Source organism: Onychomys torridus, chromosome 3 (genome assembly GCF_903995425.1).
Source record: "Onychomys torridus chromosome 3, mOncTor1.1, whole genome shotgun sequence".
NCBI classification, from domain to species: Eukaryota; Metazoa; Chordata; class Mammalia; order Rodentia; family Cricetidae; genus Onychomys; species Onychomys torridus.
Genome location: NC_050445.1, coordinates 39,865,293 through 40,009,471, shown reverse-complemented (window position 1 = coordinate 40,009,471; position 144,179 = coordinate 39,865,293). Strand labels below are relative to the sequence as shown.

Sequence of the window (144,179 nt, the reverse complement as noted above, 5' to 3'; positions counted from 1 at the left end):
GACATCACCAGCCCCCCACCACAGTGATGGATGTGCTTTTCTGCTCTAATGGGGAGGAGAGTGCAGAGGTCTGTCTGGGAGGAGACTGGCCATGAAAGTAAGTATCCATCTGGCTCCACAGACCTTTGGTTTGAGGGGTCTTACTGATGGACCAGCTAGCTAATTATCCTCAGAGGTACCTAGAGAAAAGGCCTGAGTCCAGCTCCCGGTCCCCAGCCCAGAGGGACCCATGCTCACTTCAGAGCAAGGGTTGTCTTTCTCTCCCTAACATGCTATAGAGAAGAGAATTATACCAAGTGTTATGATCCTTTATTCTGGACGAACACACACACACACTCACATGCACTTACATCAGTGTTTCTCAACCTTCCAAACACTGCAGCCCTTTAACACAGTTCCTCATGGTGTGGTGACCCCCAACCATAAAATAATTATTTCGTTAATTCTTCATAACTATAATTTTGCTACTGTTATGAATTGTAATGTAAATATCTGATATCTGACTCCCAGAGGGGTCATGACCCCTAGGTTGAGAACCACTTACCTACATGGATATACATAAACACTTGTCTACTGTTTGCAAGAATCTTCTCAGAAAGTTCATCACTACGCACAACCTAAATCTTTCCTGCTATCCAAGAGGCTCATTTTTCTCAGACTCCATCTGGAACCAACAGGGAACAGCTGGCCATTATTGGCCATATGCTAACCCTCCAAGCACACATGTCAAACGGCGGGTGTCATGGTCTCCCAACTGCGCCACCCTTTGTGGGAACATCATTTTTACTAAGCAGCATCCAGCCCCAGCTTCTGCGGGTAGGAAGATGAAGAGGATGGCCCATGGGCAGGGGAATAGTGTCGTCTAGTCTACCTTGTAAGAAGAGTCATGCCTCCTACTTCAAAGCAGCTTCCCTCTGGCCTCTCTCCAGAGGTAGCCCCCCTTGGCTTGTCTCTGACTACTCCAGTGAATTAAATGTGACTCCACCAGGGTGACATCCACATCTACGGAGGCCATGGGACAGAGTGGGTAAGGCTTGGGTTTTGCTGAGATGGCTTTGATGAGATACAATTTACATTCAATAAACTGAATGAAACACAGATGATCAAGAAGAACATGGATTAGTCAGTAAAGCAGTTCATATCTCCAGTGCCCACATAAAAATCAGGGTTCAGCCAGGCGTCATAGTTCATGCCCTTTTTTTAAAGATTGATTGATTGATTGATTGATTGATTACATATACAGTGTTCTGTTTGTATGTATGTCTGCACACCAGAAGAGAGCACCAGATCTCATTACAGATGGTTGTGAGCCACCATGTGGTTGCTGGGAATTGAACTCAGGACCTCTGGAAGAGCAAACAGCGCTCTTATCCTCTGAGCCATCTCTCCAGCCCCATAGTTCATGCTTTTAATCCCAGCACTCAGGAGGCAGATGCAGGCAGATCTCTATGAATTCAGGAGAAAAACAAAACAAAACAACAACAAAAAACCCCAACAGATGATCTGGGTATGATAGCTCATGACTTTAATCCCATCATTCTTAAGGCAGAGGCAAGTGACCCTCCAGGCAACCCTAGTCTACAGAGCAAGTCTAGGCCAGTCGAGGTAGTGTAGTGAGATTATCTTTTTAAAAAGCAGGCTGGAGGGCTGGCTTGTGGCAGGAGACTGCTGAGACACTGTACCTGGTAAAGCTTTGCAAGCCTGGCCACCTGAGATCAGTCCCTGAGGCCCATGGAGGTGGAGGAGAGAACTGTCCTAGAACTTATTATGTAGCTCAGGCTGGCCCCAGACTTGTAGCAATCCTCTTGCCTCAGTCTCCCAAGTGCTGTGATTATAGGTGTGAGCTGTGCTTGGCTTCTTCCTGGGCACTTTTTCCTTTTTCTCAGCCCTCTGCAGGCAGGAAACCTGGGTGTAACATGAATCTTAAAAGGTCTTATTAATGAAAAAAACCCAAAGCCAGATATTGTGGTGAAAGCTGAAAGATCAGAGAAACAGAACAAACCAGCTACATTCTTACGTCTACATAATCCACAGCCTCAAGAGAGAGAGAGAGACTTCCTGTTTACACGCCTTATAGACCTTTCTGTGCCCTGACACCTTCCTTCCTTCCAGTGCTGAGATTAAAGGCGTGTGCCACCATGCCTGGCTCTGTTCCCAGTGTGGCCTGGAACTCACAGAGATCTGGATGGATCTCTGCCTCCCAAATGCTAGGATTAAAGGCGTGTGCTACCATTGCCTGACTTCTATGTTTAATATAGTGGCTGGCTTTGTCCTCTGATGCCCAAGCAAGCTTTATTAGGGGTACACAGTATACCACCACAACTGGGTGCTCAGACCTTACCTCACTTTTCAAGCTCTCTCAGAGGACACCAAGGAGAAAGAACTCAGCCCTGGGCTTCCTTGATCCCAGTTCTGAAAATGTCCCTTTTCTGTTGATAAAGGATTTCCCCAAGGCCGGTTCATCTGCTTCACAGATGAGGAATTGAGGTTCAGGGAGACTGAGAGATTTGTTCAAGTCACACAGCTTCTGAGTGACCGATCCAGAGTTCAGTTTGTTCTCTCTCTCTCTCTCTCTCTCTCTCTCTCTCTCTCTCTCTCTCTCTCGTTCCTTGTCCCTGAGGAGACTCAGCAGAGCTCCAGCTCTTCTGTCGGGGTTGAGGGGCTCCACTACTCTGCTGGGTCCCACCAGGGGTGTGTTAGTTCTGTAGTTCACTGTGACCAAACACTTGTCAGGAGCCGCTTGAGGAGGGTAAGGCCTATTTTGGCTCATGGTTCACAGGGATACAGTCCACAATGGCAGGAATGGCAGAGCAGCCTCAGGGCAGTGGGAGCTTGTGAATGGCCTCACAATTTGGGGAGCAGAAAGTAGAAAGCTCAAATTAGAACCCGGGACAGGTATGACCTTCCAGGCCCATATCACGTGACCCATTGCTACCAGCTGGTGTTTGCCTCTCAAAGGCCCCACAACTAATCAGAATGTCATCCCAAGAAGACAAGCATGTGAGCCTGCAGGGGAGGCATTCCAGATTCAAACCAGAAGAAGGGACATTTGACCTAAGTAAGGTTCTTACTGAGCTCCTTAGAACCGTTCTACTCATATGATGGCCCTGAGCTTGCCTATGACCCTTCAGATAGCCCTCAGCCTTGAGGCTGGAAAAACAAGCTATCCCACTGAAAGACTTTCTCACATGCCCTGCACCTTCTATTTCCACAATAAAAATTCAGACTTGAGGTTGTTACTGCCTCAAGGCCAAAGGCTTGCCCTGTCTGACATAGAATGGACACTTCAGTCTTGGTTTTGCAGTGCTGAGTACCAAGCCAGGGGAAGGCAAGTATTCCACCACCAAGCTAGATCCCGTACAGCTTTTTCTTTTTTTCTTTCTTGGTTGTTTTGTTTTGTTTTGTTTTTGTTTTGTTTTTTGAGACAGGCTTTTTCTGTGTGTAGCTCAAGCTGGCCTTAAACTTGTTATGTATAGCCCAAGATAGGCTTGAATTTTAAATCCTCCTGCCTCTGCCTCTTGAGTGCTGAAATTATAGGCATGCACCACCAGACCCAGATATTCATGTTAAATGTTTGCTGAATGAGTGAATGATGGCATTTGCTAACAGACACTCTGGGTGAGAGATAAATCATATCCAGAGAACTGAAAATCCCTAGAAAGGCTGGGCAGTAGTGGCTCACGCCTTTAATCCCAGTATTTCATGGGTCTAGAGAGATGGCTCAGTGGTTAAGAGCACTGGTTGACCTTCCAGGGGACCCGGCTTCAATTCCCAGCACCTACATGGCAGCTCACACCTGTTGTAACTCAGTTCTAGGGATCTGACACCCTCACACCAAGGCACATAAAACTAAATAAAAAAAAATTTTTTTTTTAAATCCTAGCACTTGGGAGGCAGAGGTAGGTGGATATCTGTGAGTTCAAGGACAGCCTGGTCTACAGAGCAAGTTCCAAGACAGCCAGAGCTATACAGAGAAAACAAACAAACAAACAAAGCCATTCACAAAAAAGGAACACCACCTACCCCGGACCTCCCTCTGCCCCAGGAAAAGTACAAAACCACTCTAAACTTCAGCTAATGAGGGGGTGACGGCTAAACATTTTCTGAGCTGAGCCCAGGGGTCCCAGGGATACTAGCTTCCCCAGTCACTCTCCAAGGATCAGTTCACATTTTTCCTCTACCCAAATGCACGTGGCATGTGAGGGCACTGGACATGTCAGCCACAGGCAGGATCGGAGTTGATGTCCAGTGAAGACCCTCTTGCATTCACAGACACAGGCTCCCAAGAGCTGCCCAGTGTTAGTGGGATTTGGGTGGTTTGGCACCTGAGTGTCATGGGCCCTACTTGGCCCTGTCCATGACACTGCGGCCCTATAGTCAGCCCATTACAGCCATTTTCCACAGAGACAGCCTAGGAACCATTGCTCAGGAGCTGATTACCTTGTGTTCTTTCCTTCACAGCTCATTCTGTCTGTCTGTGGGTGGGTGGCGGGAGGCTGGTGAGAGGCCACCCCAGGCCTTCTCACTGAAACTATCTGTTCACAGGATAGAGTTACTGGTATCAAGTGGCCAAGCCTTTTAATCCACTTTGTAATCAAACAGGGCATCACTGGGCCCCTGTGCGCCTGAGATGAGAGGCTGGCTCCACCCACATCCCAGACAGGGAAACTGAGGCCAGGAGAAGGTTGGAAGTAATCCATTTAGCCCAGCAAACAGGAGAGCACTGGGCTCTGGGGCCAGCTTGTCCCTCTACACAGAGTTGGATGGCACATGGGTATGACTTACCTTGCCAGCCCAGGGCAGGGCTGTCATAGGCATTGTCGTCGTTATCACTGATGAGTTTATAGGGTCTCCTAAGACTGTGGAGTTCTTTTCTTGGCAAACTCAGCACACATCTCTGTCATCATCTGAGCATGCCCATGAACTTGAGTTTGTACAGAACCTGGGACCCACCCCAGACTGGTTAAGGAAGAAGTCACTGGTTGCTTTAGGCTGTCGTGTGTGTGTGTGTATGTGTGTGTGTGTGTGTGTGTGTGTGTGTGTGTGTGTGTATGTGTGTGTATGTGTGTGTGTGTGTGTATGTGTGTGTGTATGTGTGTGTGTGTATGTGTGTGTGTATGTGTGTGTGTATGTGTGTGTGTATGTGTGTGTGTATGTGTGTGTGTATGTGTGTGTGTATGTGTGTGTATGTGTGTGTATGTGTGTATGTGTGTGTGTATGTGTGTGTATGTGTGTATGTGTGTGTATGTGTGTGTGTATGTGTGTGTATGTGTGTGTATGTGTGTGTGTATGTGTGTGTGTTATGTGTGTGTATGTGTGTGTATGTGTGTATGTGTGTGTGTGTATGTGTGTGTGTATGTGTGTATGTGTGGTGTATGTGTGTGTATGTGTGTGTGTATGTGTGTGTGTATGTGTGTGTTGTATGTGTGTGTGTGTATGTGTGTGTATGTGTGTATGTGTGTGTGTATGTGTGTGTGTATGTGTGTGTGTATGTGTGTGTATGTGTGTATGTGTGGGTATGTGTGTGTGTATGTGTGTGTGTATGTGTGTGTGTATGTGTGTGTGTATGTGTGTGTATGTGTGTATGTGTGGGTATGTGTGTGTGTATGTGTGTGTGTATGTGTGTGTGTATGTGTGTGTGTATGTGTGTGTATGTGTGTGTGTATGTGTGTGTGTATGTGTGTGTATGTGTGTGTGTATGTGTGTGTGTATGTGTGTGTGTATGTGTGTATGTGTGTGTATGTGTGTGTATGTGTGTGGTGTGTGTGTGTATGTGTGTGTGTGTATGTGTGTGTATGTGTGTGTGTATGTGTGTGTGTGTGTGTGTGTGTGTGTGTGTGTGTGTGTGTGTGTGTGTGTGTGTGTGTGTGTGTGTGTGTGTGTGTTGGATGTATTGTGTTTCTCTATCATTCTCCACCTTATTCCCTTAAGACAAGGTCTCCCACTGGGCAGTGGTGGTGGCACATGCCTTTAATCCCAGCACTCGGGAGGCAGAGGCAGGTGGATCTCTGTGAGTTCGAGGCCAGCCTGGGCTACCAAGTGAGTTCCAGGACAGTCAGAACTACACAGAGAAACCCTGTCTCGGAAAAAAAAAAAAAAAAAAAAAAAAAACAAGGTCTCCCACTAAACCTGATCTAAGCTGGGCAGCCAGGAAGCTCCAATGACCCTTCTGTCTCCTCCCCACACAGGTGTGAGGACCCAAGTCCTACTTTTTACATGAGTTCTAAGGATTTGAACTTAGGCCCTCATGTTTCCACAAGTGTTTTTTGGTTGGTTGGTTGATTTGGCTTTGGCTTTCCGAGACAGGGTTTCTCTGTGTAACAGCTCTGGTTGATCTAGATCTCATTCTATAGCCCAGGCTGGCCTCGAACTCACAGAGATCCACCTGCCTCTGCCTCCCGAGTGCTGGGATTAAAGGCGTGCGCCACCACCACCCTCCACCCCACTTTGAGTGACTTTTTTTTTTTTTTTTTTTTTTTTTTTTGGTTTTTTGAGACAGGGTTTCTCTGTGTAGCTTTGCGCCTTTCCTGGAACTCACTTTGGAGACCAGGCTGGCCTCGAACTCACAGAGATTCGCCTGGCCCTGCCTCCCGAGTGCTGGAATTAAAGGCATGTGCCACCACCGCCCTCTACCACTGAGCTAAATCCCCAACCCCGAGTGACATTCTTATGTGCCACTCTGTTTCTGCATCTGGGAAGTCAGGGACAGTAGGGGTGTGCCATTTATTTCATTTTTTGTGTCGTCACGAAACAAAAGGAGATGTGGAATGTTGTCAAACCAAAACCGCACCACATGTCCTGACCAGAGACCGGAGGAACGAGGTAGCATTTGGCGCCATGACACATGGCATGGCCCCGGGGTAGAGGGGCCTGGGGACTGGAGCCACGACTTCCCCTGTGTCCCTCAGGACACACTCACTTACTAAGATTTGAGCATTGGGTGTGGGGGTGTGGTTCGAAGGCAGAGCAAGGCCCTGGATTCCATTCTCAGCATACCCAAGTAAAGCAACAAAGAGTCAGAATCCCTCCAGCCCTGGCAGTCTACACTGTCCCCAGGGTCGCTTGGCAGGTATTTCCCTGGCTGCACCCGATGCTGCGTCCCTGGACACCCTTATGCAAAGCCGTGCGGTCACCGGTTGCCATCAGCTTACTCCTGGACTCGGCTCCGTCTCTTAGCCTCCCGGAACCCCTCAGCACACCTTTGCTACAAAGGTAAGGAGGGCGGGTTGGTTTCTGAAGCTGAGCTGGCCTCAGGAAGGGATCAGGTCATCCGTCCCTTGCACCGGAACCAGACCGGCCTCACTGTGTGTGAGATGAGGTCTGAATTTGTACCAGGACCAGAGAGGCCACTTCTTGCTGCTTGGAGATAACAACAGAAACCAAACTGGACAATCTGGAGCCTTTCGGTCACACTTGGGGCTAAGAAAAGCTCAGGCCCGGCTGGGGATTTAGCTCAGTGGTAGAGCGCTGGCCTAGCAAGCGCAAGGCCCTGGGTTCGATCCTCAGCTCAAACAAACAAACAAACAAACAAAAAGAAAAGCTCAGGCCTTATGGGCCAAGCACAACACCAGACACTCAAAACTGGAATTTCAATGGATCCCAAATATTGTACAAGATAAGTTAAAAAGCATTCATGATTCATCCGAATTAAATTTTGACTGAAAGTCTTGTATTTTTGTTTATTAGATATATATTTATTTATTTTCAGTTTTTTAAAAGACAGGTTCTTGCCCAGAGGTGATGGCATATGCCTTTGATCCCAGCACACAGGAGGTAGAGACAGGTGGATCTCAGTGAGTTCAAGTCCAGCCTGATCTACAGAACAAGTTCCAGGACAGCCAAGGCTACACAAGAAACCCTGTCTCAAAAAATGACAGACAAAGAGAGAGAGACAGAGAATCTCAACTCAGTACCCTTCTGCCTCAACCTCCTGGGTGCTGGGTTGCAGCCACCTTTCCTGGCTTTTGAACCCTTATTTCTAAATCTGGCAACACTGCCTGGGCTCCTGTCTTGTCAGACTCACCCTCAGGATTTACGGCTTGACGTTAGGCCTTACTCCCTTCCAAGAAAGGGCAAGCCCAGGGCTCTGAGTCCTTCTCACCTCAGCCACTCAGAAGACTCTGCTTCCCCTGGGAGAGAGCAGGGTTCATGCCCTCAGGGGTGACTGCTGTGCCTTGAACCACCATCCTCCTGCAGAGGGATGGCTGGAGGCCGGAAGAGGAGGCCTAACCAGACTTTTCCCCTCAGCCCTGGGTCCCCATTTCCTTCACAGCCCAGGGAACAGATAAAGTCCTGAGTGGACCAAAGAACAGGTCAGGAAACTGTCTCTGCTAGCCTCCTGGCTAGTCTCACATTAAGCACGTTGTCCATGTCCATGCCCCTCAGCTTCCTCACCTGCAGGATGGGGCTAGTGCCTCCCCTTCATGGGAACATTAGGCTTACATTCAATCATCTGTGGAAAGTTTTTTAGCACCTTACCTTGAAACAAGGGACCTTGAGGCATCTGTCTGCAGGTGGGAGCCATGGGTAATATCTTATACGTGACAATTCACAAAGGACTGTCCAGTCTTAGAGGGCTGGCATACCCACCCTCACTGCTGGGGAGCCAAGAGGGTTTGTTCGGAATCAGGCCTGAGTTTCTGGGGACCTAAGAGGGCTTCTCTTTCTTAGCCTGGGCCTAGGAAAGGAAGCTCACTCCCGTGCAGTGAACAAGATTCCTGGCACATGATCGAGACATGGTGAGGAGGGCCATGTTTCTCATCCTTGTAGGCCATGGTGTACAAACCAGGATCCATTTGGGTGTCCTGAATTTTTCTTTTTAAGATTTATTTATTATTTATTTATTATGTATACAGCATATATGTCTGCAGACCAAAAGAGGCCCCAGATCTCATTACAAATGGTTGTGAGCCACCATGTGGTTGTTGGGAATTGAACTCAGGACCTCTGGAAAAGCAATCAGTGCTCTTAACCTCTGAGCCATCTCTTGTTCAATTTTCCTTCAAGACTGATGCTTGGGGCTCCCTTAACCCCAATATGCAGTACCTCCTTCCTACTGTAGATAAGTCCGTATGGACCCCAGAAATCCACTGACCACAATCAGCTCTATACCTTTCCAGTCTTTTGTTCTATAGTCCCTTTGTTGGGAATCAATTGTTTGTTTGTTTTTCTAGACGGAGTTTCTCTGTGTAGCCCCAACACTGTAGACCAGGCAAGCCTTGAACTCAGAGATCTGCCTGCTTCTGCTCCCCGAGTGCTGGGACTAAAGGCGTGTGCCACCATGCCTGGCTTGTCTTTTGTTTTTTAAGATGGTTTCTCTGCGTAGCCTTGGCTGTCCTAGAAGTCACAGACACCCACCTGCCGCTGACTCTCATATGCTAAGATTTTAAAGGTCTGTACCACCACACCCAACGGCAATGTTGTTTTATTTTATTTTTGTTATTATTGAGTTTGTTTGAAATTATATATTATTTAGCAGGGTGGTGGTGGTGATAGCGGGGGGGGGGGGGGGGGGTGGGTGGGGGCACACACCTTTAATCCCAGAACTCAGGAGGCAGAGGCAGGTGGATCTCTGAGTTCAAGTCCTGCCTGGTGTACAGAGTGAGTTCTAGGACAGCAAAGGCTATGCAAAGAAACCCTTTATTCATTTATTTATTTACAGTTGGGGCACACAAATGTGCCACAGCACTCATGGGGAGGTCAGAGGACCACTTGCAGGGGCCAGTTCTCTCCCTCCACCTCATGGGCCTGGTCATCAGTCTTGGCTGCAAGACAGTGCTCACTCTAGCCTGGACTGGCCCTTCATGGGGGCATTCTCGTTTAAATCACCACGCTGAGGTTGGCCTTGAACTCCTGATCCAACTAGCTCCCTGTCCCAAGTGCTGGGATTACAGGTGTGTGTCACCAGGCCCTGCTTGGGAACTTGCCTTCTAATTTCGTTGGCAGTAGGCCTTGATGTGAAGGGTGACAGACTGGAGTGAAGGGAGCAGAGGGCGGGAGGCAGCTGGGAATCCTGGGAATCGACAACCCTCACCTGAGGGTGGTGGCTATGGGATGCGGAGAGAGGGCACATACAGACTGCTTGGGAGGATGGCTTCCAGAACAGACTCTAATGCCTCCTGCAAGGTTGGGGCTGAGTGGTGTCAGAGGTCTTCTGCCATCTCAGGGCAGGCAGCGAGGTACCGCTGGGAGCCAGGCAAAGGGACTCCTCACCTCGTGACAGGTACTGCTGACCAGCGAGTGGGTCTTAGCAATAGCTTCGGGGCTGAGAGTGTAGCTCTGTGCAGAGTGCTTTACTTAGCATACCTCAGGTCCTGGCTTCAGTACCCAGCCCCAGAATGGAAGGAAGGGGACGGAGGGAGGGAGGGACTGAGTACCTGCCTCCCAGGGTCCATGAAGGGAGCGATTGAGGTGGTAGGTGGAGGGTGGGGCCATCTGTGGGCCTGTCACCATCTTACCCAGTAAATGAAGAAAGAATGCCTGCCCTCAGGGCTGCTGATGGGAAATGAGGCCATGTGTGCGACGTTCAGGACATCCGTGATCAGTGTGCAAGAACCTACAGACTGATAATCTTATTGCTGGCAGCCAGTGGGGCCTTTAATCTCTGGGTTGCTAGGCGGCACCCCTTCTGGGCCTCTGTCAGGACAGAGTCCTTTCTCCTCATGGGAATGAGGGAGCAGCCTCCTGAGCACAGGCCTCAGAAGCTGCAGCTGCCCAGTCAGCTGGGAGAGCCACCTCTAGCCTCCAATTCTCAGTCCTCAAGAAGTAAATGCAGTGGGTATGAAGGTTGGGGAGCCAGGCCTGGAGGCCCCAGGAGGCACAAGATAATCATAACAATTGCAATGCATAGCACTTCCTGTGGCAGAACAATGTGGGAGGGGCTGAGAGGGTAGCAGGAAGGATCCACACTGAGTCTGCACCGTGGGGCAGGTGAGCCAGGTCTCCACCTCAGGATCTATCAGTCCACACTGCCCTGAGCTGGGGAACAGCCCACAGGTCTTTCCCACAGAGAAGCCTTCATCTGTAGTGAGTGAGGGGGTATGGGTGTGGGGCAGCTGGGGCAGCCTGGAACCCACTGCGGTGTGCCCAGGTTATCTTTGTTTACCATGGAGAGAACATGAAGGTACGCACAGACATTAACTGTGCCCACCTGCTCCCAACGTTAATTTACTCATCCACTGTTCCAGCCAAAGGCGCCAACATTAAAGGAAATTGCTCTTGAAGTTGACAGAGTCTGGAAATGGAGCTCTAAGACAGGCTTGTCTCCTCCAGGTGCAGCTGGGTCCCTCCCTACCCACCTGTCCCCCAAAGCAGAGGGCGTGTGGCTGTCATCAGGAGCTGGGAGGGGCCCCCAACCCTCATATTCACTGTTTGCCAGTGGCCCTCAGCCCAACACAGGCCTGTGTGCTGTGGCTCATATCTGGACAACCAGAAGAAATGCACTAGGCAGGGTGTGGGTCTTACATCATAGCACTTTGGAGGGCACTCTCAGGTAATTATGCTGAGGACCACAGGCTTCTCCACCACGGTGCAGGGCACTATTCCCACCTCATGCAGAGGCTCTCTGGAAGGAAGTGTGTCCCTGCTCTGGCCAGGCTGTCTGGTGTCCCCTTCTCCACTATCACTGTCCAGCTTGGGCCACGTCTTGGGGCTGACTGGCCCCATCTCCTGCTCCTCCCTCAGGGTCCTAGGCCAGCTCATCTGGAGCACAGGCACAGCTTCCCCTACCCTCGCTGAGCACTGAGGGGTGAAGATGTTGACATGGGGTGCTGCCTGAAGCTCTCAGGGGCTTGCAGTCTGGAGCTCCCCCCATCCCCGAGAGCAAGGGGGTGCCAGAATTTATATATCTGTCCTCTCTCATCTGACCATCTCCCGACATCTGGAGCTGCCTCTGCTAGGCCTTCAGTGGCTCAGCACTGGTGCCACCAACTTACAGACAGGTGGGTGCTTGGCCCCGTACACCGCTTTAAAAAGCGAGTGGCTAAATACTACCAAACCACATGAAAAGCTTGTGAGCAAGACCTGAGGGCCTTCCTTCTAGGATGCAGAACAGGTGTCGATGCTGAGAGATTGTGCCTGGAGAAAAGGAGGATTCTCCAATCCCCTTCCCTGGCATCTGCCCTGCACACACACACACACACACACACACACACACACACACACACACACACGCCGGCTGTTCATCTCTTTCTTTGACAGTAAACCAGTCACAAATTCAGGTTCACTGGTGCTGGGAGCCATCCAAGCAAATGATCAAATCCTTGGCGCTGGCATGGGCCTTAACTTAGAGGAGATTGGTCAGAAGTACAGGTAGCAACATGGGACTTGTGATGTGTGTCTGAAATACAGATGGTCTGGTGGGGACTGAGGTCTTAGCCTGTGGATCTGTCGCTATGTCTAGGCAGATGGTGCCAGCATCGAGTCAAAGTATACCACTTCATGTGTGACAAGAGCCACATCTGGCATTAGGAGTGTGTGAGAGAGAGTGTACACAAGGGTGTATCTCAGCGGGTGCTTCAGCGGTGCCTTCGTGGGTTGCCCTTCCCTGTGCACGGTCAGGTGATCTAGCTGAAGTTTCACCCGACCCTAATCTTGTTCGTCTTTAGGGATAGGGGGCCTGAAAGCCTGAGATACCTCTAGGTGAGCTGGCTGAAATTGGCTGGATCTAAGATGGCTGCCAGAGTGACTGCTAGGCAACTTGCTGTAACCCTACCGCCATGTTACAAGAAGCCGATCCCCACCACTGTGCCAGCTGATGACTGCAGAGACATACAGAGCCGAAAGAACCGTGAAAGGAGAGGAAACAGTGGCCTCCAAATTTGCAGAAAATCTCCCCCATCCCCAGAAAGTAAGTGAACATTCTACCCTCCATTAACCTATCCTCATTTTCTTTTGAAACAGGGTCTGATGTAGCCCAGGCTAGTGGACAATGACTTACACTCCTGGTCCTCCTGCCTCTACTTCCCTAGGGCTGGGAATATGGACATGAACTACCATGCCCAGTCTTACGTGGTCCTCAGATTGAGCCCAGGGCCTCATGCTGGCCAGGCAAGCTCTCTCCTAACTGAGCTACACTCCTGGCCCTCTCTCACTCTGTAATTTCCTGGTCCCCAGCAGGTCTAGACACTGATTTGTGTCCCCGATATCACACCTCAGCCAAGAGTAAAAATCTCCACTCTTAACTCTTCACTCTGCGTTCATTTTGTGATTGGTCCCAGAACTGAGGTCAAACATTGCACTGGTCCCTGAGAACCTCAAAACTATTCATGAGAAGACCTCGAACCCATTTTTCAAACTAGTGTAGGAGTGCGCACCTTTAATCCCAGCACTCGGGAGGCAGAGCCAGGCAGATCTCTGTGAGTTCGAGGCCAGCCTGGTCTATAGAGTGAGTTCCGGGACAGCCAGGGCTACATAGAGGGTCCCTGTCTAAAAAAAACACAAAACAAACCCAAAGCCAAAAGGCCTGCTTTTCCACCCACAGCCCTTCGCGGGGGCGCAGCTCACAGTAACTCGGAGTCTGTGGCATTCTTGCCCTATAGCTGGACCACCTGGACAGTCCTCTACCCTTCTATTTCCCCAGAATTGTACTCTCGAATGGTGACCTGGGACCTCAGCACAGCTGGGCTTTCCTTTAAACTCCAGTTTCAGACCCGCAGGATGGAGGATGGGGCAAATAAAAACATGCATGCACTTCTCACACAAGTTGCTGTTTCCATCTTCAGCAAAGAATTCTTCCAGGGGAGAGTGTCTGGTGGTAAGATGTGGCCCCTCCCTGGATTGCCCCTTGGGAGACTGTCTTGGTCTGTTTTGTGCCACTATAACTGAGCCTGGGTAATTAATTTCTTTAAATAATTTATTTTTATTTTATGTGCATTGGTGTTTCTGCTGCATGTCTATCTGTGTGACCAGATCTTGGAGATCCAGTCAGGTGTGAGCTGCCATGTGGGTGCTGGGGATTGAACCCAGGTCCTCTGAAGAGCAGCCACTAAGCCACCTCTCCAGTCCCCTAGACTGGGTCATTTATAAACTACAGATTTACTACTGAAGGTTCTGGAGGCTGCAAATCCAAGGTTGAGGAGGACCTTCCAGTTACATCACCCCATGGTGGAAGGCAGAAGAGCAAATGTCCAGGTCATGTGACTTGAAGCCCTTTCCTCTCAGACATTTGTCTTGCATGGTATAATCACCACTCACTGGTCCCACCTGGTTCCGAGGCTTTTTGGTGCGGTAGTGGCCACCCTGTTCCAACTGAGGGGAGAACATTTAGCATGGTATGTGTGTAGGAGTCTGAGGACAATCTGTTGGGGTCAGATCTCTCCTCCTATGAAGTGGGTATTGGGAATTGAACTCAGGTCATCTGGCTTCTCAACAAGCTCTGCTGAGCCATCTCGCTGGCCCTGACATTGCATATTTAAAACTTATAGGCTTGTTATTGTACAGGTTGGCCCTGGGTTTGAGTTTGTCTGCCATATCTTGTTAATTATTAGATGTTCGTTATTAGATCCCTCAGACTGGCATCTTCCAAGTACCGTCACCAAAACATGCTGGGTTTTCATGGCATACTCTCAGAATATGTGTAACCTCTTGCCACGTGATGGATGACTAAGTCACCTCGGTCTGCTGGGCTTCTTGAGGGTGAAGTGACTCTTGTCCTCTTCGGTAATAACATCTTGAGACTACAAAAATGTCCTGCTTTCCATGAACCTTCAGTTTGTGCTTCCGTTCATTTTAGGGGCCTCAGGCACACTAAGCAAGCGCTCTATCACCCAGTGACACTCCCAGCCCTAATTTGTTTTTTTTATAGCAGTATAGACTCAGGGGCTGGGTTTCCTCAGTGGGCTCTCATACCCTCATTTGCTAATTTCCTTATCTGTTCAGATGCTAACCCCTCTTTGGTAGAGCCTATCAGCTGCGGCTCTCAGCACGTCCTTATTTTCCCACGGGTCGCCCCATCCTTATTTGCACACTTTTGTCCTGGGTCTGGGATCAACCCTTGCTCCAAGAAGTCCTGGGTCCTTTTAGTGACAAGGAGTATTTAGAAACCAACCTGAGAGGCTGGAGAGACGGCTCAGTGGTTAAGAGCACTGGCTGCTCTTCCAGAGGACCCGGGTTCAATTCCCAGCATCCACAGGGTCACTTTCACAAGGATCTGCAAGTTCAGTTCCAGTGGACCCACCGCCCTCTTCTGGCCTCCATGGACAGTGCATGCATATGGTGCATTTAACACACATGTAGGCAAAACACACATGTACATAAAGTAAAAATCTCAAAAAAAAAAATTTAAAAACTAGAAAACAGAAATCAACAAGGGCTTGTGGGAGTTCCCTGCTATTGTTGTGTCTCAGCCTCCTCAGCTCCTTGGGGGATTGTGAGACCTCCTTCTGAAGGGGTGTGTGAGTGTGTGTGTGTGTGTGTGTGTGTGTGTGTGTGTGTGTGTGTTGTCATCGGGGATTGGATCCAAGGCCTGGTGCATGCTGGGCAAGCGTTCTTACCTCTGAGCTACAGCCCAGCTTCTCATTCTGAAGACATTAGAAAGCAGCACTCCAGGTGGGCGGTGGTGGCGCACACCTTGAATCCCAGCACTTGGGAGGCAGGTGGATCTCTCTCTGAATTCAAGGCCAGCCTGGGCTACAGAGCGAGTTCCAGGACAGGCAGGATTGTTACGCAGAGAGACCCTGTCTCAACTCTCCCCCCGCATCACAAAAAGAAAGGAAGGAAGGAAGGAAGGAAGGAAGGAAGGAAGGAAAGAAGGCAGGAAGGGAGGAAGGAAGGAAGGAAAGAAGGAAGGGAGGAAGGAAGGAAGGAAGGGAGGAAGGAAGGAAAGAAGGAAGGGAGGGAGGGAGGGAGGAAGGAAGGCAGGAAGGGAGGGAGGAAGGAAGGAAAGAAGGAAGGGAGGGAGGAAGGAAGGAAGGAAGGCAGGAAGGGAGGGAGGAAGGAAGGAAAGAAGGAAGGGAGGGAGGAAGGAAGGAAGGCAGGGAGGGAGGGAGGAAGGAAGGAAGGAAGGAGCAATGCAATTCAAGTATTTCAGATAATTTGTGCCCATGGCCCTACTCTGCAAGTGCTACATGGTGTTTCACAACACGCCCCCAATGCCACACACACACACACACACACACACACACACACACACACACACACACACCACGCACGCACGCACTCACAAGCGCACGCGTGGCCTGTCTTCGATCAACTACACCCAGAGTGAAGGCAGGGAGGAGCCAATCTTCAGCCCCAGACTGGACCTCGGCGGCCAAGAGCCTTGGAAGGCTGTGGAGCCAAACTGTCTACCTCGCGGTGTCCACACTGGAAGGTGATCAAGGACCCAATTAGAGCCTGTCCTAGGATTCGAGAGGTCCCTGGATGTCAGAGGAGGGTCTCTACAAACTGCCTTGGTTGTTTCTGGAGTGACCGAGCTCTGTTCAGAAAGAAGACTGACACTTAGCCATGAGTGGCAATGCACACCTATCCCCTCAGTACTCAGAGGCCGAGGAAGGAAGCACAGGACGGGCCAGCCTGGGCTACAGAGCAATCTTCTGTCTCAAAAAAATTAAAAAGGTGAGGAGACAACTTCCTGTTCTTAGGTATCACTTAAACTTTTTTTCAAGACAGGGTTTCTCTGTGTAGCTTTGAGCCTTTCCTGGAGCTCACTCTGTAGCCCAGGCTGGCCTTGAACTCACAGAGATCTGTCTGCCTCTGCCTCCCGAGTCCTGCGATTTAAAGGCGTGTGCCACCGCCGCTGCTGCTGCCGCCGCCGCCGCCGCCACCACCACCACCACCACCGCCTGGCTTAATTTTTAAAAATTACATTTATTGACGGGCAGCAGTGGGTGAGGGGCAGGCAGGTGCACGGCACTCTTGTGGAGGAGAGAGAACAACTTGCAGGACTCGGTTCTCTTTCTACCTGCAGGTCCCGAGGAGGACACCCCCCCCCCCCCCCCCCCCCCCCCCCACACCCAGGTAGTCAGGCTTGGTAGCAAGTGCCCTCATCTAATAAGCCATCTCACCAGCCCCCAAATTATTTTATTGTAGGCACTCTTGCAGTACGAGTGTGTGTGTGTGTGTGTGTGTGTGTACCTCACATTTGTCGAACAAATGATTTTGAGACTGGGACTGTCATCGAGACGGCACGGGCATCCTGAAGGGGAGGAGGCCTCTCTGAGGGACAGGGTTCTTGTCTGACTGTTCCTTCCCACAGAGGAAGCCCTGGCTAAAGCTCTTCAGCCTGTATCCCCAGCTCCCAGGAATGTGGGCCTCAACAGTCAGAAGGCAGGGGACGCGGAGAGTTGAAGTTCCAGAAAGCCGAGAAGAAGGATGTGGTGGATGACTGCCCTGCCAGCTGGTCGCAAATTATTCATGGGGCAGCACATGAGCCTGCTGGAAAGAACCAGGCCTGTGACCTTGGGGGAGACCTGTTTGGCCTTGCTTCGCTCTGGGAGCATATGTGAGGGACAAGTGATAGGGGGTGGGGTGGTAGTGGCCGTGGTGTCCTCAATGCCTTCTGGGTCACTGTGTATGAACTTTGTCCTGTTTGCAGCAAGGCTGGGTATAGGCAGACAGACTAACAAACTCAAAGACATCAGCGAGCCTTGTGAGGTAACTAAGGCCCAGCCCAGGAACAGTCTAGCTCTAAGGACAGAGAACCTCCACCTCATCTTGAGGGAGCAGAGAGGCCGGACACTGTGAGATGCTATCCATATCCAGGATAGAGGCAGGGGCCAGAACACTGGTCATTTCCCTTGCAAAGGTGACATTCAAATGTGAGGTAGTATCAGAGCCCAGGGAGGCATCTGGGCACAGATGTGCCCTGGGAGGCCCAGGAGCCAGAGTTCATAACTCAGGAAAGCACTGGGTGGGGGTTCTTTTGGGCTCTGCCTCTTCCCTGCTCTGAGTTCCCAATCCCTGAGCTGCTTGTTTTCCAGGCTGTTGCTGTGGCCAGAGGTGACTGTGGACTTTGGGCCAACTCCAGGCTCCTCGTGTCTCCAGGACCTTTTTGGAGGCCCAGTTAGGGAGGCTGAGATGGTCACTTGGCTACCGTGGGCACATGAATTAGTAATGGCCACCGATCCTGCTGGCCCTGTGCCCTGTTTCCAGAGTAGGGTGGTAATCTGAACCCAGATACTCATGCCCCCAGACTCCACACTAGGCAGGGCCACTGAATGTCTCCCCTCACCCTCAAAATGAACAGAAATGCAAATGGGAGCTTCATCCCAACTCTGAGCATTGGCTGTTCACATGGTCACCTATTACGGAGGTTCCCGGACCAGAAATGTGAAGAGATGAACCAGGAGGTCTCTCGACACACCTCACTGACATACAAGGTCCTTCTGGGCTGGGCCTCCGTCTCCTAATTGGGAGAGATCAGTTCATTGTTAAGCCCTTTCTGAGGTGAGGCTCTAGGAGCATACTAATCAAGCAGGCCTGGGAGAAGAGAGGATTCTGGGAAAGATGGCAGGGCTTCACTCTGGTACCGGAGATGATAAGCATCTGGCCTTGGACTGCAGGTAGCTCTCCTCCCTATCTCTCCCTCTAGACACACCTCATAATTCCTACTCTTGTGGCATCTTTCGGATGTCCCCCGGAGCTCCAGGCTGTCTCTGTGCCTGCAGGCTCCCTTAGGTACCAAAACATGGTTTTCCTAGGAGCCCTGTCATTCTCTCCAGGCAGAGAAGCCATCCTTACATGACCACATAGCACACTGGAGAAAACTACCCTCAGGAATTAGGCCAAGGGTGAGGGAATGGAGAGGCCTGGGGGGGAGGGAAGCTCTGGGGTGGGGGGGGGGCACCTGCTAGGTGGCAAGTGAGATATGGGGGGCAGCCTGAAGCACTGAGAAAGTGGGGTTTCACGAAAGAGGCAACAGGGATGAGCCAGCTGCTCAGAGGTAGTGGGGTCAGGTTAGCTGTCGCTGAGCTGGTGACTCAGAAAGACGGGACTCTCAGAGAGATGTGTGGCTCCTGTTTGACCAACTGAGGTCTCGAGGAACCCCAAGTTTGTTCTGGCAGTCACTGCCCAGTGTTGCCGGCTGTAGTGGTCTGCTGTAGTTGGAGTGCAGCTTACTGCTCTGAAGTGCACGCTATAATAACTATTCTCGCAGTCGTAGGAACAATCCAAGGCCTCATGCCTGGCAGGCAAGTGCGTGCAGCCCCACAGACTAAATCTGATTGCCCTAGGGGTTGACATTAGAAGGGGAGGGCTTTAAAAGGCAGTTGGGTTGGTTAGAGGGATTAGTTATCTTCAGGCCTGGAAAGCAGGTTGTTGGGAGGTGAGGCCGGGCCTGCTTGGCTGCTCCACAAGCCGGCCTCCCTCAGCATTTCTGAGTGAGGCCTTCATCAGGTTCAAACCTCCAGAACTGACCTCTAAGGTTTGGCAAGATGTCCTGAGTTCAGTCCCTGGAACTCACCCTGTGGAAGGAGAAAACCAACTTCTATAAGTTGTACACACACACACACACACACACAATTTATAAATACACCTCTATTATTTATAAAAATTATCCAGGGCTGGGCGGCGGTGGCTCACAACTTTAATCCCAGCACTTGGGAGGCAGAGGCAGATGGATCTCAGTGAGTTCGAGGCCAGCCTGGTCTACAAAGGGAGTTCCAGGACAACCAGGACTTTTACACAGAGAAACCCTGTCTTGAGAAAACAAAAGTTAACCAGGTTCAGGTATTCTGTTACAGCTACAAAAAGAAGACTATGTCAGGGTCTCGGGGGTGGGGTGAACAGGGCAATCTTCCCTGGTTGACGTTTTTTTCCTGAGGGCCTAGAGTTTCAACCTCCTTCCTGTCACCGCGTCCCCAGGAGTGAGGACAGAGCCTGCTGCAGCTGGCCGGCCCTGCTCCACCTTGCTGCCTGGTCCTCGGGGCTGCCCAGCAACACGGGCCGGAGACCTGAGACTGATAGCCGCAGTGTGTATCGGAGTGACAGGCAGATGGATGACGGGAGCTGACCCGGCTCTGCATCAGGAGAACACAATCCCTCATCAGTAGCCCAGCCAGGGAGCTAGGCCTAGTCAAGCCTCTGAGAACCAAGCAGGAAGGGAGCATGTGGGAGAGAAGGGCTTCTTTCAGCCAGTCCAGAGGCCAGTGGCCAGTGAGGGGTGAAGGGTCAGGGCCCTGTCCCTGTGTGTTGACAGCCAGCAAGAGGTCATTTCTAAGACCTCCCCTACCCCCACAGCAGAGTCCCTTAGAGCTGAGCTTCTGACCCCTGAGGGTGACCAGCTGCCCACCTGGGCTGCTAATTAGACCCCCTAAGGCATCTTCAATCCAGAGTGTCTCAGGCTCCTCCCTCACCAGGCCAAAGCTGCCTTGACCTATGCACTCTGATGTGGAGTCACCTTTCTCTTGTCCCGTGTGACCCGGATCTCTCCAGTTCAGCCACAAGCCCTTTGACTCTCCTCCACATCTCTTTCTTCCTGGTCTTTACCTGGTCCAAGCCGAGGCCATTTTCTCCTGCACCCCATAGCAGCTCTGCAGGGCTCTCTGCCTGCAGACAAACCCGCAGTCACTTCCCCTGCACAAAGTGGCCTGGGACCCAGCCTGGCCGTCTCTGCCCTCATGTCAGGCCCATTCATGTTTCAGATCTTGGGGTCAAGTATTCACGGCCTGCCCTGGCCTTGAAGCTCACTGGGATTAAAGGCATTCACCACCAGGCCCAGTTGCCCGTCCCCCGTCCCCCCCCCCCCCCCCCCCCCCCCCGGGGACTTTAAGTACAAATAATATAAAATTGGTCATTTTATCTTTCTTTTCTTTATTTTTTTTTCTTCCTAGACAGGGTGACATTCTGAATATCATTATGTAGCCAATCCAGGCTAGCTTTGAACTTGGAATCCTGCCTCAGCCTTCTGAGTCCTCAGATGGTGACGATATGCCAGGGCTCACCGTCTGTAAGCAAGTCAACGACATTCAGTGTACTCAGAGTGCTGCACGACCGTCCCCTCTGTCATTTCCAGAAGCAAATCATCTCAAACCCTGGACTTGCCACTCCCCATCCGGCAAGCCCGCACCTGGAGGGCACCATTCTAATCACCGTCTCAACGTTCACTGCTTCTGAGGACCCCATGGCAACGAGATTGTGCAGTATCATGCTCTGGTGTCCGGCTTCTTCCTCTGATGTGCTCTCAGGATTCAATCACACTGCGGATGGGAGAGGATTTCGTTCTTTTTTAAGGCTAAATCATTGTGCGCGCACACATAACACTGTGGATAGCGTCTTCTCTGTCCGTCCCTCGTTGGCCCATGCCTGAACTGTGCCATCTTGGCTGTGGTGAAGAAGGCTGCTGTGGTGAACGCCACTGCAGAGGCACCCATGTGAATCCTTGTTTTCGGTTCTTTGGCATGTCTGCTGAAAAATGGAATTACTACCTTATCTTTTTACACTCTCTTGTAAAACTTCTTAAAATTTAATGTTCGGAGCTGGCGGTGGTGGCACACGCCTTTAATCCCAGCACTCAGGAGGCAGAGGCAGGTGGATCTCTGGGAGTTCGAGGCCAGCCTGGTCTACAGAGTGAGCTCCAGGAAAGGCACAAAGCTACACAGGGACACCCTGTCTCGAAAAACAAAACAAAACAATAACAAACAAAAAACAACAAAAAATCCCCACAAAGTTAACATTTATTTCTTATTTAGTTATTTGTGTCTGTGTGTATGGTGTGTGGGCACATGTGTACATACCATGATGTATGGAGGTCAGAGGGCAACTCGCCTTGGTCAGTTCTCTCTCTTCCTGCCATGTAGGTCCCAGGGATCAAACTCAGGTCACCATACTTGGTGGCAAGCTTCTACCTGCTGAACCACCTCACCTGTCCTTTATTATTATATTTGAAATAGGGCCTCCCTATGTAGCCCAGGCTAGTCTCAAACTCATGGTCCTCCTGCCTCAGCCACCTGAGTGCTGAGACTATAGGCAGGCACTACCACACCCAGAAAACTGAGTAACTGTTGATTAAAAATATTAAGCAGAGGCAGATGAATTTCTGTGAGTTCAAGCCCACCGGGCTGACATAGTCAGTTCCAGGCCAGCCAGAGGTACACAATGAGAACCTGCCTCAAACAAAATAAGAAGTCTTGAAGGGGCTTGAGAGATGGCTCAGCAGTTAAGAGGACTGGCTTATAAAAGGACCCAGGTTCGATGCCCAGCACACACATGACAACACACACCACCTGTAACTTCAGTTCCAGGAGATCTGATACCCTCTTCTGGCCTCCATGGGCACCAGACATGGTCATGATACATGGACATTCAGGCTGGCAAAACATCCATATACATTAAAAAAATTTTTTTAAATCTTGAGAAACTGCTAAATTTTTCCCATTCCCATCCACAGATATTCCTCCGTTCACCCCCCCCCCCCCCACCCCCCACCTCACCCCTACCCATTTGAGACAGAGTCTCACTATGCAGCCCTGGCTGGCCAGGAACTCACCTTCTGCCTCTGTCTCCTGAGTGCTGGGGTGAAAGGTGTGTATTGTTGCCACACTTGGCTTTTCCTAAGTTTTGATGACGGCACCTCAGGGGGTGTGTATTGAGTATTCTTTGTGGTTTTGACCAACTTTTGCCTAATGAGAGGCAACACAGATGTGTTTGCCTGTGTGTACCGCCACAGTGCGTCTGTGGAGGAGTGGGGCTCACTCATCGGAGCCCAGCTCCGTGCAGGCCACAGTGGGACGGAAGGCTAGCAGGGACTGCAGGGCTGTGGATGCAGCAGGAGAGGAGGCCCTGACCCTGCTCAGCTGTGCTCTCTGTCCGGTCCAGCTGTTCTGTTAGCCACCGCCCCCCCCCCAGCCCCCATTTTGGCCTTGTTTTGCATTAATTTTATTTTATTGCCTTACTCTATTTTCCCCTTTACTAATTTGGAAATTATTCTATTGATGAAGTAGCAGTTCCCTTAGACTCATAAGACATAATATATAGTAACCCTCGAACAACATGAGTTTGAACTCCATAGCATGAAGGGTTAAGTTTTTGAGATTAGTAATGATTTTTAAGAAATGTAATGTATAGTCCAGAAATATTTTTATCGTTTCCAATTTGAATGTCTTTTTTTGAGCTGAGGATCGAACCCAGGGCCTTGCTAGGTGAGCACTCTACCACTGAACTAAACCCCCAACCCTTGAATGTCTTTATGTAGTGCTAAATGCCTAACCTCTGAAACAAAACCTCTGGTAAAATGTTAAACAGGAGTGGTAAGGCATGCTTCTTTCACTGGGACGGTGTGAGCTGTGAGTTCTCCAATGACGGCCTTTCCCGAGCTGAGAAATCTCCTTTCCACTCCTAGTTGGTTGAATATTTTGTTGTGTGTGTGTGTGTGTTCTAAGATTTTATCTTTATTTATTATCCTTATTATCATTGTGTACGTATGTGAGCGGGCCATGTGTGCAGGTCCCTGTGGAGGCAGATGGTGATATTGGACCCCCTGGAGCTGCAGTTACAAGCAGTCTGAGCTGCCATGCGGGTGCTGGGAACTGAACTCAGGACCTCTGGAAGAGCAGCCAGTGCTCTTAACATCTGTGCCCTCTCTCCAGCCCTTGTGAGTGCTTTATCATAAGACATTTGCCAGTGTCTTCTCTGCACCTATTAAACTGATGGTGTGGGGCTTTTTTTTAATTCTGTTTTGAACTATTTATTCCATGCAATATATATATATATTCTCTTTAAGAAGTATAGCCAGGCAGTGGTGGCACACACCTGTAATCCCAGCACTCAGGAAGCAGAGGCAGGTGGATCTCTGTGAGTTCGAGGCCAGCCTGGGCTACAGAGCGAGTTCCAGGACAGCCTCCAAAGCTGCAGAGAAACCCTGTCCCGAAAAAAACCAAAAAAAAACAACAACAACAAAAAAAGTATCAAATGTATTTCAACATTGAGTATTGAGTTTCATTTTGAAATTAAGACCTTTGGACAATTACTGCAACATAAAACTCATTATCAGAGAAACCTTTGTTAAGTCACTAAACACTACAGCGACTAAAGCTACCAGCTATATATTTAGAAAAATCACGTTTGACTGTCAAAATTTTGTTCTACCACTTACCCAGGAGACCCTTTAGCTCTGCATACTTTTTTCTAGCACATTCTCATTTTGACATTGTATCTAGTGATTATAGAGGCCAGAAATTAACGTTGGGTATCGTGATTTGAAGGAGAATGCCTGCCCCAAATGCAGGCTAATATATTTGGGTCCTTGGTTCCCAGCTGGTTGAACTATTTGGGAAGGATCAGGAGGTGTGGCCTTTCCAGAGGTTTGCCACTGGGATGAGCTTTGAGGTTTCAAAAGCCTCACAGCTGGGCATGGTGGCAAATGCCTTTAGTCTCAGCACTCAGGAGGCGGAGGCAGGTGGATCTCTGAGTTTGAGGCCAGCCTGGTCTACAGGGCAAATTCTAGAACAGCCAGGGCTACACAGAGAAACCCCATCTCAAAAACAAAACAGACGAGCGATCTGCTCAGGCCCTTTGCTGAGTGCTTACTCAGCTCTCTCTCGTTCCCTCCGCCTCGTGGTGGTAGACGAAGATGTGAGCTCTCAGCTGTTCGAACACTCTGCCAGCACGGACCAACCCTCGGAACTGTAAGTCAAAGTTAAAAAAAAAAAAAGCTCTCTTTTATAAACTGCCTTGGTTGTTGGGCCATGGTAGCGCACGCCTTTAATCTCAGCACTTAGGAGGCAGAAGCTGGTGGATCTGAGTTCGAAGCCAGCCTGGTCTACAGAGCGAGAACAGCCAGGGCTACACATTGCAAAGAAACCCTGTCTCTCAAAAAAACAAAACGAATTGCCTTGGTCATGGTGTTTTATCATAGCAAAAACCCCGAAACACAACCAAACAAACGAAAACAAATTAAGACAGTGAGTGCCCTCCACTGTCACTCCCACCTTATTGTGTGAGACAGGGTCTCTCACTGAGCCTGGAGCGAGCTTACTGCATGGGCTACGGGGCGGGCCATCGAGTCCTCAGGGGTTATCCTGTCTCTGCCTCCCCGGTGGGGATTGCAGATCTGTACCCTTATTGTTGTGCTGGTTTTTCATTTGGCTACTGTAGATAGATCGAAGCCATCTCCCTGGTCCCCAGTTTATTTGTGGACACTAAGCCAACCCTACACTTTTCCGATGAATCCTACTTGGCTGTGCTTGGAACATGCTGGTTGCTTTGGCTGCCCAGTGTCTCGTTGAGACTTTTGCACCTATATTCATGAGACATTTGCAGTCCCTTCTTTTCTTTCATTCTATCTCTCTCTCACTTTCTTTCTTTCTTTCTTTCTTTCTTTCTTTATTTATTTATTTAGAGACAGGGTTTCTCTGTGTAGCTTTGGAGCCTGTCCTGGAACTCACTTTGTAGACCAGGCTAACCACGAACTCACAGAGATCCGCCTGCCTTTGCCTCCCGAGTGCTGGGATTAAAGGCGTGCGCCACCACTGCCCAGCTCACTCTTATTTTCTTGTGATGTCTTTTCAAGATGTTAGCATAAAATGCGCTGGGAAGTGCTCCTTTATTATATTTTCTAAGAGTGTAAAAAAAAAAAATCAGTGTTAATTGAGTTTTAAGTGTTGGGTTGAGTGTGCCAGAAGCTGGTTGAGCCTGGGGTCTTCGTGAGGAGCTTGAGACAGTGACCTGAAGGGGCTGGAGGGCTGGCTTCACAGCTCAGAGCACTGCTGCTCTTGCAGACGATCAGGGTTCAGTTCCCAGCACCCACATGGTGACTCAGAACTGTCCATCGATCTAACTTGAGGAGAGCCGATGCCCTCTTCTGAATTCTGTGAGCAGGCACGCACATGATATACATGCATGCATACATACATACATACATGCATACATACATACATACATACATGTAGGCAAATACATAAACAAAGCTGAAAAGAGGACAAGAAAACCGTTAGTTTGCTGTGCTGTAAATCCAGGCAGGCAGTGAGTCCTCTAGTCAGCGGGGTCTCCTTCAACTTGCTCACACCATTCAAGTGTCCAGTTTGCAGGCTTCATTACTGCCTTGCCTTTAACGGCTCAGTTTTAGAAGGTCAGAAGTGACGTCCCTTCTTTCATTCCCGACCTCAGTAATTTGAGTTCGTCCTTTTAAAGTCACTTTATTTTTAATTTACGTGTGTGAGTGGGCAGTTGGGGCGCAGAGTGCCCGGCGTCACCATCCCGGTCTCCCCAGAGAGCGCCCTTGAGGGTTTTCCTGCTCCGGCCTTGCTCCTGCTCTCGTGCCTTGGTCCTCTGGTTCTGCGGGGCTGGCAGCTTGCAGGCCGAGGCCCTGCGTGCAGAGGGCACGTGTGGAGGTCACACCACGGGGACAGTCGCTTTCTGCCACCAGCCAGGCTCTCCCTCGCGGGGCGCGGAGCAGGGAGCTGCACGAGCCCCGCGCGCCCCCTGGCGGCCAAGACGAGGAGGGACTCGGCGCCGAGCAGGTGGCGCCTCGGCAGCATGCGCCCCGCGGGAGCCGGCTGCTGGCTGCAGAGGCTCTCCAGCCGGGCAGGGCCTTCAGACCCTGGAAGTCACCTCCCTCCCCGCCCAGGGGACAGCCAGGTGGGGCCCCAGAGCCCCCCACCCACCCGACGAGCTTCTCGTTCCTCTGCCTGCTGCTTCCATATCCCCAAGAGAAGCTCCTCTTGGGCTCTGGGGTTTGCTTTCTATACAGAGAAACCCCTGCAGCGGGAAGAGGCTTCCAGGACTGCACCTCCCTCCAACAGCCGGTGGGTGGGAAACACGCGGGTCCTGAGCCTAAGCCCTCACCACACACACATCCTTCGTGCTCTCTTTCTGGGAGAACACTGCATTGTTTTCATGGCACATAACTTGAATGAATTAGATCTTAAAACGCTTTTCTGCAAAACAACTCTGTTCTGGTAAAACACTTAAAACTCCTGAGCAGAGGCAGGTGGATCTCTGTGAGTTCAAAGCCAGCCTGGTCTACAGAGCGAGCTTCAGGACAACCAAGGCTACACAGAGAAACCCTGTCTTGAAAAAGGAAAGGCAACAATATAACTTAGTTAGGCACTTAATTAATTATTTAATCATTAATTAATTAATTAATTAATGATTCATTAATTAATTGGTTTTTCGAGACAGGGTTTCTCTGTGTAGCTTTGCGCCTTTTCTGGAACTCACTTGGTAGAGCAGGCTGGCCTCGAACTCACAGAGATCCGCCTGCCTCTGCCTCCCAAGTTCTGGGATTAAAGGCGTGCGCCACCACCGCCCGGCAGGCACTTTATTTTATACATGAGTGCTTTACCTGCGTGTATATATATGCAGCATTTGCATGCCTGGTACAGTCGGAGGTCAGGAGAAGGCAGCAGACCCTAGGAACTGCAGAGACAAATGGCTGTGAGTCACCATTCAGCTGCTGAAACAGAACCCAGGTCCCCTGGAAGAGCAGCCAGTACTCTTAATCACTGAGCCATCTCTCCAGGCCCCTAAAAAACTATATGAAAACTATATGCTATATGAAATACACTCTGAATTTAAACATTAATTACCAACATTAAAATGCAAAATAACTTTTAAGCATTAATTGTATAGCAAAAATGGGTACTATTGAGTTAAATAAAACCCTAATTTAATCTTTAAAAGAAAACAATGTAACCCTAAGCCAGAGATGGTAGTGCACGCCTTTAATGCCAGCACTCAGGAGAAAGAGGCAGGTGAATCTCTAAGAGTTGGAGGCCAGCCTGGTCTACAGAGCAAATTCCAAGACAGCCAAAGCCATACAGAGAAACCCTATCTCAAACAACCAAAACCAAAACCAAAACCAACAAAACGTAACCCTTTGAGGAGTGGGGGCTGCACTCCTCGGGGTTGGGTTTTTGTTTGTTTTTTGAGACAGGGTTTCACTGTGTAGCCCTGACTGTCCTGGAACTTGCTCTGTAGACCACGCTGGCCTCAAACTCAAGAGATTTGTTTACCTCTGCCTCCAAAGTGCTGGGATTGTGTGCTACCACCACCTGCAATAGAAAGTTGTGGTTTTCTTGTTATTTGTTTTTTTCTAGACAGGGTTTCTTTCTCTGTGTAGCTTTGCTCCTTTCCTGGAACTCGCTTTGGAGACCAGGCTGGCCTCGAACTCAGAGAGATCCACCTGCCCCTGCCTCCCGAGTGCTGGGATTAAAAGGCGTGTGCCACCACCGCCCGGCTAGAAAGTTTTAATATACTTATGGAGATGGCATTCTATATTTCTGCTCTAGAGAGTGGATTCCCAGTCAATTTTTATTTATTGGTACTAAAGCTTGAACCCAGGGCCTCACCTATATAGGCAGGTAGGTATTCTACCACTGAGCTGCATCTCCTGCCCCTACAGTTGATTTTTCATTTTCTGTCTCTACTAAAGACCTCAGAAACACTAGAGACATTGCCATTGGGGGAAATGGGATGTGTTGGGGTTGAAGTCCTGACTCTCAGATCTGGACCAAGCCTATGGAGCAGATACCTGGGCAGGTCAGCCATGGTTGGGTCCTGGATGGCAGAAGGTTCCAGTGGGTACTGGGCCAGACTCTACACTTGAAACAGCATGAGCTCAGCAGGCTCACAAAAGCCTGAAGCCCTAGCATCCAGCATGGCACCACTGGCTCTCAGTTATGCCGGCAAGATGGAGGCCTGGTCTACTCATTGGCGTACTGTGGATATTGCTCTGTATAAATAAAGTTCTGATTGGCCAGTGGCCAGGCAGGAAGTATAGGCGGGACAAGAGAGTAGAGAATTCTGGGAAGTAGAAGGCTGGGGAGAGACACCGCCAGCTGCCGCCATGAGAAGCAACATGTAAAGACACTGGTAAGCCACAAGCCATGTGGCAAAGTATAGATAAGCAGAAATGGGTTAATTTAAGATAGAAAAAGTAGATAACAAGAAGCCTGCCACAGCCATACAGTTTGTAAACAATGTAAGTTTCTATGTGCTTTCTTGGTTGGGTCTGAGCGACTGTGGGACTGGTGGGTAAGAGAGATTTGTCCTGACTGGGCCAGGCAGGAAAACTCTAACTACAAATGGCGCCCAACGTGGGGCAAGAGTTTCCACCTAAAACCTAAAAAAAAAAGATTCTAAAACAGAGCTAAAAACAGCTTCCTAATTGTTTCTCTCAAGTTAGCGGCAGCCTGCCGGTTTGAGCTACTATGGCGGGTTCCTGGCGTGTGTGTCTGACCTGCAGTGTGGCGGGAATGAGGAGTCTACAAGCGGCACTTTACTCTGCTGCATGGTGGATTTAGCCTTTGCTAGTTTAAAAAAAGAAAAAAAGTTTCTGGGCTATGCACTACTTTGATAGAACTGCTTCTGATAGTTGATGGTACGCATGGCTCCAGACCCAGAGCTGGCGGTAAACTGTAACTGCCGCCATGTTGGGAAGCAGAGGTGGGTGGAGCCAGCAGCCACAGCAGCGTTTCAGTCTTACAAAGATGGATATTACACAGAGAATCTGGTTTATGTTGTCTTTGGGATTTTTAACTACAGAAAAAGATTTGATCATAAAAGCTGTTGAGTTAAACAAATATGTAAATTTTAAAGATAGCTTGACTTCAAAATTTGGATATAAGGATATGTTGCTTTGGAAAAGAGTCTCTGCTTTTGTTTCCACAGAAAGCCAGAGGCTGTGGATTTGTTCCAGATTAAGATACATCAGGTTTGATCAGCCAAGACCACCTGAAAGGTCTCCAATGACACCATGGCCCAGATGATCCAACATCCAGAATGGTTTCAAGGCAACTGGCTCAGAGGTTCACCCTAATGGACTACTCCATAATCCTAAAATTTTCTTTGTGTCCCCATAAGATGCAGCGCCCCCCTCCAGCAGAAAGTAGTAAGAGAAACTACACCCACATTCCCAAAATTATCAAGCTGGCTTTAGAGATGGAATTGGCTTACTCCTTCTCAAAACCCAGACATATTGCTAAAAGAAAAGGTTAAGAGATTCTTATGTCCCAAATCAGAAGAGCCCTCTGGTGTGGGACAGAGAAAAACCAATATTTTTCTTTAAAGCAGGTTGATTAAAAATGTGATCTCTTTCTAAAGAAGAAAAGGGGATATGATATAGATATAATAGGATGAAAGGGTAGATTAATGAACTTAATTCTAAAGAGCAACAACTTGTTTTAAATGTTTTACATTGGTATAGATTTTAGTCTATTGATACAAACTTAATTTTGTTATACTGTGTATATATTTCTACTCATGTTTAAGGTATTATGTTTGTATAGCTCATTTTAAATTGTAATGGATAATTAAAAATAGATTAATAATTAATCATCTGTGATAATCATACTCATAGCCATGTTAGTTAAGTCTTCTGGGTATACATAGACATATTTTAGATAGATAGGTAATCTTCAAATACTTCAAAGACCTTCAGAATATGGCATTTAAAATATTTTTAAAATTTAGACTTTCTGGACAGTGAGACATGTCTGCTCCTGGCAACACCGATTTACTTCAGAGACAACGATGGGCATTGAAGACACTTCATATCTTATCTTCACCTTGGCAAAAATAGCCATTTAGGCAAGAAACTGTTCTTGCCTGGACTGCTTGATTAACTGGACATGCAGGACCCATAGAAAGGTGACTACTAAACTTTGCTTGAAAAAATGGTCCTTCAGGTTCCTGCTTCGCAGAGGAAACTGTCAGACATTCTACAGGACACTAAAAAAAGTGACCAAGACTCTAGCCCTGTGGGCTGAAGACAAATGCCCCAACTTTATAAAGGAACATTAGGTGACTGTCCAGGCTGCCAGCTGTCTCTGTCTACTCTTGCAAGACTCCCGAAAAATGCTTACATCCTTCTCCCGGTTCTCAGGTAATATTATATCCTCCTGAGGTCTTTGATGTGGTTGAAGACTAGATAGTTATAATTTCCTCAGTTATGATAAAAGATTAGTTAGATATAAAACCTTAGACTCACAAATATAAGATAGATAGGATATCTTCTTTAATATTGTAACTGTAATTCTTGCTTGATAATTGTTTTGTTATATGTAATTGTACTATGTAAAAGTTAAAACCTTCCTTAAAAAAAAAGAAAAGGGGAAGTACTGTGGATATTGCTCTGTATAAATAAAGTTCTGATTGGCCAGTGGCCAGGCAGGAAGTATAGGCGGGACAAGAGAGTAGAGAATTCTGGGAAGTAGAAGGCTGGGGAGAGACACCGCCAGCTGCCGCCATGAGAAGCAACATGTAAAGACACTGGTAAGCCACAAGCCATGTGGCAAAGTATAGATAAGCAGAAATGGGTTAATTTAAGATAGAAAAAGTAGATAACAAGAAGCCTGCCACAGCCATACAGTTTGTAAACAATGTAAGTTTCTATGTGCTTTCTTGGTTGGGTCTGAGCGACTGTGGGACTGGTGGGTAAGAGAGATTTGTCCTGACTGGGCCAGGCAGGAAAACTCTAACTACATTGGCGTGCTCACAATGGAATCTCAGCGGGTAGAGCTTTCTGTATCCGGGGCTCAATCTTCCTAATGATGTAGTCCTTTAATATGTCATGGTGACCCTCAATCATAAATTATTTCATCGCTACTTAACCACTGAAATTTTGCTACTATTAGGAATCATAATGTAGGGTTGGGGATTTAGCTCAGTGGTAGAATCATAATGTAAGTACCCATGTTATCCGATGCTCTTAGGTAACCCCTAAAGGGGTCAACAATCCACAGGGTGAGGAGAGAAGACATTATGGCAAGGCATGTTTTTCTTTTTTATTTTTATTTTATTTGAGCTGAGGATCGAACCCAGGGCCTTGCACTTGCTAGGCAAGCGCTCTACCACTGAGCTAAATCCCCAACCCAAGGCATGTTTTTCTGATGCTATCAGCACAGAACTCTTTTGCAATCTGAAGAAGGGTTTCTTGGTTTATTTTTGCTTTGCTTTGTTGAGACAGGGTCTCACTATACCTCCTAGCTGGCCCTGGAACGCTTCATATACAGCAGGATGGCTTTGGGCTGAGCTCCACCTGCTTCTTCCTACTGAATGAACTGGATCATTGAAGGTATGTACCACCATGCCCGGCCCAGAGGGGCATCTTTAAAAAGGATCTTTCTGCTTTAATCCCAGCACTCAGGAGACAGAGGCAGAGAGACAAGAGCTCTGTGAGTTCGAGGCCAACCTGGTCTACAGAGCTAGTTCCAGGGTAGACAAAACTGTTAAACAGAGAAACCCTATCTCAAAAACAAAAACAACAAAATCCCCATCATTCCACCCTTTCAAACACATGCCTGTGGTGGTCTTCATCCACAAAAAACAGAGGCCAGGTTGCCTGCAGGAGCTGGGGCTGTCTGCCTTATGCTGGTTAGCCAAGGTGACAAGGTCCTACAAAGGCCACCTAGCATTCTCTCCTGATTAAGGACAATAGGGCTCTCCAAGTGCAGACCGGTCCCTGCCACTTTTCATGGCCTCACACAAGGTTTTGGGAGCCACATCCTGAGCCCCAGTGAGTACTTAGGAACCAGGAAGTGCCATTGTTTAAAACTATTCATCACCACAAACAGCCTGAACTAGGGAAACACTCCTTTGAGGTAAATCCAAAGGGTTATAGCTCTGGGGATCAGGCCTCAGCCATAATGGACTGTCTTCATCAAGGCGGCTGTTTGTTGGCTCTGGGAATTGTCCGGGTCCTAAGCCTTTTCTTCCTTCTCTGGTGGGAAGGTCACCCCAAGATCCATTGTCTGCTGGCCCTCAGTTGGTGAGAGAAATTGTCAAGTGCAACTTCTGGGCCCACAGCTTTCTAGACGCCATGCTTCAGAACCCTCCCACCCCATCTCCTGGAAAAGGGGCAGTGCCTTAGGCAAGCAGCGCCAAGCTATTGCCCCCCCAGGGTGTGAGATGCTGACAGATCATTAGGTGGAGAGGACAGTGGACTTCTCCTGGGGCTGTGACCCATATTCCCCTGTTCAAAAAGGGGCGCTGTGAACTCTAAAAGCCTTTTGGGTCTAAATAAACCTGTATTCAAGTCTTGGTTTTCCAAGCGGAGGATCCCACAGCAGCCTTCCTGAATATTGGTGGTAATTGCTTCAGTTTGCATGGAGCTCTGTCAGTGTCAAGGCACTAGAGACTCTCGTTAATGAAGGGCCTGTGGTGTGCAGGAGCTAATTGAGTAGCCCAGCTCCTTAAAGGACTAGAACTCAACAGCTCCAGTCCTTTGGGTAAGGGGTCAGTGAGGACCACTTGCTCAACTATTGTGTTTCAGAGCACTGGAGGAAGCCGTGCCTGGAGGGTGCCTTTCCCTATTCAAGGAGGGCTGTTCTAGGTATCTGCTGCCACCCCCGCCCCCTGACAGGCAGATATGAAGGTGGCCTCCTGGAGCGGGTTATCCCTATGCCCAGGAAACAAAACCCTTGTCCCGGATCTTCTCAGTGAGGTCAGAAACTGGACAGCACCGCCACCTGGTGTCTGGTTAGGGTAGTGTTAGGTTCCCCAGACGGGGAAGAGGTAGCACTGGGCTCACAAAGGCAGGCTCCTGTCCAGACACTCATCATTAAGTTCAGACTAACTGCACATCCTCATCAGGCGAGTCTACAGGATACAGGCGGCTAGGCACACAGGATAATGAGGGCCTCCAGGACACAGGGCTTGCCCGAGATGGCTTTGTAGGGAGGAGGGCTCTGATGAACACACCTCCGCCAGCTGTCTGAGGTCGGGTTCTTTCCGTTATTCCTGCCTGAGGGTGACACACTCCCTTACTGATTCCTGTCCTCTGTCTTGTTGGATGTGTGTGGGCAGCTATTGATCAAGTTCAGCCATTTGCCAAGGTATATACACATTTTATTTAAAAAAGTTTACAGTTTTCATTATACACAACTATTAAGAGGTTATAGGAGGCATTTGTCCAGGTGACAGACATGCCCACTAGATCATCACAATGCAAGGAAGGTGGAAGGAAGGAGACGGGGCAGGGAGGGAAGCGGTCAAAAGCTTAGATTTCAATTAAGGGCTGCTGAGTCCCTTTATCTCTTCAAGTATCACACAATGTGTACCAAGTACAATCAGTAATTAAAGGCCATTTCTTCCCACGCCCACAGCCAAGTAACTGCTAACCAAGAGCCATGGCCATTCCTCAGGTGAGTGGGAAGCTGTACACCCATGACCCTAAAGGGCCTTCACTCCATCCAATCCCTAAAGAGCTGGCCAAGGTGTTCAGTGGCCAAAGGAAGATGAACATGGATTCACAAGTCCAAAGAAATGCAGTTCTTTGTGCCCAATCAGAAACAAGTTGGTTTTTCACTCAGCAAGGCTATGACCCAATCAAAAGTGAAGAAAACAAAGTAAAACCCTTTGCTAACTTGTAAATTGCTTCACTTTTCTGAGTCACGAAAACAGGGGCCACGTATCATTTAAAATCCAATACCAGTTCTCAGCAACCTGACCTAGAGACTAGACTGGAGACTAGACTGGCAGAGGCTCTGTCATGATTCTCAGCCACCCTAAAAGTGGCCTAGGAAACGTAAGTATCAGGTCAAGGCCAACTAGAACTTCGGGGAGCCCTTTCCAGGACACAGTTCCTCTGAGAAGACGCACTCCTCAGGAGCCTAGATCAGCCGTTGGCAATTGACAAAAACTTTAGTGCTGGAGAGTTGTGGCAACTTCTGAGAACTCTCCCGTTAACAGGAAATGCTGGTTGAAGCTGCACAGTCCTCTTGAGGAAGCCACGTGGAGACTGCTGACAAGAAATGTCAGGTGCCAGGGTCTCTGCTGGCAACCACAGAACACAGCCCACTGGCCCCAGTGCTGGGCTTCTGGGGGCAGAGGGACACGGCAGGTCTGGGCTGCCAGGCAGCAGCCACTTTGCTTGTCGGGGTTTGGCAAGAGATCCAGTCATCTGAATGGGTCCAAGAAAGGCTTGCACTGGTAAACTACACAGTAGGCCCTCCAAAATGTAAGTACAAAGGGTGGGCAAATGCCAGCGACAGCCTGGACTTACTGCTCCCCCTCCAAAGGAGCTCAGGAGCCCCTTGGGAGTTAGGAGGGACACCCACAGCCAACTAAAGAGGGTTTCGGTGCCCAAACAGCAGACTCATCTACTTACTGTGGAGACCTGGAGCCCTCAGAGTCACAGCCAGGCTTTATTTCTGGTCCTTTGCCCCTATGGGTATGGTATGGTCTAGTCCTACCTCACCAAGGAGTAAGGAAGGGCCAGAAAGATTGCGAAGTCAACTTCCTAGCAGTCAATGCCTAGAGAGCAGCAACGTGCACAGAGCCAGACCTGGCACCAGGAAGTTGAGGGTAGAGTGATTTGGGGACAGCATGACCCGCCAGTACTGCAGTGATTCACCATTCACCCGGATGGACCTTCTGCCCTGCGGCCTTGAGCCCTGGGCTCCACGTGGGCATTCTGCATGGTCAGCTGTGTATTCCTGTTGCTCTGCATGGGAGGGAGTGATGTGTCTTCAATATAGAAAAGGGGATTCTGGGGAGGGTCGGAGCAGCAGCTGCTCACACCCATTCCCTAAACTTGACTCTGTTATGCTTTGTTGGATTTTTGTTTTGTTTTGTATTTCTTTCAACAAGATCAAAAACAATTATCAGGATCTTTTTTTTTTTTTTTTTTGGAAAGGTAATTAGAATACTATTCTTATACAGTATTGAAAAAATACAATTTTTTATTGTTTGAACTCAATCACCACCCAGCACGTCAAGCCTACCCTAAGTAGCACCTACAGTAAAGGTCAGGGCATGAGCAAACTGCCAGTCCTCAGGGGAAGCAGGGCGGAGGCGCCAGCAGAGACCCTCCTTCCCCAACAGAAGACAGCATGTCAGGTAAGCACGGCGTACACACGACACAGCGTTTGACAACTGCTGAAGCCACCTTCCAACAGGCAGGACCTGAGGGGACAGCCAGAGAACCGACCACAGCCCACAGAACTGCGGTTTCCCCAAAGAAAACCTTTTGCTTCATGCCCGTAATTAACATAAGTAAATTATTTGTCTTTTTATTTAGGAAAATAATCATGCTAAAAGTTGTACTTTATATAGATTTTCAAAGAAAAACTGATTGTGCTTTCTGAATTAAAAAAGAGAGGTGTCTCCCAACCTCACTGACTTAAACCCTGTGGAATACAGCACTTCTACACTAGAAACACATCGAAAGAAAAGTTAGTCCAGTGGGACATTCAAATGTCTTCAGAAGGTCTTAGGATTGGCTACTCCTACTGCTCAGGTTTGGACAAAAAGAATACAGAGCTGCTGCTGTCTAAACTGTCTTCAAATCCCTTCCAGAGTCAGATGGAAGCTGCTGGACACTCTGGGCGGCAGGCTTCCAGCTGTCTGACTTGCTGTTCCGGCAGAGGGAGAAAGTGTCCTCTCTCCCAGCACCTGCCTCCCTCCGTCTGGTTCACACCTTCTCCCTAGCCGGTCATAGAAGAAAGTGGTGCTTCCCCACCTCAACAACTTGTTTCAATTATTACCCATGTTAAACTGAGGATGGTGTGGGTCTCATATGCCCACATCCCTCTCCCATAAGCGGTCGGCAACTGGGCGCTGCCACAAGCAGCTGCCAGAGAGAAAAAAAGACAAAAAACTAAGACTGGAGTTCCAAGGATCGCCGGCACAGGGCCTCCAGGCCAGTCTTCCTCCACCTGACGGTCCACCTGAGTGCCTCGTCCAGGGAGGAGACTGTCTCCTGGTAGGTAAAATTCAATCTGTAACCTGTCTAAGTTCAATTCACACAAATAAAAAATAAAAAGGAACAAAAGAAAAGAAGAACACCAAACAAAAACTGCTTCCAGTTTTTGCCGCTCAGCCCAGGGCGTGGTCTCCAATGGGCCCAGCACTGGGAACAGATCTAACTCCATCTCCCACTTCTCTCCTCCAGTCCTGTTCTCTCAAAAAACGTTCTGGATGACGAGCTGCACCCCAAGAAAAAGATTTATGTTCAGAAACACTTTCAATAGTTCTTCAGAGCAAAACCAATGTGGTTGCAGGTCTGGGAGCACAGAGGACAGGGATCTACCTAGAAAAATGCTCTTATATCTGAGTAAAAAAAAAAGTCTCTAAGTCTCACTTCTCATCCACCTCCCTGTCTCCCACTGCTCCTCAGAAAGGGCCACGGAGGACGTGGAGCAGCTGGTGTGTACATGGCTAGCTTCGCACGCTCCCAAGCTTGTCTCTTCCTCTCAACCTTCCCTTCCACTCTCGAAATGCACTGTTCTCTCTTCATCCAAGAGCTGGTAGATTTGGTTTTTTTCTTTGGAACCATCAATAAAAAGAAGCAACCTTTTCCTGTTCGTTTTACTCCTGTTGACCTATCAGAGCGGCAATTTCTTGATAGTTCAGTGGCACACAGGCTGACTTGGCCAAATGGACTTATGAATGCATGCATTCAGACCGCATATTGCTACCAAAATGGAATGTGGGAATATGCTATGCACCTCAGGTTGAGAAATGACCAAGAAATCAAGATCTAAAGGGTGATATATAATATATATATATCAATGCTATTATTCATAAAAACCTTGTTTAGTAATAAAAAAAATTGCTTTGTTTAAATATGAATATTATAGTCTGCTTCTCATGGTTAGGAAATAATAGTCTTTCTGAAAAGCAGGTGCTTCTCTACTACAACTCCATGTCCTGGGCCTCATCTTCCGAAAAGTCAGACATAGAACTCTCCGAAGAGCTGTCTCCAGTGCCCTCTTCCTGCTCCTTCAGGGCCTCCTCCGTTGCATACTTCTGGATATACTCTGCATAGGGAAGGGGAGGGAAAAAAACAGAGTGAGTTCAGCGACCCCCAAGGTACAAACTCCCTGCTCTACCAGGGTAAGGGTTGTTATGATAACTAAAAGCCAAGGGGATTCCAAAGGGAGGTGACTAGTGTGGGGTGAACTGGACAAGCCCCACTTTTGACTCTCCATGTTATAAAGTGATGACTTTCCCAGGTACAACAGGACTAGTGATGACTCCACAGAGGTTCTCAGGACACCCGTCCTCCTGACCCGCAGCTCTGTAATTACAGCTAGCCCAGGTCTGCTGCTGCAGACTCTCGAGATGCTGACCGCTGGGGTTTGGAAGCAGACAGTAATAATGGTCTCAGTGCGCTCATCAGGAACACACTGCTATGTGGAGGCTGAGGGGTAGCCAAGTGGTTCTGCCATGCATTATTCTCGTCAAGATCTATGCTTCAAGAGCCTAGGCCAATGTGCTGGCTGAAAACAAATTCAAGATGTTCTGAACAGAGAAAAACGTTGTTCCTAAAAGCACACTCTGTTGCTAGGAGGTGGTGGTGCACGCCTTTAGTCACAACACTCAGGAGGCAGAGGCAGGTAGATCTCTGTGAGTTCCAAGTAAGCCTGGTCTACAGAGTGAGTTCCAGGACAGCCAGGACTACACAAAGAAACCCTGTCTTAAAAAAACAAAAACAAAATACACCGAGTAAACTCCCTATGCATATAAGGAAGGGCGGCTTGTGGGAAACCTATTAGGACACAAAATGTCCCTCATGTCCCCAGGCTGTCTTTTTCTATGGAACTGTAGGAGCTGCTATCAGGAGGTAGACCAAAGCCCACATGGGCTTGCCAGAGCGGGGAAACACCAGCACGGAGCCCAGGCGGAAAACTCCCCGTGCATGTGTGTTCCCTCCCCTTCAGTCTGCACTGTGACAGAGCATAGCCCAGGGCAGCATGGAACCTGCTATGCATGCCCCACACTGGCTTAAAACTGTCTGAGTGCCGGGTGGTGGTGGCACACACCTTTAGTCCCAACATTTGGAGACAAAGGCAGGCAGATCTCTGTGAGTTTGAGGCCAGCCTGGTCTACAGAGGGAGTTCCGGCACAGCCAAGGCTACACAGAGAAACCTTGTCTTGAAAAACCAAACCAAAAGGTACATGTTAGAATAAGAAAAATGTTGAATTTTATATATATATATGGGAGCATGCAGGTGTTCAAAGCGGCCAGGTGTAGCTAATGTTAGAGTTACAGGTGGTTGTGAGGTACTGATGTGGTACTGGGAACTGAACTGGGGTTCTCTGAAAGAGCACCCAGTGCTACTAACCATGGAGCCACTTCCAGCCCAGAGGTTTTATCCTGATTCATAGCTGGCATTCTCTTTCCCTTCATAGAAGCTGCTACGTCTGTCACACCATCTTTAAGATACTCAAAGAAACAAATGTCTATGAAGCATTTACTAAGACAGGCTTTTCAGAAGGTAAAGAAATTAAGAACATCGTCACTGATGGGAGGACACAGACACAGAGGGTGGGGCTGCACCATGACGGGAAGTGGATGAAGGCTCAGGGAAGCAGTTACAGCCACGTAAGCCCCCACAATGTCAACTCTGTACAGGACAGTCCATTTAAATCTTAGTGTCACCAAAATTGTGTGGCTGGGCTATGAAAACAACATTAACTTTTCTTTTCTTTTTCTTTTTGAGAAAGGGTTTCTCTGTAGCCCTGGCTGTCCTGGAACTCACTCTGTAGACCAGGCTGGCCTTGAACTCAGAGATCCATTTGTGTCTGCCTCCCAAGTGCTGGGTTTAAAGGTGTGCGCCACCACTGCCCAGCGTGAGTGTGAGTGTGAATGTGAGTGTGTGTGTGTGTGTGTGTGTGTGTGTTTTAAATCAGAGTTCCATGTAGTCCAGGCTGACTTCAAAATCTCTACATATCTAAGGACAACCCTGAATTTATGACCTCCCTGACTCAAACTCCCCAGGTATGGGCCACCATACTTAGTTTATGCAGTGCTGGGTTTTATGTATGCTAAGCAATTACTCTATCAACTATGCCCCAAGCTGGCCTTAAAAAAAAAAAAAAAAAAAGCAACAAGACCAAAACTGAAGAAAATGAGGCAGAATGTTAGAGTCCCTGTTTTTTGTTTTTTGTTTTCCTGGAGTTGAGGACCGAACCCAGGGCCTTGTGCTTGCTAGGCAAACACTCTACCACTGAGCTAAATCCCCAACCCGAGAGGCTTTGGTGAGTACACATAGATCAAGAAATTCTGTTTTTCTGACAGTGGTTCTCAACCTGTGGGTCACTACTCTCACAGGGGTTGAATATTAGATATCCTGCATAGCAGACATTTACATTACAATTCACAACAGTAGCAAAATTACAGTTATAAGTAGCAATGAAAATAATTTTACGGTCAGGGGTCACCACACCATAAGGAACTGTACTGAAGGACTACAGCTTTAGGAAGTGTGAGAACTACTGTTCTATAAGTTAGTTTCTCAGGACTAACAGAGGGCGTGAATACACTCCAGTACCTGGAACTCCTCCAACTAGACAGTCACAGAATGAAGAATCAATCAGAAGAGGAAGAAAAAGAGGTGGATTACCCAGCACTGAAGAGTCCTGGCAGGATGGTGTGTGCAAACCTGCATCTGCATGGAGGCCAGAGGCTGATGTCAGGCCTCCTTTTTAATTGTTCTTCACTTTTTTTGAGGCATGGTCTCTCACTGACCTTGGCTAGGCCAGTTGGTGAGCTCCACAGAGCCTCCTGTGACTTTGTTTATGCTATCAAGGCAAGCACCTGAATGACTGAGCTATCTCCCAGGCACTAGCAAAGGTGTTTTTTTGAGATGGGGTCTCTCTATGCAGCCCTGGCTGTCCTCCAACTCAAGAGATCTACTTGCCTTTGAAAGCCTCCTGAGTGGGAGTGGGCCACCAGGCCGGGTTTACTAGCCAAGGTTTTGAGCAGGGAAGCTACCTATCTTTAGACAATGCCAAGGATACAAGGGTACCTACCCATTTCCACAGGCTGCTTAGTTTCCAACCTTGTTTTCAAACCTGCCGTTTTTTTTTTTTTTAGAGATTTACTTTTATTTTTAATCATGTGGATATGGGTATGTCTGTGTGTCTGCCATACATGTGGGGGTACCCGAGGAGGCTGGAGACGTTGGATATTTTGGAGCTAAAGTTCCAGGCACTTGTGATCTGTTGGACATTGGTACTGGGAACTGAAATCAGACCCTCTGTAGTGGGTTGAATTACAATGTTCCCCATAGGCTCATTTATGTGATTTTTGGTCCTGAGGTAATGAAACTGGGCAGGACTAGGAGGTGTGGCCTTGTTACAGGAAGTGTGTCACTCGGAGTAGATTTTGAGGTTTCAAAAGCCCACGCCAGGGCCAGTTTGGCTCTCCCTCTGCCTCCAAGTTGGAGTTCAAATGTGAGCTCTCGGCTGCTGTCTGTCACTCTCCCTACCACCACGATGATAATGGACTAATCCCCCCACCGTTAACAAGCCCCGTTAAATGCTTCTCCTATAAGATGGTGTCTCCTCACGGCAATACAGGAGTGACCATGACATTCTGGAAGAGTGAGTCATGCTCTGAGCGACTGAGCCATCCTCTCTCCAGGCCCTAAACCTGTATTTTTTCTGTCTTTTTTTTTTTTTTCCATTTTTTTTTTTCAGACAGGGTTTCTCTGTGGTGTTTTGGTGCCTGTCCTGGATCTGGCTCTGTAGACCAGGCTGGCCTTGAACTCACAGAGATCCTCCTGGCTCTGCCTCCCGAGTGCTGGGATGAAAGGTGTGTACCACCACTGCCAGACCCTATACCTGCATTCTGCATTCTTAAACAGCATCAGCTAGATCTAAACACTAACACCTAGGGGAGAAAAGTTATGGACTTCTCTGTAATTCAAGTACACCATGCTGTGACTGCCACTGTAGTGTCCCAAGACACCCTGGGAGAAGGGTCAGGCCTAGACATACCCACTTTGAGTCCATCTACCTGGAGAGTTACCTGAAGTCATGAATAAGCAGCTCAGGGGAGACAGAGAGCTTGGGGGTCTAAGCAAAAGTTGGTCATAAGAGAATGGCCACATTCAGGGAATGGAATGAGAGATGGTTCAGAAAGGAAGCGTCAAAGCTGTAGCGAGGCCCAGGAGAAGACGGACCTGAGAAGGGCCAACAGACTCAGAAGTCCGGCCACAGCTTTGGTAGAGAAGGGGAGCAAGGATGAGCCAGAAATGACACATGGAGGCTCATTCCTAAGAGGGTCCATGGGAGCAGTCAATGGCTTTGGAAATGGGTGATTCCAGGAGCGACCCTGTGTTTTACAGACACTGCAAAGTAAAGGCTATGCCAAAATTTTAGCATAGTTTCCTAACAAAATTCTATCTGGTTGAAACTGCATTTTTCTTGGAATACATGGTTGTTTGGCTGTAAGTTACTGTGCTCTATATTAAATTAGGTATTAAATTTTCAAAGTACTTGAGACCTAAGAAAATAAATCGCAGGCCATTTCTACTTTATTTAAACAAAAATACTCAACAATATTCCATAGAGACTTGGGGAGGATGAGAAAACAGATTATTTAACACACACCTTGCACAGCTAAAGGCCTGTGAACTGAGCTCCCTAACATACTGCCACTGTTGGCAAATGGACTAGACACATTGAGGACTCTGATGCTCTGCATCCTGTGCAGATGAGCACATCACTACCTAAAATGAGGGAACTCCAATTCCTCTTAATCCAACTCCAGCATCAGTATGCAAGTGGTCCTAAGTGTGGGAAAGCAAGATTCTAACCCTAAAAGAGGACCAATGGGGCCATGCCAGTCACATGGCACCTGTGTAGTGCACAGCAATCCCTTTTTAGACTAGAGAAAAACTATGAGGAACTGAGTAATTTCCTCCCCCCCCCCAAGACAGGGTTTCTCTGTGTAGCTCTGGCTGGCCTTGAACTCACAGAGATTCGTTGGCCTCTGCCTCCTGAATGCTGGGATTAAAGGCGTGCGCCACCACCGCCCAGCAGGAACTAATTTAAGGCAGCTTTAAATGGCCAACTAAAAGTATATGCCATCTTACCTTTAATTTTTTGCTTGTATTCTTCTGGTCGGTGGAGGTACATGGCTGCAGCATCACCATTGAGAGGATCTATGGGGTTAGGATAGGCCAACAACTGGGGCAGGAAGGACTCAAATATATTGGTAAGATCTGGAAAAACAAACACAAACACTTCATTCACGGTAACATGCAATTTCACCTAATTAGCTCCAGTTCAGTATACTCACTTAAAAATTTATTTAAAAAAAGTTTAAAAATTTATTTTTAGGGTTGGGATTTAGCTCAGTGGTAGAGCGATTGCCTAGCAAGCACAAGGCCTGGGTTCGATCCTCAGCTTTGAAATACAAAAAAAGTCCTTTGGCTGGGCGGTGGCATCGCACACCTTTAATCCCAGCACTCGGGAGGCAGAGGCAGGAGGATTTCTGTGAGTTTGAGGCCAGCCTGGTCTACAAAGTGTGTTCCAGGAAAGGCACAAAAGCTACACAGAGAAACCCTGTCTTGAAAAACCAAAACCAAAACAAAACAAAAAAATTATTTTTATTTGTGTGCCTCCTGTTCACGCAGTGCCCATGAAGGTCAGGTGCCACAGCTGGGTTCGCTACAAGAGCAGTAAGTAATGCATTTTAAATTTATTCTTCGTGTCTTTCACATCATACTCTCTGATCCCACCACCCAGCTCCCACTCTCTTAAATTAGCCCCTGCAATTTCCCCCCAAAAGTAAAATAAAATTTAAGATTTAAGAAAGAAGGGGGGGACCTCATTATGGAAGCTGCAGTATGACAGAGTCACACAGTGACCCCTTTATCCATACACCTTTACACGCAGATGTTCACTGCAAAGAATCACTGGTTTGGTGCAAGGACCCTGGTCTCTGCTACACTGTCATAGAATAGACACTGGGCCCTCACTGGGACTCTATTTGGACATCCCGTTGCTGCCCTGTGTAGCCCCGGGTCTGTAGGACCATCCCCCAAACCTGTGCTCCAGAAGATCACAAATAGGGTGGATCAACACAGAACCCTGGTTCTAGACCTGAGTAGTTGCAGGTTGGTCAGCCCACCAGCTCTCTCATGTCTTCACCACCAGGGGGGCTCCCCAGCACTGCCCTGGCCAGTTCTCCACAGGGTGGTCTCCCAGCCTCCACTTCAGGGCCAGCCAGCTCTACTGTGTCGCCCACTGGAGGTGCAGGGCCCCTCTCCTGAGAAGCACTCTTGACTACAGAGCTACCTCTTCACTCTAACACCGTCCACCTCCCGTCTTGCTCACCTGCTTAAACCACCTACCATGGGGATGATTTTTCACAAAGGTGTGTTCCACAACAACAATCTTAACATCAATCACATTTTTAAAATTTAAACTTAAGGAACCATATTGGGATATAAAGAATATTATTCTCTTTGAAGGGCAATTTTCCCGGCCTTTCCCATCCCATTTCCCCAATGATAGGAGTTTGAATCCCGGGCCTTGTGTTAGATGAGTGTGACCACAGTGTTTTCTCAATTCCAAGTTACTCTATTTCCCAAACTGAGACCCTAGACACAAACACACATCATTTACTGAAAAACATATCACAATAATCTACCCCAACCCAAGCTACTGCTGTTTTTTTCTTTTGAAAAGACCGTATTACTGGGTGCACATGTGACTACTTTGAGGGCGCATGCACCATGGTGCGAACACTGAAGTCAGACGACTCTGTGGGGCTGCCTTTCTCCTCTACCTTTACACGGCTTCTGAGCACTAACTCAAGGACGCATGGCAAGCAGCTCACTCACTCTATACCATCTCACCAGCCCAAAGTGAGTTAATTACTTTTAAAAAATTCACTTTTGTTTTATGGATGTGGGTGTTCTGCCTGAATGTACTTCAGTGCACCACAAGTGTGCAGTGTCCACAGCTGACAGAGGAGGCTATCAGATTCCCTGGAACTGGAGTTTCAGTTATTAGTCACTGATTGGGGGTGCTGGGAATTGAACCTGGGTCCCCTAGAAAAGCAGCCAGTGTTCTTAACCATTGGGCTGTTTCTCCAGCCCCATGAGTAATTCCTTAAAATAGCCATGTTTCACCATTTTCAAAACCTTCTACTGTATCTTTATTGTTGCTGTTTGTGATGCCTAGGCTGGCCACAAACTTGACATGTACCCTTATATTTTGCTTCACCTTACAGGTCCCAAGATCACAGGCAATGTCAACATTCCTTCACGAGAATAGGGCAGGAGAACTGCCACGAGGCTGAAGCCTTACCCTAGGCTACCCAGTGAATTCCAGGCCAATCTGGGCTATTTACTGAAATCTTACTTTGGAAGGGAAAAAAAAGAATGGAAAATTCTTTTTATAGGACTTGACATTTAATAGTCTGTTCCCCAAGTCCCTTGACAAGATCTCACTAAGTAGCTCAGCTGGCCTTGAATTCATAATCCTACTGAGTGCTGGGATTGTAAGAATGGGTAGTAACTTCTACTGGATATAAGTTCTTCAATTATTCAAAATAAGGATAGAAACCTAACCTGGCACGGTGGCACACGCTTTTAGTCCCAGCACTTGGGAGGCAGGAGGCAGAGGCAGGCAGATCTCTGAGTTTGAGGTCGGCCTGCCTAGTCTACAGAGCGAGTTCCAGGATAGCCAGGGCTGCTACACAGAGAAACCCTGTCTCAGAAAAAAGAAAATAAGTAAAAGAAACCCATACAAACCTCTTATAATCATAAATAACCACAAGACAGATAAGTAACCTATTGCTAATATTAACTCTTGTCTTACTGGTATACCCACATGATCGCAGTTACCCTGTGCTCTATAAAGGAAGAAGCCTTGAAATCCTGGGTACAGCACAGCCCACACTTCCCCTGCCTATCAACAGCGAGCTTCAGACCCCGTGCCTCCACTCCTCTTCCTGGCTCCAACCACCCTGCATATAAACACTCCTGTCTCTGGAGGAACACTGAGTAACACAACTCTATTCCTTGTTCTCACTGGATCTGGTCTATTTTCACAATGACTGCCTACGCTCTGTTACTAGTGGATGCTTTCCAAGCCTCCCTACCTGAGATCTGTGCTCCCCATGGAATCTAGGAGGATATGGAAATATTTCTGCTTGTCAAAACAGGGTGGGGTGCTATAGAAATCTCCTGGGTAAGGGCCGAGGATGCTATCCAAGTGTTACAATGCACAGGACACACTCACAACGAAGGACCGTCTGGGTGAAAAGGACAGTTATGGCTGAGAGAAAGAGATAAACACCACATACAAATGGGCATGACTATGCTCCAGGAAAGCTCTGTGTACAAGCAGCCCAACCCCACTCTAGAAAAGCCTCCACAAAGCAAGGGATGCAGTGCAGTGGTAGAGGACTGACTTAGCGTGCCCAAGGCTCTAGGTTCATTCCAACACCACAAAAAGAAAGAGGGGAGGGGAGAAGAAAATCTTTCAGACTGCAGGTTCTTCCTGTTCACTTCCTGGAATACTGTAGTTGTGCTTCTCAACAGAACATTCTGCAGAGATAAAAATATCTTATCTCTGTATGGTCCAAAACATCTGCCACAAATCACATGTGTCTGCTAAAGAAACGGTGAATATAAATCAGGAAATAAGCTTTTCGTTTTATTCAAACTTAATCCCCCCCCCCCCCTCCAAGACAGGGTTTCTCTGTGTAGCTTTGCACCTTTTCCTGGAGCTCACTTGGTAGCCCAGGCTGGCCTCGAACTCAGAGATCTGCCTGGCTCTGCCTCCCAAGTGCTGGGATTAAAGGCGTGTGCCACCACTGCCTGGCCTTATTCAAGCTGCCCACATATGAGTGTTAAAAATTATTCAAGCTTAATTTTATTTCATTTTATTTTATTTTTTGAGACAGGGTTTCTCTGTGTAGCTTTGCGCCTTTCCTGGGACTCACTTGGTCACTCACTTGCCACTACCACCCGGCTCAAGCTTAATTTTAAACACTCATATGTGGGCAGTAGATCCTGTGCCATGTTTCTGGACAGCTTGCTTGGTCTGCTCTCACACCGAGTAGCTCTATCTAGAAGATGAAGATATGCTTCAGAGGTTTCCACCTGGGCCTTTAAAAGGCTTTCTTCACAACAGTGCCATGGAACCAAATTACAGTAAAGTGCGGCACACCAGAACCTACGTGCTAAATTTTAACCAAGAAGGAAAGACAAAACACATTCCCCCTAAGATTTCATAGTTTTAAAAATCTAGGCTGGGTATGGTGATGCACACCTTTAATCCTAGCACTAGGGAAGCAGAGGCAGGGGGATCTCTGAGTTTGAGGCCAGCCTGGTCTATAGAGTGAGTGCCAGGAAACCCTGTCTCTAAAAATAAAAATAAATAAATAAATAGTTGTACAAACCATAATGCCAGAGCAGGGGAGTTAGCAATAGTCACTGTTAACATTAGTGGTAGATGAACACATGACCCTGGCCTCAAACTCTTGATCCTCCTTCCTCGAGTCCCCCAGTTGCTGGGATTATAGGTGTGACCCACCACACTTGGTTTGGCCAGACACACTTTGAGCTTAGGTGAATACTTCATTCAGTACAACCAATGAGATGGTTACCACTTAACTACCAAGTCCATTTCACAAATAAAGAAACTGAGGCACACAGGTTATATAACTTGCCCAAGAGGCTGGATTCCTACCTTGCTGCCTCTGTCAATGGATGAAATATACTGTCATGCTTTCATGATAAGGCAACTAACTTCTCCATGTCTGCAGCAAAACTGCACGGTGCTCAGGGGAGCCATGCATGCCTAGAGACAGGCTTGCCTCTCTCCAAAGCTTCCCTTTCTCACAAGTGCAAGGCCAGCAGAATGGGCTTTAACACAGACTGTCCAGGTGCCTCTGCAGTACTTCAGAGTGGCAATGTGCTTATTTCCAAGTCCCTCGGCATAGGAAATAGCCCATGCTGCTCACTGCCACGTTTTATGACAGGAGCTGCTGAAAGGATTACTGTTGAATGTTCCCACCAAACAACAAAACCTTTTAAAACTAAAACCTAGGTTTTGTTCTCTGTGATGTTCACAAGGATTCTGGGGCTAGAGAAATACTGCAGACCGCCTATTACAGACCCAGGGCTTGCCTGTGTCCTGGGGAGAGATTTCATAAACTTTCCCACTACTTTCAAGCTTCTTCAAGCTACCAAAAGTAGCTTTGCCAATGTGTTTTCCCCAATCAAACCCTTAATTATTGGTTCTCCCTTCCTGTCTATACCCTCTTCCTGTGTTAACACACTTCTGATCCATGTTACAGATGTGCTGAGTCACACCTGTCAAACAGAAAAACAACAAAGGAAAATCCACACTTTTGGGCACCACGAACTTCTGGCTCTGGCCACCAGGAAGCAGTGGGAGCTTCCTCAAATGGCCAGCATGACACTGGGTGAAGAAGCGTGCTCTGCACACGAAGATGTACAGACGCTTCATTCAAGACAAGACATGAGGCTTGGGATTCTTAGAACTCAGTAACAGAGCACTTGGAAGGCTTTAGGCACCAAAACAAACAACTCCCCCCCCCAAAAAACCAAAGGTGCTGACAGAGAAAACCCAAACTACAAAGAGAAATTCACAATGAACTCTGTTTTGTTGTTGTTTTTTTAGGACAGGATCTCACTCTGTAGCCCAGTCTGGCTCTAAATTCTTGGTGATCCTCCTGCCTCAGCCTCCTGATTGTTGGATTATGAGAACATCCTTTCTCACAATGAATTTCTTTCCTAGAATATTTTTGAAGTATTAGGTTAAGAAAATCTTAGAGGCTTCTGCATCCATGTGCTGTAAGCCTGTGTTCACACACAGTCAGGGAATATCAGTCTAAGCACTGCTTGTACCCAAAGTCCAAGCAGGGCTGTGTGTGGTTTTTGGCTCAACCCCAAACATCCGGGTGTGACTATCAAGAGGCTCCAGTTGAAGAGCCTCCCTTAGCCTTTTTCCTAAGTCAGGCTCTCCCTACGGGGCCCTAGCTGGCCCGGAACTCACAGAAAACTGCTGTCTGCCTCCAGAGTACTAGAGATTAAAGGTGTGCGCCACCATGCCAGGCTCCTGAACCCTTTCTCACCACTTTTCCCTGAGAACCATGTGGCCACAACCTTCTCCAGGTGGAGGTATGTCAGACACAAGCAAGACCATAGATCTATTTTAGAGGCATTAAGGGGCTGCCGCCTCAGGAGGGTGGGCAGAAGCAACTATCACCAAATGCACTGTGGGCATTTGGCTTTGCAAACCCCATCAGGCTGCACTCAGTAGTGAACACTGGATGAGAGCCTCAAGTCTAATCTCAGGCCCCCACTAACTTGCTTATTGATCTTCTAAGTCACTCCTCTGCGCACCTCAATTTCTTCACCTGTAAAGAGAAGTATAATACTGCTGTTCTTTATCAGGATGTTTTTACACAGCACTAAAATAACTATGAAACACATTTCAAACTAAGCAAAGGACTAGCCTAAAATATTAATACAAATGTGACATCTCATCGGAGTAGAAATGCCAGCTACCTGTATCTCTGCAGGAGTGTTATGTTAAAATGAATCATACAATTCACCAATTCTTTTTTTTTTTTTTAAAGATTTATTACATATACAGTGTTCTGCCTACATGTATCCCTTCAGGCCAGAAGAGGGAGCCAGATCTCATTACAGATGGTTGTGAGCCACCATGTGGTTGCTGGGAATTGAACTCAGGATCTCTGGAAGAACAGCCAGTGCTCTAACCACTGAACCATCTCTCCAACCTGCAGTTCACCAGTTCTTAAAGCACAGTGACAGTAAGGTGGCTCATAACTTAAAAAGAGGACCCAGCCAGGTGGTGGTGGCACACGCCTGTAATCCCAGCACTCGGGAGGCAGAGCCAGGAAGATCTCTGTGAGTTCGAGGCCAGCCTGGGCTACCAAGTGAGTTCCAGGAAAGGCTCCAAAGCTACACAAGGAAACTCTGTCTCGAAAAACCAAAATCTAAAAAAGAGGACCCACAGTAGAGGAATTCTATGGCTAATGTTTTTTTCTTGGTTGCTTATGAGCCAGTGTCCATTTTTATTTCTTTCTTTCTTCCTTCCTTCCTCTATTTCAACACTAAAACAAAAAAGTATAGTGAATTTCTTGGGTTAAAATCCTGTGGACAGGACAAGTGGTGGTGGTGCATGCCTTTGACCTCAGCACTTTTGAGGCAGAGGCAGGTAGAGCTCTGTGAGTTTAAGGTCAGCCTGGTAGTCTACAGGACAGCCAGAACTGTTACAGAGAGAAACCCTGTCTTGAAAAACACAAAATAAATCCTGTGGATATCTAGGAATGACACTTTGTCTCACTTAAACCACAATTAGCAGTCATGTCAGGGACTTTTCCTTGCACATTCTTTGCTTTTTCAGATATACCACCATCGTATACTGCAGTGAGCACCAGGTGTTAACTGTTAAGGTGGGGCTGGGGGTGGCTCAGTCGGTAGAGTGCTTGCCTCCAGGCACCAAGACCCGAGTCTGAATTCTCAGAAGCATGGGCATACGCTTGTAATTCAGCAGAGGAGATGAGCCACAGAGGCAAGCAGATCCCTGGAGCGTGTCAGCCAACTAGCTTCGGTATTTGGTGATATTACACACTATTAAGAGGAGAAACTCAGTTGGGGATTTAGCTCAGTGGTAGAGTGCTTGCCTAGCAAGTGCAAGGCCCTGGGTTCGGTCCTCAGCTCTGAAAAAAGGAAAAAAAGAGAAACTCGCCAGGCAGTGATGGTGCACGCCTTTAATCCCAGCACTCAGGAGGCAGAACCAGGTGGATCTCTGTGAGTTCAAGGCCAGCCTGGTCTACAGAGGGAGATCCAGGAAAGGCACCAAAACTACACAGAGAAACCCTGTCTCAAAAAAAAAAAAAAAGTAGAGAAGCTCTGTCTCAAACGGTATAAGGTCTCTAAGACACTCCCCCAAAAGTGGTTCTCTGAGCTCCAGATGCACGTGCACACCTCATCTAGCCATACTTCCATTCTCAAGAGCCACTGAGCTCACCCCGCTTTGTCCTTGCACAGGCTACCATAGGTCAGGCTTCCCTTTCAGCCACCCACCTCCTCTAAAGAATCAGCTTTGTAGACTCACTGGGGAGCCCACTGTCCTTGTCTTATAATATTAAAGCAATAGAGCTGATGAAATAGCTGAAATAGCTTAGAGGTTTAAGAGCACTGGCTGCTCTTCCAGAGGTCCTAAGTTCAATTCCCAGCACCCACACGGTGGCTCACAACCATCTATAGTGAGATCTGATGCCCTCTTCTGGAATAAAGGTATACATGAAGACAGAGCACGCATATACATAAATCTTTAAAAAATATTAAGCCAGGCAGCAGTGGCACATGCCTTTAATCCCAGGACTTGGGAGGCAGAGCCAGGCAGATCTCTGAGTTCGAGGCCAGCCTGGGCTACAGAACGAGTTACAGGACAGGCACCAAAACTACACAGAGAAACCCTGTCATGATTCATCCCTAACAGGCTTAGGGCCAGCCAGCCCAAACCAGTAAAAAACATACTTTCTGAGAGCCAACCTGGGTCTGCCTAAGGGCCTTAGCAACTGCAGCTGAGACATGATCTGGACCAATGAGAGGCAGCCATGTCACACCAGCAGATACATATTCATCAGACCTTCCCCCAGGGTGGGGTGGAGGGCATATATGGCTTGCTCATTCCCAAATAAACTGAGCTTGCTGTTTCAACATTCTCCCAGAGTCTGTGTCATTGACTCTGTGCTTACTTGGCCCCATTCCCCCAAAGGGAACAGTAGCGCAGGACCCTGCCCCACAGAATGACCTCTAGAGGCATGTATATTTGAAGTCTGGTTCCCAGTTGGTGGAATGTTTAGGAAGGATCAGAAGGTGTGGCCTTGGAGGAGGTGAGTCACTGTCCTGCCCAGTCCCCCTCTCTGGCTCCCTCCCACCTGCAGACAAGAAAGGGATGAGTTAGGTGGCTCGAGTGTGCTCGCAGCTATTGTTTCAGGCCATGCCTACTGCATGATGGTAACAGACTCACCCTGTGCTTTGGCTATAAGCAATAGAAAAGTAAGATAGACCCCAAATCTATCTTTCTATAACTGCCCTGACAAAACGTCTCTGCTATGTCTCAGTCAAGCTGGACCTTAGATGGATGGAATTCAAGACTCACCTTGACAGGCAGAAAAGGCTCCCTTAGAACAATCACCTCATTTCTCTTCAAGAGCGAGCTCTATTACTATATACATGTGCCCAGCGTGCCCAAGGCCCTGGACTTCATGCCTAGCACAAACAGGACCAAACAGAGCAGCACATACTTCTGACTGACTACCCTGGGCAGTCACAGCCACAGTCACTACTGCCTTTTTTCTGTAATTCAGTAAGGAGCAGGCTGAAAGAAGAGGGGAGAAAATCATTCACAATTAGACAGGGAAAAGGATCAATTCCTGTGGTCTAGAACTCATGATTCCTCTTGTGGCTTACACAGATCTCTTTTCCTGGGATTCTGGCACTGTAATTCAAACTTATGGTTAAGTAAGTTGTGGTCATCTCAGATCTCAATCATGTTAGTCATATCCTTGACTACTATGGAAAAAAAAAAAACAGCCACTGACCTTTCAAAATCCCACCATCAACTTGCAAACAAGACAGGAATTTTTTTTTGTCATGCTCAGAAAAAAAGTCAACTATGAAATTTCTCTTCATTTACTCAGCCAGGTATGGGACTATCTATGATATACAGTGGCCACTTTGGGGGTAGGGTGGATAATGACTGAACTAGAGCTGGGCATGGTGGTACAATCTTTAACCCCAGCCCTTGAGAGCCAGTCAAGGCTACATAAACACCTTGTCCCAAAATAGACAAGAAAACAGCTGGGCAGGAGGTGGTGGCACACGCCTTTAATCCCAGCACTCAGGAGGCAGAGCCAGGTGGATCTCTGTGAGTTTGAGGACAGCCTGGTTTACAGAGCAAGTTCCAGGACAGGCAGGGCTACACAAAAAAAAATTGTCAAAAAAAAAAAAAAAAAAAAAGAAAAAGACTGTCTCAGGTTAGGTTGCTATTGCAGTGCAGTGCAGAGACACCATGGCCATGGCAACTCTTTCAAAGAGAACATTTAATTGGGGTGGCTTGATTACAGTTAGAGGTTCACTCTGTTATCATCACGATGGGGAGTGAGGTGGTGTGCAGGCAGACATGGTGCTGCCTACATCTTGACTTGCAGGGAACAGAAGTCGACTGACTCACTGGGCAGCATCCTGAGCATAGGAATTCTCAAAAGCTGGCTCCCACAGTGACACACTTCTTCCAACAAAGCCACACCCCTTAATAATGCCACTCCCTATCAGATTATGGGGGCCAATTACGTTCAAACTACCACAGAGATTGAAAGAGAGTAAATGAAGACTTCCAGATTTCCTTGGTTGTTTTATAATTTTAGGCTAATTAATAAATTAAAAGCCATCTTTTACCAGCTCCTAGGCAATTTCAGACTGAAGACTTATTTAAACATTTTACAGTTTTTTTCTCCTGCTTACAGTATGTAAACAGTTAAAACTATGAGATTCTACAAAAAAGAGAAATTGCTCATGACCATGGCAACTCTTTCTTTTTGTTTCGTTTTTTTTTGAGACAGAGTTTCTCTGTAGCTTTGGAGTCTGTCCTGGAACTCACTTTGTAGACTAGGCTGGCCTCAAACTCACAGAGATCCGCCTGGCTCTGCCTCCCGAGTGCTGGGATTAAAGGCGTGCGCCACCACCCAGCAAGCACTCTTTTGTTGTTGTTGTTGTTGTTGTTGTTGTTATGTTTTGAGACAGGGTTTCTCTGTGTAGCTTTGGTGCCTGTCCTGGATCTCACTCTATAGACCAGGCTGGCCTCGAACTCAGAGATCTCTCTGCCTCCCAAGTGCTGGGATTAAAGGCATGCACCACCACTGCCTGGCTCCATGGCAACTCTTATAAAGAAGAAACATTTAATTGGGGTGGCTTATGTTTTCAGAGGGTTAGTCCATTATCATCATGGTGGCGCAAGACATGGTGCTGGATAAGTAGCTGAGGGTCCTACATCTTGTAGGCAAAAGTGAACTATCTCACTGGGTATAGCTTAGGTATGAGAGCTCAAAGCCTGCCCCCACAAGTGACACACTTTCTCCCAACAAGGCCACACCCACTCTAACAAGGCTGCTACCACCGCAGCTGCTGCTACCACCGCAGCTGCTGCTGCCGCTGCTGCCGCCGCCACCGCCGCCACCACCATTGGTGAAGACAGGGTCTCACTTGTCTTGGCTGTCCTGGAATTCATGATCATGATCATCATCATTATCATCATTGGTGAAGATAGGGTCTCACTTGTTTTGGCTGTCCTGGAATTCACTACATGGACCGGGCTTGGACTCAGAATCAGAAATCCACCTGTCTCTGCTTCCCTAGTGCTTGGATTAAAGGCGTGCACACCACACCTGGCCCATTAGTTACGTTGTTAGGAAAGAGTTTATTTGTATGATAGGTGTACTTGAGTACATGCACTGTTATATGAACGCTGGGATTAGGTCTTCATGTTTGTACAAGAAGTCTTAACCACTGAGCCACCTCTCTAGTCCTGCATTAGTTATGTCTTCTATTAAGTTTATTACTTCAAATACCAACCTAAAGGAGAAATATTTATTGGCACATCCAATGGCTGCTTGGCCCCATGGACTTTTGGATAAAACACAGAGGAAGTTCTTGTTGGTCAGAGCAGACAGCAAGTAAGAGACCAGGTACTGAGTATAAGCGTCAAACACATGCCTTCAGTGACCCCCTTCCTCCAGCTAGATCCACCTCCTAAAGTTTCTACCACCTCCAAAATAGCACTACCAGGGGGGGCATCTGTTCAACACACGGGCCTGCTGGGGACATTTCACACTTAAACCACAACACCTATGCACCTAAACCAACAGACAACCCTACACTGCATATAACTTGCAGTTACAGGTGAGGAAAACTTGATAAGGGGGCTAAGAAGGTAGCAGATACCTTTGGAATAAAATTTAGTAAAGTTAACCAGAAATATTCTTAGGTAGGCTGACTTTAAAAAAATGAGATTAAAAAAGTAACATTCTTTAAAATAAATGTTGTGTTGCTGGAGCAAGGAAGACTCTGAATCTCTGCTGGCCTAGAGCAGTCAAGAGGTAACTAGAGCAGCCTACCACAGACCTCCTAGAGCGCGTGTGTAGTACACACTAGTATACTGCAAATGTAAATGCATCATATCTGGACCAGTTCATGTTTCACAACTTAAGTGCTAAATGATGAATTCAAGAATGTATTATAATTAGCTGGGTTTGGTGACCCAAGCCTGTACACTAAGGAGGAAGAGGCAGGAGGACTTCAAGTTCAAGGCCAGCCTGTGTTACACAGTGAAATCCAGTCTCAAAATAAAGAGCAAAAACCCCCAGAGACACAGCTATGGGTAGGGTAGAAGGGGGAGGAAGAAGGGAGGGAGAGAGAGACAGACAGACAGACTTAAGTCTATGTGTAGATGAAATGGACGATCTGCTCTCATTCATGTTTGTTGTGAAATCTTTTAACAGAATGTCTATGCAGATAAAACCTAAATAGAAGTTAGCAGGAATTAAGTCACATACTCGAACTTTTAACATACATGATGTGTTTAGTGAATTTCACTTAGTATTTTGGCTTTCCAGTATCTTAAGTTTAAACCAGGTAGTTCTGTTTTCTGTGGGGAAGAGCAACAACAAAGGTCCAGCACCCTAAAACCCAGAGAACACTAACATGTTCTACTAAGTAAAATCTGAACCAAAGAACCATATGAATGTATGCATATTATTTACTTACATATTTATTGTGATATTGGAGATCGAACCCAGGGCTTTGTATATGACAAAGTGCTTCTCACTGAAAAATATCTCCAGTATATGGACCACGGTAAAAGCATTCTAAGCTGGAAATGACAATGGATTCCTTTATCTCAGTACTTGAGGGGCAGAGCAAGGTGGATGTCTGAGTCTGAGTCCACAATGGTTTATGAAGTGAGCTCTAGGCCAGCCAAGGTTACATAATGAGTGAGCCTCTGTCTCAAAATAAAATAGGGGCTAGAGGGATGGCTCAGTGGTTTAAGAGCACCAGTTGCTCTTCTCAAGGACCTGGGTTTGATTCCCAGCACCTACGTGGTGGCTCACAACTGTCTGTACCTCCAGTTCCTGGGGAACTGATGTCCTCTTCTGGCCTCAGAGGGCCCTAGGCAAGCATGTGGTGCAAAGAAATACATGTAGGCAAAATATTCATCCAAATAAAATAATAAATCTTAAAACACTGCTCACCACCTAGTCAATCTCAAAACACTTCTTACCTTACTTGGGTGGTTTTAGGTCACTGTAGTTCAAACCTGACATAACCTTGCTTATCTTATACTAGAATTTGTTATTAACCACCCTTAAATGAAGGCAGTTCATCTGAAATCAATCTGGCTAGTGGAGGTTACCTAGTTTCTGAGCTTGTTATTAAAACTTTTAGAGCATTTGGCTGGTTAAGCATTCAAGTTTTGGAACAGCACAGTTCAGCTGAGATTCCTGTGGATGAGGACTCAGAAGCATCCAGTCTGAGGAAACAAGACCAGCTGAGGAACTGGCGAGGTGAGGTAGCTGTGGCTTGTCTGCTTCTCTGATCTTCCAGCGTTCACTCCAATAACTGGCCTCAGGTTTAATTTTATTAATAAGACTCTTTAAGATTCCTGCTACAGGTTTATGTTTTAGACAGCTGGAGTGATGGTTCAGCAGTTAAAAGCTCTTAACAGAGGGCCTGGGTTCAGTACCCAGCACTCACATGTAGCTAACAACTGTTTCTAATTCTAGTTTTAGGGGATCTGATGCACTCTTCTGGCTTCTTCAGGTACTGCACACACACATGGTATACAGACATACATGTAGGCAAACATTTATAAAATAAATACATCTTTAAGAGCTTAAAAAAAAAAAAAACCACAAAACACTTTTAACTACCAGGCAATAATTCAGTTGTTGTTAATCTAAGAAAATTATAAAAAGCCAGGCCTGAAAGTCCCAGCACTTGGAAGGTGGACGCAGGTGGATCTGAGTTTGAGACCAGCCCATTCTACAGAGCAAGTTCCAGGACAGCCAAAGCTACTGATTAAAACAAAAAAACAAAACAAGCTAGGTGGTAGGGGTGGTGGTGCTGCTGGCACATGCCTTTAATCCCAGCACTCAAGAGGCAAAGGCAGGCAGAGCTCTGTGAGTTCAAGGCCAGCCTGGTCTACAAGAGTTCCAGGGCAGCCTGAGCTGTTATACAGAAAAACCCCGTCCTGAAAAACAAACAAAACACCACCAAAGCCCAAAGCTCAAAACCCAACCCCCCCCCCCCCACTGCTCCCCCACTCCCTGCAAAGAAAAAAACCAAAACAGTGTATGGTAACTTCAAGCAATTACAAGCTAAGAATCCATGTGTAAGAAATCTACCTATAAGATTTTTACCTATGTATCATAAACACACACACAAAAAAATCAAATCAGGTGTTGTAGAATATTATTTCAAGGTGTGTTACTTTTGTTTATGTTGCATTTGTTTAACTCTGTGAAGTTACTTGTGTTACTTTGCCTGTCTAAAACATCTGATGGTCTAATAAAGAGCTGAACGGCCAATAGCAAGGCAGGAGAAAGGATAGGTGGGGCTGGCAGGCAGAAAGAATATATAGAAGGAGAAATCTGGGAGGAAAGAGAGAAGAATAGCCAGAGAACGAGGAAGACTCCAGGGGCTAGTCACCCAGCTACACAGCAAACCATTTACAAAAGTAAGGGAACAGAGGCAAAAGGTAGACGGGATAAGTTAAAGTTAAGAAAAGCTGGCTAGAAACAAGCTAAGCTAAGACCGAACATTTATAAGTAAGAATAAGCCTCCGCGTGTGATTTATCTGGGGGCTGGGTGGCAGACACCCCCCCCAAAAAAAGAACAAAAACAATCAGGGTTTCTTGTCTACAAATTTAAGAACTAAAGTGGACCCTATAACTATAGCCCCAAGATCATCTTTGTGAGTCCTTTCTTGGCTGGCTCATGATCCACAATCCAAAGCCTAGTTATTGCATGGTCTAGAACTTGCCACAAAGTGAATGGGGCGTCTCTAATCCACTAAATTCTTCAATCCAAGAACAACTCTTCGCATTTTCCTAAATAACTACTTCCTGAGCCACTTACAAATATGACTTCTGAAGAGTTCCAAGTCCATAAAGAAGGCTGGTCATGGAGCTAGCTAAATCCCGTCAAAGTCAACAAATCTAAACCTCGGTTGGCACTGTCTTCCTTGTGTGTAACACATGCCATTCCTCTCATGTCTGACAAGAAGCTGCTCTACATGGCCTCTGTCTAGAAGACTCAGAATGACATCCAGCTTTGAAGTTATGAGTCTACATATACAGATGCAACACTGAGTTTCTGTGCCCCAGTTACTCATAAAGATACACATAAGAAGGCATGGTGGCTGGGCAGTGGTGGTGCATACCTTTAATCCCAGCACTCGGGAGGCAAAGGCAGGCAGATCTTTGTGAGTTCGAGGCCAGCCTGGGCTACCAAGTGAGTTCCAGGAAAGGCGCAAAGCTACACAGAGAAACCCTGTCTCAGAAAGCTCCCCCCCCAAAAAAAAGGGCATAGTGGCGTATACCTTCCCTGTAAACTTGAGGGCAGCCTGGTCTACAAAGTGAGCTCCAGGACAGCCAGGGCTGTTACACAGAGAACCCTGCCCCGGAAAAAAAAACCAAAAATGAGCAAGCAAACAAACAAATAAATAAAGCCCCACCCAAACCTGTCAGTGTAGCTACACTAAAACATCTACAAACAGCTGGGCATGGTGGCACATATATGCCACCAAGCACTTGGGAGGCAGGAGGATTGCTGTACCAGAGGCCAGCCTGAGCTTCATAACCACCTAAAACAAAAACAGAATCTAGAAAGAACACACTGGAGTGACAAAGCATCATTTTTTTTCAGGCAATGTTTTGCTATGCAGATCAGACTCGTCCGGAACTCAAAATCTCTCTGCCCTGGCTACCCAACTGTTAGGATTACAAATCTGGTCTATCAGCACAGCCCATAGAAGAGTCTTCATGGTTTTGCCTTTTTCAGAGCAGGGCATTGAATCCAGGGCCTTATGCATAGCTGGCAGAGGGCTCTACCACTGAGCTACATACCTCAGCAAACCATAATAAACAGAATTACCTCTAGCCAAAATATGAATTTGGGAAGTGTTTGAAAAGGAGATAACTAGGGGTGAGGATTTAGCTCAGTGGTAGAGTGCTTGTCTAGCAAGCGCAAGGCCCTGGGTTTGGTCCTCAGCTCCGAAGGAAAAAAAAAGAAAAAAAGAAAAGGAGATAACTATTTAGAAATGTGTTCTATCCATCCCGTACTCCCTTGACTGATCAAACTGTTTCTCTTGCTTAGCCCTCAAGTTCCTGACGTTCCTTCAGCCGCAGCTGAATGTCGATTTCTAATGTCCAGATGACTCTAGGGAAGTAATAGCCAATATGTTGACTTTTAGCTTCATTAAAAGCTTGTCTACCGGTTAATAATCCTAAGGGTAAGAACTGTAAATTGTCCAATTCTATAAGAAAGTAGTGTTTCACATCACTTGTCCACAATTTGATCAATAATATAACTTACCAGCTAGATCAGTACAATGAAGGATGCAGGGGTCAAACTTACCTAAGTCAAAAGCTGTACTACAGTTAAGGAGTCTCAGCCCCAGGAGTGTGGACTGATAGGCAAATACAAAAAAACAGTATTCTGAAGAAAACTTACAAACAAAAAATAGAAGGTGTGGTGGGTTGAAGGAAAATGGACCCTAAAGGGAGTGCCACTATTAGGAGGAGTAGCCTTGTTGGAATAGACGTGGCCTTGTTTAGAGGAAGTATGTCATCGTGAAGGCAAGCTTTGAGGTCTCATATATGTTCAAGCCACAGCCAGTGAGACAGACCACTTCATTGTTGCCGGCAAATCAATATGTAGGGACACTTGGCTACTTCTTCAGCACCATGTCTGCCTGCACATCTCTAGGATGATAATGGACTGAACCTCTGAAACTGTAAGCCACCCAATTAACTGTTTTCCTTTACAAGAGGTGCCGTGGTCATGGCATCTCTTCACAGCAACAGAGACCCTAAGACAGAAGCAGAGCTTTAAGAGAACACATGACTACAGGGAACTCAGCGAGGTCAATGGCTAAGGGCACTCCCTGTTTGTGCAGTGACCAGAGTTCAATTCACAGCTTCTTGTAGCTCCAGCTGTAGGGCCCTCTCTTCTGGTCTCTTTGGATACATGTATGTACATGTGGTGTTTGTATATATGAAGACACAAGAATACCCATAATAATAAATAAATATACCCACGAGAATAAATCTTTAAAAATTTTTTAAAAACTATCCATGGCTTAATGAACTTTCCCCATCATTTTTTTGGTAAAGATTTGCTTATTATTCTATTTATATATGTGTGTATGTTTCTGTGAATGGTATAGGTGCCCTCAGAGGCCAGAAAGAGTCAGATCCTGCCTTAGTTGGGATTTCCATGTCTAGAATAAAACATCATGACCAAAAAGCAATTTGGGATGGAAAAGACTGTATTTCAGTTTACATATCTCAATCACAGTCTGTCATGAAGGAAAGCCAGGGCCAGAATTCCACGATGAAGCAGATACCATGAGGAACACTTCTTGGCTACTAGTGGCTTGCTTAGTGTGCTTTGTTTTTTTTTTTAGATATATTTATTTATTATGTATATATGTCTGCCTGCATAACAGAAGAGGGCACCAGACCTCATTACTGATGGTTGTGAGCCACCATGTGGTTGCTGGGAGTTGAACTCAGGACCTCCAGAAGAACAAGCAGTCTGTGTTCTTAACCTCTGAGCCATCTCTCCAGCCCCAGTGTGCTTTCTTATAGTATCCAGAGCCACCAATCCAGATGTGGCACCATCCTCAGTGGGCTGGGCCCTCCTACATCAGTCATTTTTTATTTTTATTTCCCTAAGACAGGGTTTTTCTCTGTGCAGCCCTGGCTGTCCTGGAACTCACTATATATACCAGGCTGTCCTCAAATTCACAGAGAGATCTGCCTGCCTCTGCCTCCCAAGTGCTGGGATTAAAGGTGTGTTCCACTATGCCTAGCTCTACATCAATCATTAACCTGCAAGGGGTGGGGGTGGCCTTAATCCCAGCACTCTGGAGGCAGAGACAGGCAGATCTTTGAGTTTGAGGTCAGCCTGCTCTACAAAAAGAGTTCAAGGATAACTAGGGCTACACAGAAACACTGACTCAAAAAAAGAAGAAAAAAAGAAAAAGAAAAAAGAAAAGAAAAAAAAAATACCTACAAGCTAATCTCATAGAAGCATTTTCTTGATTAAGGTTCTCAGATGACTCTAGCTAGTGTCAAGTTGATCCCTGGCCCCTTCCCAACAGATTCTTGGAGGTGGGTTTATAAGGTAGGTTGTGAGGCACCTGATATAGATACTGGAAACAAACTCTGGAAGAACTGGAAAAACATCAAGTGAGCTTAACTAGTGAACCATCCCTCTCCACACCCTCCATCAACCCACCCACCCACCCACCCATCCATCCAATGTGCATTTGTGTTTTGCCATGGGTGCTGGGTCCCTTGGAACTGAAATTACAGACAGTTGTGAGTTACCATGTAGGTGCTGGGAATGGAACACAGATCCTCTGGAAGAGCAGTCCCTGATCTTAATCTCTGAGCCATCTCTTCAGACCCACTCCACCAATTCTTAAATGTCATTTGTCTTTGACCCTGAAATCCAGAAGCCCTTAGTTGCAGTTTAAGTTTCCCAGTGCTTTTAGCATGGCTGTCTTGCAAGAACAGGAAGGAATGTAAGATGCTATTGTGCTATAAGCCAGAGCAAATCAATTTTGCCATTTGCTGTTTTCTCTTAATGTCATTAGGAGCACATCAGGTAAGGACTAGATAAATGCTAGATAGAGAACTCATATTGATGACATCATCTTTACAGAAGTAACCACATTACCCACTATAATGAATTCTCTGGCAATACTAAGTAATATAAAATTACTTGGTGATTAAATTATGATCATTCCAATTTGGAACTTCTGAACCAACAAGCTTCACGTGCGCTCAGCAAAGAGACAATATGATGAGAACAGAAGCCATGTGCCAGTCATATAGGCCACCAGCAATCGGCTTTATTTGGCAACAGGGATGAAGGACTAAATTTACTGCTAGCATGAACAGTTTATGCTACGGCAAGTACAGATCTGAAACTTCAGCTGGAATGGCTATTCTAAACACACTTGTGCCTACTGTATAGCACGTGCCCCAGCACACTGAACAGCAGGAAACCCTACTGCCAGCCTCTCCCTGCCCCCGCTCTCCAGGTACTCAGAAGTAGGTGGTATAGTGTTGTAACAAGTTTTGGGGGCCAGGCTAAGCCTTTTGCTTTTCAAAAGCTGCACACTTACGTTAACAGGCCATCTTTCTCTAATTATTTAGTCTTATATTAGAAAAATTTTGGAGCCATTGTACTAAGATTTTCTTTTTCTTTTTTTGAGACAGGGTTCTCTGTGTAGCATTGGCTGACCTGGAACTCATTCTATAGACCAGGCTAGCCCAAACTCAGAGAGATCTGCTTGCATGCCCCCTCTCCGCTTCTCAAGTGCTGGGATCAAAGGTATGCGCCATGACTGCCCAGCCAAACCCTACCAAACTAAGGCCCTCTTAAGAATTACTGCAGGAAATGGAGTGTCTCAGGACTCACCAATTATGTACTAACCTTCAATGTGAGAGGCTTCAGCAGTTTGCAACAGAAGTTCAGTTCTCAAAACCAGATAAAAAACTCCCACAAAACCTCCATGGGCATTTGAACCAACTCTACCAATACCTAATACATGTTCAATTTTCTAGAGAAATACTCTATGTTTAGAGCAAAATGTCAAAGCAATCTTCACACACTCATTTTACCTTTAACTACAATCTGCAAGTATTTGTTTTCCTGCACTTACCTGTAATATCAGAATGGCCACACTCATGTCGTGGAACACCTAGAAAAACTCAACTGTGTACTGTGGAAATGTACTTTCAACTCTCTTTGACCAATGTGGTTTAGCACCTGTTGCTTATCAAATGCTTTACAAGAGAATACAAGAACATAAACTAACATTCTGTAGGTGTGACTGTCAGTCACACTTGCTCCTACTCTTACACCTTTTCTCACAGTCTCACAGTTTCTGACAGGAGTTTTAAGATGGTGTGGCAATTCTGCAAAGAGAAATGAAAGCACACAACCACATCAAAATTTGTACATCAAGGCTGGAAAGATGGCTCAGTGGGCAGAGTACTGACTGCTCTTCCTGACAACCTAGGTTCTGTTCCCAGCACCCATAGGGTGCCTTACAAGTGTTTGTTATCTCCAATTCCAGGAGGTCTAACACCTTCTTCTGACCTCTGCAGACATTGTACACACACACAGTGCAAACACATCCATGTAGGCCAAACACCCATACACATAATATAAATCAATCTCAACTTAAAAAAAAAATGCATACCAATAATTAACAAAACACTACTCAAATGCCCATCATCTGATAAACACATCAATAAAATGTGTTAACAACAGAATAATATTCCGTTATGAAAAGAAGATTCTGATACATGCTATTAACTGGAATGAGCCTTCCAAGACTATGCAAACTGAAAATAGCCATCACCAAAGGGCACATAGTTGATAAAGAATGTTCAGAGCAAATAAATCTAGGAATATAAAAAGTTGACTGGTGGTTCTCTAGGGTGTGTGTGTGTGTGTGTGTGTGTGTGTTGTGTGTTAATACCTAACAAACATCTTTCTTTTTTTTTTTTTTTTGGAGCTGAGGATCGAACCCAGGACCTTAGCAAGCACTCTACCACTGAGCTAAATCCCCAACCCCACAAACATCTTTCTTTTTTTCTTTTCTTTTCTTTTTCTTTTTTTTAGAGATTTATTTATTATGTATACAGAAGAGGGCACCAGATCTCATTACAGATGGTTGTGAGCCACCTTGTGGTTGCTGGGAATTGAACTCAGGACCTCTAGAAGAACAGCCAGTGCTCTTAACCTCTGAGCCATCTCTCCAGGCCCACAAACATCTTTCTTTTGGGGCTGGTGGACAGTGGTGATAGCTTGCACATAGCTGATAAACAAAAAACATTAAGTGTGTGACTCATATTAATTACAACGAATAAATCTGTTAAAAACTTTTGGAGATATGAGGTCCTTGAGAATCGGCAAACTTTTTCTAGAAAGTTTTTCTGGACTGTTCTATAAGAGTTAGTGAAATTCGATCTAACTTACTTGAGTGTAACTGGAACAAAGCTGTAGTATTTTGCTAGGTACATTCTAAAATGTGAATGCAGTTTAAGAAAAAACATTACGCCGGGCAGTGGAGGCACACGCCTGTAATCCCAGCACTCAGGAGGCAGAGGCAGGTGGATCTCTGTGAGTTCGAGGCCAGCCTGGTCTACAGGGCTAGTCCAGGAAAGGCTCCAAAGCTACAGAGAAACCCTGTCTCGAAAAACCAAAAAAAGAAAAAAAGAAAAAACACTACGTCAAATAGTTCAGGCAGCTTAACAGAAATGTACTGTCTATCTAAACACACATAGGTTTACATACATACATACACATACATGTACACACACACACAGTCAGTCACCCTTGCAGTGTGTGTGCTCTGGTTGTCTTGTCTTTTTAATTCAACAAATAGTTGAAACTTACTGTACAGCAGACACTATTCTAGGAGCACATGTGTAAAAATACCAAGACAAGGCCTTCCTCTATTATTTAGCTTCTTACATCTGTGGACACTGACCCCACATGGAGAGAGAATGAAAAAAAGTTTATCTTTCTCTACTACTGTATACCTTTTCTTTCTTCTTACTGTGAGTCTGCCTGTGTAGCTGTACAGCTAGGGGGCTGGCCCCTGAAGTCTTCCTCCTTCCTCTCCTGCTCCTTATCTTTCTTCCTTCTTTTTTCCTCCCAGACATCTCCTATTTATTCTTTCTGCCTGCCAACCCTGCTTATCCTTTCTCCTGCCTCACAATTGGCCACCCAGCTCTTTATTAGACCATCAGGTGTTTTAGTCAAAGAATCATGGCTGCAGAATTAAACAAACGAAATATAAAGGAATGCAACACATCTTTGCATCATTAAACAAATGTTCCACAGCATCAACAAATGTAACACATCTTAAAATAATATTCTACAATGGGTGGCCTTCAGTATTGACATCCAAGATGCTTTATACTTGGTAGTATCAAATATTCAGTCAATATTTAATTCTTTAAAAATACACAAATTCGGGCTGGAGATATGGCTCAGAGGTTAAGAGCATTGGCTGCTCTTCCAGAGGTCCTGAGTTCAATTCCCAGCAACCACATGGTGGCTCACAACTATCTGTAATGAGATCTGGGGCCCTCTTCCGGCCATGCAGACATACATGCAGACAGAACATTGTATACATAATAATAAATAAATCTTTAAAAAAAAAAAAAACCCACAAATTCATCACCCTCTATTAGCATGCAAGTTTGCTTTCATTTTTAACAAACAGTAAAATCATATGCATGCCAAAGAATTTTGTTTTTTGTTTTGTTTTGTTTTTCCCAAGACAGGGTTTCTTTGTACAGCTTAGGAGCCTGTCCTGGAACTTACTCTGTAGACCAGGCTGGCCTCTAACTCACAAGATCCGCCTGCCTCCGCCTGCCTTTGCCTCCCGAGCGCTGGAATTAAAGTGCACCACCACTGCCCAGCTCAAAGAATTGTTTAAAAATATGGTTTGTTACCAGTAGATGTTTAATTTGTGTATTTGTTGTATGTATTTATATGTCCATGGTCATAAAAAAATGTCTTGGGCTAGGGGCTGGAGAGATAGCTAGTGGTTAAGACAGTGGCTGCTCTTGCAGGGCCCTGGGCTTGGTTCAGCACCAACGTGGCTGCTTAAAGTTACCTGACCCTTCTGGCCTCCATAGGCTCTGAGCATGCAAGTGGTACACATGCACACACAGGCAGAACTCCCTTAAACATAAAAAAGAAATTTTTAGAAGTTTCTCTTTTAATCCTAACACTCAGGAGACAGAGGCAGGCAGATTTCTGTGAGTTCGAGGCCAGCCTGGTCTACAGAGCAAGTTCCAGCACAGCCAGGGCTGCTACATAGAGAAACCCTGTCTTGGAAAACAAACAACAAAACCAAAATAACAACAACAACAATGAACAAACCAAAGTTTTTCTTGAGCTAAAAGGGGTTGCAAATGCACAAAATGTATGAAGTCCTGCTCTCCCGGAGCTTACGATCCGGTAGATCAATAAATAGCTTTAAACACAAAACAAGGTGTTATATGATAGGCTGGCTAGGAAAGGAGGCATTACTTTAATGCTTGATGTTGAGAAAAGGAACAGCCACATAAAGGAGACAGAATTCCAGAGGGAAATACTTGTGAAATGAGGTGAACTATGTGCTGCTGGCGACCAACCATCCTCATGACCTCATCAACTAACCAGTCTGAGAAAGTCGGCTTTCAGGCTGCGGCAGACCAACAGTGGAAGAAAAAGCTCTCATGAGCACTGTCTTTAAAATTTCTTTTCTATTTTGAGATTACAATAGAATTACATCATTTCTCCTTTCCTGTTCCTCTCTCCAACTTCTCCTATACACCCCTCCTTGTCTTCACACAAGTCTTTTCCGTTTGTTTAACTTTTTGGAATAAGGTCTCTTGACTGGGCTGGCTTCAACCGTAAGAGACCCTTCTACCTCTGCCTCTCAAGCTCTGGTGTGACCACCACTCCAGGCTCTCCTCACAGTCTTTAGAAGACCATCTCTGGACAACATAGCTTCCCTCCTTTTCTTGTGTCTTCAACAACTCTTATTAGGCCTTCTTGCAACCCTTTTTTAGTGAGCGGCATTGTGTTAAATGTCTTAGGACTTAAAGACAAATCAGACACACACTTAACAGTCTCTAAGTAGACATCAATCTAGTACAGCAAAAAATAGGCGTGCGTGTGCACACACACGCGTGCACACACACCATCATGGATGAAAGAACTGTAAGATGAATTCAGAGATCACTAACCGCAGAAACAGTGCAGGAAAAGCTCATGTGGTAGGAACATCAGAAAAGGGAATATCTAATTGTGACTGTGGATCTGGACTTGTAGGTAAAAATATTTTGCTTTAGTATCACTGATAGACTTTAAATAGACTTTTAATTATTGTCAGCTCCCCAGGCAGGTCTCAAGTCCAAGGACCAAAAGCTTGCTATTCCTCATGCCTCTGCAATATTCAACACGCACGGTATTCTCAAGAGCTGACTTAGTCATTTGTTGATTTGTTACAATGGATGAGTCTCGGCTTTCAGAACTGAAGGATACCTAAGAGATCCCTGGAATGCCCATCACAGCATGTTTCAGAACCCATAAAAAAACCATTTGTATATGTACTTGTGTTTATATACATAATATTGCTGCACCTTTAATTCAGAATCTTACAAACTGTATTAGTTTTTTAAAAATTTTCTAGCCAGTCTCCCTGTGCAGCCAGCAAGCTAGCAATGCCCTCAAATTTCTTCCTGCGGGTTGGAATTACAGGTATGGTCACTACACCTGGCCCACAGAAATTTTGTTTTAAAGAATAAAAAATGTGTTTAAAATTATGTCTATTTGTTGGGAGTCGGTAGGTATATTCACATGAATGCAGGTACCTGAGGCCAGAGTCATCAGATCTCCCAGAACTGAAAAGTTACAGGCAACTGCAGCCTGATATGGGTACAGGAAACTGAACTCAGGTCCTGTGCAAGGGAAGCTTGTTAACCATTCTTTTCTTCCCCCTTTTTCTTTTTGGTTTTTCAAGATTGGGTTTCACTATGTAAACCTGGCTGTCCTGGAACTCTCGCTTTGTAGACCAGGCTGGTCTCGAACTTTACAGAGATCTGCCCGCCTCTGCTTCCCAAGTGCTGGGATTAAAGGCGTGCACCACCACCGCCTGGCTTTGTTAACCATTCTTGAGCCATTTCTTCAGCCCTTCATTAACTTGTTTTAACTGTGCATTACTAAACTGAAGTTTGCACTTCAGACTGTTTCTTTTTCCATTTCCATTTTCATAGTTTGCACGTGTTCTTTCTACTTTAGTCACTGACGCAGGGTCTCTCACCCAAACCAGAGGCCTCTGATCTGGCTAGTCTCCTGGCTAGTCTCACTAGCCAGACTAGCTAGACTGCACTGAATTTCCGAAGTCTCTGACTTGAGAGGCTGTAATCACAGACAGGCCCCATGCCTACCTGGCACTTTCACAGTCCTGGGGGAATCAGATTCCAGCCTCATGTTTGTGCAGCAAGCACTTTTAACCACAAGCCATCTCCCTAACCATCCCCATTTTTTTCTATTGAGCAAACCTTCCCACTCAGTCCCTCAAAATTCCTTCCCATTCCCAACACAACATATTAATCACTGAAGAAAAGCCAAACAACATTCTTTTGAGGCAATGTCTCAGTATCTCCAAAAAAATATTCCATGGCCAAACTCACCATAGAGAGCTGTCCAAGTTTGATTAATTACATCTAGACACACAGTTCCTGACCTGAAACAGATGGAAAAAATGGCACTTTTAAAAATTTAGAAATCTAGTTGCATGTTTCCGGCAGCTAATTTTATCAAAAACACTTTGTAACATCCTTTAAGATGCAGCTGGAGTAAAGAAGATGAGAAGCAGAGGCATTTACAAGCTCTTTCGTGCCTTGTTTACATCCAACAGGAATAAGACCAACCATATGAAGAAGAAAACACCTGAAGCAAGCAAGTGTTGAGAATTAACCCAGGGAACAAGGGCAGGTCCACCTTGTGATTCCCTGAGGACAGAATTTGACTATAAAGGCAAGGGTGTGCATATTCTGAGTCTTGTAAAGGTAGCAGAGAGCCTGACATTACCACACTACAGATTAGATAAAAGTATTACATCATACTAAATTCCTAAATCTACTTTCCTGGAGTTACCTCAGAGAACATCCTGTCATTAGGATGGTGGATACATAGGGCATTAAAGATTAGGGGCACAATGTAGACATGTAACCTACCCATACAAGGTTCACAAAAATTTCTATGCAGTTGTTGAAACAGCAAAAATAGAAGCTGGACAAAGAAAAGTATAGTCCAAATAACCAGCACTGGAAGAACAAGATGGGCTATGATGGAATCATTTAAAAACAGTCATTAAGAAGTATATAATTAAGATAAACTATCATCATTCACATTTGTCAAATCTTTTAAGGGCTGAAAACAGTAAATCCATATGCTGACAATGGGTCTTCAAGTTGGGTCTACACTTAAGAATGGAGATGTGGGTTATTCCAGCTGGATCCCAGTCATGAAAATGAAAAAAAAAATGTAACAGTACAATTAATAACTGCGCTGGAACCTCATGTAACAGTACAATTAATAACTGCGCTGGAACCTCAATGACTTAAACGATCCCATCCCTAAGACTCTACAGTCTAAGTGACTATTCATACAGTGCTACCTTCCCATAACACCCAAATGATAACTGAGGGTTCTTTTACCACAGGACAAGAGAGATGACCTCTAATTAATCAAGAACAGCTGCTGCGAAAATTCAAATTTAAACATTTTTAAATAGTTACTTACGCTTCATCAATGTTGGGGTGGAAAATTTTATTCATGAATCCTGCAAAAAGAGATGTTCATTAGCAGCACAAAGGATGCAGAGAACAATGAACTTTAACTTGTCAGTACCGGAGACCATATAGAATTGGAAAAGGTAGCAATACTCAAACTGTTACTTTCAACCTTAGGTCTTTGGCTACTCACCCCAACTAACTAAAACGCAAGAGTCCTATAACAAGCAAACAAACTTTGGGACCATGCAGCTTTTTGTATAAGAAAATCTTAAAAGCAACTGTCTTTTGAATTATGAAGAACTTGCCAAAAGAGATTATTATGTAATACTAAGTAATTTATAACTCGTGCCACAGTGAAAGCTAAGAAACGTTCACAGCAGCTGAACTGTTCGAGCTTTACTGAAGATTCTGCTCTTGAATTCCAGAAGCACATCTACAGGTAGCATTTGGCCACACAGTGGAGCAGGAACGAAGGTGCTCAAGTTAGGAGAACACTGCTTCCAAACCACAAAAGTTCCTCTGAATCTATCCATTCAAAGTCAGTTCTGAGTAAAATTGAGGCAACCAAGAAATAAGACAAGGACTTAAAAAAATTCATTCTCTAAGGTAGCCTGAATCTGTCAGAGATCTAACTTTTAAAATTTATTCCTAGAGAAAAGTATAAACTTTAAAATTTGCTGTTTAAATTATAAGGAGGGATTTATTCATTTTAAACTTAGAACTAATGATTTAATCATTATATACAAATGCAAACTACAGTATCCTAGGAGAAACTCCAAGCTCCTCGTTGTGCCCTAGTAGTACCGTGTCCCTATCCCACACTTTTAACGGGTTCCTTTAGGGTGACTCTCACCACCACTGTCCCCACACTCCTCTCATCCTGTTCCCACAGGTTCTATCATTACTTCCAAATATGCTTGTCAGCACCTATTGGGCAGTCATTACTCTGGGTACAAAAATGAGACAGCACACTACTCTCCCAGAGGTCACTGCAGCAGCAGGTCCAGAGACAAGAAGAACTAACTGCTATGTGAACAAAGTATGGACACAGTCAGAGAAGGAGGAGGGTATTTACAGCAAGAAAGTCCTGAAACACTTAACTAACTTTGGGGAAAAGGCTGCATCGATATTAATTTTTCATCAATGATAATTAGGGATGCTTAAAGAGATATCCCAAGCTAATAGAAGTGCTCATGTCTTAAAAGGAAAAAAACTCCTTGTAATGGCTAGGAAAATGCTAATAACTTACATGTCCAGGTTAAGCTTTAAGAATACTGGAAGTTAACACTGTAGGCATGGCTGGTGCACACCTTTAATTCCAGCACTAGGGAGGTAGAGGCCGGAGGATCTCCATGAGTTTGAGGTCAAACCTTGGTCTACATAGTGAGGTTCCAGGAAAGCTAGGGCTACACAGTGAGGCATCTAAAATAAAATAAGTCAAGAACTAAAAATCTAGCCAGGCGGTGGTGGCGCCCACCTTTAATCCCAGCACTCAGGAGGCAGAGCCAGGCGGATCTCTGTGAGTTTGAGGCCAGCCTGGTCTACAGAGCAAGTTCCAGGACAGGCACCAAAGCTACACAGAGAAACCCTGTCTTGAAAAACCAAGGGAACAAAACAAAACAAAACAACAACAAAAACAATAACAACTAAAAATTTAGCCCAGAAGTAATGGTGCATGCCTTTAATCCCAGCACTTGGGAAGCAGAGACAGGCTGATCTCTGTGAGTTCAAGGCCAGCCTGGTCTACAGAGCAAGATCCAGGACAGACAAGGGTACACAGAAAAACTCTATCTTGGAAAAAGAAGAAAAAGAAAAAGAAAAAGAAAAGAGAGCTAAAATCCTGCCCTACATTTGGGACTAAAGCAATTGAAGAATACTCATGGGCTTGGAATCCTACACAGCCAAGCATAGTGTGAACTAGATGAAGGTATCAGTTTGGACAGATCTAATGTTAAGTTTCGAGATGACTTCTAAATATTTGTTTATACCAAGAGATTAGTAATGCTCCTCACCCTTCTCAAGGCAACTTTTTTCAGTGGACAGTAGTTAATGCAAATGCTAAGTGACTGCTTGAACACTTAGCTCTAAACGGGACATCGCATCAAACTCTAGAGACCCACCCCAAGGTGGAGGAAGAGGAGGCAGAAAGAATGTTAAGAGGCAGAGGGTGGCAAGGAGTGCTGAGGTGATGTGTTGTCTTCTAGACTTGAACTCACAGTAGCGATGGTTACCCACAAAATATCCATGCAGTGGACCAGCCAACATTTCAGTGGGCAGAACTAGACTCTGGGTATTCATTTAGAGAGAGAGAAGAAAGAGGTCACAAGGGTGGGAGGGCATATTAGGACTTTCTGGGTAAGAGTGGAGGAAGGAGTGTGGGGGTGGCTATGATCAAGATACAAGGAATACATGTATACACTTGCCAAAGAATAAATCAAAATTACCCTTTAAACAAGGCAAAACCACATAACAGACTGAGGTACTGATAATATACTCCTATTTAAATGATAAAGTAATCCTTACACCGTGCTTTAGGGGAAACCACTCTATCAAAGCTGCGATAACTAGGCTACAGAGCCATGGCTGCAGTAGACATGGAAACAGACCATGGAAAGAATGGTTCTTGAGTACTTGATCTGCTCAAGGGAGTGCTACAGCACTGTCATCAGGAGGGAAAGCAGGGTTTCAAGTCGGAGACCAGCCCAGGTGATACAGTCAGACCCCATCTCTAAAAGCAAGAGATTTTATACAACACTAAATACTCCTTTGAAAGAGACAAAGGCGGCTGGAAAGGTAGCTCCACAGTTAAGGGTAGATGCTGCAATTGCTAAAGACCTGCATTTAGTTCCCAGCAGCCACATGGCTGCTCACAATTACCTGTTACTCCAGCTCCAGGAGACCTGACATTCTCTGGCCTCACATGGCACAAACATAGATATATACACGTAAAATAAGGAAAAAATTAAAAATAATAAATAAAGAGACAAAGTGAAAGTTGGAGAGATGGCTCAGTGATTAAAAACACTGGCTGCTCTTCCAGAGGACCCAGGTTCAATTCCCAGTACCCATATGACAGCTCACAACTGTCTGTAACTCCAGGGAATTAGACCTCTTCTCCTAGCTTCTTCTGACAGTGTATGCACACACACAATGCACAAACATACATGCAGGTAAAAACTCCTACATATTAAATAAAAGTAAATCTTTAAAAAGGAGACAAAATGCTTGGTTATTTGTGTGTGTGTGTGTTTGAGTATCAAGTGTGCACATAGGTAAGAAGCTGGAAGCAAACACATTCAAAGGTTAACTGCAGAATTCTCAGTTGAAACACTTTTGCAGCAGTATTTTCAAAATCTTATCCCTCCCCACCTCTACCCCCACTCCCTCCCAACCCATCCTCAGATCCAGAACTGGGGCTGAGTGCCAAGCGTCTGAGCAGTAGCTCCAGTATTTCTATGTTTCCTTTCTGGTGCTCCTGAATTTCTACCATGTTTAACATTAATAGTTAACCTTTCGAACAAAATCAAGTGGGTTTTTCTGGGGAGAGGGAGTTGGAAGGGGGGCTGTTGTTTTGTTTTGTTTTTCTCAAGACAGGGTTTCTCTGTGTAGCTTTGGAGCCTGTCCTGGATCTCACTCTGTAGACCAGGCTGTGTGGGCTACCACCACCCAGCCACTATCAGCACTATCAGGTTTTGTGTGTGTGTGTGTGTGTGTGTGTGTGTGTGTGTGTGTGTGTGTGTGTGTGTGTGTGTGTTTTGGTGGAGCTGAGGATCAAACCCCGGGCCCAAGCACTCTACCACTGACCTAAATCCCCAGCCTCCACTATCAGGTTTTTAAAGTAAATTTAATTATATGTGTGTTAACTAGTACTGAATCTTCTAAAGGAAAATGATCAATAAGGCCAAAACCAACTATTCTGAGATCTCACATCTTAATTTCCTTTTGTTTAAATAAAACAAAATCCATTACAAAACAAAACAAAACAAAAACCTCCCTCAGTTGTGAGGTATATGGTCCTCAAGATCTGTTGCACTGAATAATATACTATTATCTTGGGGGCTGGAGAGATGGCTCAGAGGTTAAGAGCACTGGCTGCTTTTCCAGAGGTCCTGAGTTCAATTCTCAGCCATGAATGACATGATGGCTCACAACCATCTATAATGATGAGATCTGGTGCCCTCTTCTGGCCTGCAACACTGTATATGTAACAAGCAAATCTTAAAAAAAAGAAATATACTACTATCTCAATCATAAAGGATTTTAGAGCTTGGCCTCACACTTGCAATGTTCCTCCCCTGCCTCCCGAGTGCTGGGATTAAAGCAAGGGTCTCACACATGAGAGGTTGAGTATTCTACAACTGATCTACCCCACAGCCTACAAAACTTTCCAATGAACAGGAACCAAGTCTGAATCACTTTTTTTTTTAAACGCATATATAAATATGTTTATTGGTCTTTTGAGAGACAGTCTCACTATGTAGCTCTGGCTATCCTGGAACTCGCTCTGTAGATCAGGCTGGCCCCGAACTCACAGAGATCCACCTGCCTCTCCAATGCTGGGATTAAAGGCGTGCGCCACCATGCTCAGCAGGTTTTCTTGTACTGTGTGCATCCTAAGGATAGAACCCAGGTTGTCAGGCTTGATGGTAAGCACTTTTAACTACTGAGTCATCTCCCTGCCCCTCCCCCTTTCTTACATTGATTAATGAATTTATTTTTGAGACAGTCTCACATACACTAGGCTGGCTTTAAAGTTGCTATGTAGCCAAGGATGACCTTGATCTTCTAATTCACTGACTCCACCTCTTGATTACAGGCATACATCACCATGCTGATTTATAAGACGCTGGGGTTGGAACCCAGGGCTTTGCACATGCTGGGCTAGCACTCTACCATCTGAGCTCCATTCCCAGACCTGAAGGGATTTTTACAGAATTACAAAACATCATTCAGTTTTCCAATAGAAAAAAATTTAAAAAAAAAAAAAAAAAACAGAAAGAAAAGAAAATTTATAGAAACAAAAACAAAAACATGCAATAACACATTAGTTGATCCAGGACCATATCCTAAGCATGCATTTCTTCTTTTTTTTACTATATTTTTATTTTTTTTATGTGCATTGGTATTTTTGTCTACATTCATGTCTGTGTGAGGGTGTCAGGTCCCCTGGAACTGGAGTTACAGACAGTTGTGAGCTGCCTTGTGGGTGCTGGGAATTGAACCTAGGTAATCGGGAAGAGCAGCCAGTGCTCTTAACCACTGAGCCATCTCTCCAGTCCCATATGTGAATCACTATCTTTTGAACTAAGAATGGTTCTCCTATATGAACTACAGCAGTTGGTAGCTACTATTAATAATCCAAAGATGCTCTTGGTACTTTTAACACCCTGCTTCTGCTAGATGCTAGAACCTGCAATGAACACTGGTGAAGCAGAAGCCCCCACACTGACTATAGATAGGACTTGTCTGGAGAGCTCTGCACAACAGGCACATGCTGGATTGGAAGGTGGATAACGTTATCAAGGGGAAAAATAGGAAGGTAAGGGGCAGTGGTTGCAATTCTCAGTTGAGGCCAGGGAAGATACGTGTGTGTGTGTGTGTGTGTGTGTGTGTGTGTGTGTGTGTGTGTGTGCGCGCGCGCGCGCACGTGCGCGCGCGCGCATTTGGTACGCTAATGAAACAGCCAGGTAGAAAGTACACCAGAAGTTGGCTTCATTTATACTTTGGAAGATCGGCAAAGATACTAGCTGAAATGAAGGGATAAGGGACAAAAACAAGGTATGGCGGCAGAGAGCTTTCAATGAGAGGAAGATGAGAAGCCAGTGAAACCAGCATCTCAACATATTCTTGTTTTTAAACAAATGGTGTCAAAAAGCAAACAGAACAGACTTGTTGAAGGACAGCTCAATAGGTCCCCAGCACCTCCAGTTTTTGATAGGTGATACAATGGTATATCTCAAACAAAATGGAATGAATGGTAATCCTATATGCCTTAGCAGCCTGATGCTACAGGGCTCCTTGAAGGATTAGGAACAATGATGGTGACGAGCTCTGACTATATCAAAACTGTCCATGAGAGATTAAAGTATCCCCTTCTTTGGCTTTGGCCTGGAGAGTACAATTGGAATTCATGTAGTTTCTACACTGTTTGCAACTAAATTTCAATTTGGCCTGGTTTGAATATAAGAGTATATAAAAGAAAGGACCAAAAAACTTCATAAATATATTTTAGTAGTAAAAGACTTGGAGCCCAGAGCCCTGCATCTGGTATGCTTCTAAGAATTAACACCATCAGGGGCTGGAGAGATGGCTCAGCAGTTAAGAGCACTGGTAGCTCTTCCAGAGGGCCTGGGTTCAATTCCCAGTACCCACATGGCAGCTCACAATTGTCTGTAACTCCTGTTCCAGGGAATCTGACACCCTCACACAGATATACGTGCAGGCAAAACACCAATGCGCATATAATGAAAATAAATTAAAATTAACACAATCAGAGTTCTGAGAAAGTACTAAATAAAGTTCTGGCCCCCACGCTGCTATCAACCGCAAGCTTTGGGCCAGTCACCGTTTTGTCATCTGTGGAGATAAAGAGCTGGGGTGTTTCATCTCTAAAATCCCCATTCTGACTCTATTTCTAGAGATCCTATGGGTGCCAAAAATCTAGGATTTATTAACAGTGTCTAGAGCTTCAAGAACAGAGGCCTTGAAAGGAAATGTCCAGTGAAAGAAAGTGACTTTGTAAGGCAGCACCACTAAGTAGAACATTCTAGAACATGATGTATAACTACCAGTGTGCTGCACTACCACGGAGAGCCACAAGACCACTGATGATTCCAAGTGAGTAAGATCAACTGACAGCTTCGCCTTCAAGGACCAGGTCCTAACATACAAACACTACCTGAGAAACCCTCCCAGACCACAGAGAGGAGAGCTCTTCCTACTGCAGGCTTTTACTTAAAAACATATTTCGGGCTGGAGAGATAGCTCAGAGGTTAAGAGCACCGACTGTTCTTCCAGAGGACCTGAATTCAATTCCCAGCAATCACATAGTGGCTCACAACCATCTGTAATAAGATCTGGTGCCCTCTTCTGTACACATAATAAATAAATAAATAAAAATCTAAAACATTTCTTTCAAAAATTATTTTTTGAGAATGTCATACATGTCTATTATGTACTTTGATCATATTTATCCTCCTCCAGACTTCCAAATCCTTCTGGATCCCTCCCTCAACAGACTATCTGTTATTGGAAGGATATATCAGGCTTTTGAAGGGTGTGGAGAGTATGAACATGAATGTGTGTGCTTCAGACATGCTCTGTGTAGCCTTGGCTGTCCTGGAACCTGCCATGCTGGCCTCAGACTTGCAATGATTCTCCTGCTGCTTCCAAAGTACATAGACTATAAGCATATGCTACCACGCTCAGCTCAAACTGTTAAAAACAAAATAAAACCCAAAGCCAATCAATCAATAAAAAGGATCATTATTTCCTCTACATTTGTTCTAGGGCAAACTGTGTGCAGAGTTTCTGGCAAAACCATTTATATCCGGACAACAACGCTAACATGAAACTTGTGGGTTCGGAAGGGAGAAGGCTGGGAACGAACAAACTAGGAGTTCAGAGAAGGAAGGTTGTCAGGCCGGAGCGTGTCTGCCCCGGCAGAGTCTCTTTTTTGGCAATGCTGTCACCACACTAAGGAGTATGTCTGCAACAGGAGACTTCACCCAACACTTGTTTCCATTTCACCAGAACTACTATGAAGGTATTTTAAGAGAAAGTATTTTGAAAACAGCTTCTATGGAAACATGGTAAGGAAATGCAGCAGGTCCTAGAGACAGAAACCAGGGGTGGGAGTACTAGAGACTGAAGTCAGGGCCTTGTGTACACGAGGCAAGTGTTCTACTGCCTGAATATGAATCCTGTAAAATCTGTATGTGTCGTTAACATTTTACTTGCTAGCAGACACACTAATGACCAAATGTGTGGGTGAAGAAATATCCTAGGGTCAACCCCATCTGTAAATTCTGCCCGATTTATCTTGGTGAAACTGGAGGTCAGACAAATGACTAGGTGAGGGGGGAATGCCAAAGGTAAAGAGTTAGCTCTATCCCAGGACAGAGTGAACCAGGACTGAAGTGGCTATGGTCTGTTGAGTGGCTGATGCAACTGACCTGTAAGTGTATGAATTCCTGAGAAAATAGTAAGGGAAAACATTCACCTTGATGTTAGGACACGTAGGCCTACACAAGCATTCTCAGAAAACAGCAGACTCAAAACCAAGCGTTCTGCTTTTTAAAATATATTTAGAGGTTGAGAACACAGCTCAGTGGTGGGGCTTGTTGTGCTTCCTTAAGTATGAAGCCCTGGGTTCAATCCCGGTACCGAAGACAAAGCTACCCAGAAACACAGACTAAGTGTCGTCTCTCCCTTCAGTGTCTGTGTGTGCATTCTTCAGAGTCAGAGCTTCAATCTCAGCTCCCAACACTCAGAGCTGGAGTGGCCCAGCCAAGGAAGAGTGACAACCATGTGCGGCTGTCTGCACCGGCACCCTCCTCAGACTTCCATCTTACCTCAGGCAGATAAGCCCAGCCTGAGGAGCCTGTACCTGGGCAGAAGTCTCTTCAGAGTGGTTCTTCCCTATCAGGAGACAGACCTGGGCTCTTTCCAGGTGAGGACACAAGCATGGAGCTCACTCTCAAGGCCCTGGTTATGGAAACTTCTGAAGCCATCCTATGTGGGTTTCAGCAGACCTACTCATCAAGGGGCCCTCTTGTCTGCTTCTCTTTTTTCTCAGGTAATTTGGAATCTGAGGGCCAGATGGATAAAAAAGTTCATTTGTAACTAAGAAAGGGTAGGGGCTGGAGAGATGGCTCAGAGGTTAAGAGCACTGACTACTCTTCCAGAGGACTTGGGTTCAATTCCTGACACTCACATGGCAGCTCACAACGGTCTCTAATTCCAGTTCCAGGGGGCCTGATGTGAGCTCATATAAAATAAAAATAAATAAAAGGAAAAAAGAAAAAGGTGAAGGGTTGTCCTTCATCAGCACAACCTAGTTTGCATCCTAGAAACGAAACGCTCCACCATACACAAACATCACTCTTAAAAGTCTTCTTTGTTTTTTTTTCCCCCCCGAGAAAGTCACCAAAACCTTTAACCTACTTGCCTTTCGTTTCTTTCTTTCTTTCTTTCATTTTTTTTTTTGGGGGGGGGGTTCAAGACAGGGTTTCTCTGTGTAGCTTTGCGCCTTCCCTGGATCTCGCTTAGTAGACCAGGCTGGCCTCAAACTCACAAAGATCCGCCTGTCTCTGCGTCCCAAGTGCTGGGATTAAAGGCATGGGCCACCACCGCCCGGCTCGTTTCTTTTTTAACCTCTTTCCCATCTCCATAATTTATCTTTCAGTGTCTTGCTCATTCATCTAGTCATACATAATAAGAGGTCTGGAAGGATTTTTGTTTTGTTTTGTTTTTGTTTTTTTGAGACAGGGTTTCTCTGAGTAGTTTTGGTGCCTGTCCTGGATCCTGCTTTGTAGACAAGGTAGGCCTCAAACTCACAAAGATCTACTTGCTTTTTCCTACCAAGTGCTGGGACTAAAGGTGTGTGCCACCACACCCAGTTTGACCTAACTTTTTAAGAAAGAATTTCAGTTCAAAGGCAAAGGAAACTAGGCTGGGGAGATGGCTCAGCATTAAAAGCCTTCGCTGCTCTTCCAAAGTGGGCGGCTTACAACTAACTGCCTGTACCTCCAGTCCCAAGGCATCTTTTTTTTTTTCTCTTTTGGTTTTTGGAGACAGTTTCTCTGTGTAGCTTTGTGACTTTCCTAGAACTCACTCTGTAGCCCAGGCTGGTCTCGAACTCAGAGATCCACCTGCCTCTGCCTCCTGAGTGGTGGGATTAAAGGCATGCGCCACCACCACCTGGCTCAGTCCCAAGGCATCTAAGACCCTCTTCTGGCCTCTGTAAGTACCTGCACCAGATGATATTCATTCAGACACATACATAAAAATAAATCTAAAATCAACCTTACAATAGGTAAAAAAGGAAGCCAAGATTACATGTTTGCATTCTAAAATCAAATCTTAACAACAGATAAATCATCTAATATACCAAAAGAGATGTCAGATCATCCATTTGAAAGTAGAAACCTAGGCAGCAGGGTGGAATGTTTGTTTAGCCAACAGGAAGATACTGTAACAATGAACCACCCAGAAGCCATACCTTTTTAGATGAAAACCCTAGTGCCAAGAGTACTACTTCCCTACTGGTCAGAGGCTTCTCCTGAGGTTTTCAAAACAATACAGGCAATTACCACTGTTCTGGTTTGGCCACCAGAACTAGGCGGTAAGGCCTTACTGTGTGGATACCAAGCACACCTTAGCTGTAGGACACAGAGAAATCAAGCTGGAACTGGCAAGGAGCTCCCCACCTGTCAGGTAGCCCTGCCAGTGTCCACAGGTGCTGTGTTGCTTTTCAGGCTACTATCGAGAATTGTCATCAACTGTCTTACTCAGCTCTGGACTCTGTCCCCAACAATAATGACTTACTAGGCAAGAGGACACCACTGGTGCAATGGTGGCGAGTTTGCTATAGGAGGAACCAAGTACTTCCGGATTGGATCTGATGTCTGGTACTGTAAACCCAGCCAAAAGCCTGTGGCATCGTCAGGAAGCCACTGCTGTTGTTTTGCTATGTGATCGGGATGTGCTTGTCCAACTACCTTCTAATGACTATGGTAAGCCTATAGACTAGTGCTCCTTTTGCGGTGGTCAAAGTGACTCATAACTAGCCAGGATACTGAGCATAAACAACTGTCAAATGTCCAAGCCAGAAACGGGACATCTATGTCATCCCTCCAAAGCCCAGGGAACAAGGCAGAAGGGCAGAAAGCCTGTGAGAGCCAGAGGAAAGGTGGGAATGCAGAGTGGACACTGACATCAGGGCATGATGTGACTGCTGCACTCTTGAGCTTACTGCAATTGTGATCACATGCAAAAGATCCCCACGAGACTGGCCTTCAACACTACCATCTGATAGAGGGGCCCATGGGGCACCACACCTCTGTCAAGATCTATACAAAGTTAAATGGTCGCCGGGCGGTGCTGGTGCATGCCTTCAATCCCAGCACTCAGGAGGCAGAGCCAGGCGGATCTCTGGGCTACAGAGTGAGTTCCAGGAAAGGTGCAAAGCTACATGCTCTTGTAAAGAAACTCAGTGGGATGGACGGAGGAGACGGACGGACGGACACACACACACCCTTAGCTGGGAACAGGAAGGGAGAAAAGCAATTAGCAGGTGTGTGTGTGTGTGTGTGTGTGTGTGTGTGTGTGTGTGTGTGTGTGTGTAGGGGGGTAACAGGGTATTACAATAGAAATATATATATACATGAAAATGTCATAATACTTATTATGAATAACTAATATATATAAACAAAAACATCTTTTAAAAGTGAAAAAAGGGCCGGGTGGCAGTGGCACACCCTTTTAATCTCAGCACTCAAGAGGCAAAGGCAGATGATCTCTGTGAGTTTGAGGCCAGCATGGTCTACAGAGTGAGATCCAGGACAGGCACCAAAACTACACAGAGAAACCCTGTCTCAAAAAAAAAAAAAGTGAAAAAAGGAGCTGTTAAGACAGAATTTAAATTGGCATTAGGTCAACTTCAAGAAGAAAATGCTAAATCCTCTTCAGTAGCACACACAGGCAAGGTCAACCCTTAAGAGGAGAGGTAAGGGCTGGAGAGATGGGTCAGAGGTTAAGAGCACTGGCTACTCTTCCAGAGGTCTGAGTTCAATTCCCAGCAACCACACAGTGGCTCACAACCGTCTGTAATGAGATCTGGTGCCTCTTCTGGCACGCGGGTATATATGCAGGCAGAACACTGTATACATAATAAATACATCTTTAAAAAAAAAAAAAAAAAGGACAGGTAAGCTAATATACTACTTTTACCCTACTACTCTACTGAAGAGCAAGATGAATTTTTATGACATGGGTCTTGTCAATAGGACCAACTTAGTAATAGCTGGCTTCTCTCTGTGACAACTTCAGTACTTGGTACCCAGTCCTTGCTCTGCCCCACCCTATGTATTATCATCATAAAGACCATATTCTTACCCTCTCAGTTTTTTATGTTTCTCCTCAACAGCTGTCCCTCTATCTCATTCCATTTAATATTCCTAGGACATACCAAGAACTGTCATTATCTACAAACAGCAATGACTCTTCAGCCACAAATCTGGACCTGTCTTCTCCTACAGTCCCTGTCCTTACTAAGATTCTCTGACATTCATCTTCTACCTTCCAACGCCCTCTCCACAGAAAACGTCTGTCTGCTTCCAGCTGTCCCTCTGCAGCCTCTCCTTGGAGTTGCTCCACCAACATACTACTACTGTCCAAAACTCCACAAAAGTTCAAGCGCTCCGCAGGCACAGGAGTTTGTTTTTTATGACCGACACATCCTTCCATGTATTTCAATTACCTCTGGACCATCTGTAACTAATACAACTCACATGCTATGTGATTAGTTGCATTTTATCATTCAGGGAATGCTGTACACATTCCTTATAGATGAAATAGCTTTCAGATTGTTTCTGATACATAGTGAGGTTCAATCAGTGGATACAGAATCCTTGGATTTAGAGGGCAAATTGGACACCGAGGTGACACTAAACAGAAATCTACTCATTCTAATTTTCTTCAATGCAACAGGCCCTGAGTATTTGCTGGGTATGAGTGTTGTTAGCAAAATAGACCATTTGTGGATTTTACGTCTATATACTGAGTTTTATAAAAGGAAAAAAAAATTACAGCAACTTGTCCCAGTGTGCTCAAGAACTGTCCCTGCCACATACAATCTTCCTGTTAGCCGCCCCCATTCTCCAATGACTTCTCTTTCTGCTTAACCCTATCAAACCCTATCCTGCACATCTACTCTCTTCCCTCCTTGAGTTCTATTTCACTCAACAGTCCATTTTTATAAAGAGAATATCCAACTAGCAGGCTTTCTCACTTTCCTTTTTGTATTTTGTTTGTTTTTTGAGACAGAGTTTCTCTGTGTAGCTTTGCAACGTGTCCTGAAACTCACCCTGTAGGCCAGGCTGGCCTCGAATGCACAGAGATCTGTCTGCCTCTGCCACCTGAGTGATGATGGGATAGGGTTTCTCTGTGTAACCCTGGCTGTCCTGCAACTTGCTCTGTAGACCAGGCGGGCCTTGAACTCACAGAGATTGGCCTGCCTCTGCCAAGTGCTGGGATTAAAGGTGTGTGCCATTACCATCTGGCCTCATTTTCCATCTCTAACATCTTCAATGAATACATGCTCCCTTCTTTTACCCCTTTCTCAAAGGCTCCTACTGACCCTATTGTATCAAGTTTTGACAACTCCCTACAAAGAATATTTTTAAATCTTTCAGTATCTCCCATAAAAAAATAGATAAATAAAAGCAGGCTTCGTATAATGGTACATGTGTTTAATCCTAGCACTCAGGAGGCAGAGGCAGGTGGATCTCTGTCTTTGAGGCCAGCCTGGTCTACATAATGAGTTACAGGCCAGCTAGAGCTACACAGTGAGATCCTGTCCGTTCTATGGCTGGGTATATGGTACATCTTTAATCCTAGATTTGGGAAGCAGAGGCAAGTGGTTCTCTCTCTGAGTTCAAGACTCTGTCTCAAAACCAAACCAAAATAAAATAAAACACAAACTTTCCCTTTTGCTGGATTTTGTTTTAGTTTTGTGAGAGTTTCCTATAACCCAGACTGGCCTTGAACTCACTAGGCAGCTGAGGATGACCTTGAAACTCGGATCCTGTGTCTCCACCTCCTGAATGCTAGGACTACATGTATTTGATCCCAAGCCAGGTCCCTGTTAATTTCTCAACCTCAGCATCCTTATCCACAACAGCAGAATCTTTCTCACAGCAGCTAGAGGAACTGCTTCCATCTGTCACTCTCCTCTCAACAGAAGAGTCATCACTGAAACACCAAAATCTAACCTTTAAATGATCTTTCCATTACACTGAAGATGAAATTTAAGCTATGAGCCTAGCCTACAGAGCCCTCTGTGACCACCCCTGCTTGCACCCCTAATCACACCTTATTATTTAGCCAGCCTCCCAGTTCAGGACACTAATACTAATTTCTGAATTCTTCTTGCCTGGAAAACTCTTTTTCTGATCTAGGAGGATTAGGATTGTCTTTTAAGTATTAATTTAAATGTACTTGGCTAGATTAAATATCTAATCCAAATTTACTACCCCATTACATCAATTCTTTACATAAAGTGGTCAGTCATTTTAAGGTTGCAAGAGAGCAGCTTGCTCACTTCTGTATCCTGGCACCTCAACAGCACCTGCTGTGGGATATCATTTTGTATGCTGTGAATATGTGTTGCTCTGATTGGGTGATAAATAAAACACTGATTGGCCAGTAGTCAGGCAGGAAGCATAGGCGGGATAAGCAGACAAAGAGAATTCTGGGAAGAGGAAGGCTGAGTCAGGAGTCACCAGCCAGACATAGAGGAAGCAAGATGACAAGGCAGAACTGAGGAAAGGTACCAAGCCACATGGCTAAACACAAATAAGGATTATGGGTTAATTTAAGTGTAAGAGCTAGTCAGTAATAAGCCTGAGCTAATGGCTGAGCAATTATAATTAATATAAGCCTCAGTGTGTTTACTTGGGGGACACGAGTGGGAAAGACTTGTCCTGACCACCAGCTGGGTGAGACACAGGAGAACTTCTGACTACAAGCACCAGCAGAGCAAGGATCCAATGAATTCGATGAAATGAATGCACACTGTGACCACGCTCACTTTCAGAGCTCCTGTGACAAGGGGACATTACACACCTGCATTCTCACAGTAATGACTTTACTATGTTCATAAAATGTTCCTACAACACTTCTCTACTGAAATTCAAGACAGCTATTTGAGATAAGAACATGAAAGTAAGGAAGCATATAAGTGATCTAAATGGAATGTTGCTACCTTAGCTCAAAAATTCACTTAACTGAACAAATACTGCGGTGGCCCAAGGAAGCCTTTGTTAAAAGTGACTAACCCAAATCTCTCGTGGCGGACATGACACTCCTCCCCATCCTGAAAATCCACTGCTCACTTCAGTTATGCAGTTAGTTCTGGGGAGTAACTATAGATTATTTCCACCTAGAAACATAAGAACTAGAACTAAGCACCCTAAATTCTACAGACAGTCACACTGTATTATAAAACGTCAATTCTAAAATAGTGAGGTAACTGCTGACCATAGTGAATAAAGCACTGAAATGCATGGCCCTTAATCACTGGCACAAGCATAAAAATACAGTTACCAGAGTAGCTTCCTACTAAAACTGTATCAGATTAGGAAGTGTAAAAAGTATTTTGATTAGTCTGATAACCTAAACTATCCTACTTTGATGTGACAGTCTAATCTAATCTAAAGGTCTGTCCTATGGCTCAGTACAGTTCACTACATAGTCAAGGAGTACCTTCAACTCCTGATCACTCTGCTTCTGCTATCAAGTGCTGGGGTTACAAGTGTGTGCCACCATGACTGATTTACTTTGTTTATTTTGTTATTTTTTTTTTTTAATTTTTGAAGTAAAAATTTTTCAAAGGACATAAGAGCTTTATCAAGCATATATACTACTAGACTAGCTACCAAAACAAAACAAGCCTGCAAACACTATAGCTTAACTAATTATTACTTCATTAAAAAAAAATCTTTACTCTTTTTGGCTACACATAAAACATTTTGTTGTTGTATGGAGACTTACTATGTAGTTCTGGCTGGCCTAAAACTAGATACGTAGAACAGGCTGAAACTGAACTAACAGATCCACCTGTCTGTCTCCATAGTGATGTGCTACCACGCCCAGGACACATGAAGCATTTTATATACAATGGTTTGTTGTTTGAGTGCACAGTACTGCCTTTTAGACTATGTACTCAGCTGTGCAACTACTGCACATCTTCTCCTTGCACTGACGGAAGCTTTCTCTTAACGGCCAAGCACAAGTTATAGCTAACAAATGGAATCTGGAGAAGCACACAATGAGAGCTTACAGAGCAACTTCTCAGCTTAAAACAGTCTTCAAGAACTGAGGACCATTTGAGATTCCCTCCCATCTCCAAAGCTTTGTAAAGATAACATGTCTTTTTAATAAAAACTCTTCCTTACACTCTCTTCTAAACAGAGGCATTGCTTCACACATCTTCTAAGGACTACTGGTCCCCCTCCCCTTTTTTTAAAAATTAGACTATTGGTCCTTTATGTCCATCTATTCTTACCAACTTTCCTAATGTCAAGAAAGGTGGCTATACACTTTGAACACTTAATGAATCAGTTAACAACAAGCACATGGGATTCACTTAATTCTAGTAGGATCCTATGTAGTCCATTCTGGCCTTGAATCCTGACCCTCCTGCCTCCACGTCCTCACAGTGCTGACACTACAGGTAAGCCCCACTAAACCTAGCTGTTCATTTTCCCGTTTTATGGTGTGTGTGTGTGTATACATACATACATACACACACACACAAACACACACACACAAATAAAATTTAGATGAGGTCTTGCTATGTTGCAAGGCTGATTTCTAACTCCTGGCTCCAAGTAATCCTCCTACCTCAACCACCTGATTCCTGGGACTATAGAGGCATGAATCACCAGGTTCAACTTCCTTTCTATTTTTTAAAGAGATGGGGGTCAGTATGTTCTCCAACTGGGCCCAAACTTGTGGATTCAAGCAGCCCTCCTATCTCAGCCTGTTGAAGAGCTGCGTGCACATAGGACCCTGGCCACTATTATTTTCTAGAAAGGACACCACAGATCAGATGAGTGTCAGTTTTATGGAAACTAAGAACCAAGTCCAGAACTGTCCCCTGATAATCAGGGATAACTGGTTACTCATGCATGCCTAACTATATATAACTACACATGAACACTGAGCAGCTAGCTGCAGTGCTAACAGGCATACTAAGAAACATCTACAAATGAAAAAGGAAATATGAAAAATAAGCCAGAACTATTGTACTCAGTGGCCCATGTTTTTAATTCCAGCACTGGAGGCAGAGACAGGCAGACCCCTGGAGCTCACTGGCCAGGCAACCTAGCCTAACTGTGAGACCTCAGTCCCAGTGAGAGAGACTGACTCAAAAACCAAGTAGACAGTTCCTAAAGAACACCACCCAAGGTTGACATCTGACATCTGGCCTCCATACACCAACATGTATACATACTTGCACATTAACTCAAGCATACAGATTATATACTCATAAATATTTTAAAATCCAAGCTAAGATTGATGGCATACGCCTGAGATCAGGAGGCTGAGGCAAGAGGACGAATTGAAGGACTATCTGAGTCTACACATAGGCAGACAGACACACAGAGTAAGCATAAAATATTTTTTAATTATTATTTATCTATTTAAGTGCTAGGGGCTGAACTCAGGAACTCATACATGCCAAGCAAGCACCCTGTCACCAAGTTACACATCCCTATTCTACATCTTAATATGTAAGGGCTTAAGTTAAACCCAAGAAGAGGAGACAGGCCAGATACTATGGGAGAAAGATTTTAAAGAAACAATGAATTGAGTTTATCTCATTTTCTTTCCCTTCTGTTTAATTCCATGTCTATACAACTCAGAAACTAAGCCTTGCCTTTTTAAAATGAGCTACTGCCTCTCCAAATGCTTACAGAACATCTTAACAGTATTATGTTGTTGACGACCTGAAAATGGGTCACCTCACAAACTGATTAAAACTCTTATGCAATTCTCCTTTGAAGGAAAGAACAGCTTGTACAAATATTTCAACTAGAGCAACTTCCTCAAGGGAAGATGATACTCATTTGTAGAGTATCAAATTCTAAAAAGTGTAGAGAAAGGCAAAATAAAACTTACGAATGTTAAATTAACTTGGTCATTTGTCTTAACCAACTATATCATGGCATTAACTTGGGAATTTGGCCATTAATTAGTTTAGGTATTTTAGGGCAGGGGATTCATGAAGGTAAGTGGTGGAGCACATGCCTAGCATGTGCCAGGCCCGGAGTCTGATCCCAGAGATGGAACAGAAGAAAGGTCTTTTAGAATAAAGTTCAGAAAGCAACAATGAAATGTACCCTTTGTCTGAGACAACAGGTTAAAGCTGGAGGAATAGCTACATTGCTACAGCACAGGCTGCATTCCCATAGTTTATTCTTGGCTTCCACAGCCCGACTGTTTCCTGTCGACAGCAATGTAAGGTTACAAAGCTATACCTGGAATGCCAATTTTCTGTCTTTAAATAGGTATTTATGACGAATATTTTAAAGTTTACATTTGAACTGTTGCAACAGAAAGAAAACACTACAGTTTAGAGACACATGGGTAAGCCAGGCACGGGAACCAGAGCAGAAGGCCTCTGAAGACTGACATCTTTCTGCATTGGAAGGAAGCTGTGGAGAGGCTTATCCACAGCCACATAGGTCTAACACCCAGTATGCCTGTGAGCTGTGTCAGACTCAACACCTCACAATTAGCCTGCTACCATCACTATCTCTACAACTAGCAGGCTCTTGCAGCATTGAGAACATTTCTCATCAGTTTATCCATAAACATCTCCTGGTGGCTGCAGGATTAGAAGGGACCTGAAGGAAAAGAACAGCCTACTGTTCAGATGAACACTAAGATTTTACCAGTTTAAGAATGACAGATGCGGGGTTGGGGATTTAGCTCAGTGGTAGAGCCCTGGGTTCAGTCCTCAGCTGGGGGGAGGTGGGGGATGACAGATGCTCTTTAGCATTTTTAGGACATCAAATTCTACGATGCAAGGCTTCAACTTCTGACAGGACTTAGCTGTGTGATCGATCATCCTAATACACTATTTGCTCTACATAGAAATTTGGAAGCTTGGGAGCAAAGCATAACTACAGAAAAAAAGTTTTTGCTGGAGTAAGGGTTAGTCTAAACTGCAGGAGACTAGGCATGGCATTAGTTCTAAAATAGCTTACAACTGTAGGCCCATGGGACCCCATACCTTCTTTTAGTGTGCAGACATACAGGCAGACAGAAGATTCATATACATAAGTAAATTAACCTTTTTTTTTTTTTTTTTTTAAAGCCAAGAAAGGAAAAATTCAGTTCAGTAAAAATTTGGGGGGTTAATCATCTCTCAAAAAACATAAGATTTTTATTTCCCTCTTAGCTTTCAGAACTGTCTTATAGAAACCAAGTCACCACATACCTATAGATGGAGATTTGAAAGGGTATTTATCAGGAAGGTCCACTCTAACTTTCCACACTCCGCCTTCATATGGTGCTGGAACAGAAGTAAAAACATGTTATCCATTTGGACTGTGTCTTCAATTAGAAAATAAATCCAAATGTAAATGAACATCAAATCCCTCTCTCTTGAAAAAGGCCTCAGACCAATTCCTCAAAGATTTCAGGAACTAACTGGACTTGGTGACATAGGCTATAATGCTAGCACACAGAAGATAAGGCACGAGGACTGCTGTGGGTCCCAGGCTAGCCTGGTTAAAAAGTCAGTCCAGGAGCAACTACAATCAGCAGGATAGATACTCTGTTCAGATTAATTCATTCTTCTTTCTTTCCTTTTTTTTTGATTACTAAGTTCTCTGGCTAATTTCTGTTTTCCTCCCCTCCCCTCCCCTCCCCTCCCCTCCCCTCCCCTCCCCTCCCCTTCCCTCCCTCCCTCCCTCTCTCTCCCTCTCCCTCTCTCTCTCTCTCTCTCTCTCTCCCCAGTTTTCCAAGACAGGGTTTCTCTGTGTAGTTTTGGTGCCTGTCCTGGATCTCACTCTGTAGAGCAGGCTGGCCTAGAACTCACAGAGATCCGCCTGGCTCTGCCTCCCAAGTGCTGGGATTAAAGGCGTGTGCCCCCACCGCCCTAATTCATTTTTCTATAGGCTGCGTCCAATAGAAGAAGCTTGTTCTGTTAGAATTATCCTGTTCTCATTAGACTCTAGCCTCACTCACTTAGGAGGGCAGAGTTAAAGGGCTGTCTGGGTTAGAGCAACTTCAAACTAGCTTGAACAGCAACCTAGTAAGACTCTGCCTCCAAGTAAAAAGTAATACGGGGGCTAAAGAGATGACTTAGGAATTAAGAGCACTTGGTGCTTTTGCAGGGGACCCAGGTTAAATTTCTAGCCACCATGGCTCACAACCCATAACTCCAATTCCAGGGAATCTGACACCTTCTTCTGACCTCTAAGGGCACCAGGCACATACATGGTGCATACACATACACACAGGCAAAATACTCATACACATAAAAAAAATAAACTTTTAAGCTGGCCAGTGGTGGCACTCGCCTTTAAACTTAGAACTCAGGAGGCAGAGCCAGGCAGATATATGTGAGTTCTAGGCCAGCATGGTCTACAGAGCAAGATCCAGGACAAACACCAAAACTACACAGAGAAACTCTGTCCTGAGAAAACAAAAAAACAAAACAACACACAAACAAAAAAAAAAAAACCCAAAAAACAAAAAACAGAAATAAACAAACAAACAAAAGACACCAAAATCAAACTTTTAAAAGTGAAGAAAGGAAGATCAGGGAATGACACTCAGGGGTAGAGCACTTCCCAAACATGCACAAAGCCTGGGGTCAGTCACCAATACCATAAAACAAAGAGAAAACCACTCCACGGTTTTCCTTTAAAATATCCAGAGTTAAGCAAATAGCCACTCTCTTGATACTATTGAACACCACTCAATTATTTGATAAGAGATAGTCACGTTCCTTTGTTTCCTACTTCAGAATAGATACACACTTCCTGAAGAACACCTCTGTGGCCAGAACCCAGAATCTGTGAGACTGAGTGCAGAGTGCCAAGGATTTCTCCACACGCTGGCTCTGGTGCTAAACTAGTTCCTTCACTGTCTAGCAAGATAATAAAAAGAACACATACCCACACTTGTACTTACTTCCTTGTGGTCCATAAAACTTGACAACAAATTCGTTGAGTCCTCCTAGGATTGTAACCTCATGTTTGCTTTCAATGCTGAAGTACAGAGTGAAGGAAATGACACGGTACATGTAAGAGCGACAGGTGACATTCAAACTTGGCAGTTTGCAAGTGCCACCACACTCGACACACTGCTGGTAAAATAGACACAACATGGAATCACTCTAGCAGAGAAGAGACAATTTATACTCCCGCGAAGAGATATGCATGAGCTTTGGATACAGAGACTAATAATACAGTTACTCTCTGACTGTCTGTTCTCTCTCTGCAAACTAGGAAAATACCACTTCATGGGATTTGTGTCAAGTCACAACAGGGAAAATTGGAGCAAATCTATGGCATTTGTTTTCACTCATTCTTTTGCTCCCGCAAGCCTAACCCTTTAGATGTGTCTTTAGATGTAGGTGTGGATCATGACTAACCACAGAGGGCAACCCTTCTAATTCTCTCCATCAAACACCACCCAGCCTTGAGACAGCTTGAGAACTCCTCACAGTATTAAGATTCAGGCCTGGGGAGACATGTTACTCAGTAATGAGCTTGCCATACAGGCATGAGGACCTGAGTTTGACCCCCAGCACCTATACCAAAACCTAGGCATGGTGTTCTGCAGCTGTAACCCTAACAACAACCAAGGAAAACCTAGGCATGGTGTTCTGCAGCTGTAACCCTAACAACAACCAAGGAAAACCTAGGCATGGTGTTCTGCAGCTGTTATCCTAACAACAACCAAGGAAGCAAAGACAGGCAGGCAGACCCCAGGGGCCCCAAGGCCAACCAGCACCACCAGTAAGCCTTAGGTCCTGGTGAGAGACCGTGCCTCAAAAACCATGGTAGGCCAGGCCTGGTAGCACATGCCTTCAATTCTAGCACTCAGGAGGCAGAGGCTGGTGGATCTTCGTGTTTCAAAACTAGTCTGGTCTATATAGCAAGTTCTAGGACAGACCTTGTTACAAACAAACTCCCTTCCCCGAAAACAAAGATGATAGCTCCTAAGGCAACATTTGAAGTTGACCTCTGGCTTCTACATGCAAACACATGAATCCATGTGTACATGTGTACACATGGAGTAATGTGATTCACTTATAGGATACTAAATTATTCCACATTAGTAAAAAAGCAGACTACTGCTCTAAAACCTTGTTTCTAATGTCCTGTTTCTGCTTTGTGGTCTAACCCACTAATGACTCTGCAATAGAAATTTTAGGTGGTAAGGCCCTAATCTACCTGTAACAATAAGGAAAAATGCATTCAAACAGTATACACACAGAAAAACTGGCATAATTTCTTGTTGGTTAAGTCACATATGTGACGTATGCCTGTCTGGGGGTCATGATTTATACTGACTGAACCACCACCCCAGCACCTTAAAAACATTCCACAACTAAACATGTTTAAAACATGTAAAAGAAAAGGTACCTATGTCTTGAAGGGAAATCAACACCAGTGATAATAAACCTCAATGTAAGCGATGAAGGCCTCAAAGAAACAGACTTGATAGAAAAAAGTCTCCTTACAAATGACACCCAGACCAGAAACCACACAAGATGAGTGGACATAAACACAAAACACTCACGAGCACCGTGTATTACACTTCTACACTGTAAAAGCCAAAGCCAAATGTGACGCTGGTAAGGAAAAACACAAAGCATATATATATGACAAGGGTGGGGAGGGGTCTTGGGAAGTTGGGGAAAGAGAACCATGAGTTCGAAGATAGTCTTTGCTACACCAGGAGCTGAGAGTCAGCACGAACTACATAAGGAGACAACAGAGGACAGGACACAAAGTGATAGGGTAGAGATAGCCCAGTGATAGAGCATGTGTTCAGCATGCTTGAGAACCCGGGTTCAATTTCCAGCATTGTCCCTCAAAGCTAACTTTAAAAACAAGATGTTATTAGAGTAAGGGGGAAAATATCCTAACAAAGAAAACGTCCAAACAGTAAGGCAAAAAAAAAACAAAACAAAAACCAGAAAGGCTAAAAAGATGGTTCCATGAGAGGAAGCACATATTGTTCTTGCAGATGACCCAAGTCAGCTCCCAGCACCCTGGCAGGTGACTCATAAACACCCTGGCCTCCTCAGGCACTGTAGTCTCAGACACACAACCTCCCTACACACACACACACACACACACACACACACACACACACACACACAAAAAAAAAAAAAATCAATGAAAATAAAAGAAAATGTAAAGAAAAAGATATAAAGAGTTCGTCAGGCAGCGGTGGCACACACCTTTAATCCCAGCACTTGAGAGGCAGAACCAGGTGGGTCTCTGTGAGTGTGAGTTCGAGACCAGCCTGGGCTACAGAGAGATCCAGGACAGGTACCAAAACTATACAGAGAAACCCTGCCCCCCAAAAATAAATAAATAAATAAATAAGATATAAAGGATTCAACTTATTAGAAGGTTTAAAGATGTGATCCCCAGCTACACATTGATGAAGATGAAACAGAAGCAAGCCAGTGTCTGGTGGAGCATGGACCTATACTTTGGAGAACAGATTCCACTTCTACCAATCCAAAACCTAAAATGAAACTTGCTTTTATTCAAATTTCACAACAGTGATGTTTTTAGTTTGCTTTCTTTTGTTTGAGACAGGATTTCTTCGTGTAACCCTGGCTCTCCTAGAACTTGCTATGTAGACCAGGCTGCCCTCTGCCTCCTTAGTCCTGGGATTAAAGGCATGAGCCACTATGGCCTGGCAGTTTTTTTTTTTTTTTAAAGCCAGTCCCAGCTGGTAAAAGTAGGATCTGATTTCATTTTCTTTTGAATACTGATGGGCTGGGGAGATGGAGAAACTGCTGCTCTTCAGAGGACACAGGCTGGATTCTCAGTACTCACAAGGTACTTAACCATTGAGCTATCTCTCCAGCCAGCCCTCAAGGTACTTACAATCATCTGTAACCCCAGTTCCAGGGATCAGACTCCCTCTTCTGGCTTCCTTGGGCACCACACATACGCATGCAAGCAAAATACCCTTATGTTTACAAAATTCCTCCTATGTACATGCCAACATACATACAGCTATCTTCACCAAAGCTCCTATGTGTAGTATGTGTTAACATTTCAAACCGCAGAAACAACCTAAAGTTCACTAACAGCAGGAAGGGTCAACTGTGACAGTCACAGAACAGAGGTCACATCATACTTGAAAAGCGGGAGAACAAGAGCTGGGGATGATAAAACACACGGGAAGAATTCAATTCCAAGCACCATAGCCTCCTCACCTCAAAAGAAACCTTTAATATTTACAATTGTGACTTACACTGTGGTCGTCAGTTCTAGAAACGAAAGACATCTTTTCTGTACTGTATCAAAAGGATGCAATCAAACAGCACTTAATCTGCTTGCATCTACTTGACAAAGATTCTCTTTCCTAAATCATGTTAAAACAAGAGTAGATCAATGCTCCTCTGTCTTTAGTACAACCCAAAACAGGTCTCTAATTACACACCAAATCATACCCGGGAATCCTGAGCATAGTTCATTTTGTATGAGAATCTAAAGGCCAACTGAAGGAAAAAATGTAAAAAATACAAGTTGGTAATAAACTACTAAAATTTATGCTGCAGTGGAACCATACAGACACTAAATCAGATAGGAAAGGGATTCACAACGGAAAAGCCAGTGGTGTCTTTCTCCTCTCTGCTGTGAAGTCAAGGACAAGGGGAGGCAAAAAGAGGGCCAGTTAGAATGACAGAACCATCATCTGCTGAAATGGGATGGTTAGACCAGGAGATATGGAAACTCAGTACAGGGTTCCTTTATCATTTGGGGGTGTTAGAAAAATAAATCTACCAATTCTTCAGATACTGCTGACAAAAAAAGTCAAACCTATAAGTCACATTGTATGCATTTCTAAGTTATTCACAAAATACTAGTCCTTACCTACCTAGCGTTTCACCTTAAAGATTCTGTTTTCAGAACAATGATTAGCACTGAGGAACTCAAGTCCATTTCACTCTTGAAATACCAGCCACCCACCACCTATTTCCATGAATGGCATTTGTTTACACAATCTAATATTTAAAGGGGGAATGTCAAGCTGTCAGAGACAGGTGTCAATCAGGGTTTGAAGTGATTTCTACATAGTTCAGAAATTTTCCAAGAAGGGAGAGAAGGGCTAACTAAGCCTCTGCCACAGGAATCAAAGTGACATGTCAAGGACCTAGGACTCAAAGACATCAGTGTGTCCTCAGCTCACGGATGATGCCTTTATAAAGCAAGTGGCCTCCACAGCTGTGTCCCAGGAAGGACTAGGGTGAAAAATGGGCTTTTTAGACATAGACACTTCATGGCTGCTTCTTTCCACACTGAGACCAGTCTATTTCCAACTCTCCTTGACAAGTGACCACATAGGAAAGTTGAAAAACTAAGCAGCTGTCAAAGTGAAAATCATGACATGGAGTAATACTCATCAAGAACTGTCTTATGAGCGGGGCGGTGGTGGTGGTGGTGGTGGTGGTGGTGGCGGCGGCGGCGGCGGTGGCGGCTCACGCCTTTAATCCCAGAACTCGGGAGGCAGAGCCAGGCGGATCTCTGTGAGTTTGAGGCCAGCCTGGTCTACAGAGTGAGAGCCAGGAAAGGCGCAAAGCTATACAGAGAAATCCTGTCTCAAAAAAACAAAAACAAAAACAAAAACAAAAACAAAAACAAAGAAAGAGATTGATTGATTGATTGATTGATTCTAGTAATAAAATCACTAAATGTAAAGAACTAGGGCAAATCATTATTTGTTTCTCTAAACCTGAAAGGAAACACTACAGGACAATCAACAAATAAATAGATGCGTGTCATTATTTTTTAAGGCCAAGCAATTTTATACTCTATATTTCCCCAAAACTAGTTTTAAGCTTTCTGTATGAAATAATTGGACCCCTTAAACTGGTCTGTGGGGAATACAGTATGGATCTATTATATCCACACAAGATCACAGACTTCATTTCTATCAGAACTTGTTTACTAAAATTCTACACATCTCCCACATAAGCACCATATGCCAAACAAAAACTCCTCAAACAGTGTCTGCATACAGGAAAGTCTAAAAATGTAGTATGGGACATAAGACATACTGATTAGGTAGGAAACACAATCCAGGCATGGTGACTTTTGACTGTGATCCTTGCACTCCAGAAGGTAAGGCAAGAAGGCTAACAAGAGTTCAAGGCTAGCCTAGGCTAAAGTGTGAATTCTAGAAGGCAGGCCTGAACTAAAGTGTGGGACCCCATTTCAAAGATCAAACACTAAAACCCAAACAAAAAGAAATAGTAAAAGCAAAAACACAACTAGAATTTAGAGTCAGAATTCTTCTAAGGCCAGCAAAATGGCTTTGCAAGTAATGGTGTTTGTCACCACCTGGTGGCTCTCAGGCGCTGAGACCTATATGAACAGAATGGATTCCTGCAAGTTGTTCTTTACCTCCACACAAATACCATGACAGGTACACACACACACAGACACTACATACATGTAACAGTATAGTAACACTGAGCTTAAGTTTACACAGTGTCTTAAAAAATTATTTGGACACACAGAGGTAAGAACAAGCTTTTAAAGTGAAGATTTAAGGCAGAAATAGTGGGATAAACCTGTAATCCCAGCCTTTAGGAGGTTCTAGAACTATAAAGTCCGGGTTGGCCTTGGGAGCTGCATGCCTCTGCCCTCCAAGTGCTGGGATAAAAGGCACGCACTACCATACCCAACATATTTTACTGTTTTGTTTGTTTTTGGTGCTTTTCTAAGACAGGTTTCATGTAGCCCAGGTTGGACTCAAATTCTCTATACAGCCAAGGAAGACCATAAACCTTCCAAGTACCGCAGTTACAGTTAACTAGCTAGTAAGTGTATGTGTTCAAAAAAATCAGTAATTCCCCATCTTACTTGTATGACTTCAATAACAAGGAATGTTTCTCAAAACAAGCTTTTAAAAGTTTCAATGTTGGGGACTGGAGGATAGCTCAGAGGTTAAGAGCACTGGCTGTTCTTCCAGAGGTCCTGAGTTCGATTCCCAACAACCACATGGTGGCTTGCAACCATCTATAGTGGGATCTGGTGCCTCTTCTGGAATAAAGGAGTACATGTAGATAGAGCACTCATACATAAAATAAATATATATCTTTAAAAAAAAAAAAAAGCAAAAAAATAAAAAATAAAAAATAAAAAAAAGCTGGGTGGTGGTGGCGCACGCCTTTACCCAGCACTCAGGAGGCAGAGCCAGGTGGATCTCTGTGAGTTCGAGGCCAGCCTGGTCTACAAAGCGAGTTCCAGGACAGGCTCCAAAGCTACAGAGAAACACTGTCTCAAAAAAACAAAAAAGCGCTGGCTGCTCTTCCAGAGGTCCTGAGTTCAATTCCCACCAACCACATGGTGGCTCACAACCATCTGTAATGAGATCTGGCGCCCTCTTCTGGAGTGCAGGGACACATGCAAGAAGAACACTGTATACACGATAAATTTTTTTTTAAAGTTTCAATGTTTGTAAATCCAAAGGATAAAAGGAAAGACCAGACACATCTACATACAACTAGTTTACCCTTGTGAACAGGTTAGAAATCACTTCTCTAAAGAGCTGATCACAAACAGCTTTGCTCCGTACCAGGTTGTCCAACCTTTTTGACAATGTCATGTCTATTGTCATCTGCAAATATGTTGGGCCACATTCATAGCTCTCTTGGGATTAGTGTGACCCAAATGCAGGTTAGACATGCCAGCAGTGGTTTTCCAGAACAGGAATGGCTAACCCTGCAGTCCTCTTTACTGCTTCATGTTCATTAGGCACAGCAGGTGTCAATTAGTAAGTGCCATTCAACTTTGATTTCATACAAATTAAGAGAGGCCAGAGAGCAGCACACACTTAAGTCCTGCTTAAAGCAACATGCACAAAGGAATAAGAGGTTCAAGATCACTCACTGCCAAGATTTTAAGTGAAGAAAGCAAAGCACAAATAAATACAGTAGCTGAAGCCGGGATTAACCCCTGCACTCTGGAGGCAGAGGCAGGCGGATCTATGATTTCAAGGCCACCTTGGTCTACAGTTTAAGTTCCAGGAGAGCCAGGAATACACAGAGAAAAACTGTCTAAAAAACAAACAAAACAAAAAAATGAACAACAAACTAGCTGGTATGTTAAATGTGACCTTCATGTGATCTACCAAATAGAGAACTCTGTTTTAAAACAAATGAGTATATGCCTTTATTCAGCTGGGCCCAATTTCTACTGTCCACTTAGAAGACTTATAAGAAATAGTAAATACTTTCCTAAGTTTTTTATTTTAATTTATTACTATTTATTTTGATTTTTTGAGACAGGGTTTCTCTGTGTAGCTTTTGCGCCTTTCCTGGGACTCACTTGGTTGCTCATGCTGACCTTGAACTCACAGAGATCCACCTGCCTCTTCCTCCCGAGTGCTGGGATTAAAGGTGTGAGCCACCACTACCCGGCTAGTTTTTTTATTTTAGAAAGTAGTCCAAAGTGATGTAGAAAACAGCAGCTTCTTCTTGAATCAAAGTCTGCTTAAAATCCAGTGGAATCAGGCCTGCTGTTACAGATACATTATCCCAGTTACTTTAGAGGCTGAGACTACCAAATTCAAGGGCCTATCTGAACTACAGAATGAGTTCAAGGCCAACCTGGGCAGTTTAGTGAGGCCATGTCCTAAAAACTAGGAAGATGACCAGTGAAATCAGACTTGCTGCCAAACACAGCCTAAATTCAATCTAGGAACGCATGTTGTGGAATGACAGGCCTGAGTACTGCCCCAGCTGTCCTGTAACCTCCCCACACTGGCCAGAGCATGCATATACCCACACATAAACACACACAACAACAAAATTAGGATGGGAAAAAAAGGAAGAAAACACAACTATGTCACTGATTTTATTTTAAAAATCCACAGAAAATAAGCAAAAGAGAAGAATTTTTTATGGGGGAGGGATAAGGTAGCTACGTCAGTAACAATGCTTGTTTAGTATGCACGAAGCCTAAGTTCACTCTCCAGAATCATACAGACCAGACACGGCGGTATACACCTGTAATCACAACACTGGAGCACAAACACGAGGAGGAGCACAAGCCCAAGGCCACCCAGTGAGGACAAGGCCACCCTGGCCTATGTGAGTTCTTGTTGCCCTTGCTAATCTTGCGGAGTATCCAAGTTCACTTCCCAGCACCCATGTCCTACGGCTCACACATGCCTTAAACTCCAGTTCCCAGGGATTTGATTCCTTCTTCTGTCTTCTGAGGACACTCAAAAACACACAGCACTCACTCACAGACAAACAGAAACACACACACATAGTAACAAGAAAATGCCTGTACTGGTGAGATGGTGTAAGCAGGTAAGTGTGTGCAGCACAAACACAGAGGTCTGAGTCCAGTCCCTGGAACCTATATAAATGTACAAGGAGAAAAGCAAGTCCACAGAGCAGTCTTGTGACTGTTCTTATGTAACTACAATAATAAATAAAATTTAAAAAGAAACACTTCTACCATAGGCAAATCATTCCAATAAATGAGCACAAAACCCTGGAAAGTCAAGTGCAGTGACATGAAAGGACACTGTAACTAGATATGCAACGTGATACAAGGATGCTGTAGAGCTATTTTCGGCACCATATAAGTAACAGGTGTGTGGGCCGGGGGAGGGGGGGGGGGGACTACCATTCTAACAGGACTGGTTGCTCCAGACCAGCAGAGGTGATTAATACAGCAACAAACAGACCGCCTGCTACAATTACAATAATGGAAGTGGCTATGTTTTATGGAAGCTGATCTAAAAAGTTGACAGAAGTTTGAGATTTACATATACATAAACAGTAAAATAAGGCTGATCGTAAATAAGGTTGGAATGTACAGGCAGGAAACAGAAGTTGCTCACAAGAATACTTCTGAGCTGGGCGGTGGTGGCACATGCCTTTGATCCCAGCACTCAGGCAGTGGCAGGTTTGAGGCCAGCGTGGTCTACAGAGTGAGTTCCAGGAAAGGTGCAAAGCTACACAGAGAGACCCTGTCTCCCCCCCGCCCCCCCCCAAAAAGAATACTTCTGAATAACTCGGGAGGTGGGGGGAGGACATCAAAATGATGTGGTAAATCCTGAGAAAACAAACCTAGACAGACGTGTGTGTGTGTGTGTGTGTGTGTGTGTGTGTGTGTGTGTGTAAGATTTGACAGAACTCCTGGGTTCTCTTCTTTCCTGTGTATAACCTGGGCTGCCTGGAATTTGCTCTGTAGCCTAAATCTCAAGAGATCGGTCTGTCTCTGTCTCCTAAGAACTAGAATTAAAGGCCACCTCCTTCTCCCCGGCACAACTGTAGTTTTCAATCATTATTTTTGATTACTAATATCTCAGAAAAGCAAATGCAAAAACATACATTTAGGATCGTGTTGCACACCTTATAAGCCTGGCACTCGGGAGGCAGAGCCAGGTGGATCTCTGTGATTTTTTAGGCCAACCCGGTCAACAGAGTGAGTTCCAGGACAGCCAAGGTTACACAGAGAAAGTCTGTCCCTTTAAATATAAACAAGAACCCCAAGTTCTCACACTACCAGTTCCGATTAGATCTTAACTTCTACACATCCCGTCTAGTCATCATTCACCCCACAGAAGGTCTGGTACAGAAGGCCTCTTTCAGCCTTGCTGGCCAGCTTTCGTTTCCTGAAATACAACGAACATCCTCCTCCTCAGGGACTCTGCTGTCTGTTTCTTCTGCCTAGCCCCAACTTCCTTGTTTCTACAGACAGCTGTTTCTTAGGCTGGAGAGATGGCTCTGAGGTTGAGAGCACTGGCTGCTCTTCCAGGGCCCGGATTAAATTCTCAGCACCCACATTGCAGCTAACAACTGTCTGTAACTCCAAGATCTGACTGACATCCTCACACATACACATACAGGCAAAACACCAATGCACAAAAAATAAAAATAAATTATTTTAAAAAGAAGAGAAAGACTAAAGGGACAAATATTGAGAATAGTTGTTATGCTATCTGCTAAACAGTGGGACTGAGAGTGTCTGTCTTCAGACAGCACAAAGTCCCATCCGTTATCAGAAAGGAAGGAAAGTGATGGACAGGCATGCACTAACAACACCTCCTAGTCTAGGAGACCGAGGAAGCAAAAGGAGTTTTCAACAGGTGCTGATGCTGAGTGGTCTGCCATTCCCAGCACAGCTTCTGAGAACTGAACTTGAAACCAATACACAATGTCTGGGAGGAGAGGGACACTTCTCAGGAACAAAGTAAAGAGAAAATCAGGGAACGTTCTTACCCCTTGAAACTTGAAAAAAAAAATCTGAGGTGAAGGCAGATGTGAACAGACAGAACAGTACTCACGCTGAGCCTAGTACGGCTACCATCTGAAAGAGAAAGCTTGGTCTCCTCCACAGCAGCAAGGCTCCAGTGGATTCAGCCTAAGCACATTCACACATGTCAAGAAACAAACTGTCTGCCAGAAAAGGGGACCTCTATGAGCACCAAAAGAAAGATGCTGGCAGGGGCTACTGAGACCCCAGAGGGAAAAAGACCGAGTGCTGGTCACAGCAGCACATTAATAAGGCCATTATATGCAGCTTCTGTGCCAACTCTTTCTCAAATAACCTTCTGGTTGTAGCATCTGACTCCCTGTTATGTCCACCCACACAGAGACAAGATACTTGTCCCACTGACAGATACCGACTTGACAGTGTTAACTTTCAGATTTGAGAGTTTAGTTCATCTGGGCCAAAGAAATTACCCTGCACTTAGTTCAAATTACATATTTAGGCAAGAGATAAGGGAAACAAAGGGGAGTTAGCCTGAGCTCAGGATGTAAGAAAATGTTTGGGGATAAAAGCAAAACTTCTGAGTTACTTGGGAATCATAAAATTCAGCAAAAAGAGTGTGGGACACAGATCCCAGACAGGACAACAAAATCTGAAGTCTCTGAAGGTCAAGGTCAATAAAGATGTCTAGTAGACATCTGACCATCCAAGACTGGAGCTTTGGAGATGGGGTGGGTGTCTGGTCACCTGGGTCCTATCACCTACTTTTAATTCTGGAAACAAATGTATATTCAAAAATTGTTCCCCCCTAAAAAGATTTTCTTTCAACTAATAAGAGATAAGAATCTACTATGAAACTAACTAAACCCAACATTTAAAGGACAAGCAGGTAAGATGGCTCAGCAGGTAAAGATACTCACAGCCAAGACTAAAGACCTAAATTCAATCCCTGGAACCCACATGGTTTAAGAGAGAGAGAGAGAGAGAGAGAGAGAGAGAGAGAGAGAGAGAGAGAGAACTGACTTCACAGATGTCCTCTGACCTCCAAATACGTGGGCGCAAGAACACACCTACACACAGTAGGGGAGAGAAAAGAGCTTAAGAATAAAACAAACTGTAAAATACAGATCCCTCAAATCAGCAACATTACAAACTAGGGTCCATTTGCCCAAGGGAAGTTGGTCATTATTTACACATAGCCCATGTTACTGCTGTACAAAGTCTAACATGAAAAGGGAACTAACAAAGAGTTCTTTGATATTTTCTTCTAACTCCAGATAATGAAGACAGTTCTGAAGCACCATTTATTTTACCATCAATAGATGGTAATCAGAAATGTGCAATGGGGACTGGGATGATGGCTTAGTGGTTAGAGCACTGGCTGCTCTTTCAGAGGACCCTGTTTCAATTCCCAGCACTCACATGGTGACTCACAACAGTATGTGACTCCAGTCCCAGGAGATACAGTGCCCTTTTCTGGCCTTCGTGGGCACCAGGCACTCAAGTGGTGCACAAACAAAATACATGTATGCAAAACACCCATACACATAAAATAAGTTTAAAAAAAAATTAAAATGTAAGATGTAAGAACTTAACGTTTTATTGTTTCCAGGACTAAAAAAATATGGTAACATGTCTTTAATCACAGCACTCAGGAGGCAGATGTAGGCAGATCTCTTGAGTTCAAGGCCAGCCTGGTCTACAAAGCAAGTTTCAGACCAGTCAGATAATGCAGTGAGATCCTGTCTCAAAAAAGAAAAAAATAGAAAGAAAAAAAAAAAGGCTAATGAATAAGATATCTCTTTCTCGGGCTGGGGATTTAGCTTAGTGGTAGAGCACTCAAGGCCCTGGGTTCAGTCCTCAGCTCTGGCAAAAAAAAAAAAAAAAAAAAAGGCGGTGGTGGGCACACGCCTTTAATCCCAGCATAGCGGATCTCTGTGAGTTAGAGGCCAGCATGGGCTACGGAGTGAGATCCAGGACCTGTCTTAAAAAAAAAAAAAAAAAAGATATCTCTCTCTCTCGCAATCTTCTATTATATCATTTTTCTAGAATTAATACTAATCAATGAGGATTATGTTCAAAAATCCCTATTTTCTCTCCATTAAAAGTAAATTGCACAGAGGCCAGGCGTGGTTGTATACACCTTTAGTTACAGCACTGGCAATGCAGAGCCAGGTGGTGGTGAGTTTGAGGTCAGTCTGTCTACACATGGAGTTCCAGGAGAACTAGGGCTACATAAACTCTGTCTCAAAAAGACACAAACAAACCAAAAACAACAACAAACAGTAAATTCCATGAACCTATTATTGAAACACCCCTTCTTCTTTCAAACAGATGCATTCCAGCAGAGTCCACAGGGGTTTTCTGGAGGAACCCTACTTTGAAAAGATCAACTCTGTCGTAATAAACATCTTCAATTTTGAACTACTTCATTGTTTTGGTTTTTCCCCCATTTCTGAAGCCAAGTAGTTGATTCGTTATGCAGATTATGATGTGATCACTGAAGGAAACAGATGGGCAGAACCAACTATCTGTACAAGCCCAGCTTCCAAACCTCAAGGACTAACTCGAAGGCCTCTGGCACAGCTGTGAGAACCAAGGGCATGGCATTTCCACTTTTCAGCCTACTTTCAAGGGCCAATGTTTCTCCTATTAGAGAACTCCTGGGTGTGGGCTACAGTGGGTCTAAAATTCCCCAACAATTTCATTTCAGAAGTTAAATCCCTTACTCAGAAATCAGGATGTAATTTTCTCAGAATAGAAGTCTATGTATCTGGCATGCACTGTTGTATTTTGAAATATTAATTCTCATCCATACCAATCTTTCTGTCAGAAAACCAATGCACAGAGTTCTAAACTGCAACACCAATGCCTCTATTAATGGAGCCTCGCTGCAAATAAAGCCCTTCTCACCGGGCGGTGGTGGCGCATACCTTTAATCCCAGCACTCGGGAGGCAGAAACAGATGGATCTGTGAGTTCAAGGCCAGCCTGGGCTACAGAGTGAGTTCCAGGAAAGGCACAAAGCTACACAGAGAAACCCTGTCTTGAAAAAACAAAGCCCTTCTCTCTCAGAAGAAGACTAAAAAAAGATCAAAACAACTATAACATAAGGAGCAGGGAGAAAATAAAATACCAGGAGGCAAATGACTGGAAATGGGAAGAACTATGTGTGCACAAAAGTAATTGAGGAACTGACATGACATGGTAGTAGCAGCATACCAGGGATCCCAAAATACTTGGTTAAGTGGAGACAGAAGATCAGGAGTTCAAGGTCATCTTCAAGAACAGCCTGGGCTACATAGAGACCCTGTCTCAAAAAGGAGGGTGGGGTAGGGCTGGGGAGATGGCTCAGTCAGTAAATAGGAGGATCCCTAGGAACCCCACAGAAAAAGAGCCTGTCACACCTCTAATTCCAGTGCTGAGGAGGCACAAGCTTAACTTTGGGGCAAAAACTTTGGGGAGATGTTGACAAATAAGCCTTGTAGACCAGGTGTGGTAGCTGAAGCCTCTAATGCCAGCACTGGGAAGACTGACACCAGCCTGAAGTCATACCAAGTTCTAGGCTAGCCTGGGCTACACAGTGGGACTGTCTGAAAATAAGAAAAAAGCCAGTGTGGTGGCATACATATGTAATCTCAGCATTCTGGAGGCTGAGACAGAAGACTGCCTATGAGCTGAGGCCAAAAGTAAGCTTTAAAAAGGATTATCCCAGAAGCAAAAAGGAGAGGAAGACGGGAAGGAAATAGACAAGGTAGACAGAGACCTCAAGCTGTGAGGTTGCTGCAAATGGAGAATGGGAGCAGAGTAAAGAGGATGAAATAATGCTTGCCCACAAAGCCTGGCTACCTGCGTTCAACGCCTGGAACCCAAAAAGGTGGGAAGAGAGAACCAACCTCACAATGTTGTCCTCTGACCTCCACATGTGCACAGCAGCATATACACCACCTACCCCACACATCATTCACACACACAAATAATTTTTTAATTGCTCAGTAAAAACCAAGTATACTTCCAAATAAAGTTAAGTTTTTAAAAACTGGAAAACACAAGACCAGCACAGTGGCACATGCATTAATTTCAGCATTGGGAAGGCAGAGCCAGACAGACCTCTGATGAGTTTCAAGCCAGCCTGGTTGCAGGACAGTCAGTGCTACATACTGAGACCCTGTCTCAATGCCCAACCTCACCCCCAAGCAAGGATGGGAAAACATAATATCTAAGTCAAAAGACAATTTATTGACATGATTATAAAATAAAGAGAAGCCTAAATTTTTTTATTTTTTATATACAATTCAGTGTTGGGCCAGAGTCTCCTGCACAAAGCATCCATCTCTCCCACACCACTACCCTCATTTCCTACATACCATTAATGTTCCACTATGCCTAGATACCATCCTAAGAACCTGTGGTCTGTTTATCTCATTTGAACCCCACTGCTGTCCCATGAGGACACCCACACATCTTACAAATTAGGTTAAAAGCCTTACCTCAAGACCCCTGGGGAGAGGGTGGGAGAACCAGGTCTGACTTCTCTGGTTCTGTACTTACCCACACTCCCGTACTTTATACTTACACTGAGATAACATCTGAAGAGAAGGAACAGAACCTGGTAACTAGTAGGAACACACAGTTGCTTGTCTTTCTCCCTTTGTACTCAGTGCAGATCTTAGAACCCAGGTGGGCCACTGGCTTAAGGAGAAAGTTATCAACTGGGCAGCCATCTTAGAACTCCTACCAGGTACCACACAGGACGGCACTACTGTCAGGAGACAATAGATTCCTAGTGCAAAATACTAGCTCACAAATCAACTTTTTCAACAACCCTTCTGTGAACAGAGCAGCCCACACAAAAAAGATCTTTGTAAACCAGATATTGCATTAATGTACTCTATGAGGTTCCATGATTCACTCTGAGGAGAGAGCATATGCTCTCACTGAGCCAGGCTTCAACAGGAGCCTTAGGAAGCTAACATATTTTCTCTGAGACACTCCCTCCTTGCCGCCAGGTCCAGCAAGTTATCTGTCATACAGAATTTAGTTCAGAGCCAAAGTCCCAGATGTGGGCAGCCTGAGCTAACGGCCCGCTCTGCAATCTTACTCACCTGAAGCCTTACTTTCTCATCTGTAAAACACTCGTTATCTGTCTCTTGGAGCCATTCTGAGGACTGAGGAAGCCACACAAAACGCTACAAAGAGTACATGCCTGGCCCAGGACACACCGCCATGTCAGCTGCTACTGCTACTGCTAACATGCCCAGCTTCGAGGAGGGATTCGTTCATAGAGCCTTTCCCACTAGGTAAGCTCCAGGGTAATGACAATCCAGCTCCTCCACCACCACTAGGATAGTCTTTAGGGGAAGCTACATATTTCTTGAGGTTGTGAAAGTAACTTTTACAGCTCTATGGCAGAGAGTTCATAAAACTGAAACGGCTGGCTGGCCTCCCTTTTGTTAAATGGTAGGAAGGGCTCGTTATCAGTTGCTTCAGTCTTTAAACTACTTACTAAGTTCTACTGCTCACAGGCAGACACCACCCTTTCCCTAGAAATGCTTTCCCATCTGTGGCCCTCAGAGTACCCCGTTAAGGGAACCAGAAAGAACACTGAGGCAGAGCAGCATCTGCTCAGCAGTGTGACTTGAGCCCTCAAGAGCTGCTTGATTGCACCTGTGACCACAGCAGAAGCAACCAGACCAGGCTGCATGACCCAGACAGAAGCTATCCATCTTTCAGAATTCTATATGTCAGCATGCAGCTGCCTTTGAACCTCACTGGCATCCTCAAAGCCATATTGAGCTCCATGGATTTTCCCTTCTACCATTAGTTAGGATACAGAAACAAGACCTACAGCAGTTAAAGGCAACCCACAACAACAACAAAAAATATTTCTTGACTTCTTCTAGCCTAAGTCCATTTAGCCAAAATGTACTTTTCATGTCAAGTTCAATTACTAAAGACAAAACCCATAAAAAACTCTTAGATTCTGTTAAACTTTCAAATGGCTCATATTTCTCTCCCTGATTTTTCTTCAAATAATTTTGGATTTTTTTTTTCCTAAGCAGATAATTATATCTATTCCAGGACTCTAAAAACAAAGATTTAATGGGCAGTATAACTAACTGGTTTAATCTTCCATTAAAGATATCCAATTCGGGTTAGGGATTTAGCTCAGTGGTAGAGCGCTTGCCTGGCAAGCACAAGGCCCTGGGTTTGATCCTCAGCTCAAAAAAAAAAAAAGATATCCATCTGGACATAATGGCTCATGCCTATAATCCAAGCACCTCAGAGGCTGAGGCAGGAGACTGTCATGAGTTTTCTGGCCAGCAGGGTAATGTAACAAGACCCTGTCACACAAAAAAATCCCCATTCCCCACAAAGAGAAAACATGCCCATTCCCCACAAAAACACTCAGTTTGAGGAGTAGCTAAGACACGGGAAAATAACCTCCAGACATTAGCTTTATTCACCACAGAAACTAACACATTTGACTTCTTCCACAATTTGACCAATTTTGCCTTAAACTTTTCAGTTATTTGAAACAGTATTCATAAGTGGTTAGTAATTTTGTGTTTTCTTTCACCTTAAATATTTCTCATTACATTTACTCTGGTGGAAAGGTACATGTGTAGGAGTGTGTACCAGGGGCAGAGGACAGCCTGTAGGAGTAGTCTTCTCCCTCTACTATGTGGGTCATGAGGATCAAACTCAGGTTACCAGACCCGGCAGCAAGCCTCCACCCATTGGGACACCTTCCAGCCACAACTTCTCACTTTAAGAACAAAACATGTATCTATGTTCAATGTCTAACTAAATTTTAAAAAAAAGAAAAAAGAAAGGAGAAGAAGAAAGAGAGTAAAGAAAAGAACCCTCACCCATACACACACTTCAGATTTACAAGCCATACTTGGTTTTGAATGCTCAGAGGAAGAAGAAAACCACTTTTTCCTTTAGACTCCATTTCTGAAAATGGAAGTAGAAGTCTTCAAGGTCACACAGTGCACAGAACATCCTGTCCACTTGCTTCATACACTCTGCTCATGGTCATCACTAACAGTCAAACCACCTGCAAGAATCCCAGTTTAGCCTCTCACACTACCTACAAATTCAGGATCCTGTTGTTTTATTTTAGAATGGTCATCTTCTAGCCAACTGCTCAACCCCCTTTTACTGCCAAGGTGTTAACAAGAAGCATTAATATCTGTTAAATGCGGGAAGTAAATCACAGAGCTCCAGCCGCTAGCCCAAAACATCCTTCCCAACTGTCAAATGTGTGTGCAGACATGCTGGAGTTGAGAAGGTGACAGGGTAAGGCTGACAGAATCTGCCGTGTCCCTGGAGGTTCTGAGAAGCAAGCCAGGGTAGAGATACTGTATGGCACACACTTCTTGATCAGCACCTTCCATTTCAGGCATAGTTCTCTCAGAAAACTCTCTCTCCCCAAATTAAATACAAAGTAGTAAAAAAAAAAAAAAACTTTAGAGATAGCATGAAGGAAATCATTTAATTTAGGAAACACAGGTAAAAATTCAACTGACTGTAAGATCCAGAAGTGATTCTACATGCATGATTCTCCTGAATCAAACATGGCAAGCCAGGGCTGGTAGTGCACACCTGTAACCCAGTCAGTCCCTCAGGAGGCAAGGGAAAGAGTACCACCAGCTAAGGCAGCCTGTCTACATAGCCTGTCTCCACATACAAAGAAAAGCAACTTCAACAACACAGTAGAAGCTGGAAAGAAGGTGCAGGGGTTAACAGCATCCACTACTCTTACAGAAGATGGAGTGTGATTCCCAGCACCCACATGGTGGCTCACAAACATAACTTCAGTTCCAGGGGGATCCAACACCTTCTTCTGGCTTCTGCAGACATGCAAGTAGTACACAGACATACATGCAGGCAAAACACTCATACCATAAAATTATTAAAATTTTAGCAAAAGAGCCAGTGTTTACTAAAAACAATTGAAAATAGCCTCATGAAAGACATTTTCCAAAAATACAAATTCTTAAAAATTACTAACCCAAATAGGCTGGAGAGATGGCTCAGCAGTTAAGAGCACTGGCTGCTCTTCAGAGAACCCAGGGGTTCAATTCCCAGCACCCACATGGCAGCTCACAACTGTCTGTAACTCCTGTTCTGGGGACCTCACATCCTCATACAGACATGCATGCAGGCAAAACACCAATGCAGATAGATAGATAGATAGATAGATAGATAGATAGATAGATAGAAAGAAAGAAAGAAAGAAAAAGAAAGGAAAAAAGAAAAGAAAAGAAAAGAAAAAAACTCAAGCTGGGAGGGGTGGTTCCTTTAATCTCAGCATTTGGGAGGCAGAGGCAAGCAGATCTCTGAGAGTTCTAGGCCAGCCCAGTCTATAGGGTGAGTTCCAGGATAGCCAGGGCTACACAGAGAAACTCTGTCTCAAAAACAAAAACTACGCTGGGCGGTGGTGGCATGTGCCTGTAATCCCAGCACTCGGGAGGCAGAGGCAGGTGGATCTCTGTGAGTTCGAGGCCAGCCTGGGCTACAGAGTGAGTTCCAGGACAGGCTACAGAGAAACCCTGTCTCAAAAAAAAAAAAAAAAAACAACTCCGAGCACCATGTAGGGCACATGCCAATAACCCCATCTTCAGGGAGTTAAGTGGGGTGATCACAAGTTCTGGCCACTGTGTGCCACACAGCAAGATCCTGTCTCAAAACAAAACAAAGTGGGATGACCACACTATCAGTTTGTTTTAGAGTCTGATGCTATTGTCCAGGCTTCCTCACCTCTAGCTCAGTCTCTTGGTGCTGGGATTATAAGCATACCCTGCCACACTGAGCATAATTCTCATTTTAAACACCTCAATTTCTGGGCAAAAACAAAAGAAAACACCTCTCCAATTTATGTCCTGCCTCTTAGTGCTTGCAACATAAAGACTATTTTCCAGTCTACATGTCTACAGGTTGTCTCCTCTGCTTATCCCATGGTCTCATAAATCCCGAGTGGACACTGGACATCCAAGTTCTTTAGCTTTACAGCTCTATGCTTCTGACTAATTAATCCTCTCCTTTCTCCATGTCTACTGCTCTTTAAAAAAGCCCTTTCTTAACCAAAATCAAGTGTTCTCTCTCAAACAGCCTCCTCTCCCTAGTGAGCTGGGTATCCCTCTCTCCTCTGTGTGCTTGCCACTCGAAACTGATAAAGTTGAGCTGGAGAGATGGCTCAGTGGTTAAAAGCACTGGCTGTTCTTCCAGAGGTCCTGAGTTAATTTCCCAGCATCCACATGACAGCTCACAACTGTCCTTAACTGTAGTCCCATAGGATCTGATGGCCTCTTCTGGTGTGCAGATGTAGATGCAGATAAAACATTCATATCCATAAATAAATAAATCTTTCTTAAAAAAAGTTGACAAAATCTAGCTCATCCTCCTAGACAAGATTCCTAGAATAGAAGTCATGTTTCAGCCATAACATCACACATCTATAATTCCAGCACTTGGAAGTGGGGGCCAGGAGTTCAAGGCCATCCTGGACTACAGGAGACTCTGACTCGAGAGAGAAAAAAAAAAAGAGAGAGAGAGAGAAAAGCTATGTTTTGCTCTTCCTGGTACCACCAATTTGCAAAGAGTCTGAAAGAAGCTCACTTAAAAAAGCATTTGACTAGAAAAGTTTCATGCTGGGCAGTGGTGCTGCTCACCTTTAATCCAAGCACTTGGGAGGCAGAGACAGGCAGATCTCTGAGTTTGAGGCCAGCATGGTCTACAAAATGAGTTCTAAGACAGCCAGGACTGTTACAGAGAAAACCTGTCTCAAAAAAGAAAGAAAGAAAGAAAAAAAAAAAAAAGTTTTACATACAAAATTACCAAAATAAATGTGTAAAATTACCTTCATACGCTCAGTACACAAGTATATATAAAACAAAATTTTGTGTTTAAACTTGGGTCCCTTTCCCAAAATATCTTATCTAGAATACGTAAATATTGCAAAATATCCCAAACTCCAAACATTTCCAACCTTGAGAATTCCAGATGAGGAACACGTGATCTGTAATAAGTCAAATTAAGGTGAAAAGATCTATAATCCATAGCTGGTGCTGGAAAGATGACTCAAGGGTTAAGAACTTGGCTGTTCTTCCTGCAGTGACATGACTGTTCACAAGGATCTGTACAGTCCCAGGGAGCAACTCCCTCCTCTGGCTTCTACACACATGTGGTATACAAACATGCATGCAGGCAAAACCTACATTTAAAAATAGTAAGGCATGGTGGTACACACCTTTAATTCTAGCACTCAGGGGATCAGAGGCAGGCAGATCTCTGAGTAGAAGCCAGTTAGGGCTACATATTGAGACACTCCCCCTTCTCGAAATAATAAAATATCTAATTTAATGCTTTGCTCTTAGCTAATAGTGAATCAAAATATCCCAAATGCCAATTAAAGTAACTGAAGTGACTGATATAGTTAGGCACAGAAGCACTGGGAAACAAACTTTACTCTGAGATAAGGTTTCAAGTAGCCCAGGCTGAAATTTACTATATAATACTACATAACTGTGGTCAGCCTTGAACTCTGATCTTCCTTAACTACATTTCCATTGTGCTAGGATTACAAGCAGACACCACCACATCCAATTAAAAGCTACTGTTCTTAAAATCAAGAATTATAGAAAAAAAGTAGAGAAATTTACTGCTTGAATTTATATGTTATTATTAAGGGTTGTTAGATTTTCTCAGAGGCTTTTCAGCATCTAATGAGATGATCATGTGGTTTTTTTCTTTCAGTTGGTTTATATGGTGTATTACATTGACAGATTTTCATATGTTGAACCATCCTTTCATCCCTGGGATGAAACTTACTTGGTCATGGTGGGTAATTGTTTTGATGTGTTCTTGGATTCGGTTTGCCAATATTGTGTTGAGTGTTTTTGTATTAATGTTCATGAGGGAGATTGGTCTGTAACTCTCTTTCTTTGTTGCATCTTTGTGTGGTTGGGTATCAAGGTAATTGTAGCTCATAAAAAGAATTTGGTAATGTTCCTTCTGTTTCTACTGTGTGGAACAATTTTAAGGGTATTGGAATTAGTTCGTCTTTGAAAGTCTGGTAGAATTCTGCACTGAAACTATCTGGTCCTGGTTTTTTTGCTTGAGAGTCTTTTAATGACTGTTGTCATTGGGGGTTCCTTAGGAGTTGTAGGTCTATTTAAATAGTTTATCCGGTCTTGACTTAACTTTTGTATGTGGTATCTATCCAGAAAATTGTCCATTTCTTTCAGATTTTCCAATTTTGTGAAGTAGAGGTTTTTGAAGTATGACCTGATGTTTCTCTGGATATCCTCGTTATTTGAGGTCTTTGTCCCATCTACTAAATCAGCCTGCCCCTGAAAAGCAAAACTGAGACAAGAAGGGACCTAAAGTCTCCTGCTCCTAAAATATGAAGTAACAGATGTACTTACTGCACAAGACAAAATGAAAAGATACTCTAGACTGGCTTGTTTTACACCAATGACTCCTTATCTCCATTTTATCACCTGTAACACCAGTCCTACACTTGGCAAGTTGGACCTAACATGGAAACCAAAGCACAGAAGTGCTTAGGTAAGCAGGTCACTCATTAACACCAGCTAGAATTATAGAAATAGCCTTTCACAACACTTTACCTAATTCCGAAGGTTCCATTTGTAGAAATAGAAGGGTAACAGCTCATCACTGGCTTAATCTTTTAGCTACTCAAACCACACTGACACAGCTTCTAAACATGCAACCACATCTTAGTGCCATATTTTAAAATCAGAAATAAATGGGTCAAGGGTTTTTCGCTTTGGATTTCTGAAGTTAACTAAGAATTTATACCAAAGCCAGGCATATGCCTTTAATCTCAGCATTCAGGAGGCAGAGGACCACCTGGTCTACAGAGCTAGTTCCCGAACGGCTAGAGCCACACAGAGAAACCCTGGGGGAGGAGGGCGCAGAATTTATTCTAAAATAAAATAATAAACTGCAGAAACATTTTTAATGCAAAAATTTATTTATGAAAATCCAGAATAAGCACAGAGCAAATTCCAGGATACCCAAGGCTATACAGAGACCCTGTCTCAAAAAACAACAACCACAAAAAACCCTAAAACTAAAACAAAACAAAAAATTAAAACAAGCTTTCAAATTTAAGTTACAACTTTTTCTCACTTCTCTTCCCCATGAGGGGATACAGGTGCACATGTCTGAAACTCTTTCACATATGCCAAGTACATACACACACATACATTCTATACCAAATGTCTACAGATAAAATACTGAGGGCTGGAGAGATGGCTCAGAGGTTAAGAGCACTGACTGCTCTTCCAGAGGTCCTGAGTTCAATTCCCAGCACCACATGGTGGCTCACAACCATCTGTAATGAGATCTGGCACCCATCTTCTGTATAAATAATAAATAAATCTTTAAAAAAAATCTGAGGCATGTCTATGTTAAATAAATGGTTTTTTAAAAAAAAAAATACTGAGATGGTTACGCCAAAGTTATAGAGACAACTCCTCAATTGATAGATAAGGACACAGATACCCAAGAATAAAGAGGCAATCCAAGATCAAGGACAGACTTCTAGGCAGGCAGCCTGCTTCCCAATCAACCCACTTCTCCTCTACCAATCTTCAGTAACATCCTAACTCTGAAATTAGATGCTCTGGATTAAAGTGTCAGGATACTAATTTAATTGTAAATGAGGTCAACTTTAATGACCTGACAGGGTGGCACATGCCTTCAGTTTCAGCAGAGCCAGACAGATCTATGAGTTCAAGGTCAGGTTGGTCTACACCAAGAATTCCAACACTACTATATAGAGAGACCTTGTCACAATGAAAGAAAACAAAACAAAAAACTAATTAAAAAAATAAAACTGCCACAACATTAAAACTTTGACAAGTAGGGGACCTGCTACGCAGGAGACTAAGTAAGGCGAAAAAGTTCAAGGCTGGCCTAAGGCAAATTAATGAGAAAAAGTGAGATAAAGCCCAGTGGTACATGCTTGTCTACATCACTGTCCAAAGCCTTAGGTTTATTCCTTAAGTGGGAGGATGACCCCCTGCCAATCCATGGTGAGGTTTCAAACAACTTCTGTAGATACATACTTCTCCAACAGTCCTCCTTTGATTGATGAGAAACACCAGAAAAGTATGATATGAAATCCTATAGAGATCCCAGAGTATTCCTAGATCAGAGAAAAGCTCAGCCGGTCCACGCAGTAGGAACCCACGCTGCTGGTCAGACACACTGCACTCTTAGTGTGACTCATTTGTATCCTCAGGTCCTTAACACACCACTAACCACCTTCCAGCCTTCCTCATTGGCCTCCTGTCACTTAGCTTCGTTAGGGAAGCATTCTCTGGGTGTGGGACCTCAATGCCTGTAATCCCAGCACTTGGGGACTGAGACAGGACTGCCAAAGTTCAAGACCATCCTGGGCTACAAAATGAGTTCCACTAGACTACAGCGTGAGACTCTGTCTCAAAAGAAACAGCAGAGAAACAACTGAATTCTTCCAAGGCTTGATCCCCACTTTATACTTTTTTTGGGGGGAGGGTTGTGAGCCTAGCCTTTAACGGCTGAGCTATCCCTCCAGCCCCCCACTTTATAAAGCACACTGAAGAACTGGACAATGATGGCACACACCTTTAATTCCAATACTAGAAAGCAGAGGTACACAGATCTTTTCAAGTTCAGGACAGCCTGGTCTACACAGCAAGCTCCATGCCAGCCAGAACTAAATAGTAATAAAACTCACAAAATAAAAAGTAAAATGACAGAGTACACAAGTTACTTATTCACAGGATATGATCTTGGTCTTTATGACTAAAACAGGAACAATATTAATAACTTAATGAATTAACTTTATTTGTAAAAAAAAATTATTATTTGTAATGTGTGGTCTTGTGCTCATGTGTGTAGGTACCTGCAGAGGCCAAAAAAAGGTATCAGATCCCCTTGAGGCGGAGTCATAGGCAGTTAGTTTTACGCTATCTGATATGGAAGCTAAGAACTGAACACGGATCCTCTGAAGAGCAGCAAGTGTTCTTAACTACTGAGCCATCTCTCCACCACCACCATCCACCCTCTTATGACACAGGGTCTCAGTATATAGCCGAGACTAACACATCTGGGTTCAAAGTGACCCCAGCTCCCCCAATCCCAATTCTCCTGAGGAGCAGGAGCTACAGGCAAAGGTCCCTGTGCCTGGTGTTACTCTTTCTCGTTTCATTTCTTGTTTTCAAACAAGTCTTGCTTATCTATAATCCCGGCTGACCTTCTCACTCCCTTGTCCTGGATCAAAATCATCTTTAAAAAGATGTAACTAAGAGATCTGAACAAGGGAAAGATGCAGCTATCACTATCTGAATGTGAAATGCCCCTCACAAGCTCACACATTTTAAAAACCTGGTTCCTAGCTGGTAGCAGTTTTGGGAAGCTGTGAAAGTTTTAGATGAGGCCTAGCTAGAGAAGTAGGTCAGTCAAGGGCCTTGAGGTTTATGGATAGGCCCTGTGTTGAGTCCTCGCTCTGCTTCCTGGTTCACTAACTAGAAGCAAGCAGCTGTAGTGCTTACACTCTTGCCCTGAGGAGCTGTCCATCAGCAGGCCTTCCCTGCCATGAAAGGCCACTATCCCCTCAAACCGTAAGTCAGTTAACCTCTACTCATAGAGATGAGAAAAGTAACCAATATACTACGGATATTAGCAAACACCTATAATCCCAGCATTCTCAAGGAAGTGGAGAACCAAGAATTCAAGACCAGACTGGGCTATAGAGCAAAACCACATTGAAATAAATAAGCAAGCACATGCCTTTAATCCAAGCATTCATGAGGCAGACAGATCTCTGAACTCAAGGCCAACCAGGGCTACAGTGGAGAACCTGATCTCAAAAAAAAAGAAAGAAAAAGAAAAAAGACAGAGAAGACACAAAACTATAAAATGGGGAGAAATTATGAAAAACAAAATAAGCAAACAGCTTTGCATATAAAAAATAATATTTAGCCAGGTGGCAGTGGCGAACGCCTTTAATCCCAGCACTTGGGAGGCAGAGGCAGGCTGATCTCTGAGTTCAAGGCCAGCCTGGTTTACAAAAGTGTGAGTTCCAGGACAGCCAGGGCTACACAGAGAAAGCCTGTCCTCGGGAAAAAAAAAAAAAAAAAAGAAAGAAACAAAACAAAACCCACAACAAGATTTACAGAATTTTACATGGTATGCTTATTTGTGCAAATCAATCAATCAAACTCAGGATTTCCTGCATGTTAGAAAAGTACCCTACCACTGGGTGGCGGCACACTCCTGTAATCCCAGCACTCAGGAGGCAGACAGATGGATCTCTGTGAGTTTGAGGCCAGCCTGGTCTACAGAGCGAGTTCCAGGACAGCCTTCAAAGCTACAGAGAAACCCTGTCTCGAAAAACAAAACAAAACAAAAAAAGAAAAGTAATCTACCACTCAGCTACATCCATAGCCCCTGAAATGTTTTAAGACAGTGTCTCACTCCGTAACACAGGCTGAACTGGTACCTACTACATGCCCTAGGCCAGCCTCAAACTTTTGACCCTCCTGCCTCAGTCTTTGGAGAGCTAGGATCAGAGGTAGGGGCTGCCTGCCTGGCTCCCGTGATCTATTTGTAAAAGCTTGCATTCTAACACTTAAATCTAGTCTTCTGACTTTTTAATATATGAAACTCTCCAACAATGAGAACACTATCAACTACCCAGTCAATTCAATGCCTGATAAGAACATCTAATGCAGTATAACGTGTATCTTAGGAAACTAAACTACAATTCTATGCTTCTTTCCACACAGAAAGATACGACCATATTTCATCACATGTACAACACATCATTATGTTATGACACACCAAGAAAGAAAAGAGCTGCATTAAAGTGACTCACCACCAATTTTAAGACATCTCAATTTCAAAAGATGTTGAGATGTGGAAAAAAACTGTCTGAGAATTTAGAAAATATGATGTAAACCTGACATTGTTTACTAACATAAAATCACTTGCCATCTTCACACACCAATTTTCCTTCTGGGCTCAATGTGTATTTTTACGACTTGCTGTATAATTAAATTCAATATGATTCATACATTGTATAAAGAACCTACTGATCTGCCTGGCGCTGTGCTGGATACAATTAAAGTACACCCTAGACATTATCGCAAAGTGACAACTTCTCTTTCAACATATATTTGTTAGAGTAGTAGTTCTCAAACTTTGTGGTCTCAGCACTGACATAACACTTTTATAGACCTATTTAACTTTATGTGCATGAATGGTTCATCTGCATATATTTATGTACCTGATGCCTAAAAAGGTTAGATGGGGGCTGGGGTCAAACTCCCAGAACTAGAGTAATGGATGGTTGTAAGCACCATATGGGTGCTAGGAACAGAATCTAGGCCCCCTGAAAGAGTAGTCAATGCTCTTAACCACTGAAGCCCACTCTTAAGACTTAGAGGGCTAAAGAGAAGGGCTCCATTGGAAAAGCAATTACCAAATAAGCGTGAGTGAGGTCTTGAACTAGATTCCAAGAAACCACCTAAAAAAGCCCAGCGCTGCCGGGCGGTGGTTAATCCCAGCACTCAGGAGGCAGAGCCAGGCGGATCTCTGTGAGTTCGAGGCTAGCCTAGGCTACCAAGTGAGTTCCAGGAAAGGCACAAAGCTACACAGAGAAACCCTATCAGAAAAACAAACAAACAAACAAACAAACAAACAAAAAAAGCCCAGCGCTACAGTGCACACCTATAATCCTAGCTCTGGGGAGGCAGGAACAGTAGGTGGTCCCCAGGATGCTGACAATCAGTGAACTCCAGACAAGGGACCTGGTCTCCAAAAATAAGGGAGACGGTTAGAGAGATGGCTTAACAAGGAAGAGTTTGCCACTAAGCCTAGAGCCTGAAATCTGAAAATGACAGAGTGAAATCTCCGGAAACCATGACAGAAGGAGACAACTCACCTTCACATGTGCTATAGTACACATATACACCACATATACACACAGCACACAATAAAGTGAATAGAGATGTAGCTCAGTTGGTACTGTCCTTGCCTAGATCTCAACACCACATAAACATGCCATGGTGATGTTGTCTGTTAATCCGACAGCACTAGGGAAGTGAAGGCAGGAAGATCAAAAGTTCATCCTTAGCTACACAGAAAGTTTGAGGCAGCCTGCGATTCAGGATTCTTTGTCTTAGAGGGAGAGAGAGAGAGAGAGACAGACAGACAGACAGACAGACAGAGACACAGAGAAATTATAGCCAGGCAGTGGTGGTGCACACCTTTAATCCCAGCACTCGGGAGGCAGAGCCAGGTGGATCTCTGAGTTCGAGCAAGACCCAGGGCAGGTACCAAAACTACACAGAGAAAACCCTGTCTCGAACCCCCCCCCAAAAAAATGTGTGTGTGTGTGTGTATACACACATACATATTGGATATACTAATACACTTTAGATTAGTAAATTTTATCCCTGTTAACATATATCTTTTTTATAAAAGCTGTAATTTCCAAAACAAAAACTTAAGTCAGAATGGCATTTTTTATGTGTGTTAAGTACTTTGCCTGCATATATGTATGCGTACCATATGTGTGTTATGGTGCCCTTTGAGGCCAGAGATCACTGAATCCCCTGGAACTGGAGTTATGGATGTTTGTGAGCCACCACGTGGATGTTAAGAATCAAACCTAGGTCCTCTGCAAGAGCAGTCAATGCTCTTAAAATCGCTGAAGCATTTCTCAGCCCCTAGAATGGCTTTTTGTTTTGTTTTGTTTTTTGTTTTTTGGAGACAGGATTTCTCTGTGTAGCTTTGTGCCTTTCCTGGAACTTCCTTTGGAGAGCAGGCTGGGCTTGAACTCACAGAGATCCGCCTGCCTCTGCCTCCCGAGTGCTGGGATTAAAGGCGTGCTCCACCACCGCCGGCTGAGAATGGCATTTTTAAATGACTTCACAGATCTCTTTAGTGTCTGCCTCATAGAAGGCAGCCAGATTCTCATGTGTGCTTATGCAGTCAATCTGCTTTGAATATAGTTGAAAAGGAGACTAATAATATTCTTCAGATATTTCTGGACATAGTTCATTGACATTACACCAAAACAATACACATAGGAATCTCCGAAAAGCTAAACATGCAATCTGGACTCTACCAGTAAAGTTTTCATACTCAGAATAAAATCTGCTGGTCTACTTTATTCTTTGTGAGTCTTTTACTCAAGCCTGATTTCCTATCATACTCTGGACATTTTCAAAATAATGGTTCACTGACTTATATACAGATCTCCCCAAAGTGGACAAACTTCCTCACAGTATCAAAATATTGTCCGGATATAAGTATTAGAAGAAAACTACAAAGTGTTTGGTAACTGACAAGACATTCTCAAACACTCTGCTTTAAAGTTCTGATTTTTATCACATAACACATGGTATTAGTTTGCCTAGAAATAAAGGCTTAGCTGATTTATTTTTGACAAAGTATTGACAAATATCTAAGTCTAAATAATGTGTTGTCAATCACTTTCAAATGGCATTCCCAAAAAAACAGCCAGTTCAGATGGTAACTCAAAACCCACAGCAAGAAGAGGGCAGATCCCCTAGGACTTATGGGTGAGTTTGAGCTGGTAATTTTGAGCTGGGAAATAAACTTGGGTACCTGGAAGAATAAGCTAGTGCTCTTAACTGCTGAGCCATCTTTAATCCTACCCTAATCAAGGGCAAGCTTCCAAGGAAACACTCTTTTTAGCAGTAGATATGTATGTTAAGCAAGCGTTCTACATTGGGCTATCCTCAGCATGTGAGTGAATGGTTGGGGAGGGGGGGCGGCGTTCTGGCAGACAGATCAAGAGCTTGAAGTCATTCTGTTCTATATAGAGACATAAGGAGTGTACATAGTAAAGTTCCAAGATAGCCTGGGCTACAAGAAAAAAGAAAAGAGTTCTGTTTACCAAAGTGGCCCACAGCTCACAGTACTCAAATCTAAGGTGTGGAGAGGAAGCAGAGGTGCAAAAGAACAAACTGAGTGCCAGCCTAGTGTCAACAAGCTGGCAAGAAGACCTAAAATGTCACACAGCTGACACTCAGCACCTATGTGACAGCCAGGTGTGTGTATTTTTAAATACAAAGGTCTAAAAATACACCAGCAGAGTTACTGAGCCAATGAGCTGCTAGTTACACTTCTGACCCAGACTGCACAAAAACACTTAGAGAATCTGTCTATACTTATGACTAGTAGTAAGGTGTTGCTACAGCATTCCATTTCTACCCTTAAGATGAAAGATAAACTCTTAACTTTTTAGGCAAGAAACCAAATGGATTGGACCACATTTTAACATCTGGTTTTTCCAACAGCTTCACTTATCCAATAGCTTCAATAATAAAAATAGTCTGCTCAACAATGCATATACATTAAGACTTGTATCATGTAACAAAACCATCTACTTCCCAGGAAGGAGAACAACAACAAAAGCATCAGCAAAATAAAAAGAAAATACACAGAACAGGTATTCTAAATGGCAGTGGCACAAGCTATTCTAAATGTATCTTTCTTTTCACACATTATTATCTATCTAAAACAAACAAGAAAAGTAGAATCTGTCATGAAGATGGCTAAACCCCCAAAGCTGTGTTCTTAGATCACATCCTTTTATTTGTATCCCATTTTGGTATCTAAGAGTAATAATTTGCTCTTAATTAAAAAATCAATTGTACCAAGCAGGTGGCACATGCCTTTGACCCCAGCACTCTATTTAAATAAAAAGCCAGGTAGATCTCTGTGAGTTAAAGGCCAGCCTAGTCTACTTGCTATCCTGGCCAGTGAGTTCCAGGATAGCCAGGGCTGTTCCAGAAACCCTGTCTCGAAACAAAACAAACAAACAGACCACTAACAGGAACAAAAAGCTCAGTGGCTTATGCTTGTAATCTTAGCACTTGGACAACTGAGTTAGGAAATTGCAGGTTCTAGGCCAGTCTGGGCGACACAGAAAAACCTTTCTAAGCCAGAAGTGGTGGAACAGACCTATTACCCCACCAATCAGGAGACTTAGGAAAAAGATTTCTATATATTCAAAATGAACATGTCTTACAGTTTTGGGCCAGCTAGAGCTAACTAGGCAGACTGTCTCGATAACAACAAATTATCAGAGTTTACTTCCTTACTACGAAAGCATATATCCAAGCATTAGTACTTCATTAAACTGATACTTAAGGCTAAAAATAGCATTGCCTAGAGGATATAATTATTAATTTCTACTGAAAAAAACTCTTATTTGCAGAAAGGACCAGTGTGCTTTATAATGCTCTTATATGTAGTCCAGGTTTCCCCAAGTACAAAATCATCTGAGTATAATTAACTGGTGAAACTGACTTTAACCAGATGTCATCAGAACTTCATCAGAGCCGACAAAACACTTGAATAACACTTTTACTTTTAATAAAGTAAAATAGCCATAACTGACAGAATAAAACCACTGCATTTTATCCAATTCATTCAGCCCCAAAATAGGCTCCTACTTTAAAGCATACAAATCACACATTAATTAGTTTGTTTAAAAAAAAAAAAAATAGATGCCGGGCAGTGGTGGCGCACGCCTTTAATCCCAGCACTCGGGTGGCAGAGGCAGCCAGCCTGGTTTCTAAAGCGAGTTCCAGGAAAGGCGCAAAGCTACACAGAGAAACCCTGTCTCAAAAAAAAAAAAAAAAAGAATTTCTAATTCTTCTTCCCATCTTCCATATTCATGCCTTTAAACAAACATAAACTAGCTGGAAAGCTTCAGCATATCACCCCAGGTCACTGAAAGAGTAGAGTTAAAGTAAGGGCTGGGATGTAGCTTGTGGAAGAACACTTGCGAATCACCACCAAGGCCCTGGAATGAATCCCCAGCACAGGGAAGGGAAAAAATAAGCCCAAGTAGACAGTTCTCTTTATTTAAAATGCTAAGAATTGAATTGAGGGCCCTGAGGACACCAGGCAAGCATTCTACACTAATTTATATACTCAGCCTTGCTTGGCATCATATTAGGTGTCAGAGATCTCAAGACCTCCTTTGTTGAAGAACTAAAAGAAAACTCTCAACACATGAATCAAATTATAAAAATTAACTTTTAAAAGTTTCTTCAGCCCTAAGGCAGTAGATCTCCAACTCGTGATTCGAAATCCCTTTTTTGAATTGAATGATCTTTTCACAGGTGCCATCTAGTATCAGACATCCTGCATATCAGATATTTGCAATTCATAACAGTAGCGAAATTACAGTTGTGAAGTAGGAATGAAAACAGTTTATGGTTGAGGTCACCACAATGGCCTGATGTACAGCTGGACTTGAACCCATGTATTCCAGCACTTTGAGAGGCTGAGGAGAAGTCAGGCTGTGAGTCAAGGCCAGCGCAGCAGCAGAGCAAGTTCCAGCTCAGTCTGGGCTAACGGGAGGCTCTGCTGCAAAATGACAGTAAGAGCAAAAATAAGCAGCAGCAGCAGCAGCAGCAGCAGCAGCAGCAGCAGCAGCGGCGGCAGCAGCAGCAGCAGCAGCAGCGGCCTGACAGAACAGCTGGAATCTGTGATCCAAGCACCCAGACGGCTGAGGCAAGAGAATCATCCAAAGTTAGAAGCCAGTCTGACTGAACCAGTGTTCCAGGCCAGGATAGGCTACACCGTCTCAACTCTACCTCAACAATACACACCAAAATGAAGGTGCCAGGTTGCACTCCACTGACTTTAATGTAGTTAAGGAAAACAGGCTTCCTTGCTGTTTCTCCCCTCCAGAAGACATACTGAAGTTGTAAACTACTATATGTTGTTATCAAAATTTCAAACCTGACATGTCATTGCCTAACCACATAAAGTGAAACAGACTAAGCTACTTCTCAACTCAAAAAAAAAAAAAAAAAAATGATCTGAGTGGATTGGCAAGATGGCTCAGCAGGTGAAGGAGCTTGCTGCCAAGTGACCTGAGTTCTGATCTGTAGGACCTACACAGTGGAAAAAACACACCAACTACCCCAGGTTATCTTCTGACCACCTCACACTTACCACGGTACACAAGTACCCACATCCATACACAAATACACACAAAAAAACAGTAAATTTAAAAACAAAGGGAGGTAGGATGGAGTGATGGCTCAATAGTTAAGAGTACTTACTTTTCAGAGGACCAGGGTTTAAATCCCAACACCCACTGACAGCCCAACTGTCTATAACTCCAGATCCAGGGATCCAACAATATGTTCTAACCTCTGTGGGTGCTGCAAGCCATGTGGTACAGACATATATGCAGGCAAACCACCCATATACTACGGCTAAAAAAAAAAAAAAGAGCGCCAGGAGTGGCATTTAATCCCGGTGCTCAGGAGACAGCAGAAGACTAAGTTCAAGGCCAGCCTGGTTTACATAGCTGAGCTCTAGTCTAGACAGGGATACACAGTGAAACCCTGACTCAAAAATTAATAAAAATAGGGGCCATACAATAGCACAATGGTTAAAAGTACCTGCTGCTCTTCCAGAGAACCTGGGCTTGATTCTCAGCACCCATATGGGTCTAACAATAATTTATAACCAGTTCTAGGGGATCCGACACTTTCTTTTGACTTTCACAGGCCCCAGGCACACATGTGGTACACAGACATACATGTAGACAAAACACTCATACACATAAAATAAAATATACGGAGTACATATGCTGTAATTCATATAGTGTCTTTACACTTCCATGTTCTAATCATATAGGAACAATATTTTTAAAACATTTCTACATATATGTATATTAAGTATGTCACCAATTTAAAGCTAAAACTCTTAACATTTCCTATGTTCATCCATTTTAGTATAAATCTAATTTAATATAAATTTAATTAATAATAGAGATATAGACTGTCCAAAGTCTGTATTATGGGATGATTTGAGGTAATTCTTACTTTGAATTAGTGATCTAATTATCAATTCACAGCAGTGAGAAACTAAAGCCATGCAAACCTAAAGCCATAAAAAAAAAAAAATGACCATTTATTATTAATGAAAATACACAAAGAACCCAAATCTAGTTTCTTTCCTTTGCAAAATTTTATTTTCCAAGCTCTGTTACCAAGGAGACCAATTTATTTGTAGATCTAGACTCAAAGATGGGGGGAGAGAGGGGCACCATGCTGGAAAGATGGCTCATGGGTTAGACCACTTGTTGCTCCTGCAGAAGACCTGGGTCCCCAGCACCCACAACTATCTGTCTTCTGGCCTCTCTTTGGGCACCAGGCATATACTACCTGATGTTACATACACGTAAGATAATTTGTAAAAGATTGGCCGGAGGAGCCTAAACATTCAGCAGTATAATATAAGGCCATATGACAATATATCTTAGCCATAGCATACCTGTTGATCTATTACGGACACAAACCTAACAGTATCTGTTAGGGAAACAGCTACAATGAAAACTTACCTGAATAAGTTTTAAAAATCAGGGTTGGGGATTTAGCTCAGTGGTAGAGCGCTTGCCTAGCAAGCACAAGGCCCTGGGTTCGGTCCTCAGCTCAAAAAAAAAAAAAAAAAAAAAAAAAAATTAACTAATCATTCATCAATTGCCTATACAATATAAAGAATATAAAGTCAACTTACTGACAAAATTATAAATCCAAAGTTATACTGCACCATTTAGACAAAACAATTTCATTTACTTATTTATTTTTGAGGCAAGGTCTATGTATATAACTATGGCTGTCCTAGAACTCACTATGCAGACCAGGCTGGCCTTGAACTCATTAAGACCCTGTCTTGACCTAAGTGCTGTGATTAAAGGTGTGTGCACTGTGCCCAGTTTTCTGTTGTTTTGTTTGTTTGAGGCAGGGTCTCACTATGTAGCCCTGGCTGGCATGGAACTCAAGAGATCCACCTGCCTCCACCTCCCAAATGCCGGGGTTAAAGGTACAAGCCACCACGCCTGGTGACCTGAATTTTCACTACATCAGTGTCAGCCCACTGCTCCTAAGAGAACAGGAGTAGGCCCACTCTAGACCTAGTTTCTATTTGTAGCACCACCACTGAGATTTTACAATCCAAGGAAACTTGAAAAGCATACATACTAAAAGCATGATACATAGAAAACACATTTTCTGGGCCAGCAAGATAGCTTAGCGGTTAAAAGGTGTTTACCTTGCAAGCCTGACAACCTGAGTTTTGTCACTTGAATTCATAAAGGTGAATGAAGAGAATCCACTTCACAATGTTGTCCACTGACCTTCACATGTGCACTTGGGCGCGCGCGCGCACACACACACACACACACACACACACGCATTTTATTTAACACTAAAAAAGAAAAAATATATCAGTATATTGGGGTACCTCTTTTCATGTATAATGCCACCCTAAAAATTATTTTCAAAATTAGAAACCAGGAAGTGGGACAAAAGACAACTATCCCACTTCCCAAACAACCAATATTCTATGCCTGAAATTGTGTCCCTTCAAGTGACACTCACCAGCCTTGTCTTCCTGAGAGCAACAAAGCAGAAGCCTCCCAGAGAGACTTGGGACTCCTTCCTGGCCCTCCAACCGCCCACCTAATGCCCTAGGCAGTGGGAGAGCACATGGATCATCTGCCTTCCACAACACACTGCTCTGGGAGGCTCTCCATGTGGCTTCGGAGATTTTTGGATTATGCTGGGCAGATAATAACCTTAAGAACCAGCCTGCAAACAAACAGCCATGTTTTCCAAGGATTTGGTTTGATAGCACAAAGAATTTACACTAACCATAGTACTTGCCCATAAACACAAGACAATTCAGCAGCAGCATGTAGAAGGTAGGAGAGAGGATTTCTGAATGCTAGGCCAGTCAAGGCTACACAGTGGGACACCTTGTCTCAGACAGACATTCCTCAAATGTGAAGCACTACTGGTCTCACAACAGCATGAACAGCCCTCTGTTGGCAAAGGTTTTCAGTGCACTTGAGTCCAATCTTCCTGATGAGAAAACATGCTACCGTAATGCTCTGGGCACCACAAGGAGCACTGACTGAAACAATCTACTTAGCCAATGTGCTGTCACTGACCCAAACCTAAAACAGGCAAAAAACCAAGTTGTTGTTTTCTTGTTATCCAATCTGAGTTCTATCTGTCATTAAAAAGGTGCTAACCTGTTAAGCAACACACATTTAAACACCACACACAAACACAACTGTAATTTATCAGAAGAAAAGAACAGTGACATCACAAAGTAGTGTGTTTTGTTATGTCACTATCTACTCCTAAGAGTCCAAAACCAGGGCTGGAGAGATGGCTCAGTGATTAAGAGCACTGACTGATCTTCCAGGGGTCCTGAGTTCAATTCCCAGCAACCACATGCTCACAACCATCTAAAATGAGATCCGGTGCCCTCTTCTGGTATGCAGGCATACATGCAGTGAGAACACTGTATACATAATAAATAAATTAAACTTAAAAAAAGTCCAAAACCTTTTTCTTCTTTTTTGGAGATAGGGTCTTGCTACGGACAGCCCAGGCTGGCCCCGAACTCCCATTCCTCCTGCCTCAGCTGCCCTAGGGCTGGGTTACAAAGTACACCACTCTACCAAAAAAACAAAAAAAGGAAAAAGCATTATTGATTTTCTAAGTTTATATACAAAGCAATGGATTTACTCTATTCATCCGAAGTGATGGCATTTTCATAGGTGTTACAGCAGTAAGGTGTTGTTATGCACTTTAAAAACTTTATCAGTAACTTTCTGAATTTCTGAAAAGCATATTAAGGATACCCTAACTCTTCAAATCTCAATTCTGTCAGGAATTGTCAGCTCCCTCATCTGAGTTTAGTCCATATTAAATTTAAAATCAGGATTCAGATAACAGAGTTTTATGCAAATATTAGCAAATTACTGTAAACTTCATGGAGGTGCTAAGGAAATGTTAGTTTTTAAATTTCGATCACTACTTCACAAAAACAAATGTCATCAACAAAATACGTGCTGACCTTTGTTCAGTTATATTTTGTTTGTTTGTTTGTCGAGACAGGATTTCTCTATGTAGCCCTGACTGTCCTGGAACTCATTTTGTGGACCAGGCAGACCTCAAATCACAGAGATCCATCTGCCTCTGCCTACCCAGTGCTGGGATTAAAGGATTAAAAGTGGTGTGCCACCACCACCTGGTGTACTAACCTTTGTAAACAAAGTCTTATCAGCAAGTGCAAAAGTTGGGACCATAATTCCTAAAGGGTCACAAAATAAAATTACTTCATAATAAAAACTTTTTAATTCACTACTTTCCCTTTTCAATCTTTATGTGAGCATGAGTATAGTGTGTATGTGTGTATAAGTGTGTATGCATGTGGATGTGCATGTTCATGTGTGCTTGTAGACGCCAGAGGACAACCTCAGGTACTGGCCAGAGGACAACCTCAGGTACTGGTCCTTGCCTTTTACCTGGTTTGAGACAGGCTGTTGTAAAGCGAGGTGCTCCCCAGGCTACCTGACCTACAGGCTTCCAGGATTCTGTCCTCACTTCCCATCCTGTCTCAGAGGCACAGGGAATACAGATTCATGCTACAGGACCAGCTTTTAATTGGTTCTATGGATCAGAACTCTTGATTCACACATACACACACACACACACACACACACACACACACACACACACGCCATCTGCTTAGCTTTAACACACCAATTTCAAGGAGGAAGAAGATCTGTAAACACCAGCTTTGACAAAGTAAGGCTAGAAATCAGTACTTTAGGAGGGTGTTATTTAATGTGAGTCCTTTAAAACACCCAGCTGAAACAAGTTTAACATCAGTTCCACCCATGTATGAAATAGAGATATCATTAGTAAAAGCTATATTCAAATTGTCTTCTAAAAGGTAAAACCAGAACCTCGCATCAGCCTTTAATCCTAGAACTAGGAAAGGTGAAGCAAGGGGTGTGGGAGAAGTCAAGGCCAGCACAGGATACAAACTGAACCATCTCAAGCAAAAAATTAATCACATACCTACCTCATGGTGCAAGTATTTCTTAGTCCAAAGAAAGCATACATCCATAGAAAACTTCACAGCCACTTAACTTAAAACTAGAACCCAAGCATCAAGATTCTACCACGCTTATAGGACATTCGGTAATCCCATTTTGGTAAACTGAGGAGGAACCATCTTAAATTCAAGGCCTGCACAGGCTATAGAGCAGTTCAAGACCAGACTAGATAACTTGGTTGGGACTGTCTCAAAATTTAAAACAAAAAGGCTATCAGGATGACTCAGCAGGTAGTGGTGGTACACGCCTTTAATCACCACACTTGGGAGGCAGAGGCAAGGGATCTGATTTTGAGGCCAGCCTGGTCTACAGAATGAGTTCCAGGACAGCCAGGGGTACACAGAGAAACCCTGGGGGGTGGAAGGCTCAGCAGGTAAAGGCACTTGCCACCAAGACTGACAACCTAACAACCTAAGTTTAATTTCCAGAACCCACGTTAGAAAAAAACAAACAGTACTGATTCCCACAAATGGTCCTCTGACCCCCCCCACACACACACACTGATAAATGCAATTTAAAAAAAAATAAGTTATCTAAACATCTAAAAAACAAAAAGGTCTGGGGAGAAGTGCAGTATTACAGACCTTGCCTAGCTTGCACAAGGCCCTGAGCCCAGTGCTGAGTTCTACACACAACATGGAGACAAAAAGACACAAACCTCCAAGTTACAGCACATCCAAACAATGGAATATTGCTCAGCGACCTAAGAATATACAATGTAAAAAGGGCACACATACTATATGATTCCATTTGTATATAACTCTAGAAAATAGAAAATCATCTAGGGACAGAAATCAGACCAAAGAGAGGAGGGAAGAAAGAACTACAAATAAAACAAGAAATTTTGGGCACTTGGGCAGTGGAAGCAAGGGGATCAGGAGTTCAAGGATAACCTGGACTATGTGAGACCCTATCACAAAAACAGTTTGGGGGAAGATGGATGTTTCTTCTTGATCGTGGTGACAGGCTCCATGGACAATATGTTAAGACAGCACTAAAATTGTATCTATCACTTTTAAATAGGTAGTTTCTTAGCACTCAGAGACAGAGCAGCATCTCAATTTAGAGACCATTCTAAGCAACATAGAAAGACTATGTGTCAAAAAAACAAAGGCTGGGGTTGGTGATTTAGCTCAGTAGTAGAACACTTGAGCGCAAGGCCCCGAGTTCAGTCCTTAGCTCTGAAAAAACAAAAAACACAAAGGCTATATATAGAGCTGGCTCAATGGTTAAAAGCACTTGCTGCTTTTGCAGAGGTCCTGGGTTCTATTTCCAGTCACCCATAACTCCAGTTCCAGGAGAGCTAAAGTCCTCTTGTTGGTTTCTAGGGGAACCACATGGTGCACACACATACATGCAGATGACACATTTGTACACATAAAGATAAAACTCCTTTTTTTTTTTAAAGGCAGAGGGTCTGGTGAAATGGTTCATCAGGTAAAGGTGTTTACCACCAAAGCTAATGACCTGAATTCAATCCCCAGACCCCAAATGGTAGGTGAGAACAAACTCCCAAAAGCTGTCCTCTGATCTGACCTACCTCCTACACACACACACACACACACACACACACACACACACACACACACACGTCTTTACTCTCCATGTATGTACACACGTGTGTAGTGTGTGTACTTCTCAAGAACATGCTGGTCTCAAACCCACAGAGATCCACTAAGTTCTAAGATGTGTACCACACCACAAAGCTCCCCCGCCCCTCAGGGTTTCACTCCTTAGCTCTGGCTGTCCTCGAACTCTGTAAACCAGCCTGGCCTTGAACTCACAAAGATCTGCAGGCCTCTGACTCAAGTGCTGGGATTAAAAGCATGTACCACTTACACCCAGCTGAAAAGTAGTTTTTAAACTGTTTTAAGGTTAGTCTGGTCTCCATAACAAGTTCTAATTACCTAGAGCTACATAGTAAGACCCTGTTCTCAAAAAACAAAAACGGACAAAGGGCAGGGGTGTTATACACCTTTAATCCCAGCACTTGGGAGGCAGAAGCAGGTGGATCTCTGTGAGTTTGAGGCCAGCCTGGTCTACCAAGGGAGTTCCAGGATAGCCAGAGCTCTTACACAGAGAAACCCTGCAGGAGAGGGGAGTCAGGACACACAACTATGAGTGAGATAGCACAATACAGAAGCTGTTCACTATATCTAGTTTTTCCCTTTTTGGATGCTTTTGGTGCTTCTAGGTCACAAGTAGGAGCTTGTGTATATACTGGTCAAGAAATCTATCACTCTACAGTCTCAGACATTGCTTTTGTCTGTTGTCTGCACACCACCACCACCACCACCACGCAGGGAAGGTTGTGATTAAGACAACATCTTACCATCATTATATACAGCCCAGACTGGCCTCAAATTTCTGAGTTCTACCTGCCATTATGCCTAGAATTCTGGGATTACAGGTGTGTTTCAATACACCAACTATTTCCAGTATTTTTAACAGGAGAAAGCAGTTACAAAAATATTAAGCAAAAACAGAGCAGGTACATATAATATGGCCAATAAATCCTGGGGAGAATAAAATGCTATAGGAAAAACACCAACAGGCTAGCATTTAAGGGCAATTTCTAGGCCACAGTCCCTGGAGAATCAGCCTCTCTCATTCCCAGGCCCTACTCTGGACCTCCTAAAGCAGGAAGTCCTGGGAGTAGGATTCAAAACCAGTTTTGTTTGTTTGTTTGTTTTGGAGCTGAGGATCGAACCCAGGGCCTTGCGCTTGCTAGGTGAGCACTCTACCACTGAGCTAAATCCTCAGCCCTCAAAACCAGTTTTAACAAACCCTCCAAGTAATTAAGATCACACTCAAGTTTGAGAACTATTATTTAAAGGATAAGATGAGTGGCTGTTTTCTTTCTTTCTTTTTTTTTTTGTAACCTGTATTTTCCCCAATTACGTTATTGTAACACTTTCAAAACCCAACTAAGTCTTTCATTAAAGTATTTTATTAAAACACAGATTCTCTGGTCTCCAGATACAAAGCTACTACATCTACTACATTGTAAGCATTATTAAGATCTGAATTGCAGGCTGGAGAGGTGGCTCAGTGGTTAAGAGCTCCGACTGCTCTTCCAGAGGTCCTGAGTTCAATTCCCAGAAACCACATGGTGGCTCACAACCACCTATCATGAGCTCTGGTGCCCTCTTCTGGCCTGCAGGGACACATGCAGGCAGAATACTGTATACATAATGAATAAATAAATCTTAAAAAAAAAAAAAAAAAAAGATCTGAATTGCATGTCTAAAAAACCATGGTTCTTGGAACTATCAATCTGTTAACCCAGAACAAGTTATCAACTCCATGTTCGTATAAACACCAGTCAAGGTACTGAGTAAATCACACTACAAACCTAGGTTGTCTTAATGCTTGCACACAGCAAGGCTCTCTTACAGGTCACACCTACCTACACAAGATTTTCCCTTCTAAAAGCTTAACTTTAAGGTCTGTTTGTAATTTATTATATCTTCACTGTAAAACTCACACAGGTTCCTGCTTTATCAAAGTGGTATAATGATCTATTTGCCACCAAAATTGTCTACACAGGGAAGACAAATTTAAAATCCTGGGAACTGTCAAATCTTTAACTTTTGGCTTTAAGACCCACCTGTTCTAACTTATCTCAGCAACTCACTAGAGGCCCTAAGTTATAAGAGGTCAACCAAGGTTGACACTGGGGCTAGTTAGAGGACTGTCCACACTTGGAACACAAATTAAACAGTAACAATAACTAACTTGGGGGACAGAGTAACTGCTGATTAACAGAAAATGCCAAAGTTAAAGTCAGTGATAAACGGCTCCACATTTCGTGCCTGCTTTTGTTCTAATGCCTACTTTTTTTAAAAAAGGCATTTAGATGCCCATATAGATAGATCTCCATCACATAAAATTACATTTTAACTTTTCACGTATAAAAAAAAAAAAAATGCAGACCGGGTGGTGGTACACACCTTTAATCCTAGCACTCAGGAGGCAGAGGCAGGCAGATTTCTGTAAATGCAAGGTTAGCCTTGTCTACAGAGCAAGTTCCAGGATAGGCTCCAAAGCTACACAGAGAAACTCTGTCCTTACACACACACACACATTCAGGTTTTAAAATAAAGCTAGGGTCTTTATGTAACCCTTGCTGTCCTTGACCTCAGAGACTCACCTGTCTTTGCCTCCCAATTATTGGGATTAAAGGTATGAGGCACAACACATGGCAAAAAAAAAAAAAGGAGGGGAAAAAGCAATTCTGAAAATCTAAAGTCTTCTGAAAATCAAGATGCTAACAAATAGTGCTGACCTGACATGCTGTCCTTCCTGGATTACAAGAACAATTTAATAACTAATTCCTAAGCACTATTCCCACCACACTTCTCTTTTCACTAATTCCTCCACAGTCAGTCAGTGCCTGACAGAAGAGGAGGAGGCACAGATTACTCGAGGGTTTCACCTTGGTACAGAAAATGTCTGAAGCCCTACAGCGGTGTCAGCCTTCCTGTAAATCTGTTCAGGCGCTGTCAATTCCATCAGGCTTTCAGCTTTGGAGGGACATTTCCACCACACCTTTATTTAAAAAGGCATATCCTGTTTTGTTACTGAGAGCCTTCTGGAAAAGACAATCTCTGAAAACTCATAGTATTCTTAAATTTCCAAATATTACAGCAATATAAGGGTGAGCAAAGTCCCAATATGATCAGATTTGGCTTTCCGGTTTAATTTTCTGAACATTTCTTGAATCTAAGTGTACAGGGTTTTTTTTTTCCCCCTTGAAAATACACTTGGTCTTGTCAGCAGCTCACAAGGCCTCCCCAGCCCCCACCTCTTTTGTATGTAAACACACTCTTGTCACACACTCCCATCAGCTGTTTGGTAGCTCCACCCCTCCTCCTTTTCCGGGTAGTAACAGAGCAGCCAATGAGCTGCAAGGAGCTGTGCCTGCGGCCTTTTGCCTGCATACGCTTTTCCAAAACAAGCAGCTCTAGCCTTCAGCAGGGGCACTGGTTCACAGATAAAAGGCTCACCAGGGCTGTGCAACAGGGCGAGACAGTCACCCCCACCAACAAGGAAACCCATGTAACCTGAGCTGTTTGTTCCTCCACCAGGGAGAACTTCAACCACTATTCCTTTAGGGCAAATCACGCTTAGGTCACTAGAGTCCCAGGTCTCAGACACTCTAAATAATCAGTAGTTGCCGATGGAAACCTCCAAGGTTGGTGCTCCTGTGCTGCTCTCGAGCTGGCAGTCCACCTGACTCCGGCAAGCAAATGGCTGCACTAACCAAGACCATTCCACCAGACCTAGGCTAAGGACAAGTGTTTTGATTCCACAGCGCCCAAAAGTCATGTAAATCAGTTTCTCGGCTCCTGTGGAGGTTTGCACAAGCCTCAGCTGAAGCTCTGAAGAGAAACAATGAATGAGTCAGAGTTTCAGAGCATAATCGCCCAGCAGATTAAGTGCATTGGTGCAAAACACTCACTCCCTGCATAACTTGGGAGTCAGCTACCCTACCAACCAGTCACAAAAGAAACATCAGACTCTGGAGAGACTGTGTCTAGCAAGGTGGTGGAAAGCAGTGACCAATTAGTCACACATCCTCTTCTCTCCCTACCCCCACACCGCTACTTTCCTACTATATAGGTTCCCTGCCAGGCTGTAAATCCTTATGGTATAATTACGCCCAGAGACAGCCAAAACTGGGCTGAAACAGGAGACGTCGATGAAACCAGCTATCAGCCTCCACACTAAAGAACTCATCCACGACAAGGGACAAGAAGAGCCCTGCATTCCTTCAGACCTTTCCTTTCCACTTCCTTACCACCATCTTTCATTTCTAACCCTCGGCGCTGACACGAAATTGTACTCATCTTAGCAGAAAGCTGGGAAATGAGCTCTTACAATTTTTCACTAAGGATACCTTACCCAAAACTGTAAACTCCCCTTGGGCCTACTGATGTGAATTCAGCTGAGACAGGAGGCCATAAAACCCTCCACAATACACACCAACACACAAAAGGAAACCCGAAATGTTTAACTTCCAAACTACATTAAACCAGAAAATAAACTCAAGCAGAGATACTCTCTAGCTTTCAAATCAAAACTGGTATCCTCTTATTGAGAAAGCCACAATTTTAAAGAGCCCTGCCTTCTTTTGTCAGCAAAGGGAAGGTGGATAAAGAACAGAAGCCAATGCATCTTTGCCTTTCTTCATCTTCTACTAAAAATAAGCTATGAAATAAGCCACTTAGGGAGAGGGGAAAGAGACACCCTGCTGTTCTTTGTCTGTTTCTCTCTCCCTCACCACCCCCCCCCCCCCCCCCCCGCCACCCCCTACACCCGGACTCCTAAATGCGGTAATCATTGTAGATGCCACAACTACTACATGAACAAAAGGCACTGTATGGGAAAGGCATCAGGTCAAGTTAGGCCTCGATCTTCATCCTCAATCTTTTAGAAATCTATGTATGGACGTAATTTGATGAACTGACACCGATCAAATACAGCTGGAATCCCCCCACCCCAAATATACATTAGAGTGAAATTCACATTAGGTGTGACAGTAACTCTCAAGACAAAAATAACTCCTAAGTCTACCACCATGTCATTTCCTAGTTTCTAAATAAAAATAACGCCCCAAAGTGCTTTGTGTAAAATCCACACACAGCCATGGTTACAAGTTTTCCTGAGGTCCTATGAAAAGCCAACATTCCTGCTACCATTCACGTATTTAAAAAGCAATCACAGCCACAAGCAGCTCATAAAGAGTTGATTTCACTTGTGCCTAGGTGTGTATCTGGCATATCACCCTTTATTAATGGCTGCTCTCTGATCACTCCTACTACACTTCCCCCAAGCCCTAAACTTCCCAGTTTACCCACTGTTCTTAATTTCTAGCCAAATCTCCCCTGGGTAAGAAGAAAAACACGTTCTTATTCCTGAAAAGATGGATTGAACAACAACAAAAAAAAATTTAAAAAAAAAAAAAAAACTCTTGCCTAGGCAACTTCCCCTCCCATCCCCCCAAACTGAAATCCTATGCAAAAACTACTTTTTTAAAAACTTCAGCAAATTCCATAAGTGAGTTTTTGACAACCACCACTGATTGCTAGAAAAGGCAAAACAATAAAAAACAGCAACAAATAAAAGAATTCACCTGAAGAATCTAGCCAAACAACTTGAGTTATATAAACAAAATCCTGCAACAGGGGGAAACGGTGGGGGATGGGGGCGAGGCAGAAAGAGAAACAAGAGACAGGACTTTTTAACAGCCTTTCACCTTCTCCTAAGGGATTAGCTATTTGGAACACTAGGCTCTCGCCCCACCACCGCCACCCATTAGTCCTCAAAAAATAAAAATAAAATAAAATAAAAATTTTTCGATACTCGATTTGTCTCAGGAACCTTCGCGAATTTCTCTAGCTGGTCATGAAATAATCAGTCTGGATTCCAACCAAAACCACTGCCTGGAAGACTTATCAGTTACAGCTCTCCCACTGCAACCTCGGGTGCACATAAAGTTGGGGGAAGGGGGTAAAAATAAAAGGTGTCACTTGGCCCAGATCAGGGCAAGCAGTCCCAAGAACCGTACTCTCACAGAGGGAGTTTTGCTCAGTGGCTAGTACAGGGGTTATTTTGTTCAGGAGCTCCTCTTTCTCTCCTTCCTCCCAGCTGTCAGACCCACAATATGGAGGGTGGCCTGCCTGCTAAGAGGACCTGGGGGTCCTCACTGCACGCACTATGAGTGGGGTAGGCTTTGTCAGTAGAAAGAAAAACAGGAACGTTCTCCAGACCAGAAGGCTTAACAGGAGTGTCTGATTTAAAACACACGGAGCTCTTTAGTACAAGAGGGGCCCTGAGCAGACTACTCTCTTCCTAATATAGAAAGGAATTAGGGATAAAGAAGGTCGACTGAGTTACCCCCGTTTAAGCAGCACTGTGAGTGGAAGGAATCCGGACACCTTAAAAAAAGAGGAGAAGAAGAAGAAAGGCTTCCCCTCTCAGGAAATTTCTATCTTGAGTCCATAAATCCAAAGCTAGCAAACAGGAAGCAAAGACCCTGAAGATGAGCTCCCGGTGACGAAGGAGGCGGCTAGTTATTGCCCCCCCCCAAAGAAAGGCCGTCTTAGGAATCCAAACGTCGTGGAGGAAAAGTCACGGGCCCCGGGGGGTGCAGGGAGAGCGAGGAGCAACGCACATCTCGGGGGGCTGCAGATAAAGGGGGACTGAAAAAGCCCTGGGCTCCCGGAGGTGCTAAGGGGCCGCCGTAGGCACCGGGGGAGGGAGGGAGGGAGGGAGGGGAGGCGCGGCCAGTGGCCTGGAGTGCCCCGAAGCCCTCGCCTGGGCACCCCCACCCGCCCCACACGCAGTCCGAATTCCCCTCCGTGAAGGATACAGCTTGACTACGTCCGTGTCCATCCGCCTCTTGCCGGGACTGGGGGATGACATGGTGTCGCCGCCGCCGCTGCCTCCCCGTCGCCTGCGCCGCCGCCGCCGCCGCCTCTCTCCCCTCCTTGGCCCGTCTGTCACGGGCCCCGGGCCCAGCTCGCAGGGCCCCGCGGCCGCGCCGGCTCCTCGGCCGAGGTGGCAACACCCGCGCGGTCCCGTGGGGTCCGCTCAGCCGCCGCCGCCGCCCCCCGCACGGGGGAACACCGGGCACTGCCCCGCCGAGTGGGGGCGGGGACCGAGGCGCCCGCTCGGGCTGCCCTCCGGCTGAGGCTCCGCCGCGGCCCGGGCAGGCGCTGCTCCGCGCCGTGCGCCGCTCCCCCCCGCCTGCGCTCGCTCGTTCGCCTGCCCGCCCGCTCACGCTCTCGCCAGCTCCCAGCTGCTTCCTCCACAAGCCGACGACTCCAGCTCGGTCGGCCTCTCTCTACCCTAGCCTCGCTCTAGGCGCCGTGATGTCACCTCTGTGACGTCATCGGCGGGGAGGGGCGCCGGTGGGAGGGGCGGGGCGTCGTCGCGGTGTAGGTTTGTCCGGGGAGTTCTGGGAGATGTAGTTCCTCTTTCTCCTGCCCGCCTGCAGCCCTCTGCCCCCTCCCCCCCAACCTCCCTACACACTTCATTGCTCAACTGCCAGTGCCGTCGTTACCATCAACATAAACGATGGTAGTAAATAATGGCAGTATGATTACGTTCATGTGCTTTGTGAACCACCCTCTCACAACAGTGTTACAAAGGGCTGTTTGGATATGAAGGAGGCCAAATCTGGAAATACCCACACCAGCGTGTTCTCTGCACTCTGCTCCCTCTTCAGATGGAAAGAATTTGTTTGCAGGGATTGTAGACTACAGCAAGGCTTCCTCAGAGTTTACAAACCAGGGGTCATTAATCCTCCACACAAGACCAATAATTCCAGGAGTGCAGGTGAAGCAGCAAGGTGGCAAGAAAAGAAATAATTTAGTACTAGCATCCTTGGTCTACAGAATTGGAGGTGAGTTGAGGTCATTTTAAACTCACAGTGTGTGTGACTGATAGAAGCACCCTAAATGTGTTCTAGTTCAGGATAAAGATGGTTCTGCCCTCCAAACTCCTATATTAACCTTGTGTACTTGCTCGTTCGTTTAATAAACATTGAGTGCCACTGTGTTTTTATGGCTCTGAGTTCATGAGGATATAGTGTGAATGCAGAGAAAATTTACACAGCCCTCTCAGAATGGACCTGAGTGTCAGCATCACTTGGGAGCTAGTTAGAAATGCCGCTAGAAGGGCCTTAGGCCTACTCAGTTAGCATACGAAGTTGAACAAAGCTCTCAGGTGGCTCCCTAAACAGTGAAGTTTGTGGGATACTGACCCTCAGGGCTCAAAAGTGACGGTGACCCTAAGGAGCCAACCAGGCAAAAGAAGAGTGACAAGCATCTTCAAAAGCTCTAGCTATTGTGTGACTACACTTGTGCTTTAACAAGCCAGGTGTTGTGAGCTGGATCCCCTTTAAAAACCTTACACACCACAACACACACACACACACACACACACACACACACACACACACACACACTCCTGGGACCAGAGCAATGGGCTAAAGTTGAACATCATTTGCTCCTACCATTCTACCCTTCAGTATACCAGCTATTTTTTAACTGTAACATACATATAAAATGTGCAGTGTTAACCATATTTAAACGTTCAATGCAACAGCATAAAATAATATTAGCTGTTGTGCAACCACCATTACTGCTCATTTCTAGAAACTTCTCAACAATGCCAACAGAAACTGTGTACCCCTTAAGTAATAAGTCCTCACCCCCATTCCCAGCAGCCCTTGTAACCTCCATTCTATGTTCTGGGCAGAAAAAGGATGATTCATTGCTTTCTCCTACAGCAATTCTGTCAGCAGACATGTGTGAAGGGACTTCTAACCCCCTTTATTTCATCACCTTATTGAAGGAAGAAAAACCAAACCACGATTTGTCTTTCTCACCGTCTACCCCAGACTCCATAGGGTGTTATTGCAGCTACCTGCTCTCCTACCCTTCTTGGCCTGATTAACTTCTACCCCTGTGCTAAGGACAGTGGTTTTCAAGCTTGGCCCAGTAGTTTAGAATCACCTAGAGAGCTTGTTAAGCTCCCAAATGTCCAGGAACTGGCCCTGGGAATTCTGATTCAGGTGCAGGGTGAGGCCTGAATATCTTTAACAAGCACCCCAGATAGTTCTGATGCTGGCCAAAGTCAGAGAACCTCTGCCTTCAGCATGCCGATAGGCATCTTGACTTCAGAATACCTGCCTGACCACCCTTGGCTGTTAAGTGCATTTATAAAGTCATAAGCCAAGAAGGCAGAAGCTGTGCACCGTCTGCTCCTCCGCCACGCCCAGTGTCACCTAGAGGACCCATGGCTGTTGTCTCTAAAACCACAGCATGGATACAGAACAGGGGGATAAAGGAAGGGATAGTCAAGGAAGAAAGGCCTGGAGTGGGGGTCTAGAAATTCTCCCTGGTACTTTCCTCCTCACTGATAGAACGGCCGTGAGCAAAGAACTTGGCAAAATTATCGGAGCAGTGTTTCATAGTGGAAACTTTCAGGCTGCGCTGAGAAGCTTGCAGGCCACACTGGTGGCCGCAAGGCTGCTCTCTCCACAAGCGATGACGTGTTAGCTCTTTAAGCAGTCTTAGCGAAGGAAACGTCCTAAAGGAGAGTCATGATGTTGTTAGGAAGTATTTTGTTTTTATGTGTTTACTTCTGCTTAATGTGGATGAGTGTTTGGTTGCATGAATGAATATGCACCATGTGCCTGGTGCCCTTGGAGGCCCAAAGAGAGAGTTCGATTCCCTGGAACTGATGTTACAGGCCGTTGTGAACCTGATCTTAACTGTGGAGCCATCCCCCCAGCCCTGGGAAGAACTGACTTTAACTCTTGGTTACTTAAAACAAATCTACCCCTCTCTGCTCTTAATTATGCCTCAGTAAGTTGCTTATATCCTCCCCGAGTCTCAAAATTTCTCATCTATAAAATACGGGATCTGATGCTCTATCCTGCTTGAGTAGATGATAGAGTCAGTGGGAAAGACAGAAGGGTCTAGAAACAATGGACGGCTTCCATAGAGGGAATAGGAAATGACCAGTTTTCCTATGGTACTGGTAATGGTCTTAGGTAACTATTACTATATCTTCAGCACCCCATTTTCTCCACTGCTTACATACTATTTATAGGAGGAGATCATTTGCTTTGAGGAAATTGGTTTTGTTTACTTGCTTTTGAGGATGCTACAACATTCATTGTCCCTCTCTGTAACAAAAGTATGCACACCTTTCTCTCTGGGTATTTTGCCATGTGTTCTTTCAGGAATGCACCTCCCCTAGTCTGACCTTCCTTCTTACTTCCAGAGCTTCAGGGAACTCCTGAGCCTGCCCTTGACTGGGTCAGTTCAAAAACTTCCCTATGGTTTAGCTAAAGAAAACTGAAGCTACCTTTGAATCTGTTAGGTTTGCTTTTGCCTTTTCCCCATGTTTCAGCCGTTCAGAATGTCAATAATTTACTCTAAGACAACACCGGGGCCTGGGAGTGTCTGTTTATACTTGTGCACGCACAAGACGGTGCTCTGGAATGAGCGATGTGCTTCCTTATCAGGTACAGCCAAGGGGCGCCTGGGAGGGAGCAGCTGTCCGACCCTGGCTGACTCACCAGTGTTGCAATCTGAGAAATAGATTCTGGGTCTGTTTATCTCTGCCCAGGGCAAGGCTAAGCTTGACCGGTGAGGCCTCTGAGCTCAAAAGCAGCTTCTAAGAGCAAGAATATAAGCTTGGAGACAATATAATGCTTCTAGCAAGACAGTAAGATGAAACCCAGTTATTTAGCTAAGTGAGTGGAAGAGGCCAGTGAGAACCTTAAACAGTTTCTGAAATGACCTATTAGCCCTTAAGGTGAATTTATGGCTGTCCCTTCCCAGTGTGAAAATCCCCACCAATACAGCCTCCTGTTTCCATGGGGTTGTTCCTCAAAGAAAGCAGTTCATCTCACAAGGAAGGTCTGGATCCCTTCAGGGGGTCATCACATCAGCAGACTCTGCTCCTGTGGACATAAAGCTGTAAAACCCTGCCTTGGGGACATGGTTCTGTAGGTAGAGTGCGTGCCACATGATCATGAGGACCTGAGTTCAGATCCCCATGGAGTTTCTGTGCCTGTGATCTCAGTGCTCTCCTGGGGGGGGGGGGGGTGCTGGGATACAGAAAGCATGAGAATCTGTGGAAGCATGTGGTCCAGGTAGCCTGGCATTCCCAGTGGTAAATAAACAAAGTGGAAGGAAGGACCTCCACATACATGCCTGAACTGAAACACACGTGAATGCTTGCACACACACATACACAAATTAAAAAACAAACAAACAAACAAACAACCATAACTCTCACTTCAAGTTATCTCCATGTAAGCCCGACAGAGTGTGTCCTCAGAAGCAGTGAGCTTTAAGAAACATGCAGCGGGACTCAGTAGCAGCTTAGAGACCCGAATCCCTTCTTCTCCCAGCCCCACCTGTCACTGAGAGACCCTTGGATTAGATCACCTAGCCTTTAAGTTTCCATCTTCTCATCTAAAGGAGGAGGACAGCTTTTGGCAGGCTCACAGAGGAGATACTGCAACCTCTAGAGCACCAGTCATGTGTGACCTGTCATGTCTACACACACGTGCACATGAAACCTCACACACACTCCCCAGCAGCAAACTCGAGGGAAAGAAGAAGCCTGGGGGTTACCCACACCTACACCTAGGGAACTCACTTGGGCCAGATGTCCTGGCTAGAGTCCGTGTTTCCACAGGTGGGATCCTGCCTTTTCTTTTCCACTGTTATCTCCCTGTTCTAGAGATAAGGATGCCTCGGATCCCCAGGCTGCCTAATCCCCACGTGACCTCGTCCAGCCTCAGAGCTTCAACTGCTATTCCTTCTGACTCCTGAGAAGACATCCGTGATACAGGCCTTTACCCCTCAACTCCAGACATGGACAGAGAGGACTATCCAGCATCTCCCCAGGACCCAGAATGCCTATCAGATGCCTCACCCTTTCCTCTTCACAGGTTTCTTCATCTTGGCAACTTAGTTAGAAATATATGAAATTATTCTTTAAGGTTAAGAACCATTGTTTAAGGCCGGGCGGTGGTGGGCGCACACCTTTAATGCCAGCACTCCGGAGGCAGAGGCAGGCAGATCTCTGAGTTTGAGGCCAGCCTGGTCTACAGAGTGAGTTCTGGGACAGTCAAGGCAACACAAAGAAATACTGTCTCAAAAAAAAAAAAAACCAAAAAAAAAAAAAAAAACCAACATTGTTTAACCTAATGTATCCAAAGGCCATGATTATTGTTTAAAATCTTTTTCTAAATCCTGTATCTATCGGAAGATCTGTTGCCTCTACCATCCAAATACATCCAGAATCCTTATATTAATCTTTTCTGCTCTTCAAACCACAATTAGCCCATTTGGATCTCTCTCTCTCTCTCTCTCTCTCTCTCTCTCTCTCTCTCTCTCAATAGAGGGCAACCTTGAATGTCTGTCTACCTTGGTTTTTTGAGGCAGGGTCTCTCACTGGCCTGGAGCTTGCCATATAAGCTGGGTTGGCTACCACTGAGCCTAGGATCCGTCTGTGTTTGCCTCCCTGGTGCTGGGGTTCTGAGTGGTGCCAGCACTCTGGTTTTATGTAACTTCTGGGGGTCAAATTCAGGTCCCCTTGCTTGCAAGGTAAGCACTTTAAAAACTGAGCTGTCTCCCCAGTCCCTTGTTTGTTTTGAGAGACAAAGTCTCACATAACACAGGCTGACCTGAAATTATGGTATAGACTAGGCTGGCTTTCTAACATGTGATAATCCTCTTGTCTCTGCTTCCTGAGGCCTGGGACAATAGGCATGCATCACTACAGCCTACAAACCATATATTTTATTTTATTTTTTTAATTTATTTGTTTATTTTGGTTTTTTGAGACAGGGTTTCTCTGTACTTTTGGTGCCTTTCCTGGATCTCACTCTGTAGACCAGGCTGGCCTCAGACTCACAGAGATCTGCCTGGTTCTGCCTCCCAAGTGCTGGGACTAAAGGCATGTCTCCGAGGCCTTTGAACTTGACACCCCCTTAGCCTGAACTATTTTCCACTAGAGAATAAGCACTCTTGAGCCTCCCTTAAGTCTCTGCTGAAACCAACAGAGCCTCCCATGAACATCATATTTAAAATGGGTCCCCAGTCTGTCTACCTTAGCACTCTGTCTCCCACTTCCTTCTTAATACCATCCCCTGCTCATTGTCCTTTCCTACCAGAACATATGCTCCACAGAGAGACAAGTTTTGTCTGTCTTACATACTCCCACACATCGAGTGCCTAGATCAATATGTGGAACACAAATTGGTCGTATTAGCCAGGCCTGGTAGCTCATACCTATAATCCCATCCCAGCACTCATGAAGTTGAGACAGGAGAATTGCCACGAGTTCAAACACAATGTGGGCAAATAATAATAATAATAATAATAATTAATTAATAAATAAATAAATAAAAATCGCACTCTAACTCAGGATGGCACACCCCTGGAAACCCAGCACTTGGGAAGCAGAGGCAGGAGGGTGGGAGCTCAAAGCCACCCTCAGCTACTTGAACCCTATTTCCAAACAGGGGTTGGGGAGGTCATTTATTTGGTAGCGTGCTTATTGCATCAGCGTAAGGATGTGAGTTTGACCCTCAGAACCCACATAGAAGATCCAGGCAGAGTGGCTGGTACAAGTTAGTAATCCCAATGCTGGGGAGGCAGAGACAGCCTGATCTCTAATCAGTGGGCTCGGGGTTCCAGTAAGAGATCCATCTCAGAAAATAAGGCAGATGGCACCTAGGGAAGAATAACACCTGAGGTTGTCCTCTGGTCTCCATAGCATGCACATACATGTGCGCCTACACACACACACACACACACACACACACACACACACACATACCACGTGGGCTGGGGGTGGGGCAACTGTCTGAAAAGACAACAAAAAACCGACAGCTTCAACGTTTCTGGGCCGGTGTGACGGCTCAAGGGATAGAAGCACTTGCCACACAAACCTGATGACCTTCTGCGCCTGAGCCTCAGGACCCACAGTGGAGGACTGAACACTTGGAAGTCCCGTCCTGACCCTCACATCGATGCCTCTTGGAGTCTCATTAATCAAAGAAGTTAAGCATGGACCCAAACAGGAGCTCAAGGGCGATTTTATTAGAATTGGAAAAAAAAAAAAAAGCCCAAGTGTAGCCAGCCCGGCTGTAAACTTCAGGGCTGCCCAGGACGGACAATGGAAGAAGGAAGGGAAAAGCCATGCCACTTAAGCTGACACGGAGGTCAGACACGTGGCAGACAAGTAGCCACCGAGTGGGGAGGGAGGCTTAGACACATGGCGAGGGGAAAGTCCGAAGTGTAAGGAAAGCAGGCTAGAGAAAGAGATAAGGGGGAAAAGGGAAAGTTAGGATTTCCTGAATAATTCAAAAATAATGGAGAGGTGCACAAGCTACATGGCTGTGGCACTGCAGACCTGAAGCCCCATAGGCTACCTGGCTAGGAGTGAGATTATGGGGAGACACAGTACGGTACATCATTAAAGTACTAATAATTCCACCTACCTCTTTAGCATGGCTTAAAGTGAGCCTGCCTCCTGGGGTAGGCCCTGGGCCAGGTGACGATCCAGCACATCTGGAGTGTTAGGTATATATCCAGGCTAGAGAACTCTGTCTCTCTGACTCTCTGTCTCTGTCTCTTAAATTTTTTTTATTAGATTTAGTCATTTTATTTTATGTGTGAGTTGTTCGCCTGAACGTATGTATGTATTTATACCACATACATTGTGTTTAGTACCCTTGAAGGTCAGAAGAAGGCATTGGATTCCCGGACCTGGAGTTATGGATGGTTGTAAGCCACCATGTGGGTGCTGGAAATCAAACCTGGGTCCTCTGGAAGAGCAGCACGTGTTCTTAACCACTGAGCTGTCTTTCCAGCCCCTCTGTTCTCTTGGCCAGAATCTTTTTTTACTCTAACAACATGTGCACCAGGCACATATGCCCAGGCACTCACACATACTCCCACCATATCCTACATATGCAAACACACACACACACAAAACCCCACAATAACAATACATAAAATTTTAAATGAGATGGCTCAGTGAGAAAAGACACTTGCAAGCAAACCTGAGCTCTATCTTAGAGACCCAGA

General features: G+C 44.8%; 1 protein-coding gene across 2 annotated transcripts; it reads right to left on the bottom strand.

The window, feature by feature from the left end:
• Positions 1-33,703: 33,703 nt before the first annotated feature.
• Positions 33,704-136,441, bottom strand: Ube2h (ubiquitin conjugating enzyme E2 H). Of its 2 annotated transcripts, XM_036181344.1 has the most exons (7): positions 135,923-136,441; positions 90,236-90,312; positions 88,533-88,607; positions 69,309-69,348; positions 68,195-68,247; positions 42,702-42,830; positions 33,704-37,634 (listed from the first exon to the last, which is right to left on the bottom strand). In XM_036181344.1, the coding sequence occupies exons 1-7, from the start codon at positions 135,973-135,975 to the stop codon at positions 37,510-37,512; spliced, it is 552 nt and encodes a 183-aa protein (XP_036037237.1). In that variant the 5' UTR covers positions 135,976-136,441; the 3' UTR covers positions 33,704-37,509. The 2 variants fall into 2 exon arrangements, with proteins under 2 accessions (XP_036037237.1, XP_036037238.1); XM_036181345.1 differs by lacking the exons at positions 68,195-68,247; positions 69,309-69,348.
• Between the last annotated feature and the right edge of the window lie 7,738 nt (positions 136,442-144,179).

Bases quoted from the DNA above. Each gene is read 5' to 3' on its own strand.
- Ube2h (XM_036181344.1), bottom strand. From the start codon at position 135,975: ATGTCATCCCCCAGTCCCGGCAAGAGGCGGATGGACACGGACGTAGTC. The intron at 90,313-135,922 runs GTATCCTTCACG...TCTGTACTTCAG, and splicing joins GACACGGACGTAGTCAAGCT to CATTGAAAGCAAACATGAGG. The intron at 68,248-69,308 runs GTAAGTAACTAT...CATCTGTTTCAG, and splicing joins CACCCCAACATTGATGAAGC to GTCAGGAACTGTGTGTCTAG.